Here is a 142944-nt window from a genome sequence, read left to right on the forward strand (position 1 = left end):
CACACACACACACACACTCTGCGGACACTGACTGCAGCAGCCTCCACAGGGGTTCACTTCACTACAGTCTGTCTACAACAACACACATTACAAGCTCTATGCAGTTTACAACCACCTCACACACTCTACACAATCCAACAACTGAGACTGTTTTACAGGTTTTTTTCCCCCATTGCTTTGTGACAAGCTACATATCATGTTAACAATTACAACTGTTGTGTTTGACATTTTCATATCCTATATATCCTGCATTAGCTTGATCCGGCTCCAACTGAAGCTACACACAGACCTGTGATGTTTATTATAATGTTTAATAGACAACCAGATGCTATGATTTTTATAGCTGCTCCATTAAATCAAATTAAAATATTTTTAGATGTCTGACGCATTCGAAGTGTGAAGCGGCCAGAATGAGAGTCAGCACCTCCAAGTCTGAGGCCACGATTCTCAGCCGGAAAATGGTAGACTGCTCCCTCCGGGTGGGGGTGAGTTACTGCCCCAAGTGAAGTGGTTCAAGTGTCTCCTCAGCAGTAATGGGGACGTTGTACCGGACCGCTGTGGAGAAGACAAAGCTGAGCCGGAAAGCAAGCACCCTTTCCTTTCCACAAGACCAAGCGAGGTAAGGAAATGGATTTCCCAATTTACTGTGGAAAACCTTGACTGGCCTGCACTGAGCCCTGAGCTCAACCCGATCCAGCACTCTGACATGAACTGGATTGCTGACTATGAGCCGGACCTTATCACCCAGCGTCAGCGTTGGACCTCACTAGAACTCTTGTCGCTGAATGAGAACAAATCCCTGCAGCCAGGCCAAAAAAACTCGTGAAACGCCTGAAGCCAGAAAAGCGGAGGCCGCTACAGGAGCAGATTAACGCCCATGGCTCCCTAATGAGATGTTTAATTATCTCACATGAATAAATAAAGGTTATGTCAGGCTGGTTTTGAAGAAGCTATGGTGATTCATATTCCTGTCGTTGTAACCGGAACTCGTCATGATGCTGATACTTGTCTTTACCACAGCACTAGTCTTTACCCTGCAGCTTCATAGCACCTGCAGCTGCTCTGTGTGAAGGGCATTAATGAAAAAGCTATAATAATAAAACCAAAAAAATACCTATTAGATAAGAAAAGACCAGGAACAAGCATATAATTAAATTAAGGAAGAAAATCTAAAATATTCAAAGCATCATCTCAAACTAACGACTCAGAGTCCACTGTCCTACATTTACACCATGAATGCTTCCTTTCTGTAACTTTCCTTTTTGTCCCTCTTTCCCTGCTTCCCTTTCTCTTCTTCTTTTTTCTCCTCTTGTCCACTCTTTTCTCCTCTTTCCTCCTCCATCTTGTTCTCCCTCTCCTCTCTCTCTCCTTTTCCTCTACTTATTCACTGCCTTCCTCATCCTTGTGTGACGTTCCCTCCTTTCTCCCTTCCTCCTCTCCTTCCCCCTCGTTATCTCTCCTCCTCTTCCTCCCATCTTCCTCTCCTTTCTTCTCTACACTTTTGTTCATCTTACAAACTCGGCTCTATTCTCCACGCATCTCTTCATCCTCATTTCTCGACTTGTCTCTCCTCCTTCCTCCTCCTCTTCCTCCTCTGTCCGACCTAGTTACCAGGTGTTGACATATTGACGCGGCCCCTGTCAAAGCGACGGCCCTCAACCGGCCTTCACCTCAGAACGAAATCCTCCCTGGCAGCGGGTTGCTGTGGCAACCATGGTCCAACACACACACACACACACACACACACACACACACACACACACACAATCAGGTAGAGAAAGGAGGACACCCGCGGTTCCTTATCTCCACAGTGTGTGTGTTGTTTCTGTGTGTGTGTGTGTGTGTGTGTGTGTGTGTGTGTGTGTGTGTGTGTGTGTGTGTGGGATATGATAAGATAGCGATCCTCCACTTACAATATTTGCATCTGTTCCAACTGTCAGCGTTTACGCAGTCAAAGTGGAAACTTCCTGTGGTGGGAGGGCAAGAAAAATGTAAATATAACTGGGGGAGAACCCACAAAGAGCGATTCTGTCTTTTATGCTTTTGTATTATGGGTGGAAACAAAATCTAATTATCATGCATCTCTGAACACGGCAGTCGTTTGCCTGACAGCGTGTGAATGCATCTGAAGGTCGTGCTTCACCTGAACTTTTAAATGACAATTTCTTTAAATATCAACTGATGATATTTTTGCAAATGATACGATATATGAATGTAACAACAAAAAGACTACGGACGCCCATTATAACAAAATAAACGCATTCAAATTGCATTTTAATGTCATACATGAAATTATAAAATTAATAATACTAAATAATAATTATTTTATTTTGAAATTTATACATCCCAAATATATAACAGCACATGTTTATTCAAGTACAATGTGATGGTGAAGGAGGCTTTCAGTCTATTCATGAACTATTTCAATATTATAAAGAGTATAGTCTGGACCTGCTCTATTTGAGAGAACTTCTGTTGTGTTTTGGCGCTATATAAATATTGACTTGACTCACTATTTTGATTCCAAAAGCAGATGAACAACCACATTAAATATTATAGCTTCAGCTACAAATAATTTTATGTTCATTTGCCAAGAAATTGTGGTAATTGAGGAGCAGCTTTCTACAACGTCTCATTCAACACTTCCTTAAGATTTTTCAAATTAATAGTCTCCCAGCCTTCCCCTTTTTTTTAGAGGGGACACCAATCCAGAAAAACCCAAAAGAGGAGAAGCTGGTGAAACTGTTCTGTTAAAAAGCCTGTGTTGTTGTTCTGATGGAATCTAGATATGATGGAAGGAATGATAGACAGAACGACAGATAGAATGATAGAACGATAGAACGATAGATAGATAGAACGATAAAACGATAGATAGATAGAACGATTGATAGATAGATAGATGATAGATAGATAGATAGATAGATAGATAGATAGATAGATAGATAGATAGATAGATAGATAGATAGATAGATAGATGCTCAGTCTGAATCCTGCAGTGATTTCCATCTTGTTGCTATGAGCACCAGCAGCAGCAGCAGCCGGCCGGACATGACAGCCAACAGCCTCCCAACCCCCCTCCATCCATCTTTTTCATCATCCCTCTCTCTCCCCCATCACCATCTGCCCTCTATCTCTCTCTTCCACCTCCTCTTCCTCCTCTCTCATTTGCCATCCATTCCTCTGCCACTGCACATCATCATCGTTTCTTTTTTTTTTTTAAATTCTTCTAAGCGAATCATTTCATCTGTTTTGGTCTAAAATTTCCAACAGTGCCTCCCTCTGTTCTCACTGTTCACCCCTCCTCCACCCTCCTGTGCAGGGATAGAATTGAACAGACTGGGTATACTGGTAAATTTAATAATTCAACACATCTATCAGAGCTGACTCACTGTTCACAGGTCAAAAAACAATAAAGCTTAAAGTTCTGCACAGACAACTCGAGCAGCTATTTGCCTCTAATGTCCCTCATCAGAAACATTTCATTATATAATGCACTTTTTATAATATGTGGTTTTAAGGAATGAAATTGATATTTGCCTTATAAATCCAGAGCGTGTCTGGTTCTGTTCTTCCCTTTCAGGCCTGTGGGACTTTAAAGTGAAGAAGTTTATATGTTGTATACATCTGTGAGTTACAGCACTTCAGCCACAGGGTGACTGTTTCCTTCTGAGGTTGGTTAATTTGAGTCATTTCAGCAGCCAGAAGTGGTGAAACATTTCATAGTTAAAAGGCACAGTAGATATAAGAATAAAAAAGCTTTGGTGCAGGTGGCGCAAGTGCGTTTAGGGCGTGTCCGTATCACTTTTGCTATTTAAAAGCCTGGTGCGCTTGCACCTTGGCATATTGCTATTATAAAGGTGCCGTGTTTCACACAGTTAGTGCCGCTTGCAGCTCTGCAGTGAAGTAACAGCACAAAACACAACGTTAGAAATATTTTGTTATATGATGAGAAGTGCGAATGGATCTTCGGTTCGTTATGAAACTGTGATGGATGACGGAGAACCACTGTGGCGGATTGACCAGGTATTAAGAAAGAAGCTTCTCTGCAGAGCCTCCTGCAAGACACATGACAACGTTATACTGCACACAATACGTCACAAAGAAGCTCCGACCTTCTGAGGATGTATTGTGATGTTCCACATGACTTGTGCGTAACGGGCAGAGTGTATGCGCTCTGTGCTCCCCTGTATGTTGGCACATACTACTCTCTTGACAATGCAAGATATAACCATGAATTCTGAGAAAGATTTTACGCAACATTTGATATTTATCTGATGTTACTGAATCATCAAGAATCAAATCAAATCAAAGTGATCGATTCGATTCTGGACTTTGAATCAAAATCAAATTCAATCAGGTGATCAATGCCGACATCCGGCCCTCATCAGTAAATAAAGATATTGTTTTTAAAAAAAAAAGACGCGGTGAGTAACAGCGTCTGTTTTGCTTCAGTGGGTCAGAGGTGTGAGGAGGAGGAGGAGGAGCAGTGCGGGAGGAAGTCAGGCATGTTGGGGTGTGGCTCCACAGACCTCTAATCGTCCCAACGGTCGCTGAGAGAAACCAATAATTCTACCCACTGCTCCAGGTGAAACAGGCAATGTACCGCACACACGCACACGCACACACACACACACACACGCACACACGCACACACACACACAAGTCAATTACAGAGTGGCTGTGACCCACAGCCCTAGAATCATCGCGGCGGTGACTGATTGTTTCCTCGGTTAATGTTGTCATTGTGACAGCGAGTTGCCTCGACAGGAAGCTGGCCTACATCCAGCACTGTGGACTGACACACACACACACACACACACACCTTAAAGATGTAGGTTCACTGGAATAGAACACACAGGATTCATGAAACCCAGCAGCTCTCAAACAACAAGTTACCAGTGAGATAAATACTGAACAGAAAACAAACTGAGCCGCCCGTCAAGGCTCCCTGCTTCATTTAATCAATCCGGGAAGTGACCTCTATCGATGTGTCAGTCCAGTGATCAGGAAGTCAGCCACCTCTGATCATCGGTCAATAATGGGAAAGTACAAATCAATAGAAAACGTGCAAACTGCTTCACAACAATGACAACACAGAACACTGAGACGTCCTGAAGCTTCTGTGACTGAGCAACAAATCACATAAAACATCTGATCATTCATCTGATCATTCATCTGATCATTCATCTGATCATTCATCTGATCATTCATCTGATCATTCATCTGATCATTCATCTGATCACTCATCTGATCATTCATCTGATCATTCATCTGATCATTCATCTGATCATTCATCTGCGTGTTCAGATCTAAATCCAACTACATCCTGAAGAGGCTTCTCAGAGATGATACTTTGATTCAAGATCTGCATCATTTCCTGTTTCTGATTGACCTAAAATGACCAGTCAGTTCTGTGACATTGGTGTTAGTGAGTAAATTACTTCACTTATGTCAATATAACAGTGTAAATATATAAAATACAACTTTAAGGGATAAAATGGACCCAAACAGTTTTTTTTTGAGCCAATCCCCACAGACTCCCATGTTAAATATCCAACTTTACAGCAGAAATAAACATGTTTACAGCCTGGTAAAAAAACAGTTTTGGTCTCTATAACTACTGACGACTGTACGGGGCGTGAATTTTTATACAACTCACCTGTATAAATGTTTTTAAGGCTTAAAGTTATGCAGAATTGAGGGTATGGCAGCTTTGAGTGACAGGTGGGTGAGTGTATGCTTGCCACAAAGTCTCAGATCCACAAACGCCCCACCTCTTTGCCCATTTTTGGATTAGCTGGGAGTTTAGGTGGAGTCAGGCGCTGCCAAGATGGCGACAGTGGAGCAGCAGGTGACATCACAGTCTACGATCATGAAATGATTCTTATAACCCAAGAAATCACAGCCAATCAAGCCAACAATGAAAACGTGATGAAAAACAAATCCAGTCTTTGCCCAACAGCCGATCACCGTAGATCCACAATCTGTAAACAGCTGTCCATCATACACACACACACACACACACACACACACACACACACACACACACACACACACACACACACACACACACACACACACACACACACACACACACACACACACGTTACCATCCTACCTCTGCTGTTGGTTGCCAGGTCCGCCACTTTCTGAAAGGCGTCCAAGAAGGCTGCTACCGCCACAACCGTCGTCCTGGGAAACACAACAGAGAAACGTTTGGCTTCCAGGGAGACGTGTGTAGTTTTTGGTCCATTGCTTGGTTGCTGCAGGATGCTGTTATATTCTGTATCTTGTAGTGTCCTGACGTCACGTCCGATTTCAATGTCTGGGTTAACTCCATCAATTTCATTTGAACAAACTATATTGAACTTTTGGAGTATTCCCTGTTTCTACCACAGTTTCTCTTCTGGCCGTGTCAGTGTTGATTTGGTATGACTGGGCCATCACTATTTGATTCTTGATTATCTTGTGTAGTGCAGTACGCTTCGAAAACTCAACCTCTTTGGTGCACTGAAGGATGCTCCAGCATGAGATATTGAAGAGTTGCAGCTTACAGTTCAAACTAGAGGGCAATAAACTAATTAAGTCATTTTGTTTGTTGCAGTTCTTTGCAGCTAAGCAGTTGATTCAAATTTTGAAGGTTTCCCAAAAGGACTTTAATGAACGCTAGGTAATAAACTGAATTACATTTTCAAGTGAATTTCAAGTTCATTTTCACAGTAAAATAACCTGAACTGGCAGCAATGGTTTCCTGAGGGTATGAAATGCTTTGGCAGTAATGTAAAATATATAAAAGGTTTGTACCAAATGAGCTGAAAACCAAAGGTGGGTCCTTTAATCCCATGTACGTCAGTGGTGCCTGAAATTGCCCCCTGAGGACGAAAAAAGTGTTCTGCATTGAGATTAACTGCATCGAACTGAAATGCCAAAACACCCGGGCAAACACTGTGAGTAGACGGAGGGTGAGGAAGAGGAGCGGAGATGCAGTCAGAATGTTTGCAATCAGCTTTGACCTCTAGTGACCCCTGGCCCAGCGCAGAATCTCTGGAGGCTGCAACTGATCCATCTCACTGATAATGACTTTATGGTGGCATCATTAATCTCTGCCAGCCACAGAAGGTTAATTGAGTTGTGCTCCTGTGTGTGTGTGTGTGTGTGTAGTGTGTGTGTGTGTAGTGTGTATGTGGCAGTGGGCGTTGGTGGGAGGGTAATGGCTGGAAGAGGTGTGATGTGTGGATGTATTTCCCTCGATGCAGTGAGGTTCAAGTGTATGTTTGCAGTTTGTACGTGCACACTTTTCTTTATGTGTATGTGCATGTAAATCACCTTGAGAGGATATGTGTGTGTGTGTGTGGTGTGTGTGTGTGTGTGTGTGTGTGTGTGTGTGTGTGTGTGTGTGTGTGTGTGCATGCAGACCCAGTGAACCACAGAGTCGGGGACGAGGTGACAGAACAGGAGAGGTGAGCCTGACATTTAAACACTTAATGAAGCAGACTGATTGGATTTTCATGAGCTCAGTTTGTACACAGTCTCAACATGTGCGTGTCTTCGCGTACCACCAGCACACACACATTTACCTTTTAACGTGTTGCTTACTGGAACGGCGAACAAGTAAAAAACACCAGAGGTGGAGTTTAACCTCAATGAGAGAAATGAAATAATGAACCGGAATCATCATCAGCAGGTTTATAGAGAGTTGTTTTGTAGTTAGTTTTTTGAGTTAACCGTTTCATTGATATAAATACAATGAATCTAACATTAGACTTTTAGTAATACAGTACTAGCATTCCCCACTGAAGCTTCGCTGGTGTTGTAACTTAGAAAAACACTGAGCGATACAAGGTGTGTTTTGTTGGTAAATGTGTTTGTGTTTGTGTGTGTGTGTGTGTGTGTGTGTGTGTGTGTGTGTGTGTGTGTGTGTGTGTGTGTGTGTGTGTTACCTGAGCTGAGACTGTAGTTTGCTGGCCTTGCTGATGAAGTCGTCCCAGACAGGGTAACTGCCCTGAACAGAGAAAGAAGAAAAACAAAACATATTTGAATTACAACATCACAACATTTTCCTTTATAGCAGCAAAGTTGTGCATTATGTACAATGTATGGTAAACTGTTTGTGAGCTCCGCAGCTAGAAAACACAGGCTACTGTCAAATCCCAGAACCAATTTTTAAAAGGAACATCTATAGACCTCACTGTCTGGAACTGATGGTGCCATTATTTTATGTTTAAGGTCACATGTTGGACAAATTAAGGACGATCTTATCTTATCTTATCGGGCGGTAACTACATCAGAGCTCAATTGATTAGTCAATTAATCAATTAGTCAGACAAAACAAGCAACCTGAAGATGTAACCTGGAGTCTGGAGAAAAACCAGAAAACACACCAATAAACTCCTCTTCCGTGTAAAGTTTGCCCATCTCGGCCAAAACACATAAATCCCGAGCATCAGACAGAAAACACAGAGACGGATCAATATCGCAGATCCATACACCCCCAGCCACCCCGGCCTGTCTAGAGGAGGCCAAACGGAGGCGCCCCCCCAAGGCATGCAAAATACAGTTGGGTCCACTGACTGGGTTCAATACGAGACAGATGAGAAAACTGAGACGCCACACGCTGCAGTGCGGTACTGCTGGATCATGTGTGTTGACGGAGGGAAACACTGAGCCTCTGCAGCCAAACACACAAAGACACAAGAAACTGGGGTTTGCTTCTAATGTCAGCGGGAGTCCCTTAGTGTTCAGGAAGGGTGGGGCTTTTTTTTTTTTTTTTTTTTCTACTGCAGTGAAAGATCTGAAGCAGCAGTGGATTCTGTAGTCTAGACTCAGAACTGTGTCACCAGTTTACACCCATTTCTGAAAATACCACAAAAATCCTACAATTAAAATATACCTTTCCCCTCACACAGCCACTTCTGTACAGATTTAATACTGAAAATAAACAAGTGCAAAACAACATCACCAGGAAACTACAGCCATGAAGTTAAATCAACATCTTTAACATCTCCCTCTCTTTATTATATATTGTTTTGTTATAGTTTATCTTCCTGTGTAGTTACAAAATTGAAAGGTGATATAAACATAAATAAAGGCTAATTACTTATAATCATCACAAAAGTGTAACCATGTATGGCTGAAAGTATGGGAACAGCCTTGTACTGTTTTTCCGGGGCTGATTTTCGAGGTTTAGACGAGGTCCCTTACACCTTGTCAACACCACACGAGTGTTTTGTCTGGAATCAGTGATGCTGCACATGCAAACTGGAAGACACCAGAGAGGAAACATGAAAACAAAGCTCAGGCTGCACAATCTGAAAATGACTTTGAACCATGCTGATTACAGTCATGATTCTGCATCATCTGAATAAAAAAGAAGTCTGATTTAAAATAAGTGCAGTCTATACTGATCAATGAAATCATCTCTTACATGCACATTAACACAATTAATTATGATTTTATGATAAATTGATCCCAAGAACTTTGTCACATAGCACTTGTTTATTGCCATCATCAATAATTTTTAACATGACTCACTTTTCTTCTTATGAATTACATCAACGATTGCTGCCAACACTAATAACACAAATAGTAGCCTCTAACTTTCCGTACTGATTTCAGTGAATTTGTTGCTCTGACTGTTGAGACGTCACGGCTTTAGCTGAATTTAAGAATGGATTATTGGACAGGATGAGGGCTGTGGATCTCAAGCTCTCATCATTACACATTGCATATGATATTATATTACAATACACTTTAACATCCTTCTGCTCCTGCAGGAAGCTGACACACCTTCACTCCTCCACTGCACTTTGTGGGCGTTGCCTCTTTTTTTTTTTTTTTGTCTTGGCGTCACCATCGTTCCTCTCTCCCAGTGCAGCTGGGTGTGTTCAGCCTCGTTCTGTTTGTGAGAGTGATGCCCAGCGTCATCACCTAGCTACCATTGCTATGGCAACGCTGCTGCTGCTGCAGAGAGGCTTCAGACAGAGAAGGATTTGCGAGGAGGGGAGGGTCACACGTGCATGCATCCTCACCCAAACACACACACACACTTTTCTGTGTCATACATTTGCTTTCTTTGTTTCTCTCAGCGTCTCTTTCATATTCAATGCACATATCTTTTTTTCTTCTTCTTGGTACACACACACACACACACACACACACACACACACACACACACACACACACACACACACACACACACACACACACAATCTTTCCATTTTTCTCATACACTCATGTGTTATCTTCCTGCTCTTTATTACTCATCAGTCATGTGCCCTCTGTTATACTGTATACATATACCCACATCTCATTACATCCTCTCTCTCTCTCTCTCTCTATTTCTCTCGGACACACACATACCGAGGCGAGGGCAGGGCCACTGCATCTATCAGTCATTGAGGACATAAATTGTCACCGTGGCAACAACCGGAGGCAGCAGCAGCAGCAGCCTGCCGGTCCTTCAGGAATGCACCGCTCTGTTTATTTGGCTCTGTGAACGACTGCAAAGGCTTTACACGGAGAAACCCTTGTTTGTTTCTTCCTTATCACTGATCTGATGAGACAACGACACAATCTGATTCCTCACACTGCAGCAGAGCTGTGTTTTAATGTGGTGTTAAAGATAATTTAAAAAAAAAAAGCCTGAGGAAATCAGCATCCATTTTTTTTATGTCTTCTGTGGTCAGGAATAGCTTCTCACTTCTGTCTAAGGGTCCCCAGGTGGACTTGAAGTAGGGCCAGCTAGGCCACCAGGACACACTAACGATGTCCATCTTTGTGGCTTAACATTGTAGGAATATCCTGCAGCTACTGTAGATGAAGGGAAACTGCAGGGTGGGTTCAGCAGCAGTGGAACCAGATAATTTCAATCTTAAAGGAACAGCTTGACAATATGGGAAATATCACAAAAATATATACTAATATCACTATTGTGTCAGTGCAGTAAATATGTAGCTTAGCAAAAAGACTGGACAGACAGAGAAACAGCTCACATTTTATCTAATCCACACAAGACGACAGGTTCTGATTTGACAGGGGTTTATTTGCCGTGCAAACAGAGGAGAGTCCAGAATCCTAAGAAACAGCCCCCCATATAACACCCCAGGATTTTGGCACCTTTGAATAGAGCCATGGTAGCAACTGGCTGCTATCTGTAGCTTCAGATTCACTTATCAATCCTCTCATCTAACTCTTAGAAAGCAAACCAGCGTATTTCCCTCTAAAAATATACAGGCTTTAAGTAAATATTAATTAGCCTGCTAATGTATTAATGTATAACAGACAAGACTGATGAAGCAGAATCTACATCTATACAACTAAATTATCGCATATTCACAACATCTATCTATGAATTTTTTACATGTTCAAAGTTGGAGCCTTTCATTGATTGGTCAGTTCATGTCGATTTAACAAAATGTAATTTTAAAAAGAGATCAGTTTGCTATATCATTTTTAAAAAATGTTATATATTAAAAACTCAATTTAGCAGTAGCAAACAAAGATTTAATGTCTTGTCTGCGGATCAGAGTCCTGGCTCACCTAACAAACCGACCCATCAAACCTTAAGAACCAGAATGAGGGAGGAAGAATTTGTTGGATTTGACAAATCAGAACTTTTGTGTGATAATAAATTTCTCTCAAACATTTAAATGAGTGACGGGTTGTTCCATTGTTAAAGTAGCGCCTTTGCACATATGGGCCAACCCCAGTAATGTGTTGAATAATTGAGCTCGACAAAATCGACAACATCACCTATTAAAAGCCAGAGCTTCAGCTGACGTCAGAAAATAAACACATGAAAGCAGGAAAAGATCCGCCTCCATTTAAATCCACAGGAAACAAAACCTAAGTGACCCATTTGGCCGGACCACCACTGCCACCGCAGCAGCAGCTCTGTCCGTGATGTTTCCATGACGATCTCAATACTGATACACCATTTACAACAGCAGACCCCCCCCAAAATGGTGATTAGCATTCCGCTAATACAGTCAGTGGTATTACTTTAAGCCACACACACACACTCATTGACATAATGCATTGCGTACAAGCTTAACTTCATACCTGAAACCAAGTCTTAGCCCTCACAAAGCTCTTTGAGGTTACGAGGACCGGCCATAATGTCCTCACAAGCATAGAAAAACATATACACACAGAAACACACAAAGGTCTGGCTGTGTGGTAGCAATCACAGGGTCAAAAGTTCAATTCTTCACAGATATTAAACACGTATTAAAGTGTTTTTAAACACAAATATTAACTTTTTTAAAAAAAGATTTATGGAATGGATTTAATGTTTACATATTATATATATCATCTACGTATGATGCAACTTTTAGTTAGTTGCAGCCTTAAATCTAACCTACATGAAATCAGAGCACCCAGAGGAAACCTATAGGCTATGGATTACATTTATCCATATTAATAAGTCTTTGATTCTGACAATGAATTAAAATATAATGTACCAAGAATTATCACTTATGTCTGCAGCTCTAAGTTGCTTTTAGCCTCTTTTAGCTCACAGTTTTGGTTCTTAAAACACAGGCGGCCATTTTCACTGCTACACAAGCTCTAGCAAAACCAAACGGCAGGTAAATACACTCAGATATTTCCCAGGAGTTGGTAGAGACCAAACCAGAGCTAAAAGGAGGGGGGATATTGGAGTTAAATTCACAAACACAACTCCAGCGGGATAATTATGTTGCTCTGTGTCTGCTTGATGTGTAAGGGATAGGGTTATTCTGCTAACACACTAGCTTTCTTTCTCCCCATTGAAGAGCAAAAATTATTTGATGCCGCTTTAAACATTGTGACGACGCTACAGCAGGCATGTCAGCACAGTGATCTAAAGCTTCGGTGCAGTGACTCGTCAGACGAGGGGAAAGGCAGATGTGGCGCTCGGCGTAAAGCAGCTCACAGCGTAAGAGGATGAGCCAGTTTCTCCTCCAGGGAAAAACATGCAGATCGGTTCCACTTAAACGGATCAACAGTAATGTGTCTGCTTCAATTTAACCAGCACAATGACGTGCGGATGATGAACAGCACGAGGCCAGACACACTCGACAATTAGGCCTATACATACAGTATGGATATACAGCACACTGGCCCCAGGTGTAGCAGACCTGCAGAGAGGAAATGTATATTCTGAGGAGAAGAAATGGCAACGATTGAAGTGAAGGAACCTGTGAGACGCATCCTGTGCTCTCGATTTCATCAAAACCAGTCTCATCATGTGCAGTTACATCGACAGAGAAAACAAGGACCAGTTTCCAACGAGGATTCGATATCAAAGTACTTTTCAAAGCAACACTAGGTGGCACTGTGATGTATTGTTGCTGTCAAATGCGCACCCTCTTGTTTTAGTGTCTTCACATGGTTATTTTCTATAAAAAAAAAAAAAAAAACTGAGCCAAAATTTTGGCGATTTGTGTCGGTTTAATTAAGCGTGTTTTGTGTGATTTTCAAAATGACACACTTATATGCTGAAGATTATCAATTAACGCTGATGTCTGTAATTTTTTTGATTAACCAGTAGTTGACATTTTCAAATTGTTTGGTTTATGCATCCCAACGTCCAAAACCTTTACTTTGCTATCATTAACTTGGATCTTATGTTTGTATAAACATGAAGGAAAATCAATATCTATATCAGTGCCACTTCATTAGTTGAATGTCCCTCAATCGCTTCCTTCACTTCTCCACCAAAGAGCAGATAAAAAAAGCCACAGTCAGTCCTGTCTTTGCCTTTTTATCCATAATGTCAAAATGTTCTCGTCTGTAAAATACAGTGAACAAGGGAAGTACCGAGCACCAAAGCCTTACAGGTTCTTACATGTTCTGAGGAACCACATGTTTTGGGTTCTTAAGTTCCTGCCGTAGAAAAAGAAGCTTTCACATCTCATCTGTGAGAACAGCCTTATGATTACTGACAGAAAAGCAGACATTTTAACCTGCCTTCAGTCACCAAGTGGCTTGAACATTTCCTCATTGTGATGATTTAATGAAACATGAGGGCTGGAGGGTGAATAAGGGCTGAACATACAAACACAGACCAAACCTGTGGTTGTAAAAGACAATAAGAAGCAGCAGACTGGAGTCTGCTCAACAGTGACACAGTGAAATCTCTCTCCACCCACACATCGATGCTAATGGAGGAAAACCTGTCTGACTGTCTGCGAGTCACATGTATGAATCAGCTGCATATTATTTTATCTAGACTATCCAGTCAGCGATTAAAGATAAAGAATATGGCAGAGGTGAAAGAAGTAGGCCTACTCCAGTCATTTGCTAAAGTAAACGTACCAGTAAAACCATGTAAAATTCTGCACTGAAAATTCTACTTAACACCTTTTTTAAGGGGCTTACAACCCATAAAGGTTGGAGGGCACTGGTTTAATCTGAAACAATGCATTATATTTCATAAACATGTTTTTTTGTGTTAAATCTGAATCTGTAAAGAAGCAAAATAAGCTGTGAGATAACTGTAGTGTAGTAAAAGCTACAATATTTCCCTCTGACGTGTTGAGAAGTAGAAATATGTAGTAATATAAAATGAAAACACTAAAGCAAAGTTCAAATAATCAAAATTGTACTTAAGTACTGTATTCGAGTGAATGTACTTAGCTACAGTCCACCTCTGGGATATAGACAGGCTAGAGAAGAAGCTATTTTCACTATCAATGACTGTTCGTATATAAAGATGGACGACATCACAGCTCCCCAAAAGTGTAGCCAGAACATCTCCATCGCCCCCTGGTGGCTGGCTGCAGCAAAATAAACCCCACCCCTTCCATGTTAGCGGATCGGACATGAGTCAAAATAACAAACCAAAGTTGGCTACATGTCAAATAGATTTTTCTCAAAGATGGTTTCTGTCATGTGATCATTTTAGGTAGTTCTTATCTCAATGATGTTTTTTCAAGTGTTTATTTTTCAGATAAGTCTGGGTTTTAATTGGTTATTTGATGTTATAACTCAGGAGTGTGACATCAAGATTGACAGCTGAATTGACTTGTGATTGGGTTGAGCATGTGTATGGGCGGAGCCTCGATACTGTGGCTCCACTCCTCAATCTCTACTGTGCAGACTCCAAATGATGTCTCCAGCTCAAGATGGCGGCGCTCGTATCCAAGATAATTTGGCTTCAGTTTAGTACAGTAGGAGGAAGTGGAGACGCATCGTCCATCTTTATGTACAGTCATTTCTCACTATTAAAGGCAGAAGGTGGTAGTAGCGGATAGCATTAGCACCTGTAGCCAACAAGTCTGAACAGGCCGAGAAAAGAGCGCCACCTACAGAAATAGTCAAAGAGCTCTGACAGTAAATCAAAGGAAGACGACTTCTCACTCCCGCCTGCAACGTTTGATTGACGGATGAATTCTTGACAATGCAGATCGGAAACAGCACAATGTTGGAAATTTCAACTTGGATGACGCTGATGAATGAAACACCAAATAATGGGCTTCACTGAGGCATGACATCACTCGCAGCTCAAACACAACAGGTAAAGACAACAGGTGTGAATTCGTATTTAAGAACGAGGTTGTTGTACAGTTGAGTAGAAAACTAGGTACACCTGTTTTATTGTTTCTCACCTGCAAGAGAACAGCTGAGAGGATGAGAGGTTAGGAAGAAAAGAGGAAAAGAGTCTGAACTGCAGGAGGAGGGATGGGAAATAGAGGAAAAGGAAACAAATGAGGACGAAAGAGAGGAAAAAGAAGAGGCGAGGAAGAGGGAGGAGAGAAGCAGGAAATGAAAGAAGAAATGAGAGAGGAGTGGAGGAGGAATTGTAGGAAGAGAAGGAAAACAGGAGGGGTAGAGGGAGAGAGGGAGAATGGGTTAGGGTGGTTAGGGTTAGGAGGAGGAAAAAGAGGACAACAACAAAAAGGGCAGGGTGTAAAGAGGAAGAGGGAAAAAAAATTGACAAAGAGAAAGAAGAAGAAGAAACTGGGGTGGACAGGAGGAAAGAAGAAGGAGAAGCAGAAGAGGGGAGAAGAGGAAGAAAAGGGAAAGGAGGGGAGGATAACAAGGGGAGGTCAAGAAACAAGAAGGAAGAGGAGAAGAAGACTGGGAGGAGGAAAAGAGCAGGAAGAGCAGAGATGGAGAGGAGGAGGAAGAGAAGGAACAGAGGGTGGACGAGGTAAAAGAAAAAAAACAGGTGGAGGACAGAAAGAGCAAATGGAGAAAGAAAGAAAAGGGGAGGAGAACGATGGGAAGGAAAGGGGAGGGAAGTAAGACGGAAAAAGAAGAGAGAATGAGGAGGAGAGGGGTGTGGCAGGGTAGTGCAAACCAACCTGTTAGAAACCACCTGTCTGTTATTATGTCACCGTAGAAACAGGTGTCCATGTGTGTGGCTACACGGTGCCCCTCCCCCAACACACACACACACACACACACACACACACACACACACACACACACACACTAACGCACGCACACACACACACACACCAAATACTACTACCTGCCAGTCTCTGGCACAACAAAACAAACACTGGAGAGCAACAGAAGTTACTATTGTCCAAAACAATAAACTGACCCATCCCTCCAGACTAATTACCAATATCTGATATTCAAAACCATGCATTTTAATCAATTAAACATGACTTTAATTATCATATAATCGGTCAACTATCTTCTTTATTAATCACCCTCTCTGTGAAATGTCAGAGGATGGTGAAAATGTTAATCACCTAAATTTCCCAGTGACACCATCCAAAAAAATCAGTTTAGGATCATGTCAGATGAAGAAAAGCAGAAAATTTTGGTAAATTTTTTCTTGTAAAATGAGGAATGACTCATCGATTATCAAAGTAGTTGCTGCTTTATTATCTGTCGATCAACCAATCGATTAATCGGTTCAGCTCGTGTCATTTATGTTTCCAGAAACTAAATCTATCTGCAAAATGTTATACTGTATTTGACTAAGTGATTATTTATTACAGTAGATACAAGTTGTTGGTTTTATTTTAGAGATTAACAACTATTTCAAAGCAAGTTTCTTTTGGTTAACAGGTGGATCAGATTAATTAAATCCACATCAGTCCTGGTTTTTCAGATCTGCTCACTTCACTGTCACTCACTCTGATGTGTCAGGTGCCTGTAGCTGTGTTTGGTTACCAGGATGAAGCTGGAGTCATTCTCTGAACACACCCACTCCTCTCCCTCTCCCTCCCCCCTTCTCCTTCCACACAACCCCCTGAATAATTAGGAAATTAATGATTACGTCTGGAAATCTCCAATAAAGCGACAGGCTACTCCTGATTGTGTGCAACAGGATCAGCAGAGACCTGCAGGGCGTGTTGCAGTTGCCCTGCCTTGAATAGTTACTTCATGCGCGCGTGACATTGATTTTAATCACAAATCAGATGAAATGATCATGTTCCTTCGTGTTACCTTCATGTCTCCGATGACAGTCTGGAAAAGCCCCCCCAGCGCGCTGCACTCTCTCTCCATCACTGTCTCCATCTTCAGCTGTGAACGGAAATTATCAAGTCTCACTCGGAGCTTCTGTTGTCCATAAATGAAGCGACAGGAAAATGAATTAAAGAAAAAAAAAAAAAAAAAAAAAAAGCAGCTCGGTGTTGGTACAAACGCTCAGACTCGCGCTGCACGCTTTCCCCAGCTGATGGAGACCAAAACACGGACACAAGCAGCAGCAGAGCCGGCGGTTAGTTTCCACTCAGAGCGGGTAAATCCCATGTCGTCAGCAGGAGGAGACGCATGTTGGGGCAGAGGAAAGTGACAGCAGAGATCCGCAGCACGCCGCCGGAGAGCCTCAACTTCATACAACGAACTGCTGCTGCTGCTGTTGCTGCTACTGAGGCAGACACGTCGCGGGAGCGCGCCTGGAGGGACGTGAACGCGGCTCCGCCTAGCCCCGCCTTCAGCTGATGAAGCACGTTTTTGTTAATGGAGAGCGAGGGGTGTAGTTGTGATAGCGCTGGGTAAATTTAGAGGAAAATTAGATTAAATGAAATAAAAATAATAACATTAAATTACATTTTTAAAAAATACACCTGCAGTGAAATCAAATTAAACTATTGATCTGCAAAATGGTATTTCATGTCATGCCTCATAGGATGAAGATGAAGAAATTCAATTCAATTAATTGAATTTAAATTTTTTTCTAATATCAGCTTATATCTGGATATCCCCTGACTCCACTTTTGCGACCACTGCTGGACAAATTTGGCACCATTACCTCACTGTAAGTTAGTCTGGTGTCTGTCTATAAAGACTGAATAATATGTAAATGCTCAGATATTTAAAACTACATCGCCACCTAGTGACTATTTCACCGTTTGGAGGGTTGGCTGACTAAAGAAGAAAGTTATAAAGTGAACAGGCTGCTGTCACTTTCCTTATCAACATGTAAACAACAAAGATGTTAGAGGGGGAATCTGTGATCACAGGACCCTGCAGTAGCTTTCTGAAGCTTCGTTGATCAGAGCTTTGGGCTTGCTTCCATTTTAAACTGTGGATAGATTGTAAAGTAACTTCCCTCTGAACTCAATTTTAAGAGCCGCATTAAACATATATTTTCAGTTTACATCTGTGGACAATCATTAGAACTGATGCTGAAATCACAGTTTTTGTGAACAAAAAGAGAGACACCGTCTTTGCTTTAAGGTTTATTGGGGCCTTAAAGGTGTCTGCTTGCAAACCCTCTTTGCATGCTGTTTTAAATTCAACCTGATTTCCTTTGCTTATAATAGGCTAAATGTATTTTCCTTTTGCTTCCCAGATAGGACCCATGTTGCGTCCAGAACCACAGGTAGGCAACCACTGATTAACTTTGCTCTTACAGTATTTACCTGTCAGTGCTCTGAAGGGGCATCAAGTCAAGTTTTGATCTTTTATTTAGACTGCAGATAATAAGCTCAGGAGAGGATGTAAATGATGTAATACATGTCTGCTGATTCATCTTCGTCTGCTTCACTCAGACCATTTGTCTCTTTCTGAATTCATCAGAGCTTCACCTGAAATCTTTGTTGGATGACACCTAGTGGTAAAAGTCAGCAAACCTGCAGTTGTATCTTCAGGAGAACATCCCCTAAACTAAATAGACAGTATTTATATATGTCATTATCAGTATGTAAATAAATGAGTGTTAAATATAAGTGAAAGTAACAATGGGATACATTCATCACCCAGAACCAAAAATGTTGATGTTTTAATTGACTTTGAATTATTTGTGCTGGACGTTTTGTCTCCATCAAACTAAAGAAAACTATTTGCTCTGGAAATGGTTCATTATTTTCTCTGCCATGATGATTATGTTTCTTATTCTGTTACCAAATGTTTGTTAAGAGGTTTTAGTGGCACTACTGAAAATTTGAATATAAACCAAAGAAATGATCTTCTACTCCTATCTTGAAAATGAAATTTATTTTGTACCATAGATAATTAGTAGATAATTGTATGTTTTGATGCAGGTTTCTATGCATGGTACAAATTAAATTTTAATAAACAACAAAATTTGTGGAATAAGAAAAATAAGAAATTATAAGAAATCAATTAAAAATAAATAATAATAAAAATAAAACATAAAAAAAAAATTAGCAGAGCTAAAACTGGACTGATGTGCTCTCTCCTCTTGGTTCTGGATCACAGCCGAGCTGCAGAGTTTCGAATGAGCTGAAGTCTCTCAGTGGTTTTTTTCAGGAGTCCAGTAAAAAGTGCATTGCAGTAATCAAGTCAGCTTGAAATAAAAGCATGAATAAACCTTCAGCATCATTGACCATTCTTTAGCTATGTTACTAAGGTGGGACTTGAAGCTTAGATCTGAATCCAAGATAAAGTCGAAGACTTGTAACCTCAGATTTAATCCAGGGAGTCGTTTCCCCGGGTTATTGAACAGCATTTCTCTTTTTGTTTTGGGGCTGACTAGTTTCAGTTTTGTCCTCATTTAACTTTAAGAAGTTATTACTCATCCATTTATTCATTGCTAGAAGACGGGTAGTGATGGAGATTATAGCTGCAGAATCATTTGGTTCAGCAGAGATGTACAGTTGTGAGTCATCTACATAACTATAGAAACACACATTGTGCTCTATGATGATGTCACCAAGTGGCAGCATGTACAGTGAAAATAATAATGAGCCAAGTGTAGCGTTAATGCCATAATTTAGAATTTACTCTCGTTGAAATGGGGCACCAGTCCTCTAGGAGGACAACAATGAATTACTTCATTGCCAAATTTATCAATCTCACATCGGAAGCCATGAATTCTCGATTCAATGGATCTCCAGTCTCTACGTCAAAAGAATACAACAGGACAACAACTGGGTGTAAATAAAGGAGTTTATTAACTAAACTACTATCTACAGAGTAAATGCAAGGTGTAATAATCATGAAGATGAAAATAATAATGAAATGAGCAGTGTGATGAGTTGGCAAGGGCAACTCTAATGCTCTTCATTTTGGCTGGATAACTTAAGAGGAGACTTCTTCTTCTTTTACATTCTTCCTTAGATCTGTGTCTAAGTTCTGCTGATCACGACCCAGGACTGGATTGGGGGTTGTAGTTTATGACTCTTATCTAGAGAGGGACAGAGGAAGGGAGGTTGGTCTGTGTGTGTGTGTGTGTGTGTGTGTGTGTGTGTGTGTGTGTGTGGTGTGTGTGTGTGTGTGTGTGTGTGTGTGTGTTTTCATGCATGGCACAGAGAGGCCAGTATTCACACCTTAGTGATACTCAGTCCTTTTGGTGTCATTTGTCCTATATAAGAAACAATCAACTATCATTAGACAGAGTCTTGTTACAAACTGGAGATTTTGCCTATATTCTCCGGTTGCCTGGTGTCCATTTCATTAATCCTCTGGAGCTGACCCTTTCTGTTCTGTGTTTCTCTGGCATGCTAACAGCATGGTCTGTTTGTGGGAGAAGGGTCCTTTGTCTCTGTTTCCGATCAATTTGATAGTTTGATGGTGGGAAGAGTCACAAAGTGTCAATTGTGGGTCCGTAACTAGCATGTCCTTACGATTAACTTCCATAATGGCTTGTGACTGATGCCAGGCCAGGTATGTACGCCACACAAGGAGGGGCACCTCAGTGGCTCACCTGGTAGAGCACTTACCACCTAGACTTAGTCCTAACCGCAGTGGCCATGGGTTTGAATCTGATCGATGGCTCTTTGCTGCATGTCCCCTCAGTCTCTCTCCCTGACTTTTCTATCTATCTCACCATACTATCAAAAATAAAGGCAAAAAATAACTTTTTAAAAAAATGGGCCATGGCACCTGTCTTGAGCAACCCCACAGCAGATTATGTATTTCTGAAATACATGATATCCAAGACTGGCAAAACTTTTTCCCTGTGTTTTCAACCAGTTTAACACAAAGTCAGAAAGACCGACCAACTTTTCAAGATTGATTAAGATATAGATATTCTAGGTCTAAGAGGACAAGCATTGAGACCTTATAAAAATATACACCTTAAAAATAATATAAAAAAATAAAAATAAACAATAAAAAAATATACATACACTAAAATATGAAGTTGAGTGTTTTAGTGACTGTTAGTTTCAACAGGAAACATCACAAAAAACATGATGCTCTTAGCAGTGGTGGTGAACATCCATGTGCAAAAGTGTAAACCACCTGAGAGGGAAAACCTGCAGGGTCCTGGCCCTGAAGTGATGTGTTCAGGTGTTGGACTGAGGCCAACAGGGCCGACCAGCACTTACTGGAGGAAGATCTGGGATCAGATGGTAAGGCTGGCAGAGCTTCAAACAGTCAGAGCTTTGTCATTTTAACCACAGACTCAATGCTTAATGACAGGGAGCAACAACACACACACACACACACACACACACACACACACACACACACACACACACACACACTGATAGTCAGTTCACAAAAGGCAGCAGTCTGTGTTATTACCCCACCACCACCACCACCACCAAACAGAAGACTAAACTAATAACAGCAATCAGTGAGAGAAAGAGGGGCAATGGAGGAACAACAAGAAGTGGGAGGAAAGCAAGAAACTGGAGACTGACGATTCACAGCATCTGAACTCAACGTATTTCATGAGTATCATCACAAACTCCACTTCTTGAGTCATATTTTTTAAATCTGTTATATACACATTAATGCCTACAAATTACATGAGTAATTGTAAAATGGTAAGATGGAGGAGCAACTATTCCAGTGCTCAAGGCGCATGGAAGACCCAAGAGATCTGCTGGGATGGTTCACAGACAGCATGTCTCTTGCTGAGGAGTGAGACCATGAGTGCTTTGTAAACCAAGGAGACTTAAACTTTATTCTGAGAACAGGATGCCAGTGAAGGTTCCACAGAACAGTATTTAAGCAGAATTGTCTTTTTAGTACTTGGCCAAGTTGCCCTTAAAACCGAGTTCACCATCCATGGTTTTTAAAATCCTCGCCCCTGGCAATGTTGGTACAGGGTCCACCACCTCTCAGTCTTATACTAACCAGCACAGCGGAAGTATAGAAAGCCCTTAAACATCTGTAAACAAAGCATCCTCACTGACAAGAAGGTGCTTGCTGAACTATGAGCTGCCCTCAGCTGTGAATTTCAGCCCATGGCAGAGATTCAGCAGAAACAGTCTTGACCCTTGATGCACATCCTCTGCAATTTTCCTGAGTGTGACCCCACACACACACACTCACACACACACACACACACACACACACACACACACACACACACACACACACACACACACACACAAACCTTTGGAACACACTTCAAGTTTTGTTAGTTAACACAACCTGAAGATGTCACCAACAATTCATATGAAATCTTACAATGCATCACGTGTAGTCAAGTGTGCCATCTAATGTACAACAGGACAGGTTTAGTGAATAAGAATGAGTTGAAGAAGGACTAGTTTACGCTAATCTCCGTCTGCCGAGTACTGCGGGTCACCAACATTTCATGATATCATTGTACAAAGAGTAAATGAGAGAGAGCCCCAGCATTCAAAACCATCCGCGATAAAGTGTAGAGCCCATTTAAAACAAAGAAAGCAATAAATTTCTATCCCATGAGTTTAGTTTGAAAAGACAGCTGTAAGCAGGGAGCGGAGTTCTCAGCATTTTATTGAATTTCAAAGTTGCCAGGACAGACAGCTTCCAGGAAAAGGTCCAGAACTTGAAAAGAAAGTGTTAGTAAGTGTGCAATTCATTACACTGACATGCAAGAATATTTGCTTGAAAGAACAGAAGCCTTTGCAAACATGCACATAATTAAAAAAAGGGGCCTTGGCTGGGGCTTGTGCAGGTAGCTGGGCTGCTGGGGCCTCGGCTGAGCAGGGTCGCTCGGCAGCTGGGGCCTCAGTTTGGGTAGGGGCTATGCAGGGGAGCTGGGCTGCTGGGGCCTTAGCTGTGCAGGGTAGCTGGGCTGCTGGAGTTGGGGTTGGCCAGGGTAGCTGAGCTGCTGGGGCCTGCCTGGGTATCTGGGGCCTGGTCTTAGATTGGTGATCTGAAGCTATTTCAATTCCATAACTTGAAGCAATAACCAAGTCAAATCTGTTTCCATTCTGTGGTGAAGCAACATCCCACATGCCAGCTTTGGTCTGGGGTACATCTTTTGCATTAAGTTTTGTTTTGTGGCTGCTGTGGGTTCTCTCTGGGTTTTGAAGGCCTTAAACTGGACACACTTCCATCTGGACTGTATCTACTTGCCTACCATAAGAACCACTATAACCAATTTCAGTATTTACTAATTCAAACTAATCTATGATAAAACTCAATTAAAGAAATTTGGTATGGGATGAGCAAGTGTTTTACAAGCTGCATGTCTTTTGGTTAATTTTTATTAAAATTCAAGCAGATCTTTTCCATCTTTCGCAGCTTACCGACCTAGTCTTATATTCTAATAAGCTGCTATTTGCAAGACATCTAGGCTCCTTTCCATGATTTATACAGTGAATCAAGGAAAAATACAACCATTAGATCTGGCCATGTTGATACTTTACTCCACCACCTCAGCCTTACATGTGCAGTGTATTAAGGCCTCAAATCTAAAGACAAAGCATCTTCACTGACAAGCAGCTGCTCACTGAACTGCGAGCAGCCTTCAGCTGTGAATTTTATCCCATGTTAGAGATTCACCATCTTGACTCTTGATGTACATCCTCTGCAAATTTCCTGAGTATGACCCCACAAATGCCATCTCTCCAGTTGGTTTTAGTCCCCATTCATGCAGCCTAGAAAGCATGAAACTGCAGTCACTGGAGATGTATACAGACACATGCCACCTTTGTTTTTTGGAACAAAGAACTCAAGTGAACCAACTTAAGGCTGTGTTAAACTAAAGTCACAGATGGCTCAAATTTGGAATCCTTCATATTTCCAGTGTCAGACCAATTGTGTGTTGTCTAATGAACAATGGGAGACAAAAGGTCAAACAGGACAGGATAAGTGCAGAAGAATCCCAGTTTAAGTTTTTGATGACTAGTCTTCATGTGCAAAGCACTGTGAGCCACTAACATGTCATAATGCCAAGGTACAAAGAGTAAAATTAGGGAGAACCTCAGCATTCAAGATGACATCTGAGAGTGTAAAACCAATTCAAAGACATTGCAATAATGTTTTGTCCCATCATTATCCAGTACCACTCAACATTTTGAAATGACAGCCATAGGCAGGGAGTGAAGTTCCAAGAACTTTATTCAATTTCACAAAGTTGACACCAGGATAGATAGCTTCCAGGAAGAGGTCAGGAACCTGAGAAAAGAAACACTGTTAAGTGTGGAATTCATTACACTGACATGCAAGAAAATTGATTTTAAAAAACACTCCAGCTTGATGAAAGCAGTCAAGAAATCTTAAGGGGTAAAATTATACTTACAGAAAGCATATCCAAAGTCAAACATGGGAGTGACAAAGATACCAGGACCAGGGGTTTTAAATATAGTCCCAATACCTCAGAGAGCCATAAGATCTTGGCTGAATTTCAGAGTCAGTGGACTTCTCCATCGAGTCATAAACATCACGGTCCTGGGAAGAATGAGAGTCCAACATTCCAGCTTTGTGTTGGGTCATGCCAAAACTTGGCTGCTCTGGCCTGGCCTGGAGATGAAGCTGAGGCTTGGAAGGGTAGCTGGGCTGCTGGGGCCTGGGCTGGGGCTTGGAAGGGTAGCTGGGCTGCCCAGGCTGAGCAGGGTAGCTGGGCTGAGGCTTGCCCAGGTGGCTGGGCTGCTGGGGCCTTGGCTGGGGTTGGGGCTGAGAAGGGTAGTTGGGCTGCTGGGGCTTGGAAGGGTAGCTGGGCTGAGGCTTTCCCAGGTAGCTGGGCTGCTGGGGCCTCAGCTGGGGCTTGCCCGGGTAGCTGGGCTGCTGGGGCTTGCCCGGGTAGCTGGGCTTCGGCTGGGGCTTGGAAGGGTAGCTGGGCTGCTGAGGGTTAGAAGGGTAGCTGGGCTGCTGGGGCCTTGGTTGGGGCTTCCCTGGGTAGCTGGGCTGAGGCTTGCCTGGGTAGCTGGGCTGCTGGGGCCTCGGTTGGGGCTTTCCTGGGTAGCTGGGCTGCTGGGGCTTTCCCAGGTAGCTGGGCTGCTGGGGCTTTCCCGGGTAGCTGGGCTGCTGGGGCCTTGGTTGGGGCTTTCCCAGGTAGCTGGGCTGCTGGGGCTGAGAAGGGTAGCTGGGCTGAGGCTTGCCTGGGTAGCTGGGCTGCTGGGGCCTCAGTTGGGGCTTTCCCAGGTAGCTGGGCTGCTGGGGCTTGGGAGGGTAGCTGGGCTGCTGGGGCCTCGGTTGGGGCTGGGAAGGGTAGCTGGGCTGCTGGGGCTTTCCCGGGTAACTGGGCTGCTGGGGCCTCGGTTGGGGCTTTCGCAGGTAGCTGGGCTGCTGGGGCCTCGGTTGGGGCTTTCCCAGGTAGCTGGGCTGCTGGGGCTTTCCCGGGTAGCTGGGCTGCTGGGGCCTCGGTTGGGGCTGGGGCTGAGCAGGGTAGCTGGGCTGGTGGGGCCTCGGCTGGGGTAGGGGCTGAGCAGAATAGTTGGGTTTCTGCGGCCTAGTCTCAGATTGGTGACCTGAAGCCATCTCAATTCCATAACTTGAAGCGATACCCAAGTCAAATCTGTTTCCATTCTGTGGAGAAGCAACATCCCACATGCCAGCTTTGGTCTGGAGTACACCTTTTGCATTAAGTTGTGTTTTGAGATGTGGCTGCTGTGGGTTGTCTCTGGGTTTTGAACGCCTGTAACTAGACACACTTCCGTCTGGACTGTATCCATCTACTTGCCTACCATAAGAACCACTATAACCTCCAGCACCAGCAGGCTTCAGGTTCTCAAATGAACCAGTGTTGGGATAACTGGGTCCAGAGCTACCTATAAAACCTCCAGGCTGTGCAGGGCTCTCATATTTTGGAGAGGCTGAACCAGGGTTGTGGCTGGCTGAAAAGCCTTCAGCCTGGGCAAAGTAAGGTTTAATGATACTGGACCCTCCACCTCTGTAGCTCAGTGCTAAAAAGAGAAAACATTTTAATGGTCAGTCATGTGAAGAAGTTACTACAACTAGAACTGCAGTTTGTGTAGAATGAACTCTTACCCTTTGCATGTGGCCCAAACGCTAATAGTGAGAGCAAGAACATCCTGGAAAATGGAGAGGATCATTACTGAACAAAAGAAACCCAAGCGATTAACAAAAGTGCCAAAAAACAAACAAAACACTTACCTCACACAAAATCCAGAGGCCATTTTCCAAACCTGAAGCCAAACAACATGCAACACTTGTGCTGCTTGCAGGATGCCAAAAAACCCAGAAGCTTTAGTTTCAGCCTCATAACTGCTGCAACCACAGCAGTCTTCTTTATATGTTGGTACCTGAGTCCACCAGTCACATCTCACACTGATTAAATAATTGGAATCAGGTTTGAAGCATCAGTAGCGACCTCTCTGACAACCTGGGCAGGTGTTTGCACTTAAGCTTATTGGCTATGTTTCATTTAAGTACCACTCAGTAGTAACTGGACTAATCACAACAATGTAATGGATGTGTAAAACCAGAAGGAGGCAGTAATGCAACATAATGGATGCCAACTGCTGTAAAAACCCAAACAGAAGGAAGAAGAAGAATAACCTGTCAGTTTGTACACTTATTTCAAGGGTTGCTTCACCCACATGAAGAACTGACTGTCCCACTGTTCTTTAGACATGTGGAGAGTTTTGGTGTTATCTTTTGAGGTCTGATATATCCACCTCTGAGATTTCTGCTGCTACCCACATATAACAGAGGTTACCTTTGATTTTATCTGTGGCACACAATAAATTAACAATTAGTTCTAAAACAAATGCTAACATATGTGTTGTTCATCATTAAATGAAGAAACATCTTCTTGTGAACATGAGCTTGCGCTCGAACTTTATTATATTACCTGCGTGCCTCTTTAACATCCTAACTCCTCTAGTTACTTCTTTATTGTGTGTTCCTGTTTACTAAACGCACCACACTCTCTAATACATAGCTCCCTCTGCTGGTCACCTATGTTATTACACCTGACTCACTGACTATCAGCACATCCCCCTTTCTTTGAGGCTATGAACAAGATAACACATTATAACTAAACACGTAATTCCTTATATCCATGAGTCATATCAACATCAAAACGTCAACGTCACAACATCTTACTTAGCTTGCCTCTGTTGAACATTTCAGAACACTTTCCTGTGTCACTAAGCTCTTTTATACAAATACACAAATTTCAAAGAACATAAATCATGTTTACACATAACATAACAATTCACTGATTTACAAATCAAGTCTAACTGGTCTTTTGATTTGACGCTTAGATCTCCTCAATGCAGGCAACTCTGCAGAGGCAGTACTTGTCTCTGTCTGCACATGGTCATCTGATTTCAGCTCAGGCACTGTGTCTGCATGTGACACAGCATCGATTCCATCTGCACCATCACACCGTGTCTCCTGAAAACTCTCTTTGGTTTTCAGAAGGTTGCAATGGTTCCTTCTGAGTATGTGTCCTTCCTCAGTTCTCACTTCATACTACCTCGGTCCTACTTCCTGAAAAACAGTAGCTTTTCTGTTCCAAGCATTCTGGTCTTGGATTCTCACCACATCATCCTTTGCAAGTGGTATGAGAACTTTAGTTGACTTGTCGTAACACTGCTTTTGCTTCGATTTCAGATTCTCCATTTTTGTCTGAATCTCTTTACTCTGCTTGACTTCTGTGTAGCAGGGCAGGGTTGTGCGTAGCTTGCAACCCATCAACAATTCTGCTGGGGATAAACTGCAGTCAAGAGGAGCAGTCCTGTAGCTCAGCAGAGCTAAATAAGGATCTGACTTACTGTCTGTAGCCTTCTTCAGAAGCTGCTTGATGATGTGCACCCCTTTCTCAGCTTTACCATTTGCCTGTGCATGCTGAGGACTGGATGTGACATGGTGGAAACCATATTGTTTTGCAAACTGCAGCCATTCCCTGCAGTCGTAACAAGGACCATTGTCACTGACTACAGTCTCTGGTATTCCATGCCTAGCGAAGATTGACTTGATATGTGTGATGACATTGTTGGCAGTTGCATTTGTGAGCAGAGCAATTTCAGGGAAATTTGAATAGTCTATTACCAACACATACTCTTTCCCATTGTAATGAAACAAATCTGTTCCTACTTTTTTCCAGGATGCAGTGGGAAGATCAGGAATCATCATGGGCTCCCTTGCCTGTTTGCTCTGATGTCTCTTGCATGTTTCACACTTTCCAATCATGTTTTCAATGTCCTTGTTGATACCCGGCCAGTACACAGTGGCCCTCATTTATCAAACGAACGTACGGCAGAAAACCGTGCGTACGACCGCTTCCACGCAAGCTTCGGCATTTATCAATTTGGACGTGAGCGGACGCTACGATCAGATCTCACGTCAGGTCTGAGCTTGTGTACGCAAATCTGGATTTGCGGTGCAGCACAGCAAAATCTGGCTGAGTCTGAAAATAATTATTAAACAAACCTCAGCTGTCATCAGCATAAACAGTCACATATTTAGAACAGATCAAAACGGATTCTTAAAACAAGATAAAAAAAAATTTGAATTTTAAAAAAGCCCACGTTTTTTACTGATACCACTTTTTTGTACATTAAAACAATATGACAGGCTAAATAGCCTAACATGACATCTAATTATTGCACATTAAAATTTGAAATAATAATAAATACAAGCAGAAATGTGTGTTTGCAAATTAACTCATGGCAAAATTGTGTAATTGTTTTTTTTTTTTTTTTTTCCGATGGGTATGACACAACTGGAACAACAATTAAAAGCATCTGGTGAGATACTCATTGTTGCACTGTGGTTGGTCAGATGTTTACTCACTCCCCTATTTAAACAGATGCTTTGACATTTATCAAATCATAATGATGGCAGATTTACTCGTTTTGGAGGAACAATACACGCGTGTCAGACGTGAGCGCGTTTTCAGAGACCGCAGGGATCTCCAGATCGCTGGGTTTCCAAATTTGGTTGGAGCAATTGATTGCACTCTTGTGCGTCTGAAGGCACCATCCATGAATGATTACGCATTCATCAATCGCAAAAACTACCACTCTATAAATGTACAGGTGATTTGTGATGCCAAGCTATCACTTTTAAACGTGGTGGGCAGGTGACCGGGGGGGACACACGATTCTTTTATTTTTCAAAACAGCTGTGTTGGCGCGCGGCTGCAGGAGGGGGCACTGCAGAGCCAAAGTCATCTCCGTTACCCTCTTCCACACAGCGGTTTTATTTAGCTCCTTGGATCCCACTCTTCAGACTGCTAAAAAGCACATCCTTATTTTGCGCCACCTCGGATGTCAGGATGTCGATCTCCATCTCTGAAAAGTTTCGCTTTTTGCCAGTAACTCTTCTCTCCATGTTTGACCTTAGTGGGCGAGGCCTCCGAACCAGGAATATTTAAGGGCGTAACATGTTAATGACGATCGAATTCAGCCGCCGCATTTATCAAGACCCGATCATTCGTACGCTGGGATTGGTCCGATACGATACGTGTATCCTATCGTACGACCAATTCTGCGCTCAGATCTGCGCCTGTTTTCACGCAAGATTGATAAATGAGGGCCAGTGTCTCTTGCTCTCCTTTTGCACTTTTCTATTCCAAGGTGTCCCTCATGTATCCTGTGTAGTATATCCAGTCTCAGGCTGTGTGGAATTATAATCCTGTTGTCTCTCAACAAAGCAACTGGTTTCCAACTTTCTCCTTCAGCTTGAAGCAATACAGCACCAAGCCCGTCCTTCGATGCATCTGTAGAAACCTTCAGTTTCTTGGTTGGGTCAAAATATGCAAGCACAGGGGCAGTTGTCAGAGTGGTCTTTAGAGCATTCCATTCCTGCTCATTTCTCTGTGTCCACTTGAATTCTGTGGAATCATGGAGTAGCTCTCTTAGTGCTGACGTTCTCACTGACAGGTTGGGAATGAACTTTCCGATGAAGTTTATCATCCCCATCACTCTGAGCACACCTTTCTTGTCTGTGGGGCGTTGCATGCTAAGGATGGCTTTTGTCTTTCTTTCATCTGGCTCTACACCTCGAGCAGACAGTTTGTCCCCCAAGAATGTTACATCACGTACACCAAAATGACATTTGGAACAGTTTAGCTTTAGGCCATTTTCACGTAATCTTTGCAGCACCTTTGTTAGTCTTTTGTTATGTTCCTGTAAAGTGGAGCCCCAGATTACTACATCATCAACATAACAGCGGACCCCTTCTAAACCCTCTAACATGTTGTCCATGGCACGATGAAAAATTTCAGAGGCTGAGATTATGCCAAATGGCATTCGGAGAAATCTGTATCTTCCATAGGGTGTGTTGAAAGTGCAGTACCTTGAACTTTCATCATCCAGCTTAATTTGCCAGAATCCCTGCGCTGCATGTAGCTTTGAGAAGTATTTGGCTCCAGCCATCTCATTTACAATCTCCTCCCGCTTTGGAATCTGGTAGTGCTTGTGTTTGATGTTTTGGTTTAAATCACCAGTGTCCATTCATATCCTCAGTTCTTTGTTTTTGTTCTTCTTGTCCACACAGACCATTGAGTTCACCCACTCGGTTGGTTCTTCCACTTTTGTGATGACCTTTAACTGAGACATTCTGTCCAGTTCCTTTTTGAGGCGCTCCCGAAGTGGAGCTGGAACTCTCCGTGGTGCATGGATTACTGGTTTTGCATCCTCTTTTAGTTGGATTTTGTATATGTATGGTAGGCAACCCAATCCATTGAAAACATCTTGATAACGCTGCATTATGTTGTCAACTGTGCCTGTCTGTGTACTTACTGCTTTAGTTTCTTTGAGGTTATCCCACCTAGCAGCGACTCACGGCCCTCAGGAACAAAAGAAAACAGTACATTATAGTCTTTGTTCTTGTTCTTCTTTGAGTCTGCATTGACCTCTGCTTTTGATGTCCTTTCCGTTGTAGTCTTTCAGTGGCACTCTTTCCCTAATTATTTTGGGCTTTTCTTTCATGGCATTTTTTCTGTCATGCTGATCAGGTTTGCTTGTGCGCCTGTGTCAATCCTTAGTGCCACTAGAGCTCCATTTATTGGCAGTGATACAATCCATGTGTCTTCGTCTTCTGTGTGTCTGTCATTTCCTTTGTGTTACTGTGCTCATTTTCCATATGGTCACATGACACCATCCCCACAAAGAAAGTCTCACTCAGGTTAGTTTCCTCAACTAGCCGCACTGATTTGGGCTTGCCTTTGGACAGACATTGTTTAGCAAAATGATTTTTTCCATTACATTTTGAGCATCTTTTGCCATAAGCAGGGCACTGCCGGGGCTCATGTCTGCCACCACATCGTTTGCAGGAGTATGTCGTGTCATCTGTGTTTCTCTTTTGTGGCAAATTCTTATTCATCTTGTTTTTAACCACAGCTACTTTTGCATCATTTACTGTAATGACACTTTTTTGATCGAATGTCTTTACATGCTGCTGGGCTAGCTCATTTGCATGGCACAGTCTCTCTGCCTCATCAAGAGTTAGCTTAGCCTCTCTTAGCAGCCTTTCCCTTGTCATATGAAAAGGCAACATCTCTGACTGGATAAATCAAAGAACTTCCTGTCCTACAGTAAAGAGTTGGGGGACTTGAGTCCCATGACTTTACTCAAGTGAGACTTAAATCACAGGACTTGAGACTTGCTTGACTAACACTGATTTGACTTTGAGACTCAAGTACAAACTGATTAGACTGTGGTGGCTGAAGATCAAAGTTCAAAGATAAAGGACAAAGTGACCTCACAAAACAGTTTTGGTCTTGTGAATACATCATTTCAGTAACACCTTAAAGGAACATTTTCAAATTTGGCACAAAAGTCCACTTGGACTAAAGGATGGACTAATAAGATTTTGGGGGTCAAAGGTCAAGGGTGTGGTGACCTGACAAAACAGTTTTGACATGTGTTGAGGGCTAAGCTCTTAGAACATGAAAAATCATCCATTAAACACATGACAGAAACTACGGACTTAGCCGTTATTTTATATTTTTCATCTAAGGAATGTTACACTGCACTAATTAATTTCAAACAATGGCAGTCGATTTCAGAATCAACTAAACTACCATAAAATTTAACTGAAGAAATTTGGTGTGGGGCGAGTGAATGTTTTACAAGCTGCCCATCTTTTGGTTCATTTGTTAAAATTCAAGCAGATCTTTACCTTCTATTGCAACTTCTTACTGACCTAATGTTATATTGTAGTTAGCTGCTATTTGCAAGACATCTAGGCTCCTTTTCATGATTTATACAGTGAATCAAGGGAGAAAACAAAAACAAAAACAAACCCTTGGCTCTGGCAATGTTGGTACTTAACTCCACTACCTCAGCCTTACATGTGCAGTGTATTAAGGCCTCAAATCTAAAGATAAATCATCCTCACTGACAAGCAGCTTCTCGCTGAACTGCAAGCAACCTTCAGCTGTGAATTTTAGCCCATGTTAGAGATTCACCATCTTGACTCTTGATGTATAGCCTCTGCAAATTTCCTGAGCATGACCCCACAAATGCCATCTCTCCAGTTGGTTTTAGTCCCCATTCATGCAGCCTAGAAAGCATGAAACTGCAATCACTGGAGATTTATACATACACATGCAACCTTTCTTTGGAACAAAGAACCGAAGTTAAACTGAAGTCACAGCTGGCTCAAATTTGGAATCCTTCATATTTCCAATTTCAGACCAATTGTGTGTTGTCTAATGAACAATGGGAGACAAAAGGTCAAACAGGACAGGATAAGAGCAGAAGAATCCCAGTTTAAGTTTTTAATGACTAGTCTTCATGTGCAAAGCACTGAGCCACCAAGATGTCATAATGCCAAGGTACAAAGAGTAAAATGAGGTAGAACCTCAGCATTCATGAAGATGTCTGTGATAAAGTGTAAAGCCCTGTCAAAGACATTGCAATAATGTTTTGTCCCATCATTATCCAGTACCACTCAACATATTTTGAAATGACAGCTGTAGGCAGGGAGTGCAGTTCTAAGTACTTTATTCAGTTTCACAAAGTTGACACCAGGATAGTTAGCTTCCAGGAAGAGGTCAGGAACCTGAGAAAAGAAAGTTAAGTGTGGAATTCATAACACTGACATGCAAGAAAATTGATTTTAAAGAGAAACTTTTGCAAAGATGCTCTTGCACATTTCTTATTTTCAAATAAAAAAAAAAAAAAAAAAAAAAAAAAAAAAAAAAAAAAAAAAAAATCCAGCTTGAAAGCAGTCAAGAAATCTTAGAAACAGCGGTAAAAACATACTTACAGAAAGCATATCCAGAGTCAAACATGGGAGTGACAAAGATACCAGGACCAGGGGTTTTAAATATAGCCCCAATACCTCAGAGAGCCATAAGATCTTGGCTGAATTTCAGAGTCAGTGGACTTCTCCATCGAGTCATAAACATCACGGTCCTGGGAAGAATGAGAGTCCAACATTCCAGCTTTGCGTTGGGTCATGCCAAAACTTGGCTGCTCTGGCCTGGCCTGGCGATGAAGCTGGGGCTTAGAAGGGTAGCTGGGCTGCTGGGGCCTCAGCTGGGGCTTGGAAGGGTAGCTGGGCTGAGGCTTTCCCGGGTAGCTGGGCTGCTGGGGCCTCGGCTGGGGCTGAGAAGGGTAGCTGGGCTGCTGGGGCCGAGCAGGGTAGCTGGGCTGAGGCTTTCCCAGGTAGCTGGGCTGCTGGGACTGAGAGGGGTAGTTGGGCTGCTGGGGCTTGGAAGGGTAGCTGGGCTGCTGGGACTGAGAGGGGTAGTTGGGCTGCTGGGGCCGAGCAGGGTAGCTGGGCTGCTGGGGCTGAGAAGGGTAGTTGGGCTGCTGGGGCCGAGCAGGGTAGCTGGGCTGGGGCCTCGGCTGGGACTGAGAAGGGTAGTTGGGCTGCTGGGGCTTGGAAGGGTAACTGGGCTGCTGGGGCCGAGCAGGGTAGCTGGGCTGAGGCTTTCCCGGGTAGCTGGGCTGCTGGGACTGAGAAGGGTAGTTGGGCTGAGCAGGGTAGCTGGGCTGCTGGGGCCTCAGCTGGGACTGGGGCTGAGCAGGGTAGCTGGGCTGCTGGGGCTTGGAAGGGTAGCTGGGCTGCTGGGGCTTTCCCAGGTAGCTGGGCTGCTGGGACCTCGGCTGGGGCTGAGAAGGGTAGCTGGGCTGCTGGGGCCTGGAAGGGTAGCTGGGCTGAGGCTTGCCCGGGTAGCTGGGCTGCTGGGGCCTCAGCTGGGGCTTGGAAGGGTAGCTGGGCTGCTGGGGCCGAGCAGGGTAGCTGGGCTGAGGCTTTCCCGGGTAGCTGGGCTGCTGGGACTGAGAAGGGTAGTTAGGCTGCTGGGGCTTAGAAGGGTAGCTGGGCTGCTGGGGCCGAGCAGGGTAGCTGGGCTGGGGCCTCGGCTGGGACTGAGAAGGGTAGTTGGGCTGCTGGGGCTTGGAAGGGTAGCTGGGCTGCTGGGGCCGAGCAGGGTAGCTGGGCTGAGGCTTTCCTGGGTAGCTGGGCTGCTGGGGCCTTGGCTGGGGCTGGGAAGGGTAGCTGGGCTGCTGGGGCTTGGAAGGGTAGCTGGGCTGAGGCTTGCCCGGGTAGCTGGGCTGCTGGGGCCTCGGCTGGGGCTGGGAAGGGTAGCTGGGCTGAGGCTTGCCCGGGTAGCTGGGCTGCTGGGGACTCGGCTGGGGCTGGGAAGGGTAGCTGGGCTGAGGCTTGCCCGGGTAGCTGGGCTGCTGGGGCTTGGAAGGGTAGCTGGGTTTCTGCGGCCTGGTCTCAGATTGGTGACCTGAAGCCATCTCAATTCCATAACTTGAAGCGATACCCAAGTCAAATCTGTTTCCATTCTGTGGAGAAGCAACATCCCACATGCCAGCTTTGGTCTGGAGTACACCTTTTGCATTAAGTTGTGTTTTGAAATGTGGCTGCTGTGGGTTGTCTCTGGGTTTTGAACGCCTGTAACTAGACACACTTCCATCTGGACTGTATCCATCTACTTGCCGACCATAAGAACCACTATAACCTCCAGCACCAGCAGGCTTCAGGTTCTCAAATGAACCTGTGTTGGGATAACTGGGTACAGAGCTACCTATAAAACCTCCAGGCTGTGCAGGGCTCTCATATTTTGGAGAGGCTGAACCAGGTTTGTGGCTGCCTGAAAAGCCTTCAGCCTGGGCAAAGTAAGGTTTAATGATACTGGACCCTCCACCTCTGTAGCTCAGTGCTAAAAAGAGAAAACATTTTAATGGTCAGTCATGTGAAGAAGTTACTACAACTGGAACTGCAGTTTGTGTAGAATGAACTCTTACCCTTTGCATGTGGCCCAAATGCTAATAGTGAGAGCAAGAACACCCTGGAAAATGGAGAGATCATGATTGAACAAAAGAAACCCAAGCGATTAACAAAAGTGCCAAAACACAAACAAAACACTTACCTCACACAAAATCCAGAGGCCATTTTCCAAACCTGAAGCCAAACAACCTGCAAGACTTGTGCTGCTTGTAGGATGCCAAAAAACCCAGACGCTTTTGTTTCAGCCTTGTAACTGCTGTAACCACAGCAGTCTTCTTTATATGTTGGTACCTGAGTCCACCAGTCACATCTCACACTAATTAAATAATTGGAATCAGGTTTGAAGCATCAGTAGCGACCTCTCTGACAACCTGGGCAGGTGTTTGTACTTAAGCTTATTGGCTACATTTCACTTACGTACCACTCAGTAGTTGGACTAATCACAACATTGTAATGGATTCGTAAAACCAGAAGGAGGCAGTAATGCAACATAATGGATGCCAACTGACGTAAAAACCCAAACAGAAGGAAAAAGAAGAACCTTTAATTTTTTAGGCCTGTTTCAAGAGTTGCTTCGCCCACATTACGAAGAACTGACTGTTCTTCTAGCCATGTGAAGAGTTTTGGTGTTATCTTTTGAGGTCTCAGATTTCTGCTGCTACCCACATATAACAGAGGTTACATTTGATTTTGTCTGTGGCACACAATAAATTAACAATTAGTTCTAAAACAAATGCTAGCATATTAAAAGGCAACGTCTCTGACTGGATAAATTGGTGGATAAGTTGGGGGACTTGAGTCCCATGACTTTACTCAAGTCAGACTTAAATCACAGGACTTGAGACTTGCTTGATTAACAATGATAAAATTTTGACTTGGTTTTCATAATTTGAGAGTTGACTTAGACTTCACTCAAAAGACAAGAATATTTGCATCTTTATGCCTCCGTGCCAGCGGCAGCCAAAGCTGGTGGCATATTATTTTCTAGTGATGGGTCATGCGCACAAGCATCGGCTCTGAGAGCCGGCTCTTTGTAGTGAATCAGAAGAGCCGGCTTGCATCGAGTGAGAGCCGACTCCCAGTTTTTTGCCCATTCGCTGCTTAGGTTTCACTTTCAGTGCTCAGTCCCAGCTCTGGTTACGACAGAGCTTTGTTATGATTGGCCAGCATGGCGACCAGCATGCTGCATTCACGTGAGAATTAAGGATGTGTAAACAGAGAGGGGGGCGGGGCAGACACACCACTTGACTCCACTGCAAGTGAAGAGAGAGACAGAGCGGTGAGGACTGAGGAGCGTGTGTGCGTCTTGCATTGTCGTGTAGTTTAACTATGAGTGACACTAGAAAGCGATGCAGCATCTGGCTGCAGTTTAAATATATTGGGAACAACATGGCAGAGTGCCTTCACTGCAAAACGAAGGTCACTATAAGAGCAGGTTCCACCACAAACCTGCATAGACATATCAGAACTGTCCATCCTACAGTGCAGTTAGAGGAGAGAGGGCAAGCCAGCTCACCATCTCCTGATCCTGGTGTGTCTCATACCAAAACAACAGCTGCTGCAACGTCTACTGCCATCCCCATGCGTGCAAGTATAACCCCTCCTACTGCAACTCAAAGCAAAATAAGTCAGTTTTTACCTAAACTGATGACCCCAGCCAAACAAAAAGGTTTAATTGAAATAAACAAATGTAAGAGTGGTTTTGTCACAGAATAAATGCACAAAATTAGGCAATTATAAGGTCTCTCATAAAAACACTGAAAACAAAAGGGTTTTCAACACATAACCATGATTTTTTTGCAAAGTTAAGGTAAAATATAGGCTACAAAAGATCCTAACTAAAGAGCCGTTCGGGAGTCGAAAGAGCCGGCTCTTCTTTGGGAGCTGAGTCAAAAGAGCCGGCTCTCGGAAAAGAGCCGAACTTCCCATCACTATTATTTTCAGGTTGTCCGTCCATCTCGTTATCATGGACATGATATCTCAGAAACGTCTTGACAGAACTTCCTAAAATTTGGCACAAACATTCACTAGTAAGACATTTAGTCGTAAAAATGTTCATCAAGACTCAAGTACAAACTGATTAGACTGTGTCGGCTGAAGATCAAAGTTCAAAGGTCAAGGACAAAGTGACCTCACAAAATGCGGTTAAGGTCTTGTGAATATATTATTTCAATAATGCCTTAACGGAACATTTTCAAATTTGGCACAAAAGTCCACTCAGACTCAAGGATGGACTAATAAGATTTTGGGGGTCAAAGGTCAAGGGTGTGGTGACCTCACAAAACAGTTTTGACATGTGTTGAGGACTAGGCTCTTAGAACATGAAAAATCATCCATTAAACACATGACAGAAACTACTGAATCTTAGCCGTAATTTTATATTTTTCATCTAAAAAAGGAATGTTACACTGCACAAATACAACAACAATGGCAAACAAAATTTGAACTAATCTACCATAAAACTCAACTGAAGAAATTTGGTGTGGGGTGAGCAAGTGTTTTACAAGCTGCATGTCTTTTGGTTCATTTTTGTTAAAATTCAAGCAGATCTTTACCCTCTTTCGCAGCTTCTTACTGACCTAGTGTCGTATTCTAATAAGCTACTATTTGCAAGATGTCTAGGCTCCTTTTCATGTTTTTTACAGTGAACCAAGGAAAAATACAACCCTTGGATCTGGCAAACCACAAATGCCATCTCTCCAGTTGGTTTTAGTCCGCAGTCACTGGAGATGTATACAGGCACATGCCATCTTTGTTCTTTGGAACAAAGAACTGAAGTGAACCAACTTAAGGTTGTTTTACAAACTAAAGTCACAGATGGCTCAAATTTGGAATCCTTCATATTTCCAGTGTCAGACCAATTGTGTGTTGTCTAATGAACAATGGGAGACAAAAGGTCAAACAGGACAGGATAAGTGCAGAAGAATCCCAGTTTAAGTTTTTGATGACTAGTCTTCATGTGCAAAGCACTGTGAGCCACTAACATGTCATAATGCCAAGGTACAAAGAGTAAAATTAGGGAGAACCTCAGCATTCATTCAATGGGAGACAAAAGGTCAAGTTAAGTGCAGAGGAATCCCAGTTTAACCTTCCTCTAGTGTTAGGGTTGGAATCGACCTGTTTTTAGTTTTTTTCTTATATATTTTTTGGGGCTTTTGTGCCTTTATTGGACAGGATAGTAGAGAGAGACAGGAAGTGGGGAGGCAGAGAGAGGGGGAATGACATGCAAAGGCCGTCCGATGTGGGACTCGAACCGGGGCCAACTGCAGCGAGGACTGTACCTTCTACGCATGGGGCGCCTTCTTAGATCATTACGCCACATGACGCCCTCTGTTTTTAGGTTTTAAATGCAAAAAAGTACTTTATAAATTTGTTTATTGCATCAAGACTTTTTGACTTTGTCAGGAACTTCTATTTAAACAAAATACAATCAAAAAAATCAATTTTACTAAATTATAAAATGCTCTGGTGAAAGTTATGACTTTTGTGCTGTTAGGGTCCGTTTCGACCTAGTTATAATATAAGATTATAAAACAATAAGTGCCAAAACTGAAATCATAAACACACTATCAGCCAACAGCCCACAGCCAGCTCTTCCTCCAACCACTTGAGCTTCAGTTAGGGGCTTCTCTCTTCGCCTGTTTGACAAAATAAACAAAGACGGACATGTCCAGGCATGTAAGGCCATTTCAGTTTACAGTTGGTGACTTGCAGAGAACACATCTCCAGTTTACAGCATGCAACAATGAGAAGAAGATTTAATGTAAGCCAAGCTCTGGATCATATCTTTGCTGACAATGAGGCAGAGGACACACAGCAGCATAGCGATACAGATGAGCAGGTTTCTGAGGAGGAAGATGATGTGGAGTATCAACCGGAAGACACAGACACATCTGATCAGTCTGATGAGCAGGTCACCGGTGCTGAAGCTGCTCCCGCTCCTGCTGAAACATTCAAATCCAAAAGTGGCAACATCTGTTGGAGGTCAGTACCTCCTGACATACATGGCAGGGCAGCTGCTGCAAATATCATCAAAATGACCCCTGGGATCACAAGGTTTGCTGTGACGAGAGTAAGTGACATCAAGACATGTTTTGATCTGTTTATGCCATTGTCACCAAAAAGTCATCATTGCTATTACAAACGTTGAAGGAAAAAAAGTCCACGGCAACATGTGGAATGACATTGATGAGGAATACCTGGATGCCTACATTGGTGTTCTTCTCCTTGCTGGAGTGTACAGATCCAGCAATGAGGCCACTGATAGTCTCTTGGACACGTCGACAGGAAGGAATATTTTTCGGGCAACAATGTCACTTCAGACCTTTCGAATGATATCAAGAGTCCTCAGATTTGACAAGAGACACCAGAGCAAAATCTGACAAGCTTGCTCCCATCAAGGATGTCTGGGAGAGATGGGTGCAGCTCCTTCCACTGATGTTCAACCCAGGGCCAGAGGTGACAGTAGATGAACATTTTCTCCCTTTCCGTGGAAAATGCCCCTTCCGGCAATACATGCCCAGTAAGCCAGGCAAATATGGCATAAAAATCTGGGCAGCCTGTGATGGAGAAACCAGTTATGCATGCCAAAAAAAAAAAAAAAAAAAAAAAAAAAAAAAAAAAAAAATCTCTGCAAGAACACACTAAAAGTGTCACTTTTTGCCACACATGCATCTAAAACACATGTACGTTCTTGCACAGAGACTTTTTATGGACCTAGTACAAATGTATTGTGCCTCTGCAAAAAAAAAAAAAAAAAAAAAAAACTCTGCAAAGAACACACTAGTGTCACTTTTTGCCAACCATGCATCTAAAAATACACATGCATGTTCTTGAAGTTTTTAAAATGGAACTAGTACTTGATTTCTGTTAGTTTGATTGGTCATTGTTTGACCTTGCAAATCTACATTTACTAGTTCTGCTTTTCATTTTGTATTCAAGTTCTATTTGGAGAAAAAAAGTTGCCTCTTGAAGTAAATATATATGGGTCAAAATTGACCCATAACACCATAGATGTTACTATAGTTTAAAAAAAAAAGTGAAAATTTGATATGCATTCTAATACCCCTCAGTAATAGTCAGGTAATGTATTTATATATAAAAAACAAGGGGTATGCTGTCAAAATGCAGGCCCAGGGGGCAACAACAAAATTATTAAAACCAATCTTTTCATGGATAAGGAAGCCTTACAAGTAAACAAATTGGATGATAAATTGTTTAGGGTATTTGATCACTGATTTAAGACACGTCAAAACTGACCTGTTAACATAAGATAGTAACAGAAAGCTAACACAAGAGGAAGGTTAAGTTTGATGACTAGTCTTCATGTGCAAAGCACTGAGCCACCAACATGTCATAATGCCATTGTACAAAGAGTAAAATGAGGTAGAACCTCAGCATTCAAGAAGACATGAGATAAAGTGTAAAGCCCATTCAAAGACATTGCAATAATGTTTTGTCCCATCATTATCCAGCACCACTCAACATATTTTGAAATGACAACCGTAGGCAGGGAGTGCAGTTCTAAGTACTTTATTCAATTTCACAAAGTTGATGCCAGGATAGCTTCCAGGAAGAAGTCAGGAACCTGAGAAAAGAAACACTGTTAAGTGTGGAATTCATTACACTGACATGCAAGAAAATTGATTTTAAAGAGAAACTTGCAAAGATGCTCTTGCACATTTCTTATTTTCAAATAAGGAAAGAAAAGAACAATCAAACAAACACTCCAGCTTGATGAAAGCAGTCAAGAAATCTTAGAAACAGAGGTAAAAACATACTTACAGAAAGCATATCCAAAGTCAAACATGGGATTGACGAAGATACCAGGACCAGGGGTTTTAAATATAGCCCCAATACCTCAGAGAGCCATAAGATCTTGGCTGAATTTCAGAGTTGGTGGACTTCTCTATCGAGTCATAAGCATCACCGCCCTGGGAAGGACGAGAGTCCCACATTCCAGCTTTGCTTTGGGTCATGTCAAAGCTTGGCTGATCTGGCCTGGACTGGAGATGAAGCTGAGGATGAGGCCTCAGCTTGCTCAGGTAGCTGGGCTGCTGGGGTTTGCCCAGGTAGCTTGGCTGCTGGGGCCTCAGAGGGGGTTTGCCCAGGTAGCTGGGCTGCTCAGGCTGGGGTTGAGCAGGGTAGCTTGGCTGGGGCTGGCCCGGGTAGCTGGGCCGCTGGGGCCTCGGTTGGGGTTGGGGCTGAGCAGGGTAGCTGGGCCGCTGGGGCCTCGGTTGGGGTTGGGGCTGAGCAGGGTAGCTGGGCCGCTGGGGCCTCGGTTGGGGTTGGGGCTGAGCAGGGTAGCTTGGGGCTGGGGCTGAGCAGGGTAGCTTGGCCGCTGGGGCCTCGGTTGGGGTTGAGCAGGGTAGCTGGGCCGCTGGGGCCTCGGTTGGGGTTTGCCCGGGTAGCTGGGCTGCTGGGACCTCGGCTGGAGCTGAGGCTTGCCCGGATAGCTGGGCTGGGGCTGGGCCTGATCCAGGTAGCTGGGTTTCTGCAGCCTGGTCTCAGACTGGTGATCTGAAGCCATCTCAATTCCATAACTTGAAGCGATACCTGAGCCAAATCCTATTCCATTCTGTGAAGCAGCAATATCCCACATGCCAGCTTTGGTCTGGAGTACACTTGGCTGCTGTGGGTTGTCTCTGGGTTTTGCACGCCTGTAACTAGACACACTTCCGTCTGGACTGTATCCATCTACTTCCCTACCATAAGAACCACTATAACCTTTAGTACCAGCAGGCTTCAGGTTCTCAAATGAACCTGTGTTGGGATAACTGGGTCCAGAGCTACCTATAAAACCTCCAGGCTGTGCAGGGCTCTCATATTTTGGAGAGGCTGAATCAGGTTTGTGGCTGCCTGAAAAGCCTTCAGCCTGGTCAAAGTAAGGTTTAATGATACCAGCCCCTCTGCTTCTGTAGCTCAGTGCTAAAAAGAGAAAACATTTTAATGATCAGTCATGTGAAGAAGTTACAACTGGAACTGCAGTTTGTGTAGAATGAACTCTTACCCTTTGCATGTGGCCCAAATGCTAATAGTGAGAGCAAGAACACCCTGGAAGATGAAGAAGATCATGTGTGAACAAAAGAAACCCAAGCGATTAACAAAAGAGTTAAAAAACAAACAAAACACTTACCTGACACAATATCCAGAGGCCATTTTCCAAACCTGAAGTCAAACAACATGCAACACTTGTGCTGTTTGCAGATGCCGAAAAACCCAGAAACTTTTGTTTCAGCCTTGTAACTGCTACAACCACAGCAGTCTTCTTTATATGTTGGTACCTGAGTCCACCAGTCACATCTCACACTGATTAAATAATTGGAATCAGGTTTGAAGCATCAGTACAGACCTCTCTGACAACATGTGCAGGTGTTTGCACTTAAGCTAATTGGCTACATTTCATTTAAGTACCACTAGTAACTGGACTAATCACAACAATGTAATGGATGTGTAAAACCAGAAGGAGGCAGTAATGCAACATAATAAATGCCAACTGCCATAAAACCCAAACAGAAGGAAGAAGAACAACCTGTCAGTTTGTAGACCTGTTTCAAGGGTTGCTTCACCCACATTACGAAGAACTGACACTCCCACTGTTTTCTAGCCATGTGAAGAGTTTTGGTGTTATCTTTTGAGGTCTGATATATCCACCTCTCAGATTTCTGCTGCTACCCACATATAACAGAGGTTACATTTGATTTTGTCTGTGACACACAATAAATTAACAATTAGTTCTAAAACAAATGCTAGCATATTAAAAGGCAACATCTCTGACTGGATAAATTGGGGGATAAGTTGGGGGACTTGAGTCCCATGACTTTACTCAAGTCAGACTTAAATCACAGGACTTGAGACTTGTTTGACTAACACCGATAAAACTTTGACTTGGTTTTCATAATATGAGAGTTGACTTAGACCTCACTCAAAAGACAAGAATATTTGCATCTTTATGCCTCCGTGCCGGTGGCAGCCAGAGCGGGAGGCATATTGTTTTCAGGTTGTCCATCCGTCCCGTTATCATGGACACGATATCTCAGAAACGTCTTGACAGAACTTCCTTAAATTTGACACAAACATTCACTAGTAAGAAATTTAGTCGTAAAAATTTTCATCAAGACTCAAGTACAAACTGATTAGACTGTGTCGGCTGAAGATCAAAGTTCAAAGGTCAAGGACAAAGTGACCTCACAAAATGCGGTTAAGGTCTTGTGAATATATTATTTCAATAATGCCTTAACGGAACATTTTCAAATTTGGCACAAAAGTCTACTTGGACTCAAGGATGGACTAATAAGATTTTGGGGGTCAAAGGTCAAGGGTGTGGTGACCTCACAAAACAGTTTTGACATGTGTTGAGGGCTAGGGTCTTAGAACATGAAAAATCATCCATTAAACACGACAGAAACTACTGAATGTTAGCCATTAATTTATATTTTTTATCTAAAAAAGGAATCTTACACTGCACAAATTAATTTCAAACAATGGCAGCCGATTTCAGTATTAACTAATTAAAACTAATCAACCATAAAACTCAACTGAAGAAATTTGTTGTGGGGTGACCGAGTGTTTTACAAGCTGCATGTCTTTTGGTTCATTTTTGTTCAAATTCAAGCAGATCTTTACCCTCTTTCGCAGCTTCTTACTGATCTACTGTTATATTATTATAAGCTGCTATTTGCAAGACGTCTAGGCTCCTTTTCATGTTTTTTACAGTGAACCAAGGAAAAATAAAACCCTTGGATCTGGCAATGTTAGTACTTAACTCCACCACCTCAGCCTTACATGTGCAGTGTCTTAAGGCCTTAAATCTAAAGATAAAGCATCTTCACTGACAAGCAGCTGCTCGCTGAACTGCCAGCAGCCTTCAGCTGTGAATTTCAGTCCATGTTAGATATTCAACATTTTGATTCTTGATGTACATTCTCTGCAATTTTCCTAAGCATGACCCCACACACCATAAAGGCCACTTCTCCAGTTGGTTTTGTCCCCATTCATGCAGCCTACAAAGCATGAAACTGCAATCTCTAGAGATGTATACAGGTGCATCTCAATAAATTAGAATATGATTGAAAAGTTGATTTATTTCAGTAATTCAATTGAAAAAGTGAAACTCATATTATATAGATTCATGACACAGAGTGAAAAATTTCAAGCCTTTATTTCTTTTATTTTCGATGATTATGGCTTACAGCTAATGAAAAACCCAAAATTCAGTATCTCAGAAAATTAGAATATTACATAAGACCAATAAAAAAATGGATATCTAATACAGAAATGTTGGCCTACTGAAAAGTATGTTCATGTATATGCACTCAATACTTGGTCCGGGCTCCTTTCGCATGAATTACTGCATCAGTGGGGCGTGGCATGGAGGTGATCAGGCTGTGGCACTGCTGAGGTGTTATGGAAGCCCAGGTTTCTTTGATAGCGGCCTTCAGCTCATCTGCATTGTTGGGTCTGGTGTCTCTCATCTTCCTCTTGACAATACCCCACAGATTCTGTATGGGGTTCAGGTCAGGCAAGTTTGCTGGCCAATCAAGCACAGTGATACCATGGTCATTAAACCAGGTATTGGTACTTTTGGCAGTGTGGGCAGGTACCAAGTCCTGCTGGAAAATGAAATCAGCATCTCCATAAAGCTAGTCAGCAGAAGGTAAAATGAAGTGCTCTAAAAATTTCCTGGTAGACGGCTGCGCTGACTTTGGACTTGATAAAACACAGTGGACCAACACAAGCAGATGACATGGCTCCCCAAATCATCACTGACTGTGGAAACTTCACACTGTACTTCAAGCAACTTGGATTCTGTTCCTCTCCACTGTTCCTCCAGGCTCTGGGACCTTGATTTCCAAATGAAATGCAAAATTTACCTTCATTTGAAAAGAGGACTTTGGACCATTGAGCAACAGTCCAGTCCTTTTTCTCCTTAGCCCAGGTAAGATGCTTCTGACGTTGTCTCTGGTTCAGGAGTGGCTTGACACGAGGAATGCGACAGTTGTAGCCCATGTCCTGGATACGTCTGTGCATGGTGGCTCTTGATGCACTGACTCCAGCCTCAGTCCACTCCATGTGAATCTCCCCCAAATTCTTGAATTGCCTTTGCGTCACAATCCTCAAGGCTGCGGTTATCCCCGTTACTTGTGCACCTTTTTTTAACCACACTTTCATTCCACTCAACCTTCTAGGAATATGCTTGGATACAGCACTCTGAACAGCCAGCTTCTTTAGCAGTGACCTTTTGTGGCTTACCCTCCTTGTGGAGGGTGTCAATGACTATCTCCTGGACAAATGTCAAGTCAGCAGTCTTCTCCATAATTGTGTAGCCTACTGAACCAGGCAGAGACCATTTAAAGGCTCAGGAAACCTTTGCAGGTGTTTTGAGTTAATTAGCTGATTAACTTGACACCATGAGTCTACACTATTGAACTTTCACAATATTCTAATTTTCTGAGATACTAAATTTTGGGTTCTCATTAGTGGTAAGCCATAATCAAATTTAAAAAAAAAAAAATTCACTGTAATGAATCTAGATAAGATACAAGTTTCACTTTTTGAATTAAATTACTGAAATAAAAGTTTTCCATGATGTTCTAATTTATTGAGATGCACCTGTTTATACAGGTCACCTTTGTTACAAAAGAACCAACTTAAGGTTGCATTACAAACGCAAGTCACATATGGCTCAAATTTGGAATCCTTCATATTTCCAGTGTCAGACTACTTGTGTGTTGTCTAATTAACAATGGGAGACAAAAGGTCAGACAGGACAGGTTAAGTGCAGAAGAATCCCAGTTTACATTTTTGATGACTAGTCTTCATGTGCAAAGCACTGAGCCACTAACATGTCATGCCAAGGTACAAAGAGTAAAATGAGGTAGAACCTCAGCATTCAAGAAGATGTCTGTGATAAAGCCCATTCAAAGACATTGCAATAATGTTTTGTCCCATCATTATCCAGCACCACTCAACATATTTTGAAATGACAACCGTAGGCAGGGAGTGCAGTTCTAAGTACTTTATTCAATTTCACAAAGTTGATGCCAGGATAGCTTCCAGGAAGAGGTCAGGAACCTGAGAAAAGAAACACTGTTAAGTGTGGAATTCATTACACTGACATGCAAGAAAATTGATTTTAAAGAGAAACTTGCAAAGATGCTCTTATTTTAAAAAAAAAAAAAAAAAAAAAAAAAAAAACACTCCAGCTTGATGAAAGCAGTCAAGAAATCTTAGAAACAGAGGTAAAAACATACTTACAGAAAGCATATCCAAAGTCATACATGGGAGTGACGAAGATACCAGGACCAGGGGTTTTAAATATAGCCCCAATACCTCGGAGAGCCATAAGATCTTGGCTGAATTCCAGAGTTGGTGGACTTCTCTATCGAGTCATAAGCATCACCGTCCTGGGAAGGACGAGAGTCCCACATTCCAGCTTTGCTTTGGGTCATGCCAAAACTTGGCTGATCTGGCCTGGACTGGAGATGAAGCTGAGGTTGAGGCTTGCTCGGGTAGCTGGGCTGCTGGGGCCGGGGTTGAGCGAGGTAGCTGGGCTGCTGGGGCCGGGGTTGAGCAGGGTAGCTCGGCTGAGGCTTGCCCGGGTAGCTGGGCTGCTGGGGCCGGGGTTGAGCGGGGTAGCTCGGCTGAGGCTTGCCCAGGTAGCTGGGCTGCTGGGGCTTGCGTGGGTAGCTGGACTGCTGGGGCCTCGGCTGAGGCTTGCCCGGGTAGCTGGGTTGAGCAGGGTAGCTCGGCTGAGGCTTGCCCGGGTAGCTGGGCTGCTGGGGCCTCAGCTGGGGCTTGCCTGGGTAGCTGGGCTGCTGGGGCCTCGGCTGAGGCTTGCCCGGGTAGCTGGGCTGTTGGGGCTGGGGTTGAGCAGGGTAGCTTGGCTGAGGCTTGCCCGGGTAGCTGGGCTGCTGGGGCCTCGGCTGGGGCTTGCCCAGGTAGCTGGGCTGCTGGGGCTGGCCCGGGTAGCTGGGCTGCTGGGGCTGGCCCGGGTAGCTGGGCTGTTGGGACCTCGGCTGGGGTTGAGCGGGGTAGCTGGGTTTCTGAGGCCGTGCAGGGTAGCTGGGCTGCTGAGGCCTCGGTTGGGGTAGAGCAGGGTAGCTGGGCTGCTGAGTCCTCGGTTGGGGTACGCCAGGGTAGCTGGGATGCTGAGGCCCCTGCCGGGGCTTGCCCGGGTAGCTGGGCCGCTGGGGCCTCGGCTGGGGCTGGGGCTTGCCCGGGTAGCTGGGCTGCTGGGGCCTCGGCTGGGGCTTGCCCGGGTAGCTGGGCTGCTGGGGCCTCGGCTGGGGCTGGGGCTTGCCCAGGTAGCTGGGCTGCTGGGGCCTCGGCTGGGGCTTGCCCGGGTAGCTGGGCTGCTGGGGCCTCGGCTGGGGCTTGCCCGGGTAGCTGGGCTGCTGGGGCTGGGGCTGAGCAGGGTAGCTGGGCTTCTGCGGCCTGGTCTCAGATTGGTGACCTGAAGCCATCTCAATTCCATAACTTGAAGCGATACCTGAGTCAAATCTGTTTCCATCCTGTGGAGAAGCAACATCCCACATGCCAGCTTTGGTCTGGAGTACACCTTTTGCATTAAGTTGTGTTTTTAAATGCGGCTGCTGTGGGTCGTCTCTGGGTTTTGCACGCCTGTAACTAGACACACTTCCATCTGGACTGTATCCATCTATTTGCGTACCATAAGAACCACTATAACCTCCAGCACCAGCAGGCTTCAGGTTCTCAAATGAACCCGTGTTGGGATAACTGGGTACAGAGCTACCTATAAAACCTCCAGGCTGTGCAGGGCTCTCATATTTTGGAGAGGCTGAACCAGGTTTGTGGCTGCCTGAAAAGCCTTCAGCCTGGGCAAAGTAAGGTTTAATGATACTGGACCCTCCACCTCTGTAGCTCAGTGCTAAAAAGAGAAAACATTTTAATGGTCAGTCATGTGAAGAAGTTACTACAACTGGAACTGCAGTTTGTGTAGAATGAACTCTTACCCTTTGCATGTGGCCCAAATGCTAATAGTGAGAGCAAGAACACCCTGGAAAATGGAGAGGATCATTACTGAACAAAAGAAACCCAAGCGATTAACAAAAGAGCCAAAAAACAAACAACACTTAAAATACTTACCTGACACAATATCCAGAGGCCATTTTCCAAACCTGAAGACAAACAACATGCAACACTTGTGCTGCTTGCGGGATGCCAAAGGACCCAGACGCTTTTGTTTCAGCCTTGTAACTACTACAACCACAGCAGTCTTCTTTATATGTTGGTACCTGAGTCCACCAGTCACATCTCACACTAATTAAATAATTGGAATCAGGTTTGAAGCATCAGTAGCGACCTCTCTGATAAACCTGGGCAGGTGTTTGCACTTAAGCTTATTGGCTATGTTTCATTTAAGTACCACTCAGTATTAACTGGACTAATCACAACGATGTAATGGATGCGTAAAACCAGAAGGAGGCAGTAATGCAACATAATGGATGCCAACTGCTGTAAAAACCCAAACAGAAGGAAGAAGAAGAATACCCTGTCATTTTGTAGACCTATTTCAAGGGTTGCTTCACCCACATTACGAAGAGCTGACTGTCCCACTGTTTTCTAGCCATGTGAAGAGTTCTGGTGTTATCTTTTGAGGTCTGATATATCCACCTCTCAGATTTGTCCTGCTACCCACATATAACAGAGGTTACATTTGATTTTGTCTGTGGCACACAATAAATTAACAATTAGTTCTAAAACAAATGCTAACATATTAAAAGGCAACGTCTCTGACTGGACAAATCACAGAACTTGCTGTCCTACAGTATATGGAACATTTGTTCCAGAGTTGGGGGACTTGAGTCCCATGACTTTACTCAAGTCAGACTTAAATCACAGGACTTGAGACTTGATTGATTAACAATGATAAAACTTTGACTTGGTATTCATAATTTGAGAGTTGACTTAGACTTCACTCAGAAGACTAAGATATTTCAATTCTTACGCCTCTGCTCCAGCGGCAGCCAAAGCTGGTGGCATATTGTTTTCAGGCTGTCCGTCCATCTCGTTATTGTGGACATGATACCCCAAAACGCCTTGACAGAACTTCCTAAAATTTGGCACAATTGAGCACTATGCTCGTAGAACATTAAAAATTTGGTGTGGGATGAGCGAGTGTTTTACAAGCTGCATGTCTTCTGGTTCATTTTTGTAAAAATTCAAGCAGATCTTGACCCTCTTTCACAGCTTCTTACTGATCTAGTGTTATATTCTAATAAGCTGCTGTTTGCAAGACATCTAGGCTCGCTGAACTGCAAGCAGCCTTCAGCTGTGAATTTCAGCCCATGTTAAGAGATTCCTCATCTTGACTCTTGATGCACATCCTCTACAATTTTCCTGAGCATGACCCCACACACCACAAATTCCATCTCTCCAGTTGGTTTTAGTCCCCATTTATGCAGCCTAGAAAGCATGAAACATGAACAAACCTAAGGTTGTGTTGTATTGAAGTGAGCCAAGTCGAAGTACTTATGTCTCTACAGTCTCATAAATGAATGTAAATACAAAAATAACATTGAAGGTGGTCTGCTTGTACTATCAACTGACTCCTATGATTTAACTATCTCTGGATGGCAAGTTCAAATAAATATATTAAATTCACTCTTTGAATTGTGTCAGAGAAAAAAGACAGAGCTGACAAATATTCAACACATTTTACTAACCATCATTCATTTCACTTATTTTACATTAATGTCAAGCAAATAGTTTCACCACATAACAAAGAAGCAGCATACCATGCAGTCATGAAAAAGACCATCATCGTAAGACACCAGCTAGATATCATTTTATAGCTCAAGTCTTTGTTTAAACCATGGTGGCATGGATGCTATTTTAATACATTTTATATTCACTTCTGCTGGAATTTTAATACAGAAAAATATAGAAAACTGTGGGAATGTACTGTGCTCATGGTAACATCAAACTTAGAGGGAAGAGAAGTCACATGGGAAGAAAGAGAAAAAAGGAGGGAGTGAAAAGTAAGGAAGTAAAGAAGGAGGGAAGAGAGGAAGTAACAGCGAATAGAGATGGAGGAAAAAAAACTGGAGGAGGAAGGAGGCATGTGTAGATGTTGTGAAGGTCTGTTAGCTGAGATTGAGGCCAAGGCAGAGAGCCAGCTCGTTCTTTTGGATCTTTCCATCTCCGTTGACATCGCAGTGACCCATTAGGGCTTTCCTGAACTTGTCCAGGTCTGTCCCACTGATGCTGGGCTGGAGGAGAGGGTTAGGAGGGTTTAAGGTAGGAGGTCAATGCCTGAATTACTCTTGTTGGGTAAATATTTTTCACAGTGAAAGGAAAGATAGTATTTTAGTGTTAGAAAGTTATTTTGAAAAGCTACAGAAAGTTAGCGTGTTTCCATAACGTCTCAAATGTAAGTCACATGTGTGGTTTTATTCGCTGATAAGATATATGCTGTTCCTAAATAAAAGTCAGTTTCAAATACGCTTGGGCAGATATTGGAAAATATCAAATATTGCGATGTTTCCTGCCAAATGCGATATTTACATTACAGTTATAACATTGAAAAAAAGAAAAAGAATTCACAGTTTTTCATCAAAACTTTGAATTGCAGTTTAGTGGCAGCATCCCTTATACCTCAAGCAAGAAATACAAACCCCTGGTTTCGCAATAATGCGATATTTGACCTGGAGTGTATCCAGTTATCAAATTTCAGAACACCAGTGCTTGTACTACAAGGGTGTCTGTTAATGTGATGCATGAAGGCTTTTAATGTGAGAATTGATAAAGGAAGTGTTGAGATTGCACCAGTAACAGTAAATGGCATCAAAACTTTAGGATTTAGGATTTTTCATTTATTGTAGAGATATACAGTATGACGCTACTCTATATATTTTTTTTCTTTAAAGATTCTTCAAAAAAGTTTTACCTTCACCAGCTCCATCATATCCTTGACAAATCCATCCACCTCCGGACCCTCCAACGCACATGTCTGACTCTATATACACACACACACACACACACACACACACACACACACACATAGACAAAGGGCACATGATACACATGGAAACATGACATAAGGATCAGCCTTGTAAAACACAGATAAATGTGATGAAAAGTTACACTAAATACTAAAACATATCCATAAATCAAATATTCAAGCACTGGGTAAAAAACTCTCTCTGGTCAGACAGAAAACAAGAACAAAAAGTCTTTAATCCAATAAATTCTTTCTGGAAAAGACACAACAGGGATTAAAACAGATAAATTCACACTTACGACATCATAGTGAGCAAAGATCTTCTCAAAGTCTCTCTTCCTGTCCTCCTGACTGCAGGCCTGACAGCAAACATCAAATAATGAAAACACAACACATTCACTGAGAGCACGAAATATTAATATTTAAGTGAGAACATGAATCCATTTAAAGGAAAAAAAATTTCAAGCTTAAATCCCCAAACTTACGTCCATCTTAAACTTCAGTAAGAAGTTTTCCTTCAGGGCCAAAATTCTGTTGATGACAAAAAAACTAATGGAGAATTGAACTCATTTGAAAATGAGACAATTTTATTTTGTAATATTGTAGAAATTCATTTTTGTTCTTGGAAACAGGAAAACATGACTGGATAAAGCTGAAATAGCTTTTTCCACAGCATTCAACCACAGTGAATGGCCTCAAGTTACCAGTTAGGTGATGTATTTGGTCTTGTGATGAAAACTGGGAAAAAGCTCATGAATTAGCCTGAGTTTATAATATTTTCTTGCAGTAATTTCAAGTGTTTAGAAACAGGATTATAATAATTAGCACATTATCTTGTTTTAATGACTTCTAGTAGATCAGGTGTGATTCAGTACCTGGCCAGGTCATTTAAATCCAGTCTGCCATCTTTGTTTTTGTCAAACATCTTCATCTACAGGGAGGGAAAAAAAAGTCAGAATTAATTTCTTATTATTCAGTGACAGACAGATATCTGAACTCTGCCTGTTACCATGGTGTCAGTGTACTCCTCCAGCTTTTCAGGCGTGACGGACCTCCTGTGTTGGAGGAACAGGTCCTGAAGGAAGCCCTGAAGGACCAAAAAAGACACAGAAATAAGAACATTTACCACAAATTAACCCAAGACTGCTGAAGGAATCTCTCCTGGGACTGACAGCACAGAGGAAGAGGAAGCCCAACATCCTGACCTGAGAGCACTCACTGAGGGATGAGTCACATTTGATCCAGTACTTGAGTGTGGAGACACAACCGCCAGTTATTTTCAGCATTTTATATCCACACAATATGAAAAATAATGTCAAATACCATCAAAAGTTTATTGATCACCTTATAGATTTCATTTATGAGGATCTGAAACTGAAATATGAAGTAAATGATGATGATCTTATGAAGCTATAAACATCAATATTTTGTATTTTTACTTCATGAACATAAAAATATCAAAGGAGAAGAAACCCTTTAACTTAAAGAGTAAGATGCAGCGCATCACTGTGAAGCCCTGGAGAAGGATTATTGTTTATATTGAAGACAACAAAAGGAAATAAAGAGTGTGGAAACCGCAGATCCAGATCACCACCATGATGTGGTCTATCGCTCTCTGGTCTAATGACTGCTGTGTGTGTTCACAGGTGTCAGAAAAAACAGACCCTTGATAACAACTGATGTGGTTTGATGTGAGCTTCTCCCTCTGTTACCTTGAGCTCGACGGCTGAAATGTAGCCGCTGCTGTCTGTGTCGTAGTTCCTCCAGATCTGCACACAGCACAGAAAAGTCATTGAGAAATTCAATAAACACCCCAAAACTAAAGACTGAGTCGACCTGTCCATTCCACCCTTCATTATTTAGATTTTGGAAATTTCTACTTTTCTCTTAAAGGAGTAATGTTTGTCCTGAAGGAGGTGCTAAAAGAAAACTCATGCAGTGTTTTCTTTTGCAATGTTGGACGCATCCACCAGACACTCACTGGATGTCCACTGTCCTCTACTCAGCCTCTTGCCCTCACCCTCATGAACTCCACGCTGTTGTCCAGCGGCGTCTCCCTGCGAAACAGAAGCAGGAAGTTTTCTTCCTCTGGCAGCATCATGGTGGCCAGCTGGAGAGAGAGGATTTACATCTGCTGTAACTGAGGATGCTGTTGCCATTTTTTTACATGACACCTCAGTTTTAAATAACATCTGATTCCTCATCTCCTTATGTAAAGCTGTTGTTAAATGTCAAATTTTGTTTTAAATGCAAAATAACTCAGTAGATCACAATCTACAGGAGTGAAAATGATTATAGATCTACACCAACAACTGAGCCAACCCCTGATTTCAACACTCACTGCCTGTTCGGGACCAGAATCAAAACCTGCAGAGGTCAGAACTTTATGCTGACTTCACTGTATTTTGTGCTGTATCTTAATCCTGCGGACGGCTGAGCTGACATGACCCGACATTTCTGAGGATTGTATGCTGAAAACGTGTTGATGTGTCATCTCCTGTAAAAACAGGAGGTGATCGTACCTCTTGGATCTGCAGACGTCCGTCAGCTGCGGCGTCACGAGCAGGTAAGAATCTGGCTCCGAGTCGTTGGATTCTGTCCTCAGTTATCTCCTCTCTCTGACAACAACATGGACATAATGTACTGTATTTTACTGCACTTTAAAACCGGCTGCTGCAGTTGTACATGATGAATTAGTTTCATATATAAAAGGAATTATGAAAAATATAACGCAAACACATACGTTCAAAAACAGGGAATCATTTTCCAAATGAAATGCAAAATTTACCTTCATTTGAAAAGAGGACTTTGGACCATTGAGCAACAGTCCAGTCCTTTTTCTCCTTAGCCCAGGTAAGATGCTTCTGACGTTGTCTCTGGTTCAGGAGTGGCTTGACACGAGGAATGCGACAGTTGTAGCCCATGTCCTGGATACGTCTGTGCATGGTGGCTCTTGATGCACTGACTCCAGCCTCAGTCCACTCCATCTGAATCTCCCCCAAATTCTTGAATTGCCTTTGCGTCACAATCCTCAAGGCTGCGGTTATCCTTGTTACTTGTGCACCTTTTTGTACCACACTTTTTCATTCCACTCAACCTTCTATGAATATGCTTGGATACAGCACTCTGAACAGCCAGCTTCTTTAGCAGTGACCTTTTGTGGCTTACCCTCCTTGTGGAGGGTGTCAATGACTGTCTCCTGGACAAATGTCAAGTCAGCAGTCTTCTCCATGATTGTGTAGCCTACTGAACCAGGCAGAGACCATTTAAAGGCTCAGGAAACCTTTGCAGGTGTTTTGAGTTAGATTGACACCATGAGTCTACACTATTGAACTTTCACAATATTCAAATTTTCTGAAATACTAAATTTTGGGTTCTCATTAGCGGTAAGCCATAATCAAATTAAAAATATATTTCACTAATGAATCTAGATAAGATAAAGTTTCACTTTTTGAATTAAATGAAGTTTTCCATGATATTCTGATTTATTGAGATGCACCTGTACATACACATGCCACCTGTTACAAAAGAACCAACTTAAGGTTGCGTTAAACGCAAGTCACATATGGCTCAAATTTGGAATCCTTCATATTTCCAGTGTCAGACTAATTGTGTGTTGTCTAACAATGGGAGACAAAAGGTCAGACAGGACAGGTTAAGTGCAGAAGAATCCCAGTTTAAATGTTTGATGACTAGTCTTCATGTGCAAAGGACTGAGCCACCAAGATGTCATAATGCCATTGTACAAAGAGTAAAATGAGGTAGAACCTCAGCATTCAAGAAGATGTCTGTGATAAAGTGTAAAGCCCTGTCAAAGACATTGCAATAATGTTTTGTTCCATCATTATCCAGCACCACAACATATTTTGAAATGACAACCGTAGGCAGGGAGTGCAGTTCTAAGTACTTTATTCAATTTCACAAAGTTGATGCCAGGATAGCTTCCAGGAAGAAGTCAGGAACCTGAGAAAAGAAACACTGTTAAGTGTGGAATTCATTACACTGACATGCAAGAAAATTGATTTTAAAGAGAAACTTGCAAAGATGCTCTTGCACATTTCTTATTTTCAAATAAGGAAAGAAAAAAAACAAAAAAAAAACAAACAAACACTCCAGCTTGATGAAAGCAGTCAAGAAATCTTAGAAACAGAGGTAAAAACATACTTACAGAAAGCATATCCAAAGTCAAACATGGGATTGACGAAGATACCAGGACCAGGGGTTTTAAATATAGCCCCAATACCTCAGAGAGCCATAAGATCTTGGCTGAATTTCAGAGTTGGTGGACTTCTCTATCGAGTCATAAGCATCACTGTCCTGGGAAGGACGAGAGTCCCACATTCCAACTTTGCGTTGGGTCATGCCAAAACTTGGCTGCTCTGGCCTGGCCTGGAGATGAAGCTGGGGCTTGCCTGGGTAGCTGGGCTGCTGGGGCTGGAGTTGAGCGGGGTAGCTGGGCTGAGGCTTGCCCAGGTAGCTGGGCTGCTGGGGCCGGGATTGAGCGGGGTAGCTGGGCTGAGGCTTGCCCGGGTAGCTGGGCTGCTGGGGCCGGGGTTGAGCGGGGTAGCTGGGCTGAGGCTTGCCCGGGTAGCTGGGCTGAGGCTTGCCCGGGTAGCTGGGCTGCTGGGGCCGGGGTTGAGCGGGGTAGCTGGGCTGAGGCTTGCCCGGGTAGCTGGGCTGCTGGGGCCGGGGTTGAGCGGGGTAGCTCGGCTGAGGCTTGCCCGGGTAGCTGGGCTGCTGGGGCCGGGGTTGAGCGGGGTAGCTGGGCTGAGGCTTGCCCGGGTAGCTGGGCTGAGGCTTGCCCGGGTAGCTGGACTGCTGGGGCCGGGGTTCAGCGGGGTAGCTGGGCTGAGGCTTGCCCGGGTAGCTGGGCTGCTGGGGCCGGGGTTGAGCGGGGTAGCTCGGCTGAGGCTTGCCCGGGTAGCTGGGCTGCTGGGGCCTGGGTTGAGCGGGGTAGCTCGGCTGAGGCTTGCCCGGGTAGCTGGGCTGCTGGGGCCGGGGTTGAGCGGGGTAGCTCGGCTGAGGCTTGCCCGGGTAGCTGGGTTGCTGGGGCCGGGGTTGAGCGGGGTAGCTCGGCTGAGGCTTGCCCGGGTAGCTGGGTTGCTGGGGCCGGGGTTGAGCAGGGTAGCTCGGCTGAGGCTTGCCCGGGTAGCTGGGCAGCTGGGACCTCGGCTGGACTTGGGGCTGAGCAGTGTAGCTGGGCTGCTGGGGCCTCGGCTGGGGCTTGCCCGGGTAGCTGGGCTGCTGGGGCCTCGGCTGGGGCTGGGGCTTGCCCGGGTAGCTGGGCTGGGGCTGAGCAGGGTAGCTGGGCTTCTGCGGCCTGGTCTCAGATTGGTGACCTGAAGCCATCTCAATTCCATGACTTGAAGCGATACCCGAGTCAAATCTGTTTCCATTCTGTGGAGAAGCAACATCCCACATGCCAGCTTTGGTCTGGAGTACACCTTTTGCATTAAGTTGTGTTTTGAAATGCGGCTGCTGTGGGTTGTCTCTGGGTTTTGAACGCCTGTAACTAGACACACTTCCATCTGGACTGTATCCATCTACTTGCCTACCATAAGAACCACTATAACCTCCAGCACCAGCAGGCTTCAGGTTCTCAAATGAACCCGTGTTGGGATAACTGGGTACAGAGCTACCTATAAAACCTCCAGGCTGTGCAGGGCTCTCATATTTTGGAGAGGCTGAACCAGGTTTGTGGCTGCCTGAAAAGCCTTCAGCCTGGGCAAAGTAAGGTTTAATGATACTGGACCCTCCACCTCTGTAGCTCAGTGCTAAAAAGAGAAAACATTTTAATGGTCAGTCATGTGAAGAAGTTACTACAACTGGAACTGCAGTTTGTGTAGAATGAACTCTTACCCTTTGCATGTGGCCCAAATGCTAATAGTGAGAGCAAGAACACCCTGGAAAATGGAGAGGATCATTACTGAACAAAAGAAACCCAAGCAATTAACAAAAGAGCCAAAAAACAAACAACACTTAAAATACTTACCTCACACAATATCCAGAGGCCATTTTCCAAACCTGAAGCCAAACAACATGCAACACTTGTGCTGCTTGCAGGATGCCAAAGGACCCAGAAGCTTTTGTTTCAGCCTTGTAACTGCTGCAACCACAGCAGTCTTTTTTATATGTTGGTACCTGAGTCCACCAGTCACATCTCACACTAATTAAATAATTGGAATCAGGTTTGAAGCATCAGTAGAGACCTCTCTGACAACATGGGCAGGTGTTTACACTTAAGCTAATTGGCTACATTTCACTTAAATACCACTCAGTATTAACTGGACTAATCACAACGATGTAATGGATGTGTAAAACCAGAAGGAGGCAGTAATGCAACATAATGGATGCCAACTGCTGTAAAAACCCAAACAGAAGGAAGAAGAAGAATACCCTGTCAGTTTGTAGACCTATTTCAAGGGTTGCTTCACCCACATTACGAAGAACTGACTGTCCCACTGTTTTCTAGCCATGTGAAGAGTTCTGGTGTTATCTTTTGAGGTCTGATATATCCACCTCTCAGATTTGTCCTGCTACCCACATATAACAGAGGTTACATTTGATTTTGTCTGTGGCACACAATAAATTAACAATTAGTTCTAAAACAAATGCTAACATATTAAAAGGCAACATCTCTGACTGGACAAATCACAGAACTTGCTGTCCTACAGTATATGGAACATTTGTTCCAGAGTTGGGGGACTTGAGTCCCATGACTTTACTCAAGTCAGACTTAAATCACAGGACTTGAGACTTGATTGATTAACAATGATAAAACTTTGACTTGGTATTCATAATTTGAGAGTTGACTTAGACTTCACTCAGAAGACTAGGATATTTCAATTCTTACGCCTCTGCTCCAGCGGCAGCCAAAGCTGGTGGCATATTGTTTTCAGGCTGTCCGTCCATCTCGTTATTGTGGACATGATACCCCAAAACGCCTTGACAGAACTTCCTAAAATTTGGCACAATTGAGCACTATGCTCGTAGAACATTAAAAATTTGGTGTGGGATGAGCGAGTGTTTTACAAGCTGCATGTCTTCTGGTTCATTTTTGTAAAAATTCAAGCAGATCTTGACCCTCTTTCACAGCTTCTTACTGATCTAGTGTTATATTCTAATAAGCTGCTGTTTGCAAGACATCTAGGCTCGCTGAACTGCAAGCAGCCTTCAGCTGTGAATTTCAGCCCATGTTAAGAGATTCCTCATCTTGACTCTTGATGCACATCCTCTACAATTTTCCTGAGCATGACCCCACACACCACAACTTCCATCTCTCCAGTTGGTTTTAGTCCCCATTTATGCAGCCTAGAAAGCATGAAACATGAACAAACCTAAGGTTGTGTTGTATTGAAGTGAGCCAAGTCGAAGTACTTATGTCTCTACAGTCTCATCAATGAATGTAAATACAAAAATAACATTGAAGGTGGTCTGCTTGTACTATCAACTGACTCCTATGATTTAACTATCTCTGGATGGCAAGTTCAAATAAATATATTAAATTCACTCTTTGAATTGTGTCAGAGAAGAAAGACAGAGCTGACAAATATTCAACACATTTTACTAACCATCATTCATTTCACTTATTTTACATTAATGTCAAGCAAATAGTTTCACAACAAAGAAGCAGCATACCATGCAGTCATGAAAAAGACCATCATCGTAAGACACCAGCTAGATATCATTTTATAGCTCAAGTCTTTGTTTAAACCATGGTGGCATGGATGCTATTTTAATACATTTTATATTCACTTCTGCTGGAATTTTAATACAGAAAAATATAGAAAACTGTGGGAATGTACTGTGCTCATGGTAACATCAAACTTAGAGGGAAGAGAAGTCACATGGGAAGAAAGACAAAAAAGGAGGGAGTGAAAAGTAAGGAAGTAAAGAAGGAGGGAAGAGAGGAAGTAACAGCGAATAGAGATGGAGGAAAAAAAACTGGAGGAGGAAGGAGGCATGTGTAGATATTGTGAAGGTCTGTTAGCTGAGTTTGAGGCCAAGGCAGAGAGCCAGCTCGTTCTTTTGGATCTTTCCATCTCCGTTGATGTCGCAGTGACCCATTAGGGCTTTCCTGAACTTGTCCAGGTCTGTCCCACTGATGCTGGGCTGGAGGAGAGGGTTAGGAGGGTTTAAGGTAGGAGGTCAATGCCTGAATTACTCTTGTTGGGTAAATATTTTTCACAGTGAAAGGAAAGATAGTATTTTAGTGTTAGAAAGTTATTTTGAAAAGCTACAGAAAGTTAGCATGTTACCATAACGTCTCAAATGTAAGTCACATGTGTGGTTTTATTCGCTGATAAGATATATGCTGTTCCTAAATAAAAGTCAGTTTCAAATACGCTTGGGCAGATATTGGATAATATCAAATATTGCGATGTTTCCTGCCAAATGCGATATTTACATTACAGTTATAACATTGAAAAAAAGAAAAAGAATTCACAGTTTTTCATCAAAACTTTGAATTGCAGTTTAGTGGCAGCATCCCTTATACCTCAAGCAAGAAATACAAACCCCTGGTTTCGCAATAATGCGATATTTGACCTGGAGTGTATCCAGTTATCAAATTTCAGAACACCAGTGCTTGTACTACAAGGGTGTCTGTTAATGTGATGCATGAAGGCTTTTAATGTGAGAATTGATAAAGGAAGTGTTGAGATTGCACCAGTAACAGTAAATGGCATCAAAACTTTAGGATTTAGGATTTTTCATTTATTGTAGAGATATACAGTATGACGCTACTCTATATATTTTTTTCTTCAAAGATTCTTCAAAAAAGTTTTACCTTCACCAGCTCCATCATATCCTTGACAAATCCATCCACCTCCGGACCCTCCAACGCACCTGTCTGACTCTATATACACACACACACACACACACACACACACACACACACACACACACACACACACACACACACACACACACACACACACACACAGACAAAGGGCACATGATACACATGGAAACATGACATAAGGATCAGCCTTGTAAAACACAGATAAATGTGATGAAAAGTTATACTAAATACTAAAACATATCCATAAATCAAATATTCAAGCACTGGGTAAAAAACTCTCTCTGGTCAGACAGAAAACAAGAACAAAAAGTCTTTAATCCAATAAATTCTTTCTGGGAAAAGACACAACAGGGATTAAAACAGATAAATTCACACTTACGACATCATAGTGAGCAAAGATCTTCTCAAAGTCTCTCTTCCTGTCCTCCTGACTGCAGGCCTGACAGCAAACATCAAATAATGAAAACACAACACATTCACTGAGAGCACGAAATATTAATATTTAAGTGAGAACAATGAATCCATTTAAAGGAAAAAAAACAGTTCAAGCTTAAATCCCCAAACTTACGTCCATCTTAAACTTCAGTAAGAAGTTTTCCTTCAGGGCCAAAATTCTGTTGATGACAAAAAAACTAATGGAGAATTGAACTCATTTAAAAATGAGACAATTTTATTTTGTAATATTGTAGAAATTCATTTTTGTTCTTGGAAACAGGAAAACGTGACTGGATAAAGCTGAAATAGCTTTTTCCACAGCATTCAACCACAGTGAATGGCCTCAAGTTACCAGTGAGGTGATGTATTTGGTCTTGTGATGAAAACTGGGAAAAAGCTCATGAATTAGCCTGAGTTTATAATATTTTCTTGCAGTAATTTCAAGTGTTTAGAAACAGGATTATAATAATCAGCACATTATCTTGTTTTAAGGACTTCTAGTAGATCAGGTGTGATTCAGTACCTGGCCAGGTCATTTAAATCCAGTCTGCCATCTTTGTTTTTGTCAAACATCTTCATCTACAGGGAGGGAAAAAAAAGTCAGAATTAATTTCTTATTATTCAGTGACAGACAGATATCTGAACTCTGCCTGTTACCATGGTGTCAGTGTACTCCTCCAGCTTTTCAGGCGTGACGGACCTCCTGTGTTGGAGGAACAGGTCCTGAAGGAAGCCCTGAAGGACCAAAAAAGACACAGGAATAAGAACATTTACCACAAATTAACCCAAGACTGCTGAAGGAATCTCTCCTGGGACTGACAGCACAGAGGAAGAGGAAGCCCAACATCCTGACCTGAGAGCACTCACTGAGGGATGAGTCACATTTGATCCAGTACTTGAGTGTGGAGACACAACCGCCAGTTATTTTCAGCATTTTATATCCACACAATATCAAAAATAATGTCAAATACCATCAAAAGTTTATTGATCACCTTATAGATTTCATTTATGAGGATCTGAAACTGAAATATGAAGTAAATGATGATGATCTTATGAAGCTATAAACATCAATATTTTGTATTTTTACTTCATGAACATAAAAATATCAAAGGAGAAGAAACCCTTTAACTTAAAGAGTAAGATGCAGCGCATCACTGTGAAGCCCTGGAGAAGGATTATTGTTTATATTGAAGACAACAAAAGGAAATAAAGAGTGTGGAAACCGCAGATCCAGATCACCACCATGATGTGGTCTATCGCTCTCTGGTCTAATGACTGCTGTGTGTGTTCACAGGTGTCAGAAAAAACAGACCCTTGATAACAACTGATGTGGTTTGATGTGAGCTTCTCCCTCTGTTACCTTGAGCTCGACGGCTGAAATGTAGCCGCTGCTGTCTGTGTCGTAGTTCCTCCAGATCTGCACACAGCACAGAAAAGTCATTGAGAAATTCAATAAACACCCCAAAACTAAAGACTGAGTCGACCTGTCCATTCCACCCTTCATTATTTAGATTTTGGAAATTTCTACTTTTCTCTTAAAGGAGTAATGTTTGTCCTGAAGGAGGTGCTAAAAGAAAACTCATGCAGTGTTTTCTTTTGCAATGTTGGACGCATCCACCAGACACTCACTGGATGTCCACTGTCCTCTACTCAGCCTCTTGCCCTCACCCTCATGAACTCCACGCTGTTGTCCAGCGGCGTCTCCCTGCGAAACAGAAGCAGGAAGTTTTCTTCCTCTGGCAGCATCATGGTGGCCAGCTGGAGAGAGAGGATTTACATCTGCTGTAACTGAGGATGCTGTTGCCATTTTTTTACATGACACCTCAGTTTTAAATAACATCTGATTCCTCATCTCCTTATGTAAAGCTGTTGTTAAATGTCAAATTTTGTTTTAAATGCAAAATAACTCAGTAGATCACAATCTACAGGAGTGAAAATGATTATAGATCTACACCAACAACTGAGCTATACAACGTCTAGAAAAGACATCTTTAAAACGTCTAGAAAAGACATCTATACAACGTCTAGAAAAGACATCTTTAAAACGTCTAGAAAAGACATCTATACAACGTCTAGAAAAGACATCTTTAAAACGTCCGGGAAAGACGTATTAAAAACTTTCATTCTGGCTCCTCTGAGAACGTCTTCTGGATGTTCGGATATCACGTCTTTTTGACGTGTTTTGGACCACTTTTTGCTCAGTGGGATAACAAAGAAGCAGCATACCATGCAGTCATGAAAAAGACCATCATCGTAAGACACCAGCTAGATATCATTTTATAGCTCAAGTCTTTGTTTAAACCATGGTGGCATGGATGCTATTTTAATACATTTTATATTCACTTCTGCTGGAATTTTAATACAGAAAAATATAGAAAACTGTGGGAATGTACTGTGCTCATGGTAACATCAAACTTAGAGGGAAGAGAAGTCACATGGGAAGAAAGACAAAAAAGGAGGGAGTGAAAAGTAAGGAAGTAAAGAAGGAGGGAAGAGAGGAAGTAACAGCGAATAGAGATGGAGGAAAAAAAACTGGAGGAGGAAGGAGGCATGTGTAGATATTGTGAAGGTCTGTTAGCTGAGTTTGAGGCCAAGGCAGAGAGCCAGCTCGTTCTTTTGGATCTTTCCATCTCCGTTGATGTCGCAGTGACCCATTAGGGCTTTCCTGAACTTGTCCAGGTCTGTCCCACTGATGCTGGGCTGGAGGAGAGGGTTAGGAGGGTTTAAGGTAGGAGGTCAATGCCTGAATTACTCTTGTTGGGTAAATATTTTTCACAGTGAAAGGAAAGATAGTATTTTAGTGTTAGAAAGTTATTTTGAAAAGCTACAGAAAGTTAGCATGTTACCATAACGTCTCAAATGTAAGTCACATGTGTGGTTTTATTCGCTGATAAGATATATGCTGTTCCTAAATAAAAGTCAGTTTCAAATACGCTTGGGCAGATATTGGATAATATCAAATATTGCGATGTTTCCTGCCAAATGCGATATTTACATTACAGTTATAACATTGAAAAAAAGAAAAAGAATTCACAGTTTTTCATCAAAACTTTGAATTGCAGTTTAGTGGCAGCATCCCTTATACCTCAAGCAAGAAATACAAACCCCTGGTTTCGCAATAATGCGATATTTGACCTGGAGTGTATCCAGTTATCAAATTTCAGAACACCAGTGCTTGTACTACAAGGGTGTCTGTTAATGTGATGCATGAAGGCTTTTAATGTGAGAATTGATAAAGGAAGTGTTGAGATTGCACCAGTAACAGTAAATGGCATCAAAACTTTAGGATTTAGGATTTTTCATTTATTGTAGAGATATACAGTATGACGCTACTCTATATATTTTTTTCTTCAAAGATTCTTCAAAAAAGTTTTACCTTCACCAGCTCCATCATATCCTTGACAAATCCATCCACCTCCGGACCCTCCAACGCACCTGTCTGACTCTATATACACACACACACACACACACACACACACACACACACACACACACACACACACACACACACACACACACACACACAGACAAAGGGCACATGATACACATGGAAACATGACATAAGGATCAGCCTTGTAAAACACAGATAAATGTGATGAAAAGTTATACTAAATACTAAAACATATCCATAAATCAAATATTCAAGCACTGGGTAAAAAACTCTCTCTGGTCAGACAGAAAACAAGAACAAAAAGTCTTTAATCCAATAAATTCTTTCTGGGAAAAGACACAACAGGGATTAAAACAGATAAATTCACACTTACGACATCATAGTGAGCAAAGATCTTCTCAAAGTCTCTCTTCCTGTCCTCCTGACTGCAGGCCTGACAGCAAACATCAAATAATGAAAACACAACACATTCACTGAGAGCACGAAATATTAATATTTAAGTGAGAACAATGAATCCATTTAAAGGAAAAAAAACAGTTCAAGCTTAAATCCCCAAACTTACGTCCATCTTAAACTTCAGTAAGAAGTTTTCCTTCAGGGCCAAAATTCTGTTGATGACAAAAAAACTAATGGAGAATTGAACTCATTTAAAAATGAGACAATTTTATTTTGTAATATTGTAGAAATTCATTTTTGTTCTTGGAAACAGGAAAACGTGACTGGATAAAGCTGAAATAGCTTTTTCCACAGCATTCAACCACAGTGAATGGCCTCAAGTTACCAGTGAGGTGATGTATTTGGTCTTGTGATGAAAACTGGGAAAAAGCTCATGAATTAGCCTGAGTTTATAATATTTTCTTGCAGTAATTTCAAGTGTTTAGAAACAGGATTATAATAATCAGCACATTATCTTGTTTTAAGGACTTCTAGTAGATCAGGTGTGATTCAGTACCTGGCCAGGTCATTTAAATCCAGTCTGCCATCTTTGTTTTTGTCAAACATCTTCATCTACAGGGAGGGAAAAAAAAGTCAGAATTAATTTCTTATTATTCAGTGACAGACAGATATCTGAACTCTGCCTGTTACCATGGTGTCAGTGTACTCCTCCAGCTTTTCAGGCGTGACGGACCTCCTGTGTTGGAGGAACAGGTCCTGAAGGAAGCCCTGAAGGACCAAAAAAGACACAGGAATAAGAACATTTACCACAAATTAACCCAAGACTGCTGAAGGAATCTCTCCTGGGACTGACAGCACAGAGGAAGAGGAAGCCCAACATCCTGACCTGAGAGCACTCACTGAGGGATGAGTCACATTTGATCCAGTACTTGAGTGTGGAGACACAACCGCCAGTTATTTTCAGCATTTTATATCCACACAATATCAAAAATAATGTCAAATACCATCAAAAGTTTATTGATCACCTTATAGATTTCATTTATGAGGATCTGAAACTGAAATATGAAGTAAATGATGATGATCTTATGAAGCTATAAACATCAATATTTTGTATTTTTACTTCATGAACATAAAAATATCAAAGGAGAAGAAACCCTTTAACTTAAAGAGTAAGATGCAGCGCATCACTGTGAAGCCCTGGAGAAGGATTATTGTTTATATTGAAGACAACAAAAGGAAATAAAGAGTGTGGAAACCGCAGATCCAGATCACCACCATGATGTGGTCTATCGCTCTCTGGTCTAATGACTGCTGTGTGTGTTCACAGGTGTCAGAAAAAACAGACCCTTGATAACAACTGATGTGGTTTGATGTGAGCTTCTCCCTCTGTTACCTTGAGCTCGACGGCTGAAATGTAGCCGCTGCTGTCTGTGTCGTAGTTCCTCCAGATCTGCACACAGCACAGAAAAGTCATTGAGAAATTCAATAAACACCCCAAAACTAAAGACTGAGTCGACCTGTCCATTCCACCCTTCATTATTTAGATTTTGGAAATTTCTACTTTTCTCTTAAAGGAGTAATGTTTGTCCTGAAGGAGGTGCTAAAAGAAAACTCATGCAGTGTTTTCTTTTGCAATGTTGGACGCATCCACCAGACACTCACTGGATGTCCACTGTCCTCTACTCAGCCTCTTGCCCTCACCCTCATGAACTCCACGCTGTTGTCCAGCGGCGTCTCCCTGCGAAACAGAAGCAGGAAGTTTTCTTCCTCTGGCAGCATCATGGTGGCCAGCTGGAGAGAGAGGATTTACATCTGCTGTAACTGAGGATGCTGTTGCCATTTTTTTACATGACACCTCAGTTTTAAATAACATCTGATTCCTCATCTCCTTATGTAAAGCTGTTGTTAAATGTCAAATTTTGTTTTAAATGCAAAATAACTCAGTAGATCACAATCTACAGGAGTGAAAATGATTATAGATCTACACCAACAACTGAGCCAACCCCTGATTTCAACACTCACTGCCTGTTCGGGACCAGAATCAAAACCTGCAGAGGTCAGAACTTTATGCTGACTTCACTGTATTTTGTGCTGTATCTTAATCCTGCGGACGGCTGAGCTGACATGACCCGACATTTCTGAGGATTGTATGCTGAAAACGTGTTGATGTGTCATCTCCTGTAAAAACAGGAGGTGATCGTACCTCTTGGATCTGCAGACGTCCGTCAGCTGCGGCGTCACGAGCAGGTAAGAATCTGGCTCCGAGTCGTTGGATTCTGTCCTCAGTTATCTCCTCTCTCTGACAACAACATGGACATAATGTACTGTATTTTACTGCACTTTAAAACCGGCTGCTGCAGTTGTACATGATGAATTAGTTTCATATATAAAAGGAATTATAAAAAATATAACGCAAACACATACATTCAAAATGATGTGTGTAAGCTCAAGTCTTAGTCAGTGCTTTGGTGGGAAATGAAACTGGTGGTGAACAGTGGTTTTAGATGAAGTGTTGATCACAACCTTAAACGCACAATATGTAATTTTCTGCTACTAGGGGTCTCTTAGTCTAAAAAAAAAAAAAAATTATAGAGCTTGGTGTATGGAGTGTGGGATCATGGGAGTTGTTGTCTTCACCACCACTGCTGTAAGTTTCTCCTGGTTTGGATTCCTTCAGTGTCAGTGGTTCATGAAGTTTTTCTCTGGAGCTGAATTATCCACAGAGGTCTCCTCCTCTCCACAACAAACAGACTAGGTGATTAAAACCAGTAAAAACACTGAATAAAGCAGTTTCACATGAAAAATCTGTGTTTTTCCATCCCTCTTCAGTGGACACAGGACGTCTTGGAGGGGCTGTGAGCCGAGCAACCTAATGTTTGCTCAGCTTGTTTCTCTGATAAATCGAGATCCAGATGTCCGATGACAAAAATCCGTCATCTGGTTAAAATATATAGATAAAAAACGACCAAGAACCGAAAAGTGAATCTTAAATATGTGATTTAAAAATGGATAAAAAAAATCAATTTTGAGCTTCTGGCAGGCAGCCACAACACTGATGCATGCACATAGAGGATATGAAGTCATTGACAGGCGGCCAAATGAAACTGTTGCCACTGATTTCTCTGGTTTGAGAATTGATAGAAACATTTGTGATCATAAAAGCTCAACAACATATATAACAGAGATGTAGTTGTGTTTAGACATTTAATGTGAAAAAAAATGACATATTGTACCTTTAAGAAAACAAGTATCAATAAACTCTGAAGAGCACAATTTAAAAAACCTGCAAGTCATTCATTATTTATATTTATATCATATTTCTCTCATGTATGAATTTTCTGTGTAGCAGTTGAACATTTCTGGCAGCAGCGCCCCCCTGTGGCTCTATCAAAAACACCTGTCTGTCTGATGACACAGGTCGAGATCCTGCTGATTTCCATGAGGTGGAAAGGGACCAAAACTCAACATGCAGCCTCATATTTTCTCTCTGTACCTTCATCCCCCGTTTTTCCAGCATGTGTTGAAAGAAGGCGTCCAGCTGCTTTCCTTCGATGTAACCATCGTCTAAACAAGACACACAAGCAGGCGTTCAGAATATAAAACTCACCAGTTCATGTGTGGATTCACATACAACTTTTAGCCTCATGAAACAAGAGTGTGAAATAAAACAAATAAAATTAAATAAACTACAATGTAAAAATCTCAACAGGATCAACACAGTGCAGCTGGATGATCCAGTATAAATATTATAGCATTTATCATTCATTCATTGATTTGGCCTATTTTACACTTGATCATGTTTTACAATTAGCAGCTTATTCTAGAGAGAAACACATTGTTGTTTGGTTCCAAAAGACACAATAACACAATTTGCCAATTTCTATAAAAATGACTGATGCAAAATAACATTATTATCTCATATCATGTCAGGGTCTCATGGATCACATTATGTCACTGAGACTTAAAGTGGAACTATAACCTCAGAGGAAGATCATGCGATATGACCGAAAGCTCCAGAGCAGCCACTATCTGACCTTGTGGTGAGATTTCTTTGTCGGCTACTTTATTCAAATCATATGAATAAACTCAGGGGATTATGTGTGATGTTCAGGACATTAGTTTGGCAAACAGATTAAATACATTTAAAGTTATTTCTGCTACAGTCTCCTTAAATTAAATATTAATTTCGGGGGCTGGGGTGGTGTGTGAAGCAGCTTCCATCCCACCCCAATGTTGCGGTGCTGTGTTTTGCTGGAGGTCTGGAGGAGGTGGTGCTATGGCTTTTCGTGCACTTCACATTATATTCACAGCTTTTTATTTACAGCGATGAACCTTGGGTTGCACATGACCTCATGAGTTTTCTCCTAAAGTCTTATGTTGTTGTATTTGTCAGAAAACTTACACAGATCATATATGATTTCTGAAACTAAAAACCAATTTGGATGGATACAACCCACAGTACAAGAAAAACATAATGTAAGATACTACGCTATGAAAATGAATTGAAGTCTGTGCAACAGGGGTTTAAAAATATGAATAAATGCTTTCAATGCTTTTAAATGCCACATATTAACATTAATGGGCTGAACCTGCATTTAACTGGTTTAACATACATTTTAATTCTCTCCTATTATTAATGCAGTTTGTCACATTATCAATTAAATGTAAACACACTGAGTCGAGCTCCTAGAGTCACTGAATGATGTTACAGTCACATGGACTTTAGAGAATGAACCACTCTCACCATCCACATCGAAGTGTTGCCAGATCTGTAAAAATCCTGCAGCGTCCAGTCCGTCCACAGCGCGGTCCATGGTGCCGGAGACCAGTCCAGAGGTCGAGCTGCTGACAATAAGACAACGGGAAAAACAACGAGACGTAGAGCGGAGTCACAGAGAGAGAGAGGAGAGAAAGTTTATTCTGATTTCATCTTCAGGGGTCAGAGAAATGAGAGAATACAGCTCTTTTATGAAGGGAGGGGGGAGAGAGGGAGAGAGAGAGAGAGGAAGGAGAGAGATAGAGAGCGGGGGAGGGAGAGAGAGGGGCAGGGGGGTGAGGGGGAGAGAGAAGAGGAAGGGTAAGAGAGAGAATGAGGGGGAGGGAGAGAGAGGAAGAGGGTGCAGAGAAGAGGGGAGAGAGAGAAGGGGTGAAGAGGGGAGAGAGAGAGAGAGTGTGAGAGGGGGTGAAGAGGGGGGCCACTGAGGAATAGAGAGAGAAAGAGTGAGGGGGGAGAGAGGGGGGGTGAGAGAGGTAGAGAGTGAGAGGGGGGACAAGAGAGGGAGAGAGTGAGAGAGGGGGGGAGGGAGAGAGAGGGGGGGTGAGAGAGGTAGAGAGTGAAAGGGGGGGCAAGAGAGGGAGGGAGTGAGAGAGGGGGGCTGAGAGAGGTAGAGAGGGAGAGAGAGGGAGGGGGGTGAGAGAGGTAGAGAGGGAGAGAGAGGGAGGGGGGTGAGAGAGGTAGAGAGTGAGAGAGAGGGGCGGTAGAGTGATGGACAGAGGGAGAGAGAGTGGGTGAGCAGTGAATCAGTATTTATTGGCGTAAACAAACAGATACAGAAACATGTGACAGCTGACGTCACATTTCAGACTCGTAGCTTCACAAACATATAAACAATAAAACACAGCGTTTCACTGAATCTTTAAAAATAACAACAATATTTTCCCAGTAAGATAAAAGCCATCACCACGAATCTTAAATGAAACTCCATGCAGAGTCAACAGCATGTTTCATCCATAATAAATCATCATACAATATAAACCCCAGTGTCTGTGTTTCACTCTGATTAAACCCATTTATTCTATAAACACAACCTTTAACAAGTGTTAGTACATATTTACACTGATACATAAAACATCTGTAAGTGCAGCAGTACATGATTAACAGAGATCAGTATGTGATAAGGCAAGATGTGAGGATACAGCAGCGGTGTTGATAGCAGAGTAAAATCAATGAACATTTTATGTTTTATACACATACATTAAACAGAAAAAGCAAGTAAAATATTTTTTTTGTTGTTGAAAGAAAACGTTTATTTTCATCTGTATAAACCCCCCCACCCGAGAGGCAGTTTTTGTTTTCTGGAAAAAACAAAACTTAGAAAAACGATCATCCCAAAATATTTTTCACTTGCCCTCAGGGGTTGTTCTCGCAGTTTAGACTGTGGTAGTGGCACACCTCACCCTCTTGTGGCCAAAAGCAGTATTACAAAAGCAAATCCTCACAAAGCAATCCTCACTAAAAAAAAAAATATATATTTTTTTTGTCTGTGAAAACGACCCCAGAAAGGCAAGTAAAAAAAAATATTTTGGGGGCCAATAATTTTTCTATGCCCCCCCCCCCGGGAAAAAAATAATCACTTGCTCTTGAAGGTGTTTATACAGATGAAAAGGAGAAAAAAATTATCCTGGTAAAAAACAAAAAAAACTTCACTTGCCTTTTAGGGCTGAAGGACATTTGACTTCTAATTTTTGGTTCAGCGGACCCTCAGTGGGTAAACTATCAGTCGCTCTTCGTCTCCACCCACTGAGGATTCTGCCACGTTCACATCATGGAGGAGGAACAGCAACAACGTATGTTCATCACTTACAGGCTTTCAAGTGAACTGAAGACAGGTGAGTGACGGCTGAGTTTGACTTTTTAAAAACAGTTTGATAGTTTAGTCCGTATACTTTAAAAATAAATGGCGTTAGGTGCCTTTCAAAATAATATAAGGCATTAATTTATATTTATTGGACCTTTCAGAAGTCATAACTAGAGTTAGATGCTGATGTGAACAATTTTTCAAGTCATGACACCAATGCAGCATTTACACAAATCTCCCCCTTACAGAGCCATATTTATATCACTGTTCTTGCTCCTCTCTGCTGATGGGAGTCAGATTATTTTAATGGGATTTTTCTAGACTCTACTTCAACAATCTGAATCTGATTCTGTCTCATTTCAAGATACAGACACTTAAGGTTAAATTAAATGGGAACAAGAGGAATAATCTCGACCCACAAGCAGAATATTTTGTGATTTTTTTTTTGTCAGTCAGATAATTATGCGATCCACAGTAACTCAGGTGACCTGATATATTTTCTAGTCAAGAGCAGTCATTATATTTTATAACATTAAAATGAAAACTTATTTACAACTCCAATGAAAGCTCAAGGACACATCACACAGCATCTGTTGTCTTGAAATCATTAAAACCCAGTCAGGTTAGCATCGTTAGCCGTCACAGGACACAAAAGTAGAGTCATCTGTTTCAGTCTGAATCAGTCTCGTTGTGAGGTTGACTCTATTTGAGATATAATATATAAAAATAAAGATTTGAAGAGCTTGAACTCGCTTTGGTTTTTTGTTGTTGTTCCTCTTCTAAAGTGCTGCAGGATGTTTCTGCTGCCCCTGATTTCTAATCTGTGAACAGCCTGTTCCTGGATGAGGAGTGAATGTTTGCAGGATAAAAAAGTTTCTATATTAAGTCATTACCTCCAGACAAGCTGACGGTAGAGCTCACTGAGTTACAGTTTACCTGCTGCATGTAAACACCGTGGACAGCCAGACTCATTCTCAGTGTTTTGGACTAACTGAGCTTATTATAGCTGGACCCGGTTGTGTAAGTAACCACAGATTGTCTCTGCACCAGATAAAACCCATCTGGACAGCTCTTTATGGTCCTATTAGAGCTGTTGACAGAGACGGTAGTGGGACTGTTCTGGTGTCCATTCGGCCGAACAGTTCGACTGATCCAAGGTCAGGAAACTCGTCTGATGAAAGTTTTACAGCGTCCCCCCTGTTTACATGTGCCTTATCAAAAAAAAAAAAAACAAAAAAAAAACAAAAAACAATTTACTCTCCACTGGCTTTTACTGTCTGTACGTGATTGTTCCCCTGGTGGAGTAAAGACTTTTGAGCGAGATTTAAACAACCATCAGACTGAAGGCGTGTCTTCACCGGACTCCTCCTCTGATTTGTTGTCAGATGGAGATTGAACCTCCTCCTCAGCTGGACTGAGATCTGTGTCCGCCAGAGATGGAGGCGTCACTGAACAGAGAGGGAGAATACACATGTGAGACAGAGAACGAGGGAAACAGCTGGACTGAAACAGTGAAAGACGTGTTCTTATTTGATTAAGAAATTAAAGTGAGATCATCAAATGGAAAGTAAAGAAAACAATAAATTCAGGTCCAGAAACCACAAAAACCTAAAAATGACAATAAATTTGGACCAAATAACACTGGACAAATAAACTATGAACCGAGTTAAAATTATGAGGCAAAGTCTTTTAACCACTTTAATATCATGGATCTCAGACGCCTCAATAAATGACTGAAGTGTAACTACTGCTACATTTTGACAACCATGCAGAGACTAGTTTTAGAGATCAGTCGAACCGTAAGTGGGGAGCGACTTGGTGCGTTCCCGGTCTTCCGCCCCGGCAGGAGGAGGACTCGCTGAGCTCTTCAGGGACGACCACTGCCTACCACCGCCGGCTCCAGGCTCGCTTCCTGCACCGGGCGGGTCAAACGCATCGCCGCCGTCTCCAGAAAAATCAACTGTAGGAAAGAGAGACACAAGGAAACTGATGCGTCTGTGTTCTTCAGCAATATTTCACCGCACACATTGCAAAATGACAACCATCAACAGTTTGTCTTTTCTGTGGCCCTGGAAACATCTGAGACTGAGAGAGCCAATGAGAAGAGAGGAGGGCATGGATGAGGGTGGTGACTGTTTTGTTAATACTTTAACAGTATTAATATAGAACCTTTACCTGCTTTATAATCAAAGAGGACATGGACATCTACCTTTATACAATACGGGACTTTTAATTTTACAAATTTACATAATAAAAGAAAGATTCTTCCTCTTCCAGACTGATGGACAGCAGAAAATAAAATTAAATCCTGTTTCCTGTTTTTTTTTATAGAATTGTGTAGGTGGTTTATGTCTTACGTCCAAAACAGTGAGAGGTGTGTGATGACGCCTGCTGAGACGTGTAAATGACCCTTCTGTCTCTTTGATTTTAAAAACACGTCTTCTTGCACAATCACAACAGACGACTTTTTGATTACATAGAAGCCTTTTTTAAAGAAAAACACTGAGTTCCTGTGAGTGTTAATTACACAAGTCGCGTGTTAAACCACAAAATCCCCCACACACACTCTGACACTTGGACATGTCAAGTACAGGCTGGAACTGGATGCATGTGCTTTGCTTCAGATGTCCTGTTTGTGGAGGCGTCAAATATGGCCCTGAAAGTGTTCATTAAACAAGTTGTCACCTGTTATATTGTCAGTAATACTGCAGCTAACAGGCAACGCTGACTCATGCAACCTTTATCATTAAGAAAAAACAGCCACTGCTCTCTGTCATCTTAGTCGTTTTCATTTTTCAGTGCCTTTAGATTCTCCTTTCTCTTCTCATTCTATAGTGTTTACAGAATTGTCACATTCTTCTCTAAGCTAAATGTGGCCAATTTTTCCTTTTTGGATCAGAATCTCCTCAACAAAAAATGCCTGTTTAATATAGGAACCTTGAAAGAAGAAATAATTAAAACAAATGTGGAGTATTTTGACATACATAGCCAGGACACGTATCAGTTATGCTGAAAATGTTTATCACTGTGCTATATCCTAAATACACAGGATCAAATACATATTTAATACATTTAATGTAAATTTAGCTGATTATTAATTGTAATTTGATTCCTGTCTATCGTTTATTCGCATGAAATAATGTTTTTAACAAAAAAATAAATATTTTTAATTATTTAAATCCTGAACACAACATTTGTGTGATTTGTGTTGTGCATTAAAATTTTTTTTTTTTTTTTACTAATGCCATGTTTGTAAAGGTCAAACAGAGATACTAACCCTCCAGTGGAGACAGGGGTCCTGCAATGTTGCTGCTGGTGCTCTCTCGCTCCTGCTCCGATGGCGCCCTCTTCAGGCGAGGAGCAGGAAGTGGTCCTTTAGCAGAGGAGCTGCTTACTGGAACCTCAGAGTCATCTGAGAACCAGATATCAATAAAACAACCAAACAATGAACAAGCTGTCAGGACAAATCCACAGATGTGGGATTTAAACTACAATCCTACTTGTGGTAATAAAAATATTTAGAAACAATGGAAGCTTCTGGTGGCTGTAGGATGCCCTAAAGTTGACAAAACTCTGAGAGCAATCCCAATCCTTGCCTACCTTGAATGCAGGTGCTGTTTGCCCTGGGACTGGTTGGACTGGTTGGACTGGTGGGACTGGTTGGGCAAGAGGTGTGCGCCCCCTGTTGGAGTTTGGTGGCCTGGGATGGAGGCGGTTTGGGGGTGATGCTCGGTGGTTTGGACCTGGGAGCTGGCTCTGGTTTGGACTCATCAGGGTCTGCTGGGATAATGGGGTGGAGGTCTGACCACAAGTCTTATTCTACTATGGACTTAATGAGTGTCATTACTGTTGGTTGTGAACTGTGAACTAATTACTATGGAAATTCTACATACAACTCTTACACTGAGCAATCAAGACACTGGTGCACCGGTAACATGATATTAAAGAAACTCACCTTTGTCCCCATCCACCTTCTCCAACAAGGTTGACGACTCAGACTGAAAACAGAGAGACAGAGAGGTAATGTCACTGAATGTGCGACTTCATGTATTCTACATTACTAGTTATTTAAAACCCCAGTCTTCTAACTGTTTGTTTTCAAGTTCTTTTTAATATGTCGACTATTGAGGGAAGAGAAGGAATGTAACTGAGAAAGAGAGAGATGAGGAATGACAATACATGTACTGTATATACCACAGATACAAGCTTTGTTTTTACACCAGCTTTAAAAGTGTGGAGGTTGTTCTCTCGCTTTTAATTGTGTTTATGTCTCTTCTTGCTCTGTGAATTTTTTCTGAACTTTACACCATGATGAAAAAGGAACTGCAGCACTCATCTCATTTGGGTAACAATGTTTTTTAATTTATCTTTCTAATTGCATCCATATGGGAATTTTAACTTAATTTATTCATTTATTATTCTAATATCCTGCTATGTATAAAGGTATTCCTGTTTTACTACGGTCATTTTATATTTTTACCACCTGTTTTATGTCTCTTTGTAGTTAAGTGATCTCCTTAGGTTTTAGTTTTGCTTTTGTTTTATCTGAGCTCACCAAAGAAAATTCCTGTAAACTCCACTGAAATGACAATAAAGTCTTGAATCTTGAGCTCCTGAATCTAAACCAGCAACTGACACAGTTTTATACTTTATGCTCTTATGGGCAGTGGTCAACAAAAAACAAAACAAGCAGCCTACAGTAATACATATCAAATTGGTGCTTGAAGATGAGGCACAAGAAAGTTCAAGGAATTTGCTTTCTTCCTGCTGTATGTTCTTACACTGGTTTAAAGACATACTAGCATCAATATATTGACTACTGATGGATTTACATCATTAGTATTACATCTCTTGACCCATGGACTCCACCCACCTTCTTTACAGCCATTCTTTCCTGTCTAGCCTTCATCTCAGCTAGAAGGTCCATTCCCATCACAGGAACCCCAATATGGCGGGGTATGTGGGGGTGGTCCTTCTTCTCCACGCTCTCCTTCCTCTCCACATTCTCCCCCTCCTTCTCCTCCTCAGCAGCAGCGGTCGGAAAGGCCTCCACCTCACAATCTGTGTTGTTTGAGGACTGAGCCCTGTGGAGCTCCTGATGGGGCTCCACCTGGGCTGCAGGGGTTTTCACGGGCGGTGTCGGGGATGTGGGTGTCATCTCCTCAGTCACTGGGCTAACAGAGGAAGAGGGTGGAGCAGTGTTGGAGGAGGCAGGTTGCAGTGTAGTGGTGGAGGCGGCTCCGTGGCTCTTCTCTGAGCGGGACGTCCGGGATTTGATGAGGTTAAAGAAACCACTCTTTCTGGACTCACGTTTCTTATCTGCTGATTCCTGCGTGCTGGAGGATGGACCTCTGACAGAGGGAAGTCTGAAGAAGATTAAAAATAAAGCATTTTGTTTCTTTTTATGCTGATGACACACAACTGTATTTCACTTTTTAAAAAAGTGATTTGGGGAGAATATCTATTTCACGGAGTTGTCTATAAGGAAAAGTTTATGCTTTTATGTTGTGTGCAACATCTGAATATTTAAAGGTGCTATTTGTAAGTTTTGCTATTGCTTCATAGCAAATGTTAGCATTAACAGTTGTTTACTTACTAGTCTAGAAGGAATGTTGCGAGTTCAGCATCAAACTTCAATCCTTCACTCACCAAGAACTGTCTCCAGAGGTGGAAAGCAACCTTTTTGTTTTGCATCTTCTTCTATCATTTTTAATTCAGACATGCTAACCAAAGTCACTGTAGCAGCCAGGCTGCCCTGAAGAAGTAGCTGCTCAGAGGGTGTATTATAACCTCTTGTATTGTAAACAAGACTGGTGAGTAAACAGCTGTTAATGCTAACGTTAGCTATGTAACAACAGCAAAATTTACAAATAGCTCCTTGAAATAGCTGCAGAAAACATCAGTTTCAGTTTAAAACAGGACTCTTACTTGAAGCTGAGTTTAATGACTTTCTTAGAGAAAAAGTCATCCAGGCCCTCGTCCAGCTTTCCCATGATGCTGTTCTGCTCCGCCTCGTGTTGCAACGAGCTGCCGGTGGCCTCCCGCTGAAGGACCGGTGGTGGCAATTAAACAGAAGGATTAGAGATGAGACTCATTTACATCTTAGGTGTTTAACTTATTATACTTAATTATAATTAGCATCTTTGTACCACCTTTATCATTAATGTTTTTTAACATTTTTAAGTCTTTTTGTCAATGGTCACATAATAGATTCTTTGGTCCATTACACAGACATTTTTTGACATGCTGGAAAGGTACTGTGCAACATAATACCATAATATGATAGAGTTGTCGTATTTTCTATTTTCAATTTACGAGTTTTGGAAAAAAAAAAAAACATTCTTGACAATAAATTCAACAATAATTCAGTTTTTATTAGCTCTGCCATGACTTCTTTATATTTAGATTATATGGTAAATGTGAAACAAATAAATGTGTGCTGGTGCTGAAAAATTTGGGGATCACTTGCTGACAGAAACCTACAGGTGGTCTGCTGGGTTTTGTCCTCTTCTTGGGTTTCGGTCGTAGTTTGGTTCGATGCTCCAGCGTCTTGTGCTCCACAGGTAGCAGCTCGCCCAGACAGAGAGTCTCTGTGTGCGCGGAGGTCGGGGGAACGGGGAGGTCTCCATGGTAGGTTGACATTCTGTCCGATGGCTGTGAGGGAGGAGGAGGAGGAGGGGGGTCCTCAACATGGATAGGAACCTCCTCCAGAGCTTTGTCCAGGTCAAACTCCATCTCTGTAACAGAAGGCATCAAAACCATGTGAGAAAATCATAAATCAAGATGAGTGTTTAGTGCAGCCTCCTGGTGGAAGCAAGACACACTGATACTAAATACTAAGACTGACCAAAAATCTGACATTTCTAAATTTCTTCTTCTTTAACTATTTATCATCTCCAAACAAGTTTAAGGTAATTTTTTAACATGTTCTTTAAGTAACCACTCACCAGTCTAGTAAATAAAGATAATATATATGTTTGAAATGTTTTGTTTACAAGAACACATGGTAGCAAAATCATGGATATATCACTGATTCTGCAGAAAGTTTCTCTTTTTGAGTTTTAAACAAATAGCAGATACTGTCGCATATAAAAAAGGAGGATTTTTGAAGGATTAAGACATTACTGAACAGATACACAAATACACATTCCTTTAGATATGATGGTGTCAAATAACATGGATGAAATATCATAAAAACTGCCATATCAAAAGTGGCCAGGAAGTAGAATTAGAGCTCTTATCCAGAGCCGACTAACTATAATAAAAATATAATCAGGAAATATCAAGGGCACTGCATATACTTAAAGACATATAGAGAAAAAGGGACTGTGTTTAGTTTAGTACACTGACTTTAGAGACACTAAGATTTTCTGTGTTACTCACCAAATGCCACAGAGACGGGGCGCAGCATCCTGACCAGAATACTCTTCCTCTTGGTCATCTAAAGAAAAAACATCAGATTTTTCTTTTGTTTTATTTTCACATGAACACGTACAAATTCTTGTCACAGTATTTTTACCACCACACGGTACTGCAGTCTTCTCTCAATATCTACAACTCATCACACATATCCATGTTTTCCTACCATGCAGGTGTCCATGTCCTCCAGCCCATGCTGCCGGTCATGGCTTTGTTTCTGCTCCCGATCGTGGTTGTCTGGTTGGAGAACCGTCTCATCCAGGACCTCTGTCTCCATCTGAGGCTCATGACGCAGCAGAGGCTGACCCTTCCTGATTAGGTGGTCAGACTGGAGATGGAGGGGGAAAGGAAGGATGAAAGGACGGAAAGACAAAACAAGAAGAAAAGACAGACAGATGAAGAGGAGACTCACCAGAGTGTGCTGTGATCTGGACAGAGACTCCAGGATCTCATCCACGATACGGTCTGACAGAAATGACGCCATGCTGAGCTTCACTTCACTAGATTACAAGGAAAAACACAAAAGACACAACAAATGCCATTTACTTTTCACAGAGGTCTTCAAGCAGATCCACTGCCTGGAACCAGGACTCAGAGCCAGTCTTGACTTTGTAGTCTCACACTGTTCTGAGTCTAGTCAAATCTGTCACTGCAAGTTTTGAAAAACCATGTGTATGTGTTTAAGAGCTTGGCCTTACAGCTCCAAGCTAACCAGGTGTTAACTGTTATACATCTGTTATAATCTAAGAACCAGAGGATCAGCTTTATCATAGTTAATTGAATAGATTGATTTTAACGTTCCATCTGCTTTTCCCAATCATCATTGATCTTTAAAATGTGACAGAAAGAAATCAACAAAAATTTTGTTTTGACAACTTTTTCTCCACCAAGTTCTGTTACAAAATGTCTTTTGTGGGTTTGTCCATCTATTAGATAATCATCAGCTACTTAACTAACCATGCCTATTTTTATTTATTTATTACTTTTATTTCACCAGGAAGTCCCACTGAGATAAAAAAATCTTTTTTTACAAGAAAAGACCTGGCCAAGACAGTAGCTGTACAAACTCACAACATATTGAAATATAACATCAAGTACGACACATACGACATGATACAAAAATTTACAACAATAAACAGCAAGAATCATCACATTTCTGTATTTAGTTTCTATAATGAGAATCAGCACAGGGACGTCACAGAAGATCAGTTTGTCATGGAAACACATGACAGATATATTTATCACCTTGAAATCTCACCAGCTGCAGTAACACGGCTAAATACTGGACTGTAAATATCACTCATGGACTTCTTTTCTTATCAAAAAGGCAAAAGGCAAAAGCTTACAAATAAATCAAAGACTTGATCAGACACGCGCTTAAGAAACTTGAACAGTCAGACCTGATCTTGTTGATGATGTCGACCCCGGACTGCTCCAGCAGTGTGGTGGTGACGAAGCTGCGGGGAATGGTCATCCGCCCTGCCCCAGCCCTCAGCAGCTCCTGACGAAGGCTGCTCCTCTTCATCACAAGAGGACACAAACCCTCAGCAGCGTCCACCATGGAGACCAGCATTGTCTGTGGGAGGAGGACCCGGCTCAGTTTAAGCCTCACACTGTTTAAACTCTGCAGCAGTTACTATGTATTAAAAGCAGCTTGAAGCTTCTGTGTGTTTAGTTCAGCACCTGTAGCTGTTCCTCCATCACCCTGGCAACCTCTCCAGCCATCGACTCCAGCTTGTCCTGAATGGCTCCGACGCAAGCACCCCTGGCCCCGCCGCTCCTCAGGTGGTACAGGTTGGGGAGCAGCTGGAGTGATTGAGACAGAGCTTGACTTAAATCTGTTTTTTTTGTTGTTTTTTTTTCATCAAAGGAAACTGTTGACTTCTGAATCCAGAAAATCTAATACAAAAATAATTTTATTATTGTCATATTTAACATGCAGACTGCTCAAGTTCTGCTTTAATTTTTAAACTTTCAGCCTGGCCCTTACAGCCTGTAACCCAAACTGTGCAGAGGAGAAACTGCAGTGACTTAGTTGCTGTCCCTGCTGCTTGCCAGGTTCAATCTCCAACTAGTTAAAATCCTTTTGATGTTGGGTCGTGACATGAATTAAATTGAGATCACACAGAACAGTGTCACAGAACAGGCTGTCTCATAACTTCACAGGAAGAACATGTTGGGGAAAACAGCTCCAAGCACCTTGGAAGCAACAACCAGGCAATTTACTGTTTAATGATAGATAATTCAAGCTAGCTGCCCTGCTAACCTATTCATTAACTCTGTTCCCCTCGTGCACACCATATGTCGGCCAAATGTGTCTCTTGACATTTTCAGTTGAAGGGAGCAGAGACCACAGTTTAAGAGATCTTCTTACCGTCTTGGAGTTCCTGGCGTCCTTCATGAGGTTTTCTGCCACCTTCATGTCCTCCAAAACCAAGCTGTTCTCTGTGAACCTCAGAGAGTTCAGGTGATCCTGCACCTTCACGCACATCATGTCCATCATCTACAAAAAGGGGACAGAGAGCTCAGTGGTCAGTGTCCGATACTAACTAAAGAATGTGAGAATCCTTGTTGCTGTTCCTGCCTGTTGTGTGGTGGTGGTGACTATTCCCTGCTGAAGCCTGTACGCCTGCTCCTGCAGGTATTTACGTGTCTCATGGTTCCTGAGCAGGTACTGCTCCATCTGCAACACAAAACAATAATCTTACACAATGAAGACTTTTTAGAAAGCATCAACAATCTACATAAAGCTGAATGTAACCTTTAGTAAGGCGTCCTCTGTCTTCTCGGGGTTCGCCTTCAGTGCCTGAGCAGCGTCCATGATGGGAACAGGCATGAAACGAATGGTGTAGTTCCTGATGTGGAGACAAATTAAACATTTTCAAACGTTTTTTCACACTACTCCAAAATCTTGGAGTAATCTTTGATTAGGATTCGTGTTTCGAACCCCAAGTGAAGAAAGTTGTGCAGTCATGTTTTTATCATTTGAGAATTATAGCCAAGGTGAAGTCTTTTATTTCAGCCACAAACCTGGGGATGCTTTTATTTCCTCCCACCTCAACTACTGCAACTCCCAGTATACCTGTCTCAGTCATAAATCAATCCACCACCTACATTTAGTTCAGGTCTTAGCATCTCATCAATCATCAATGGCGGCCGTTTATTTTATTCAGGATTGATTTTGTAAATTCTTTTAATTACATTCAAGTACAGGCTTGGGTTGGCCCCTCCGTTTATTTCTGAGCTTTTCTGAGAAGAAATTTGCTGTACAAACAAATAAATAAAGTATTATTATTAATAATATTATTACTATTAAAACGCTATCTCAGGGCTTAAAACATGACAACTTCATACTCACTTCTCCAGAGCAGCAGCGACGTCCTGTAGACCCTGCGGGCTGATGCTGTTTCTGTCCCACACCACTGTCCTGCACAGACACACATATGGAGGAGAAAGAAACAACTTTTTAATAAAACAATCCTTTCACTGATTTCTGTGGTAGAAGGCTCAAACATTCATTTGCATTTTTGGTTATTGACATTTTAACAGTTTTCAGATTTGATCTCCTCTATAATTAATTTCAAACAGGAACTTGTTTCCTTGCTCACCTGAGTTTGGTGTTGATCTGCAGGGCTTTGGCAAGCATCTTGGCTCCCATGTCTCCCATGGAGTTCCCACTGATGTCCAGTTTGGTCAGAGAGGTGTTGCTGCCCAGAGCGTTGAGGACGATGGAGAGGTCGGCTTTCAGCTTGGAATCAGCCAATGAGAGTGAGGTCAGCGGCTGCAGAGGAGGAAAAGAGTGAAATGATTTTACAGGCAGGTCGTTTATTGGACTAATTAATGCTTCAGTTTGAAATAAAGGCCATAATAAATGTAATACAGAGAAGAAGAGATTGGATTTAATTCGGAGAAACACATAAAAAAAGTTTTAATTGATGCTGAAAAGTTTCACTCACGGATTCCTCCTCTTGAATCATGTGAACCATGGTGTCCAGGACCGGAGCCACATTTCTGCAGGAAAATGAGTACACAATTAAAATGCAAAATGCATGTAGTCATTCAGGAAGAATGTGCTGACAATAATTTCTGAAAATTCTTCACCCACTTGGATTTGATGTTGTTGAAGTTCTTGCCCAGCGACAGGTGTCTGATGGATCGGTTCTTTGCCAGCCAGACCAGCAGAGTGGTTAGATCCATGTCCAAACCTGAGCAATGCATCACAGAGACATACACAGGTCATGATTAGAGTCAGTGCAGCGTCATCACAAAAGTTTCAAGTCCAAAAACGTCCTCACTGTTATCTGAAATGTCCAAACTGGAAATGTTGGGGATTTCAGCGATACAGCCCTCCAGGATCTGGGAGCCTCCTGAACGCAGCTGAGAGCAAAACCAGGTCAGTTTCTTTAAATCTTTCTCACTTTAGACTGACGTAATACCCTTTCAAACAGAGTGCGAGTGTGTTTAAACATTGTGTTTCTATAAGGTTCTTGTCAGTTTTACCTCACAGCAGCTGAGATCCAGAGACACGTCACTGAGGTTTGGGTTGCAGCCGAGCCCCAACAACAAGGCCCTGCACGCAGGGAAAAAAAAAAAAAATCACAAACAACAACTTACAGACATCAGATATTAAGTCAACGACCCTCAGCCTCTGATGATTTACTCCTGTGTGACTGAAAGTTGACACAGTATGGAGAAACCAGATAGAAACTCTTCCTCTTAATTCCAAGGGACCGACAACAGATGTTTACTATGGCTTTCCTTCCAAAAATCTTTTGCTGTCAAATTCTTAGAAATATCTACTTGTGACATTCAGCCAACCGTACACGAAGGGGAAACAGATGCTGTGTTAGATGCAGAGACAATAGATAAGAGCCAGTAATCCATCACACTGACTCTTTGTCTGATTGTGTTTTGGAACTGAGGGGTTCACTGCCATTCATTGCCACCAGTTGGGAAACCTTTATGTTGTTTTAGTGCTGTGCGCCTTGTTATGAATAAGATCTTGGTGATGTTTCCTTACTTCAGAGCCTCCAGCGGCAGCCTGGTTCCTGACAGACTGACTGAGCTCAGAGCCTGAGCACAACTGAAGAACTGCTTGAAGGACGAAGGGATTTCTTTACACTTCCTGTGTGAGTGTGAGCAGAGACGTGTTAATATCAACACAGTAAGAGCACAGACTACGTTTAACTGACTGGACGCTACACTCACAAAAAACAACGCAGAATTTGTAGGAAAAGTAATCTGTCCTGACTTGATCACTGATGGATCAATAATATTTTCTCCAAAGCTAATTACTCTTCTAATCAGTAGTCTAGTCAGTTTATAGATAGCATCTGTCATAATGTTGGATACTGTTTATCTGTTGTCAGAGAGTCAAGTGTAAGTTTAACATCTTGCCTGTGAGAGAAGACGGTCTTTGACATGTTGAGGACAGAGAGATGCTTCAAAGATCCTCTGAGCAGAGACGCACAAACCTAAAAAACAAAAAACTGAGCTTTAGCAAAAGAGGCTGAAACTGCACAAAAAACTCGGATTCAGTTACTTTTACTTTCCAGTTTAGCTTTTTCTTACAGTAAAAATGGATAATTTTGAAAGCTTTTGTTTGGTCTTTGTTAAATTTTACTCTTTGATTCAACCACTCAAAGTCGTATAAGTGTGTCTGTTTGTGTGTGTGTGTGTGTGTGTGTGTGTGTGTGTGTTGTGTGTGTGTGTGTGTGTGTGTGTGTTTGTGTGTGTGTGTGTGTGTGTGAGCTGCTTTTACCTGCTCCAGAGAGCAGTCACTGTTGGACAGATCCAGAGCCTCCAGACAGTTTGAGTGACTCAGGAAGCTGTGCAAATTCTGTGAGGAAAAAAAAAAACTGATGCTTGAGCCATGTCCATCTTTAGTTTAAGCTTTACGAATCTGTGGAACTGTGGAGTTGAGGCTGGACATGAGAGAAGGAGTGGCTGCGTACCGGTAGGTCATCGCCTCTGAGCGAGTTCCCCGACAGGTCGAGGTGTGTGAGGGTAGAGGCGACAGCCGGGTTGGCGCAGAGAGCGTGACAGAGGCTGTTCACACCTGCAAAAAAAAATTACAAACATATTCTCCTGGAAAAACTGATTCAGGATGATGATAATGATGATGATGATGATGATATGCTGCTACAGCTGTTTCTTTACTGTGTGTTCACCTTTAGGAGACATGGAGGTCCTGCAGAGGTTCAGGTGCTTCAGGCCCATGGGCAGCTTGGTGAGTTGAGCGCTCAGAGCGGCAGCACCTGCAGAAAGCAACATTTAGTCACTAAAGGTATTAGACTCTATAGAGCTCAAGGTTTCCAACACGGCCACCAGAGGGCGCATGACTTCATATGAGAACATCTGTAAGACTGAACACCGTTTCAGAAAGACATGTTTTCAACCACTGGAGATGATTTTTATGAAGATTCTTCAACACAAAAAGGGGCAGTAGAGGAAAAATTACAACATTAAGTCAATGGTAATGTAGTAAAGTGGATGTGGATTTTGCATAACGTAGCAGAAACAATAATAAATAAAATCAATCAATCTAAAGTCCAATGTCTGATCAAGAAACTTTCAGGAAACCAAGATAACCCACGTTTGCATGCCAAACCTTGTCTACACAATAAAGCAGTGTGTTTGTGTGCGTGTGTGTTTGTGTGTGTGTGTGTTTGTGTGTGTGTGTATGTATTTTAACCTTTGTCCTCCAGTGAGTTGTTGCTCAGGTTGAGTGTGTGTAGCGTGGAGGCGGGGTTTTGTGACAGAGCGCTGGCCAGTTTCTGAGCAAAATCACTGAAGAAGACAAATAGCAGATATCGCAATATCACACCGAGCGTTCAGTTTTACTGAGTGTGTTACGTTCTCACACTTTCAACATCACACATACTCAACAGGCGACAAACCTAAACTCAATCTGCAATAATGGACTTTGAGTCCTGGTAGAAAAAAAGTTTATTCACTCTTATTTAAGAGTCAGATAAAAAAAAAAACAAAACAAAAAAAAAAACATTTTTTAATGCACCAATCAGCTAACAAGGAAAATTCAACTGGGAGGATTTGAACATGTACAAAAGACGACATGGACATCAGGTCTCTCATTAGACCTCTGACCTTTTGAGTCCAGCGTTTTCCAGCACCAGCTCCTCCAGCCGGCTGGACCGAGCCACCACTCTGAGGATCTGGTCGCAAACATCTGTCGACTAGACGGCAGAAACACACAACACATGCCTTTAATTTAATTTCACTTCAGTGAGATCAACAGGACGCATAAATAGAATTAACTTAATAAATATCGTGTTGCAAGTGATTTCTGTTTGTTTTTTTGACTGGAATATAGTCTTATGTTAATTAAAGAAGCAGAGAAAGATCATTTTCCACACATGGGCACAAAAGTCTTTTCATAAGAAATTGTCTCTACTGCACCTTTTATCTATTTCTAAATAAAAACCAGACAGTCAGGTGTACAGGTGTTTGACTCAGTGGTGCAGTGGGATTTCTGGGTAAAACTGAACTGTGCGTTTTTACCAGTTTGTAGTCTTTGGTGGAGAGTTTGGTGAACCACTGGTTGTACTCCAGAGCTGCTATGATTGCCAACAAATCCCTGCAAGGAAAAATAAAAATAAAAACACAGGTGTCAGCCTCTTTGGAGTGATAATAAGAATAAACTTTATTCAGGTTGCTATGTGATGTCCAAAACAAATAAAAATAAAACAATGAACAGTCATAAAAAAACATGAATAAAATGTACTGCATTGTTAAATCTATAAAAACAAACAAACAAAAAAAAAAACATATCACATATTTCATATTTGATCAAAATCTTGAAATCCATGAACAAAGTCACACATACTCAATACAAGATGAAACCAAAGGTGTTGAGTAGTGAACTTACCTGTTTTCCAGGTGAACAAAGTCCTGCAGGTTGAGCTCTCTGGTGTCCTGAGTCAGATAGATGGTGTCCACGTCCTGAAGGAGATGAAGACAACAGGTGAGACAGACAGAAAAGCAAAGAGGGGAAAAAGCTTCATAAGGGTGCGTTCAGGTACAACACAAAATGGTAGATTGGAAAAGACAAAAGACAGATGAGAGTCCAACTTCAACTTGTGGATCAGAGGAAGAGAAGATCTGATTTAAAAGTCATTAAAAACAGAAGAAGAAAAGGTGAATGAAAGAGTTGATGAAGAATACAATGAAGAAACACATGAGGAAGAAACAAAGATAAAACAAAAACTAAGGGAAAGAAAAACAAACATATATTTAGCAGAGAAAGAAGAAGCAGCAGAAAAAAAGCAGAAGAATAAACACCTGAGGTCAGAAACAGCAAAAACTGTATAACAAGACAACAAAGCAGCAGATCGAAAAACAGGAAGAAGATGAAGATGAGAATAAACTGGAAACAAGAGAAAAAAAGCAGAAGAATAATAACAGCACCGACCCATTGGACCTCCTCTCTGTATGGCAGACCCAGGTAATCACACACACACCAGTACTGATGAGAGAAACCCCCTGAAATTAAGAGTCACATGACAACAACTTTTAAGCCTTTAAACACAGACGCTTTCAACATGTGACTGGATCTATCTTCAACATTTTGAGGCTAATTTACCACAAGGCCCCAGGTCAGCGGAGCCCTGGTCGTCCCAGAGGGCCTGAAGGGCTGCTGTCCTCTCCGGAGGCTTCAAGCTCATCTTCCTCATCACCTTTCTTCCTTACAGAGAGAGGGACAGAAGGAGGAAGAGGAAGGAGGATGAAGGATGAGAGAGAAAAGGAAATATTAACCTCTATATTTACCTCTAAACTTCATGAATCCAGCAGTAAAGTATCTTCCAAAGACAAAGACAGCAACCCACTTGATCCCAGACAGAGGGAGGAGAAGCCATTGACATGACAACTCTGAGTGTAATTTACATTTAAGGAGCTCTTCGTAAGCAACTCACTGACAGTGTGAGGAGTTTCTATTTTCCTTTCTTTCCAGCTCTCTGAGGTGCACCTCTTTGTTCCCATCCTCTCAGTCTCAACATCCCTATTTACACATCTCACAACCCCGATCATCTTGTAGCTTTAAGTGCTGGTTGTGTGGTACCTACACAGGTGAACCCACGGGGCAGATCCGATGCAGACAGCTGCCGATGTGAGCGATCACCTCGTCCGCTTCCTCCACCGAGGCCAGCCGGAGGCTCCATGGACCGCGCTCGTGCTCCAGCACCAACTGCAGGGGGCGACGCACAAAGGAGCAAAAATACAGATATTCCATGGTGTTAGAATATTTCCATCAGACTGAGCAGGTAAGTGCAGGTGAAACTAATGATCCTTCCTGATCACCATAAAGGAAACAAGGAAAAGACTGTGTCAAGAGACTGAACCTTGACACAACTGAAACAGACTTCATGAGATGAGGTTCAAATTATCAGTAAGATAAGTTAGATGATTCCTGGTACAATACACAGTTTGTTTGTGTGTGTATCGAAAAGAAATGTGACAACTCCAAAACATTTAACTCTTAACTTCACTTAACTCAGCCTTTAATTCCTTCCTTACTCTTGCTGAACTGTAGGCAGTGTTGACAGACATCAGTGATTGTGTTATCTGTAAGTGTGTATGTGCGTATATAACCTTTAAGCTGCGGTCCATCCAGGTGTGGCCAGGTGTGTGTGTAATATCCTAATAATGCATAAATAAATATTTGTGTGTGTACCTGAGTGGGCTTGTTGCTGCTGATCCCCTGGATATCCAGGTAGCTGAAGGACTGTTCAACCTGAAACAAGCAGGAACAGACAGATAATGAAATTCATTAACATTTCAAGTTAATCTTGTATTTCAACATCTTAGTCACAGAGGCATTACAAGGTCAACATGTTCTTTCTTTTCTTTTCTTTTTTTAATTTTGGTTCGACAAATCACAAATAAAAGTTATTTGTCCCAAAGGAGAACTTGCTTTCCACAATGTGAACACTTCTCAGGGACAAACTGGTTGATTCTCCTCCTAAGAACGATTTTCCAAGGAAATGTTTACCAGACACAGACAGTATCTGAGCAAATTCTTTCTTTAAAGGTCTGATATTGTATATAAATAGATTTCCATGTCTTCTTTGATTATAAATCAAGTCTAGGTTCTTTATTTATACTGTGAAAGTATCAAAGTGCTCCGTCCACAGAGAAATGGACACAGCCTGTATTCAGAAACTGAGCTTTATCTTCTTATGGATCAACACTTCAGGAAAAGTGTAAAATATGGGACCTTTAACTGGATGCAGAGAGATTTCAGGTATGTATGTATACATGACTAAACTGTCTTTTAATGTATGTTGTTGTGGTTGTTTTATTCCATAATAAACATTATGATACACTTTCAAAAACTAACACTGACATGTTAATTCAGACGCTGAGTTTGAGCAAAGTGGAGAGAAAAAAGAAAACTTGAGTGAGATAGAAAAACATGCGACAGACGTCCCGCTGTAGTCTGGATCCGAGCCCACAAAGCACCAACTGTGTTTCAGAACAACAACTGAATTTAACCCATTAGTGCTTGTTAGCAGATCTCATTAGCACACTTGCTAAAGTATGTAAGTGCCCCCCATCCACATACTTTTGGTTTAGCTGCTTTTCCAGGTTTGGCCTCCTTTGTACTTCAAGCTCCAGCATACAATAATGTTTTAGATTATAGTGTGCTTCCAACTTTGCGGCAACATTTTTGGGAAGGCCTTTTCCTGTTTGAACATAACAATGACCCTGAGGACAAAGCCAGGTCCACTTAGAGCCAGAGCCTTGACCTCAGCCACAACCAACGGCTCTCGGATGATCTGGAACGCCAACTATGAGCCAGACCTCATAACCCAGCATCAGTGTTGGACCTGAATAGTGCTCCTATGGCAGAATGGGAGAAAATCTCTGCAGCCTGGTTCAGAAATCAGGTGTAAAGCCTGAAACCAGATGAGTGGAGGCTGCTATAGCAACAGATTCATGCACATGTCTTTGGAATGAGCTGCTCAACTATCACATATGGGAGGAATGCTCAGCTGTCCACATACTTCTGGCCATGTAGTGTGTCAAGCTGAGCATTAGCGCCTTTGCTAGATGAGCCAAACATTTTTTTAGGTCAACTAAGCCGAGTCTCATCGTGCTCCGACTTGTTTTGGGGTTAAAGACAAGATTGTGTCACAATAACCTCTTTCTCAACAGACAGAAAGCTTCGGTGAGTGGATCTGCATCATACATGGTGTGTACAAGGTGTGCACATGCAACTGCAAAGCCTGTGCAGTCTGAATGATTTTTATTGAGAGATATATACTGATATTAAGCAGGGTTATTCCAAGAACCTGAATAAATACAAGGGAGAGGAAAAACATCACAGAGACAATAGGAATGTAAAAAAACACAATCTCGAAATCGTCTGTAGAACAAATGTCTGGAGCAGAGTCAGACCCAACCTCACACACATTTCCCTGTGAATCCAGAGAGAGAGAGAGAGAGAGAGAGAGAGAGAGAGAGAGAGAGAGAGAGAGAAAGTAAAAATAATAGTGGATTCTGAACTCGCTGCCAAAAGAGACTGAATGAGAGAGAGAAAGAGAGAGAGAGAGAGAGAGAGAGAGAGACAGAGAGAGACTACAAAAGTGGAAGGAAGAGAAGAGAGAGGGAGGGGGTAAATATAACTCACTGCCTGAAAGAGAGACAGGAAGATTTGAAAAAGAGAAAATGAATAAGAAATGTAGAGAGTGGATTACTGACAGAGAGTGAAACAGAAAGAGAGGAAGAGAGGGGAAGAGGGAGTGAAGGGGCGAGGGGCATAAAGGAACAGTGCCCCCCTCCCTTTCCTTGCCAGCTGTTAAATTCCTCCATTGTCTTTTTTTTCACCCTCTGCTGCCTCTCTGTGCTGGGACAGTACACACTGAGGAACAAACCAGCCTCTGTTTCACTCTCTCAGACACACACACACACACACACACACACACACACACACACACACACACACACACACACACACACACACACACACACACACTTAGAAAAACCACTGGCCCGCTCTGGAACAACAGATCAGGGGTCAGCCGGCAGAAGCAGTTCAGCAGATTTTATTCAGAGGTTATCTACGTTTCATTTGTGAGTGTTGCTGTTTTTGAGCTGTAATACATCATCTGACAATTTTTAAATATTCTGTAAGAGGCCTCCACAGTGTTGACAGGAAAGTTTTTTTAACACCTGACTGTGCAGACAGAACTCAGAGACCTGAATAAGAAGCAGAGAAAGTTTTTTCAAAATAAACTCTAATATTTCAATTAATCTTAGACTTACATATATAACATTTATTTGTTCAGGTAATCTCATTGTGATCAAGGAATATTTTGCAAGGTAGTACTGCAGAAACAAGGAAAAACAAACATGGCCAGACATAACAAAAGCACATATAACATAATTTTACCCTGCAGGGCTGAAAACTGCACAGCATGTGACAGCGTGGAAATGATTTATCATCAACTGTATCTGAATTGTATCAGATGATGGTTCATAGTGCAATAGATTCTCTTTTACTCTGTTTTTACTGATGATGTGAAAAACGTCCTGGACTTTTTTGTAATAGAGTGCCGCAGGAATGAGTCCTAAAACCCGGAAATCAGTTTGCATTTTAGCACTTCCGGTTCCCTTGTCCCTAACTCTGGGTCTTTTTCTCTGTCTGTGGTTAACACAAGCTCAAGACGTAATCACACTGAACATGAAAACCAATGTTCTCACCAGTCCTTTACAGCCTCATTGTGTTTATACTCACGCTTTTGCAAACTATTACTAACTTTGAAAGAGGAAAAGCTTTTATAGAAGAGGTCAGAACGCAATCAAACTAAAAGTTGAAGTTTAGTGGTGATGACGTTGAAGTCAAGTGACCGTGGTGTCGTTCGTTTATAACCTAACAATAGCTTTTTACTTCACAAAAGTGATGTACATTTGTGAAGATTATCCAGCTGTAAATATCATAAACTTTTGTTCGCCACAGTGCTTTTGTTGTTGTTGCAGTAATTCAAAACACATGTAAAAATCCCACTGGCTTTTTGTTGAGAGAATACTCTATTTCTCAGGGACTGAAGCAATTCAAGGTTTGTATATGATCAGTGTATCAAGTGTATGATCAGTAAATGTCTTTGGTAATCTATTTATTTTACTAACTTCACATTATGATTTCTGTGTATGTATTTCTGTATATTCTCTGTATGAGCAGACTCCCAGTTTCACTCTGAATCAGACTTTCCCACTTATTTATATGCTGCCTGACCTGATTCACACACTCTTCAGTAAGAAGAAAAAAAAAACAAAACAAAACAAAAAAAATGGATGGTTACCAGAGAGCCATTAAAATAGAGGCTGAGAAAAAGGAAAAAGTCGAAGTGTCGGTTCACTTCTCTTCTAAATAATAAAAGTCTCTGATGAACCATTAAGCAGTTTATGAAGCTTAAAACTGAGAAGTTCACGGGTTCACGCTCTAAATATGAAATGGTTTCTGTGATTTATAATCTGAGGTATTTGTATTTTTAACTTAAGTTTGCTCTTCTATGACTTGAAAATCTAGACAGACCAGGGTTATTGTCTTGAGAAAAAGCGTGTACTAACTGTACTAGTGTACTAGTGGTTACTGACTATCCCTGGAAAGTGTTTTTAATTTTCACTGTTACGTAATTTTTATGACATTTGTCACTTTCTTACATAAGGACACTCTTTATAGAATTAAAAAAAACATTTTGTGTTTACATTTTTACTGTTTCCAGTATGTGTTTATCTCTGTCTCTCTCTCGCCCTCCAGGTTGAACTTTTCTTCCTCTCGCTGTTTTCCTTTCCCACAGGCTGTGTTCTCACAGCTGCATTGTGGGTAAAACTATCAAATGTCTCCATATGGTGGGACCTGTTCTCATCTGGGTAGAGAGAGTATGAGTGAGAGAGAGGGAAGGGGAAGAGAGACTTCAATATAAAGCCAGATAAACAGAGAACTAAGAAGAAGTAGAGGAAGAAAGAAATGAAGACACAGCACTAACGTGGGTTTACAGAGTGCATTGAACAGATAGTAGGTTAAAAAGCTAAATATGTTCAAATTACAGTGAACACACAGACAAGTTTATTTTACCTAAAACCCACATAAACTGTTGTGCTGCTGGGAATGGAGCGACAAACGTGGATTAATCCGTTGCTGAAAATATTCCCCACCAAATGTCTTTGGCAAATGTTACTCAAACAGGGGGAAATGGTGACGAGTTGTTTTAAGAAACTATATATTTTCGAGTCGCTTTAAAGGTTTAGATTTTCAATAGGAACCAGGCTTGAAGCTGAGTGCCTCAGGTAGGCAGGTCAGAAAGTACTGAGAGATAGATTAACACCTTGGTTTTCATGGGAAATTTTTCATAGTAAGAAAAATACAGAATACTGCCATCCCTATACTTTAACAACCCAGTGACTCCAGACTCCAGTTGAGCAGAGTCATGTTGAGTGTACATGAAAACCAGTCAGTAAAGTTTTTGGAGTGACTGAATATTATTATATTTTATATATTATATTGTTGTTGCACTTATGATGAATTACAGATTAATTATTTTTTTAAATGGGCTATATTAAAGATTTCTCTTCCGCCAAACGTGGTGAAAGATGCTTGAGAAGAACGTTGGCCATTGCTGCGTTTACAAGACAAGAGGTTATAAAAGGTCATGGTACATCTTCAGGGCAGGCTGGAGGCTACAGTGACTATGTCATTATGGGAAAGTGACAAGAGAGGCCGGGGCTAGCTGGTTAGCATGCTAACTTCAATTGAAGAAAAGACGTGATAGAGACAATAGTTAATATTGGTTTTACTTTCCACCACTGGAACCAGCTCTTGGTGAGTAAAGTAATGAAGTTTGATGCTGATATTGCAATGTTTCCACTAGACTGGTAAATAAACAGCTGCTCATGCTAACTTTGGCTATATAGCAATCGCAAAACTTACAAATAGCTCCTTTAACAAGACAAAGAGTCTGCAACCATGCTAGCAGCTCTGTGAGGCTGTAGCAGTGCTTTGAGCTAACATTTGAGCTATAATTTCCATGTTCACCATTGTTGTTTAGCATATTAGCATGCTAACATTAGCACAAAGCACAAAGCTGAGGCTTGTGGGAGTCATATCTGTCTTGCATTGCATTGTGAAACTCATGGTGGCGCTAGAGAAAAGGTTTTTACCAAAGTCATCCTCTGCGGGTCATGAATGTCTTCAATATTACAATATTTCACAGCAATCCATCAAGTAGTCATAGAGATATTTCAGTCTGGACTGAAGTGGTGGACTGACATTGCCATCCCAAGAACCCTGCGGTTAGCCTGGCTAAAAATCAAAACCTAACTCCCTTACTTCTACCTGTGTTTGGATTATAGAGAGTTTAAGTGTCTGAAACGTGTCCACACTTGTTGTGGCCTCTGTTAATGTGGAATTAAAACAAGGCAAAAAGAGAGAAAAAAAACAAACAAAAAAAAACCAAAACAGCTTGACTCTGGAGGAACAAGCAGCAGCGTGTCCATGACCAAATAAGAAACATTCCCAAAGAGAAGGAAGAGGAGGAGCAGGAGGATGGCAGGGAAGAGGAGAGGAATAAAGGAAGGGGATGATATAAGTGATGATAAATTAGATACGAATGAGAAAGAAACAGGAAAACTGGAGGATTGGTCTCTGCACCAATGTCACCACAAACACACACACACACACACACACACACACACACACACACACACACACACACACACACACACACACACACACACACACACAGATTTACAAACCTTGGAAGGGACCCGAGCTGTCAGCAGATATGCTCGATGTGATGCCAAGGCCTGAGAACAGAGACAGATTGGTCAGACAGACAGAGGGAGATTCTCACTAAATAATGTCAATAAACATCTATAAGATCCAACTGAGATCAAGTTCACCAAGATCAAGAAATAAATAATAATAAAAAAAATCAAATTACACTTAAAGGCAGTTTGATCAGAAGAAAACAAAAGTGAAAATTAAACATGAAAATAAAGTTAAATGAATAGAAATCTGCTTATTTTCAGTCCAATTATGTCAGAGCAGATGTTTTCCTCCTGACCTTTCGTGTAGTTTCTGTCTATTTCCACTTGTCTAGAAGCTGGCAGAGGCCTTGGCCTCTGGAGAGCGTTTTTCAGTGAGTGGGATAATAATATATATTATCTTTCACCACGTGTTGAACTTCTGTCCTGGCAGAGAGTGAGTGCACATTATGGCCGCTCGCTCAGCCAATGCCAGTATGTTTCTGACAAAATTAGTAACTTATTTTCGTCATGAGCTTGTGAGATGTTTGTGGTCTCAGTTATGGAAACAGTGTAAGATAAATGGTCTTTGTTGTCACATTTACACTGAAATGAAATTATCAAAGGTAGAGACAAAACAAAAGGGATGGAGGGAGAGTGAAAAGCAATCGACAGGAGGCTGAGCCAGCTCTGGTATATGTATGTCATCAGTTTCGCAGAGGTCACTCCAGGTCACATCTGCTCAAGGTCAGAGAACAGCCAATAAGATATGTGCTCCTCTCTGACTGACAAGACTCTCAGGCAATGGTGGGTGTGACATTAACCTGCCTGAGGTGGGGCTGTGTCAGGAGACAGTCTGAGCAACCTGTCTCAGTTTTCTAAAGTCTGGAAACAACCCGGTTCAGGTGTTGTGCAGACGTAGGTCCACGAGTCCACATAGGCAGACCGGATAATAGAAAACAGATAACAGTGAGAGCTATGGACCGTGTTGCACTGCTAGCAGCATTTGGTATGTAATAATGATACAGAAGGCCATGAATTGAAGAATTAAAGGAAGAGGTCAATATAAAGCAGGGCGGCATGTTAAACCACTGTCTGCATGAAACCTGTGCAACTGTCACTGCTGTCAAACATAATCTTTTGGCAGAAACACTACAAGATCAGCCATTACAAGCCATGTGGCTGTGTTTACCAGGATGTTGATTATAGCCCAGATACTGGATGTTTGTGACCGATTGATATTGGATGATAGTAATTTTTTAACATAACCAAACAATCTTCATATGGATCCCTTAGATTCGTTTGTTTTAAATAACTGATATGCTCTGAGCAGGACATTTTACAGTTGAAAAATAAACATGTCAGAGGTCTCTGGTGGACAAACTATGAAATGGTGACACTGTTTCTGGTTCAGGAAGCCATCAGTATTTAACTTTCATTTATACAAACACAAACAAATCAGCCTGACACATTATCGTGAAACATTTAGCACGTTTCACCTCATTTCATGAAATTATAGCATAGGCTTCTAATCTGCTGATCTAAAACTGTGGAATTTGTTGTGTGTGTACGCCCCAGTGTGTGTGTGTGTGTGTGTGTGTGTGTGTGTGTGTGTGTGTGTGTGTGTGTGTGTGTGTGTGTGTGTGTGTGTGTGTGTGTGTCTCGACACCCTGTGGCTGTGGGTTGCTTTGGGTTGCTTCAGTCAAGTCCTGACAGGAGCTGCAGTCACATTCTGGTATGTGGTCAAAGGCAAAGAAATATGTTCTAAAAAATGTGTGTGTGATGTTTTTCTGAGCTGAGGGGGGCAAGAAGGTTGAGTGAGCTATAACCAGAAGGTCACAGGTTTGAGTCATGATCTCCACAAGTCTTCAATATTCACTCAGTGAGAGTTGAGGTGATTTCACATACCTGCAGATACTGTACATGAAACCAGATATCATACCACAGTAACACCCACTTTCTTTATCTTAGTATCTCTGCACTGAGTCCTGTATCTTTTAACAATTAATATAAGAGTTACATTTATGTTGCACTATATGTGCAACACTGTCATATGATTATAAACATTATTATATTATTCATTTATAATTTGAAACATGAGTAGTCAGGTGATCAGAGTTTCTGATTTAGCTCTTACTGAATATGCCTGTAATGTCTTAAATGAACAAACCAAAGATTCATGGTTGGGGCTGGGCTCTTTTATTCTGACTGAGGGAAATCCTAATGATGTGCTTTCAACTTTGTGCCAACTGTTTGGGGAAGGTCTTTCCTGTTCCAACATGGCAGCGCCACAGTGCACAAAACCAGCTCCATAAAGAAATGTTTTTCCAAGTTTGATGTGGAAGACCTTGACAGGACTGCAAAGAGACCATCAAACACCTTTGAGATGAATTGTCAATCAATCAATCAATCAATCAATCAATCAATCAATCAATCAATCAATCAATCAATCACTTAATCAAGGCCTCGTTGCGCAACATCATTGTCGGACGTCACTAATGCTCTTGTGGCTGAACTGGAGCTAATCCCTGCAGCCAGGAAAACCTTATTTGTAGTATTCATCACTTATTTCTTAAATGCATTGTAGGTGTGAACAAGAATTGGTTAGGAAAGCTGTGAACTATTTTTGCACAAATAGCCTAGACTATTAAAGAGAAAATACTACACCAATAAATGCAGTGAAGACAAAGTATAAAATATTCATATTACAATATATATATATAATATATTTTATGTTTCTAGGTTTGTAGGATGGATTGATACGAAATATGCAAGTACTGTTACAAAAAAAAAAAAATCACAAATGAGACCTCGACCATGTTCTGTTATCTTGATGAGCGAACAAAGAAGCAAGACAGTGAGAAAGCGAATTCCATTTTCAGTTTGCTCAGTACATGTTTAAAGCGTTGTATCTGTGGAGCTGCAGAGGAAAACAGGGAAGCACTGGTCTGACAGACACTGACCATCAGATCATGACTCAGAGCAGCAGCTCCTCTCAGACTCAGCTACCGTAGCCGCAGTCATTCAAAATATTTAACAACCACATGCAGTCGACCGAGAACTCAGTGCTCAGCTCCACAAAAGTCACAGGAAATGCATCAGAACCACGAGAGACCAGTCGACTATGGTGTCACTGAACAGGAAGTCCTTCGAACAGACGTGTTTATCATGCACAGCGGATCTTTTCTGAGCTTTAGATGTGACACATCACCCCCCTAAATATATTTAGATTCACCATTTTAGTGCTTCCTCTACTGACAATGGAAATTCATTGTCCAACCATGCCGTTTTGTGAATGCAGTGGATGGTCATATATGTAAGTGCATGTACCAGGTAAAATATCTTGATGTGTGAACAGAGTAGCCTTGTGCTCATTCTGTTATTTACCTTGCTAATGTTGAGACTGAGGACAAATCACTGCTGCAGTTTAAAACTTGTCTCATTGGAGTATATTCTTAACGTCTAATAAACTTTAACTTCCCATTACACATCCTCTCACCTCTACCTGTGGCAACAAGCACCACACTAATGCAGCCTCTTGGATTTTTTTAACCTTTTGCAAGCAATAAAATGATTCATTTGTGTAATGAATCAACCGGCCCGGGGAAGCCGGGCACATGAATGGGCACAACATGAATGCACAATTTGCATTTGTATTTGTGTTGTGCATTTTGCATTGTGTTGACATGTCTGGGCCACTCTACAGAACAATAGCCCAGACATGACAAATTTAAAGACTGAAAACCAAACAAAAAGGACAAAATATTGAGTCCATGTGTAATGAAATTTGCACTGTAGCTATAGCATATAGAATACAAACTGGACAGTTGTCACTTACCAGAACTCTGTTCTCCACTTTGTCACCTTTGACCTCCAGCTGGACTTTGCGCCTCAGGGTCAGCTTCACCCTCCGACCCACTGCCTCCCGCACACTCTCTGCAGCAGACAACGACAACAACACCTGACAATTAACACCACAACAGCTGGAAGATTCAAATTACAACTAATTACAAAACGCACAGAGAGGGTTCAGATAGGAGATTTCATTTGTTTTCAGTCCCATTTCAGTCCTGTTCAACATTCCTGCAGCACTCAGCTAGTTGAGCTCTTGAAATAGAGCTGGTCACCACACCTCTTATTCTGGCAAAGGGGGTAATTAAAGTGGAAATATTGTGGTGTTTCATGGTGCCTTCAAATTGGGTCATGTTTACTGTGTTCATCAATATGAGTCCACATAAATAACCCTCTGTGTTCACACAGTGTCATAAGAGGATTTTTCTCTGAGTTTGCAACTTGTAACATACTCTGTTGTTTTTCAGTATGTTTAAGCTCAGGGAGGTTAGGTTTTTCTACTTCCTTCTCTTCCTTGGCCTGGTGTTAAACACAAAAATCATTTAGTCGTTGAATTTTGTTTTAATTTTAAAACTGGTTCTTGCGTAACGTCAACGGTGAACTCGATTCGGACAAATTCAGGGAGTGTGGTTTAAAAAAAGCTGATTTTACTTGTGTGTGTAAAATCACATGTCAAAGGAACCCACTGCTGTTCTTTACATTAACTATCTTTATATCACCATCTGAGCCAGCTGTGGCTCCTCAGTCGTTTGACATAAAACTGTAAAGTCTCTATATTACATTAGTCTAAATGTAGTGTGACAAGTATAGTCTACTGTCTATAGCGTATCTTACATTTTACAACCTCTGGTGTTATAGGGGATATTCTTCCATTTCAAGCAAAAATGAAAAAAAAAACATTAAAGATTATGTATTTCTGCTGCATTCATTTGGTTCTGTCTACTCTGGGCAATAGTTCTGGCCGAGTATGGTGAAACATCGCTGTTGCAGTGGTGGGAAAATCCAGGGACAGATGGAGAAAGAGGGGGAGGGTGAAGAAGTAAGATTAAGTAACAGACAGAGTGAGAGAGGGAGAAGAGTGAGAGGAAGAGAGAAAGAAAGTGAGACATCAAGATAAAGGAAGAGGTAAAATGAGGGTAAGGTAGAGACAAGTGTGTGTGCATGGCAAACAGAGAGTGTTAATGAGTATGAGAGCAAGTGCCTGCCTCCATGACATCATGCTGTCCCCCTCCTCTCTGCCCAGACACATAATAAGGTCATGGGGAGGATGAAAACATTACAGCATGAAGCAGCGTGGAGGCTAATCAAAAACACGTGGACTTCTCCTTCGTTCCAAATCACTCATATAAAACCAAGGAGCTACCAGCTGAACTGGGTGACAAACTCACTTTGCTTTGGCATTAAACTGGCATTAGTGTGAGCTGTGTCTATAGCCCTTTTTTTTTTTTATATTTCACCATCCAAATTCAAATGCAATCATCCTCACTTTTTATTACCAGCACAGCCTCTGTCCACAATAAGGACAAACTCTCATACCCTCTTCTTCTTTTAGTTTTAATTTGCTGATTATGAGCAGCATCAGGTCAGTCTGTCCTATGAAAGCCAGCAGCAGGAACTGACAACAAAAAGCCCTATTCATCAGTCAGTCCAGTGACATACAGTATGAGATTGGACTGCCGGCACCATAACAGAAAGCATGGGGCCTGTGAGTCAGCCTCACCACCCAGTGCTGGGTTTGCTTTTGATTCCTAATGACAGTCCAACTAAAAGTACTTTTCTTTCAGCTTTAGGGAGTTTTTACACACGTATATTACCTTGCTGCAATTACCTACTGTTGTTATTTATACATTCTGGTCTATCAAAATACTCACATAACAAGACATTGGACATTGGCGGAAATATCAGCCTCCAAATGTCAAGCTCCAACAAGCCTTATCTAACCAAGACAGCTCAGATATTCAAAACCCTGACTGCATCAGTGCCATGTTTAAAGTCAACATTTTAGGCTACTTTCTACAGCAAAACTTCAGAGATTTACAGTTTTTTCCCCCCCCTCTTTCTTTTTGACACTCAGTCATCCAGGCAGTCTGTGTTGATAATATCTCACAATCCAAAGGAATTTCACAGGACACACCCCTCTCCCAAAGCCTTCTCTCTCCCCCACTTCAGATAAGGAAGTGGCAGAGGAGAAACTCTCAGGTAGCCAGCCTGGCCCTAGGGGCATGAAAATTAACAAGTGACTGAAATGCAAGTAGAAAAATATTGAACACTGTGATTGTTCCACTGTTAAATAAAGCCTTAAACTCACTCTTATATCCCTGTAATAGTGAGGAGCGTGTACCTGTGGTAGTTTATGCACATAGTTTATTGGAATTAGTGGTAGTTTTTACCTTCTGTGGAGTCACTTCTACAATAATCCAATGAGAAGTTCTGTTGTTTCAGCAGTGATGTGTGATGACTTTATGGTCTTTTAACCTCAATATTATCGTCATTTATTGTTTATGTTTATTGTCATATGGTGAATAGTATGTTTGTAAAATAAATATGAGCACTATTGTGATATTCCTAAAGTGGCTTGCAGTGATTTAATAGAGTTTGGAGTAACTTAATCATGCCGTAAAGCATTTTTATGTCTGTGATATTCCTTTAGTGTTTGAATAAGCTTACTATCAAGTTTTCAGTCACTTAATGGTCTATGGCTAATTGCAACTACAGGATGTTACCTGAGATACAAAAGTTTAACTAACTTGTTAACTTTATTATTACACGCTTAGTTGGTTTAAATGTTTAGAGCACCTACTGCAACTCAACTGTATGAGTCGGCTAGCTAACCACCTCACCGACAGTTAACTGTTAGCTAACTAACGTTAACTTACCGAACAGTTCGTTAGGAATGTCCTTTTTTTCCTCCGACATTTCTTCTGCCGAGGTAAACACCGAAGTGGAGTCCGGAGGTGAGGACAGGAGAGGCGGGTAAACCCCACAAGAAAAAGCGACTGGAGAGGGAGCTCCAGCCGGAGGAAGCGACTTCAACTACGGTAAAAGTGTAGTCCCGCTGTCTTCAGTTAATGTTGGTTACCTGTCGACACCCAGCGTACCTAACTGTTACTGTCTGCATCCATTCCTCCCTGTATACTCACACACACACACACACGCACACACACGTTACTTCTGCATTACACCGGTTGGAGGTGACAGGAGGGATGAAGACCTTGATTAACGTTGGTTTCAGGATGAGACATTGATCTAAAGGTGGAGATAGTCGGCGTATATGACAACAAATCACACAAGCACATTTCCTCTCTCTCTCTCTCACACACACACACACACACACACACACACACACACACACACACACACACACACACACATTTCAGTGATCCCTCCTTCACTTCAGTTGTCCTAAAGAAAAGTTTTCTTTGTTTGTGCCATTAAAAATGGGAGAACTGTGACACCTAGTGGCCATTCGTCCGCATAGCAACTTACTGTATTTTCTCCCATCTTTGTACATTTACTCTGTAAAGTACTCTGCTAGTACAGTCTTTTACTTTACTTGATGTGCTACTTCACACTTTTACTTCACTACATTTTCGAGAGAAATACTGTATATTAACAGCTATACTTAATTACTTTTCAGGTGATGCTTTAACATATAAAATATGTGATTATCTCTACTGTAGCCTAAACACAGTTTAAGTTAACACTTTAACTGACACTTTAACTGACGTTTTTTTAATAAAAATATATTCTTCCCATAATAATACTTCCCATACATAAATGTAATATATGACATATTTGTCCCAATATCATCAGTGATGTTGCCATTCATGTCACTTCGATCGTTCTGTAGACGACGCTGAAGGAGGCGTGCCAATATGACAAGTTTGGAAATAAAACCTTTTCCCGCCTGGCTTGTTTTCAGAGCTGTGGAATGACAAAGGAAGTGCCTGCACTGATAAAGGTGAGTGGCCAGAACCAGGAAAGGAAGACGCACACAGCGATTGAACAGGGATTATACTACAAGGAGAAGTACGACATGAACCATGAACAGCAGTCCTGAGCAAAGGTAGGCTCCAACAGAACAGCTGGATGGAAACCACAGTGTTATTTACCATTCACGTGATTTCCCGTTTACAGTTTTGCAGGAAAACAACTTTTAGATTAATAACTTTTTTTTAAATGTTTGGGTTTCTTATTTTGATATTTGGAACATGAACCAACGCTGCAAACCTTCTAAGCTTTATGAAGGCTGAACATACTGGATGGTATAGGCTGCTGTGTCCGACTAGTTGGATTTTAAAGAACTTTGAAAGGACTGGTTTCAGCGTTTCGGTTGTAATTCTAAAGAGGCAAATGAGATTTCATGTAAATGCAGAGATTCAAAGAGAGCAGCATGTGTCCAACGTTCATGATATCAAAGACTCCAGTAAGGGTTGCCTTTAACTTTTATTTTCATCATTAATATCAATTATTTGAGTAATTGCTTGGTTCATAAAATGTCAAAAAATAGTCAATAATACCCATCCCATTTTCCCAAAGCCCAAATCAACATATTCGAATTAGGTTAATTTTGTCCGGCCAACAGTTTAAAACCAACAGATATTCAGTTTAATATTATAGAAAATCTATTGCCATTGGAGAAATTGGAACCAGAGAAGTTTTGGTGTATTTGCTTGAAAAATTAATCAATTATTAATTTTTTTTAGGTCTAGACTCCCAATATCAGTGTAGTGCAGGACAGTGAGGAAACTCAGCGCAGACTCTCTTTTGTGGCAACTTTCACTGCTCATTTTTCACTTAATAACTTTATTGTTAAATAATATTCCATCTTAAAGTCTATTAACCACTTTATTTGAACAACCACTTAACGAACACAGTTACTATAGAAACTTGATGATGTTGGTGATTAACATGCGACAGGTCTGAGACTACAACATTTCAGGTTTCCTCATCAGCAGTGTGAAGTGAGGTGTTTTGTTTCTGTGCTGACTGGTTTCTGAAGGACCACAGTGAACATGTCTCCGAAAAGACTGAACTGAACTGAACTTTCTTTGTGTAGCACTTGACGTACAACGCGGCTGATCCAAAGTGGTTACTGAAGTTTACTGTCTCACCGAGGCAAACAATGGAAGGCTAACTACATTTGACTCCTAAATGAGTCCACTTACAAACCAAAAGACTACAAATTCAAAACGTTCACAGGATTAGGATGCAGTTGGTGTGCACAAGGCAGTTTAGTCTGTAACTGCTGGTGTTAGATCCTAACTTAGTGTCTAAACTGAGGTGAATCATAAGGTTGGCCTGGTTACCGGGTTCAACAGCTCAACTTTCTTGCTCCTTCTTTTGCATCTCTTGTATACATTCCCACCATGAATGTACCATACATAATTATTATACAACACATGGCGTGGTGTCTGGTGCTTTTTTAGTTTAATCTTCAACTATGAGTGATGAAGTCAACTTTTATTTATATTTATTTGTAGCGCAATACCACAAACTACTCCTCAACAGGTGTAGAGTAAATTTGCTTTTGCTCATATGTACTTAAAGTACATAAAGTACTTAAAGTTTCATTTGTTGGATTAAAGAAAGATTCTGCATTTTTTTTGCTGCTGAAGTGACTCATGACAGTCGGAGCATGAATAATTGGTCACCGGTGACTGAAAGTAACATTGTCAGCTTAAATGTGATATAGAGAGTTTCCAGTTTACCAACAGGAGCGTAGAGAACTAAATGACTGACTGATTGTCAGAAAATGTAGCAAACAACACAGGTGAGGAGCAGGCAAAAGGTAATTTATGAGGAATACAGACAATTAACAGGAAAGGCTGGAAAGCTTAACTAACAAATAGTATAAAGACAATCTGGCAGATGAAAGGGGAAGAGGCTAGACTATATATTATAGAGGACTGATTGGCTAACAAGACACAGGTCAACACAACAAACTGGCAGGGGAAAAATAAAGGCAATAAAACATGTAAAAAAAAAAGTAAAACAACCATAGACATACAGTATGAGGTAAGTGATTACAAAATAAAACAGGATGGACTACAAAGTCAAGTCAAGTCAGTTCTCATTTAACAACCATAACACACAGTAACAGCTTGAGGTGTCTTACTTTCATTAAAGAAAAGTTTCTCCTTTTATCAGTTTGTGTATAAAACATAAACCTCCTTATTAAAATGCGCTGCTTTGACCAGATGGCTAGCTGCTAAAATCTAACTCTATACTCTGAGCTAACAGCAAAGTTTCCTCCTTGGGATACTGAACATTTCCAGATGTTATTTTTGCACAATTTGATTTGGAGCACATTTGATTTGAGAATCAGCTGCTGTAACTCATGACATTTGGGTTGAAACAGGTTGGGTGTGTGGATCTGATTCAGTCACTAGATGGAGACAAATAGTCATCAGTGTGACTGTGAACTTATTTACACTCCAGTCAGTTAGAATAGCATCTGGATTCAGTCCTGAAGCAAAAGACTGGCTTACAAATATTTTGACCCAACAACACTGTATTTGAAATAGTTCACATTTTTGTAACATCACTGTGACATAGTTATCGTAAAAGAAAAAAAAAAAATCTCTTTATATGCACATAACGGGTATGTGCCTTCCTGGGGGAAAATGTCATCCTTCAGTGACAGCACTCAGGTATTAGACTGTTGTGTTGTGTGTTGTTAACTCACCTGATAAAAACTGACATTTTGCGGCACTCTTTGTAGATCTGTTCAAGGCTTTGGATACTGTTGATTACATTATTTTGTCAAAAGCTGCTTTTGATGATTGTGCTTACAGCTGGCTCAAATCAGGTCTTTGTGGTAGAGTTCCGACTGTTGCTGATGGTTTCAAATGATAAAAGTGTTGCACAAGGATTAATATCAGGCTCTGTTCTATATATTCTAGAAATTATATAACATTTAATGTAAAAATATATTTTCGACCTGCTTTTGAAGACATCCAGACGTCTCTTATTAATTTAGAACTTGTTTCAAACTCCAGAATGTGTGACATGTGAAGTCATCACAGGCAAAACTTTTCAGAAAACAGATCTGAAATTTGTAATAAAAGTGATAGTAGAAAGGCACAGACCAAGATTCTTTCTGGAAAGGGAAAACTAAATAAAATATATTAGGAAATTTGATGCTGATTTAAATTTTACCTCCTAAATTAAAAGCTATATTCTTTTCTTTCTTTCTTTTATTTATTTATATTTTTAAAAATAATTTGTTTTTTAACTAGGGCTCAACTATTGGACCAACTGTTGGAAGATGACAGATTCTTTTGTTTAAAAAATCCAAACGAGGCGGTTCTGTTTTGTTTTACCACTTCTGGCCCTTTTTCCATGTTAGTGCTCAGTGCACTGTTCAAACCAGTACAAACTGTCTTACACTCTGTTCACCATCTTCACGTGTTGCAATGCGCGACTTGACCAAAAGATGGAGATATAGGAGTTAATAGAAATTGTGCAAATCGAAGGACTTTATCCTCCATCTGAGCAATCTGAAGTTAGAGACGAATTCATCCATGTCTTCCAAAAGATTGTTTTGATGATGGTGGTGGTTTAACACTTCAGTCCACAATCTCCCATAGGTATTCAGCTGGGTCATGGTCTGTGAAGGCCTCAGCATCTGATTAACATTATTATCATACTCATCAAACTATTCAGTGATCCCTCATGATTGGGGCTCACTGTCATCCTGGAAGATACCCCTCCCATCAGGTAGCAACTTCGTGGTTATTTGCAGTGACCCTTCCCTGCCCCTACAGCATAACAGAGCCAGCAGATCCTCTCACTGTGGGGGTCAAGCATTCAGGCCTGTACTGTTCGCTTGGTGTACACCACTCATGCACTTACACAGAATACGGAGAAGGATGACTCATCTGACCATATCACTTTTTTCCACTTTTTGCCTCTGGTTACTGCACCGCACTCTCAGATGTGCATTTGTCTCTGTTACGAGGGTTAATGCACTGCCCTACTATAATATCCCTCTCTATGTAACTGTGGACAGACTGTTGTTGGTGACACAATTTCCCACTGCAACGTAAGAAAACACATGCACAATGACAACACATGCTACAAATACACACAACACAACCTAATACAGAGATGGGCTGCAAGTAACACATATGACAACGGGAGTGTTTCCAAAAAAAAGTTCCCATAGCTTTTCTTCGTAACTTCAAAAGTCACAAAGCATTGAACAACATGTGTATCCCAGCTGGGTTCATCCCTTTTTTGTGTCCCCTGCAAACGCTTCCGTTGTTGTCTGTGTTACTTGCAGCACATTTCTGTATTTGGTTGTGTTGCGTATATTAAAGCGATGAAGATGCTTTGCTTGTGTTTTGTCTGTTTGCGTGTCTTTTCATAAGCTGCAATGCTTTGAGCTCTCAGGGCCACCGTACCTTTGTGGCCTGAAAGATGCACAACATCCAATACTGTGAAAACTCAAAATACTCGATACGTTTAGAGGTTTGCATCTGGTAAATACCGGGGGATAAAAACACTTGAAGATACCAGGTCTAAATTAAACTCTGGTTCCTCCTGATCCCATCTCCATCGAATACAAGTATGTGAATGTGAAAGTGCAACAGTAGAGGACAAGAAAACAATGAAATTCATGTTTAAATTTAATTAAAAATCACTTGGTGAGAAGAGACTTCTTTTCTTCTTCAGTTCTTAAGTAATTGTCAAAGACTTCTGCACCAAGCAAGACAGACACCCTCAAAGCCTGTAGCCCCACCTGGGTAAATAAACGGCATCACTGACAGTCACTGTCATCATTGTGGACTTTTTCATTATGCATTAATTGGTAACTAGTTTCTCAACATCCTCTGAGATAACCAGGGTCATTCCAAAGGCGTCAAGGGAAGTAATGATAACCTGCAGTCATCCAACTTCCCTAGAATAACACAGGAAGTCAATGAATGAGACATATATGCAGATATTTTAGATTAATATTACAATCGTGTATGTCAAGTCAAGTCAACTTTATTTCTGTATCACATTTAAACACAGCTTGAGCTGATCAAAGCACTGCACAAAGGACAATTAAAATACATTTTAAAAAGCAGGAAAAACAAACGTATACGCTACAACAAATGTATACAGTACTTAAGAGACATCTAAGTATAATAACACAAACAAGAAGACAACAAGAAGGATTATACTCAATATGAACATGACAATGGACTGGAAGGTTACTGAGCTAAAAGGCCAGTGAATAAAAATATGTCTTTAACCTAGATTTTTTTTTAAATGGAGACAGAAGGAGCACATCTGATATCAAACATCTGATATGTACAGGCTGCAATTATTTAAGAAATCATGCAGGGATCATAACATTTATTCTGTAAGATTAGTGGTTTTATCGTAAATTTCACATGGACAATCCTAAAAAAGACTGAAATTAAGTTCTTTTACACAGCTTTCTGGAACATTTAGTTTAAATTCTGGTGATAACCAAAAAACATTTATTATATTAAAGAAAGCAAACTAAGCAGAATTAAAAATAAAAAATGAAAATCTACACGAGCTGAAAACTGAGGAGTGTAAACTCTCATCATCTTAGCTAATTTGCACTAAGCTAAGATTTTCATTACTGTCATCAGAGCGATACAGCAAGTCACACTTTGTTGGGTCCATGTGATAACGACATTTTAAGATTCATTGTGAGCAGGCTTGGCTCATTTTCAGTAACACACCTCAGGAATAACTGGTGGAAATACACTTAGTACATTAGCTTCAAATCTGTGACTTGGAACAATACAGAGAATACTGAAAAAAGACAGACTCACCGAGTCATGGAAATATTAATGTCTTTGTCTAAAAAAAGAAATCCTGGTCTGGACATAAGGCCAACAGCTGAAGAAGTGCCCAGTGAGAAAGGCCCAGATGTTTGTCGGGTACTGCAGAGGTAAAGACAGAGGATGGGAAAACATGCAGCTGTGCAGTCCCTGATTAATCTGAGTCTTTGTTGTTGTGGCTGTTGACTCAGGTTCAGCTTGGGTAAATGCCGCCTCCTGAAATAATAAATTGGTGGAACATTCTTCCAAATTAGCTCCAGGTGGATGCAAAACTCTGTCAAAAACCTACACATTTTTATTCTTCAGGCTCTTTTTATTTGAAATAAAGTAATGGATACTACATTAAATTGCCATTCCCAGCTTTGATTTTAGCAGGTTTACTTTAATGTAGAAGGGACTGTGAGGAAACTCGGTTGGCCACAATATCATGAATTTGATAGGCAGCATGATGCTGCAGAGGGCTCCAGATACCCGGCTGAGCATGAGAAGGGCGCAGAGATGGTTTTAGGTTCTCTCCAAGCCTGCGGCGGGAAATTACAATTTCTGCACATTATAGGATATTACTGCCAGCAGCTTTGCACACAGAGGAATTATGTTATCAGAAGGCTCAAGCATCAAGCTTTTTGTCATTTCCAATGTCTTATTCTCCTTTGGTTGCACCACTTTAAAGCTATTGTTGATTTTATGCCTCTCAGATTTCAGTCAAAATCTTGTTGAATGTGTGGTTAGAATTAGGTTTCCATTCTACAGCTATGATTTCAGAATAGGCTTTCAGAATAGGGTTGCAAAGGGGCGGAAAATTACCGGTAATATTCCATATTGGAAATTTTCCATGGGAATAATTGGAATTAATGGGAATTTAGGGGAACTAACTGGGAATATATAATATATATATATATATATACACATATATTATATATGTTTATTCCACAGGCTCAAATGTGTGCCTTCAATAGTCTTTGTGCTTCAGGCTCAAAAGTGTGGTCCAGTCTTCTAGAAATCTTCTGTACATGTGATGGAGGCATGCACAGTGCCAGTAGGGGGTGTGGTCTCGTTAGGCATGCAGTAAGCAGTGTGCTCTGTGCATGTGATTGAGGAATGGCATGGATATTCAAGTGTATTTGAATGGCATCTGTTTGTTTTAGTCAAGATTATGCTAAAATATACTTTCCTCAACTATATTTAAGTTCCCTATGAAGAGCCAACCTTCAATTTTGAAAATTCCCAGTTTATTCCCGTTTATTCCCATAAATTCCCATGGAAAGTTTCCATTTTTGAAAATTCCCGGAATTTTGCAACCCTATTTCAGAATGAGTAAGTCACATGTGGAGACATCAGAGACAAACATTGCATTTAGCAAGTCTGTGGTCAGTCTGTAAATTCCCTTAAACCTGCTCTGATCCTTAATATCCTTCATGGCACAATAATGCCTCCTAATATGGCTCATTGTTGTGTACTCCATACCTGAGTCATTACCCCGGGAAATAACACTGGCAGAATACCTAAATGAAAGTGCTGATATGAAGCAGCCAGGTTTTTAAAAAAAAAACTGTTTCACATGCCAGAGGTTCCTAGATGTGAGCTGAGTCACAAAGCCTCCCTTTCACCTGCAAGTTGAACATCTTATCAGGCAGACCTGGCTGCTGTCACTCCCACTCGTTACATGATGTCCTCTTTTTACGTATGTCTGCTTTATTTGACTGATTGTCTTAAAGTGTTCTGCTGAATGATGAAAACGTCATCCAGTAAGTTTTGATGCATTTGGCTCAATCTGAGCACAGAATGCTCCTGTACACTTCTGTTCTCATCCTGTTGGTTCTAGCAGCAGTGAAATCAATAATCATCAGCCATATACAGTGCATCCGGAAAGTATTCACACCCCTCCATGTTACAGCCTTATTCCAAAATTGATTATTTTTTTTCTCATCAATCTACACACAATACCCCATAATGACAAAGTGAAAAAGGTTTTTTAGAAATTTTTGCAAATTTATTAAAAATAAAAAAACTGAAATATCGCATGTACATAAGTATTCACACCCTTTACTCAGTACTTTGTTGAGGCACCTTTGGCAGCAATTACAGCCTCAAGTCTTCTTGGATATGAAGCTACAAGCTTGGCACACCTGTATTTGGGGTATTTCTCCCATTCTTCTCTGCAGATCCTCTCAAGCTCTGTCAGGTTAGATGGGGAGCGTCGCTTCACAGCTATTTTCAGGTCTTTCCAGAGATGTTCAATCAAGTTCAAGTCTGGGTTCTGGCCGGGCCACTCAATGACATTCACAGACTTGTCCCGAAGCCACTCCTTCGTTGTCTTGGCTGAGTGCTTAGGGTTGTTGTCCTGTTGGAAGGTAAACCTTCGCCCCAGTCTGAGGTCCTGAGCGCTCTGGAGCAGGTTTTCATCAAGGATCTCTCTGTACTTTGCTCCGTTCACCTTTCCCTCGATCCTGACTAGTCTCCCAGTTCCTGCCGGTTAAAAACATCCCCAAAGCATGATGCTGCCACCACCATGCTTCACCGTAGAGATGGTATTAGCCAGGTGATGAGCGGTGCCTGGTTTCCTCCAGATGTGACGCTTGGCATTCAGGCCAAAGAGTTCAATCTCGGTTTCATCAGACCAGATAATCTTGTTTCTCATGGTCCTTTGGGTGCCTTCTGGCAAACTCCAAGCAGACTGTCATGTACCTTTTACTGAGTAGAGGCTTCAATCTGGCCATTCCCTACCATAAAGGCTTGATTGGTGGAGTGCTGCAGAGACGGTTGTCCTTCTGGAAGTTTCTCCCAACTCCACAGAATGCTGGAACTCTGTCAGAGTGACCATCGGGTTCTTGGTCACCTCCCTGACCAAGGCCCTTCTCCCCCGATTGCTCAGTTTGGCTGGGTGGCCAGCTCTAGGAAGAGTCCAGGTGGTTCCAAACTTCTTCCATTTACGAATGATGCAGACCACTGTGCTATTCGGGACCTTCAATGCTGCAGAAATGTTTTTGTACCCTTCCCCAGATCTGTGCCTCGATACAATCCTGTCCCGGAGATCTATAGACAATTCCTTTGACGTCATGGCTTGGTTTCTGCTCTGACATGCACTGTCTACAGTGGGACCTCATATAAACATGTGTGTGCCTTTCCAAATCATATCCAATCAATTGAATTTACTACAGATAGACTCCAATCAAGTTGTAGAAACATCTCAAGGATGATCAGTGGAAACAACTTATGTACATGCGATATTTCAGTTTTTTATTTTTAATAAATTTGCAAAAATTTCTAAAAAACCTTTTTCGCTTTGTCATTATGGGGTATTGTGTGTAGATTGATGAGGAAAAAAAGGAATTTAATCCATTTTGGAATAAGGCTGTAACATAACAAAATGTGGGGAAAGTGAAGGGGTGTGAATACTTTCCGGATGCACTGTATGTCTGAGCCATAACAGAATCAGCACATATTTGACAGATGAGCTGGAGACTTTCGGTAATTCTCCATGACTTTCCTCTGTTGTCATTTTGATAGATTTAGATTTTTGTTTCATCAGACCATAGACCTTTGTTCCACAACCCTACCAGTTTTGTTTTTGTATGTTTTGTCTAACTTCAGCTTGGTTTTTCAGGTTGTTCATCCGTCCATCCCATTCTCATGGACATGATATCTCAATAACGCCTTGAAGGAACCTTTTCAAATTTGGCACAAACTTTCACTACAACTCAAGGACGAACTGAATAGACTTTGATGGTCAGAAAACAGTTTTTAGCCATTACTCAAGACTTCATGCAGCGGTTATGACAAAATTTCACACAAATGGTTAATATTTTTTATGATTCTGGATAAACAGAGATGTAATCCAAAACTAGTCTTAGTGGAGGAGGTAGACAATCTCAAGGAGGTAATCCTAGTTCTGTTTTTGTTTTTTTTACATCTCATGGTGAATCCTCCAAGGTTATGGTCATGAAGAATTTGTCAGGAAAACATCACAGAGAGCGTTCTTAACGTGCTGTGCAGTCATAAAAGGGTCTTTCTTCACCAGATAATTTGTCATCCACAAGCCAAGACGACCATACGTGCTCCTCAGTCTACCGGGACATTTGCCATTTTCTAGTTTTTCTGTAGGGATTCTTTAGAAAGTACCCAGCTGTAAACTTTGGCAAACCAATGACCTTTGTTCACCTCTTCACTCCTCATACTGACAGACGACTCCACCTCAATCCGAATGTCAACTCTCAATTGTCAGTTAACTCTGAGCCACATCTGAGCTGCCCACACTTAGTGACCAGGTGTCCAGTCACTTTTGAACCCCTGCAGTTTGGGCACCGTGTGTTTCAAGGAGGATATCTCCCACACGGTTCTTTCAATATTGATGGAAACCTACTCAAACTAAAGATGAGACTTGATATTTGAACTATTTTATTCCAAATTTGGAGATGCAAAGAGCAAAGAACAAAAAAAAAAAAAAAAAAAAAAAAAAAACTGTCCAGATACTTACGGCCTGGACTGTATGTTCTCTATTGTCAATCTGTGTATTGCAAGTGAGGGCCTGCTGTTCCTGATCTACATGTGAATATCCCTAATGTTAAACAGAAATCCTTTCTGACATAATGTTGAAGTGATATAAAGCAGGGGAGGGAGTGTGTGCTACTATTCATCAAAAGCTTCATCAGATGTGCATTTGAGAAACCACCCATGAAGTCCTCATCATTGAAGCGTATTTCTTGTAGAACTGCAATAAGATGTTAGAAAAAACACACAACAAATCATAAATCTCACCTTTGTGCATCTTGTCCACTTTTGCTTTGTGTATGGTGTTATTATTGCTGGAAAAAATACCCACTACAACTGTGCTCCTTATCATCCACAGTTGCAGTATTTGTTTCTGCTTTCCAGACATGGGGACATGTGTCTGGTTAACATTCTGACCTCTGAAAAGGAGAGGTACACAGCTGCTTCTCCCAGCTTTTCATTGACTCCCATGCTGCAGACGTGATATCATAACACTATGTTACCATGGCAACAAGAGTGAACGCTGGCGCAACTTGCTGCCGCTGCTCGCCGGTAACCTAACTTTTTAACTTTTAATATTTTTTTTTCAACTTTTCAGAAGTTCTGACTTATTTTATAGTTTCTATAAACCTAATCGGACCTTGTAATTGCCTTCATTTGGAATATTTCTACGACCTACTGGCACTACGTCCGTGTGAGTCTTAACTAGCCTACCGTTAGCTCATCTGTTCTGTTCCGGCTTGAGCCTCACTTGACGTTTATCTGGTGAACACTGCCTGAGTTCTCGTCCACAATGTGGACGGTAGGACATACATCTTGTCCGTATGTGTCTGGCTCTTTCTACTGCCCGTCCACCTGCCAGTGCTGGTGATGCTTCAGTGCTCTGCCGCTGACCTGCTCCGGCTGCGCTGTCACCTGCCTAGACCTGCGCCTGAGGCACTCCACCTTCACCCGGACGTCGCCTTCCGGCCCCGCCGGAGATGCATTCGCCGAGGGTCCCGCCGGAATTTCCACTGTGACATCTCGGCAGCGGTGGGGTCCATCTGGTCCAGCTCTCGGCGCCCTCCACGCTCCACCGGCCGGGTTGTCGACCGCGGTGTGTTGACCCGCCTGGCCTCGTCGGCTGGCACCACCGCCGGCTGCGACGGCACCTCACTCGGCTTCGCTCTGCTGGACATCCGCTCGCTGACGGGCGGGGGACATCTCGTCCAGGACATCATCGCAGACCGTGGGCTAGACTTTCTTTGTTTGGCCGAGACATGGCAACAGCCCAGCGACTTCTCCCGGCTGGTTGAATCCACTCCTAGTGGATTTGTTTACGTCTGTCAACCCCGTGGTTGTTTTTATTTTTATATTTCATTTTTATTGTTGTTAATTAATTCTTAATATGTTTTTAATCTCAATTTGTGTAACTGTGTACGGTGTCCTTGAGTGCCAAGAAAGGCGCCTTTAAATAAAATGTATTATTATTATTATTATTATTACTATTTTCTCACAAACTGGGTGCTCCAATTTAGCAATTCCAGTGGATATAAATGACAACCAATTCCAAGTAAGTTATGCAATTCCTGTAAGTCATGCATGACAGCAAACTCTAGGGGTTAGACAGACCTGTTGAGCGTTGATTTTATTTTAATAATAATCAAACTAATAGCCCCCCTTATGAAATTAGACAAAACTATTGATTTCTCCATGGAAATGGCCATTAACAACATGTGTTTGTTATTTTAGAAACAAATACACTACAAAGACAAAAGTTGATAAGTTTGATTAGGATATTTTATTGATACAATGAGTTGAAACAAAAAAGGGCAAAAATGAGAAATCCAAAATTATTAGCCCCCTGGCCATTAATAGTCAATAGTGTACCCTTTCTGAGCCACTACTGACAACAACCTCTTAGAGTAGTTCTTTACCAGATTGGCACAGGTCTCCTGAGGGATTTTGGCCGATTCTTCCATTGCAAATTGTTCCAGCTGGTCCAAATTGCGTGGTTTCCGAGCATGGACAGTCACTTTGAGCACCTTCCACTTCCTATTCTCAATAGGATTGAGATCTGGGCTCTGTGCGGGCCACTCCATGACCTTGGTTTTGGTATCCTTGAGGAATTGTTGGACCAATTTCGATGTGTGCTTTGGGTCATTGTCTTGTTGGAAGACCCAGCGACGACCTAAGGATAGACTACGAGCTGATTTCTGCATATTATCCCTCAAAATGTCAACATAATTTTCTTTTTTCATGATGCCAGGCTCCCGAACAAGGTTCCCTGTGCCTGAGTCTGCAAAACAGCCCCACAGCATGATGCTCCCACCACCATGTTTAACTATGGGAACTGTGTTCTTAGGGTTCAAGGCCTCTCCCTTTCTTCGCCAAACATAAGCAACATCCATGTGCCCAAAAAATTCCAGTTTAGTCTCATCAGACTTCCAAAACTCATCTTTACCTTTCAAATGTTCACGGGTAAACCTCAGTCTGGCTTTGATGTGCCGCTCTTTGAGTAAAGGGGTTCTTCTCGGACGATGGCCATGAAGCCCACCACGATGGATAGCCGTCACTACTGTGCTCCTTGAAACATCAACTCCAGAAGAGGCCAGGTCAGCAACAATCATCTTGGCAGATGTCCAGGGATTCTTGCTGATATCTCTGACAATTTTCCTCTCCAGAGTTTTTGGAATCTTGCACTTACGACCACGCCCAGGTTTGTTTCTTACAGAATTTGTCTCCTTGTACTTGGCAATGATGCAACGTACAGCGGTTCTAGACACTGTGAAACGCTTGGAAATGGCAGTGCAGCCTTCCCCCTTATCATGAGCCTCCACTATCTTCTTTCTGAGCTCAAGACTGATTTCCTTTGGCATTGGCATGGTGAGTAAAAGTAGTCCCTGTCAATAATGTGTTCAAGTGCCCTGTTCCTTGGAGTCCTTTTATGCTGATTGAATGTTCAGGTGTTGTTAGGAAGCCAATTGACAGCACAGGTGTGGTTTGGAAGCTGATTAAAGTTCCCCAGCTAAAGTAAAAAAAACACACATTAGCATTGTCTCCTTCATTTAATCTGTACAAAAACAGAAATGTAAAGATTACAGGTTGTGGAGGATTGTAACTCACAGCAACAGCACCTGTGGTCCTTATGCTAAGCTAAACTAATCACTATCTAGCTTTAATGCCATAAATAATAGACAGTCGTGATCGTATCAGTCTTCTGGCCTCACACTTAGCAAGAAAGTGAATAAATTTATCCCAAATGTCAAACTATTCCTTTAAATTGATGGATGCAGCCACATTTCTAAAGCAAGAAAACATACAATCACCATATTTCACTTGTCTGTAAATTCATAAAAGTTCGTCTGAGTCACCATTTGTTGCATGTAGTATCAAGTTTTTTTTTTCTCTGTTTTTGGGCAGCCTTTTTCACCTGTAGCTTTATTTGACTCAAGTAATCAAACATTTAAGTCTCATCCTCTCTGCTAATGAGCCTCATAAATCAACATGACATCAACGTGAGTGTGTGTGATTGCTGGTAGAAAGGACTATTTACCATTTGCCACAGCATGAAATAATTTTATCAGCATCATTAAAAGTCTGAAGTGTGCTGAACAGAGTTTGCTGATTTGAACCTGTTTGAGGATATCGTCTTGACGAAATCAAACCAGTCTGTTCTCTTAGTTTTGCATTCAGCCACCTGTTCCATATTCCCGTGTTCTAAAAACCAAACAAACTCATCCGTCTAGGGACAGGTCATTCCATGCTGTGTCATTAGTGCCACGGGTGCTCAGCTCCGAGGCACTCCTCTATAGCTAGAATAGCTGAGAGTCTGGCAGCAATACCTGTCTCACTCTCATTGACACCTAATGTAATCGTCTTTTTTTTTTTCAAAAGAATCTCACTCTTTCTTCGCACTGAGCTTACTCACTCATTTTAAGGAATATCTGAATAAAATAGAGACTGTAAGAAACTTCTGGCTTCAGTGTCTGTCACGGTGTTTTCGGTTTTCTCATAATTTGCAATTGTTTGAAGCCATGTAGAAGCCAAATTCTGGGCAGATTTTCACATTGCCGTGGCAACGGCAGCTCCTGACCTCTGACAGCCAAGGGCTGCATGATGTCATCGCTACAGTGACACAGAAGATTTTTTTACCCTAACCCTAGCCTGGCAGTAGCCCCCGTGGCACTCAAAATTTCCCTGGAATTTTCTAGTTGTGAATACATTTCCTTGTTGATGCTGCCAGCCAGACTGCATGTACAAACCTCAAGCCTTGTGAAAACACTGAGTTTTATTTTGTTTCCATTCATTTTCTTAGTTTCACTATTGCACAACCGAGTCCACATTTTCACGACAATCATTGCGTAACATGCAAAGGTAGCATCTATGTTTCGCATGCTATTGTGTTTCTTTTTTTACTGGTTCTTAACTAACACAAACCAGCATCACTGTAAAATTCATGCGTAAACTCTCATCACAATCAGAGCTTCTGTCACACCATCCCACTCCTTTACTGAACCTCTTGATATTTTGACATGGAAGTAGTAATAGACACCATTGCCTCAGATCTGATTCAACCTCAGAATTACAGATTAATTTCAAAATTACGTTTTATTCCTAAAATCTTCGAAAACTTGAAGCAGCTTTTGATAATGAATGACCCAGCACAGATACAATTCTAAAGCCCATTCTTATATCCTTTTTTATATATTCAACATCTGTTTTGCTTATCCTTATATTTAATTTGTGTAAAAACCTTTGCTGCAGTCAAACTGTCTCTTTATGTTAAACGGAACTGACTTTAGGTTCAGTGGAAAGTCAACTTTCCATTTGACTGTACACTATGAAAATATTTGTGTTTCCAATAACAGAGATAAAGCAAACCCTGTGTTTGTCATGCAGCTCATGACTGGACTCTGTCACCCTTTGACCACCATTACTAAGTAAACACTGACAACACAGGCCTCAACAGATATTCTTCTAAATAGCATGTGTGGCAGAGAGGAGCTAAATAACACAGTAAAAGCAGAGAGTTTTTCTGAAGAGAGACACCAAAATAAGCATGTTACAAAGATGGGAAATTTTCTTGCAGCTGATGATTACAGGTCATTTTGGTTCCAATGAACACTAAAGAAAAATGCCCGTGTAATATATTGAGGTGCTGACTCACAAGATGACACCAAAGAAAGGCAAGGTCATAACTCTGATGCTAGCTTCTTTCAAGTTCCAGAAATCTTTCTAAAAACATTTCTCAAGCTGCTTTGCACATCTTATTTGTTTGATGTGGCTCTGCTGCGAACCAAACACCAATATCCCTAGAAAATAAGGATCTCAACATGCTTACAAGCAAACCTGGTGCAGATACTGTGTGTGGACCAACAGGAGGAATATGTGACAACAGGCTCAGCGAGTCGTCCACTAATTGGATGGTCTGTGGTTCGGTTCCCGGCTCCTCCAGTCCACATGTCGTAGCAAGATACTGAACCCCGAATTGCACCGAATTGAAAAGCGTTGAACGTATAGAAAATGTGCGGTATGAATGTGTGAGTGAATAGGTTGAAATGCGCTATGTAAGTACAGTCCATTTACCGTCTTAGCATGGATTTAAAATCTAAAATATATCTACAGTACATCTCCTGAGTTACCTGAATAGAGACCTGAAGTCCTGACCCATCTGGGGAGCATAGGAGTAATATGGTGCTCCATGTCTTGTCTCCTGCTAACAGTCAGCGCTGGCATGGACGGATTATGAGTCCCTCAGCCAAGACATTTAAAAGCATTCTTTACTCTTTGGCATCAGTTTTACATCATTTTGTGTCCATCTATAATCATTTTGTATCTCTTTGTTGTGGTTTTTGTCTGCTTGTGGTTGTTTTCCTTTTTCTATAAAGTAATTTTGAATCTCTTTTATAAAAATTTGTATTACTTTTAATTTATTTCATGCCCATCTGTTGTCATTTTGAAGCTCATTGTGGTGATTTTGCATCTTTTTGTGGTTGTTTTGTTTGTTTCAATAGTATTCTGCATGTGATGCTCAAGGGCTCCCCAGGAACCCCTTAGGCCTGTGCCTGATAGGCCTGCTCAGAAATCCATCCACGAGTCCTGGTTTCTTTTAATCTTCATCCTTATCCAAAAGGCAACTCTTTCTGTAACTTAGTTAGTTTCACTTATAACCATACCTTAAGAAGAGTACAAATGCTTGCATGGGCTGTAATTTATCATTTAGACGTGACAACTTGTTAAAATACTTGCAAACAAAATCTGAGCACATTGGTGAGTATTATATACAAAAGCATTTGCTTGCTTTGTGCTGCTTGGAGGTGTCATGTTTCCATAATATATATCTTGGTATTATTGTGAATCTGTTGCGGTGAATCCAGCTGCTTGTTGGGCAAGCAAACTTGACATAGTGATCATGTCTGCAAGTGAGAAGAAGTAAAGAGCTGCTGTGTTCCAGTAAGTCCATCTGTATTCCATGTCACTTAAGCTTTTAGCACTTTACATTTTCTGCTTTAGAAATATCTATTTGCATGCTGTTAATAAACTAGCTTTTTAGCCACAAATGACATCTATACTTGTTTTTAAATCCTAAAACTAATGTGCCGTGCTTCTGTACAAAATCTGGGATTCCCAGGTCAGCTGGTAAACAATTGACATTCTATTCTGGAAATTTGAGAATCTTATCTGTATGACTGTAAGCGTAAACGTGGTTATTTCTCTGTAGGTGGAGTGACGACATAGCAAGGGGAAACTCAGCCACTCAGTCTCAGCAATGGGAGACTTTGTATATTCTGTCTAGTGGCTGACCTCTAATTTTCATTTATCAGGGGCAGTAAAGTCACAGACAAACAGAACACCTTCCTGACTATTGAGAACGGTCTACTGAAGGAATGTGGAGCGCTCTATCAGTGATGCACAGGGTGCAAATATACAGACAGAAGCCAAAGTAAACACTGCATGTTTTGTTCTCTGTGCCAGAGAAGCACCTCTTAAGAGTTCACCCATCATTTCTACAATCAAGATAATATCTAATAATAATAATAATAATAATATTACTACTTATTTTATAAGAAACAATGGCTTTTTCTCTGTTTTCCCACATGGATTTCCTACAGGTGCTGTGGTTTCTTTCCACAGTCCAAAGAAATGCAGGTTAGGTTAATGGAAGAATTTAAATTACCTGAAGTGTGAATATGAGTCTGTCAAACACCAGACAACCAGATTTCCATAAGACTTAATGTGGCCATTCACCAGAGGATGATTATGGTGATGCTGTGGCTTTTCCGTTTTAAATCAAATAATCTAAAACGTTTTAAAAAGATTTAGTAAACATTTTTCCCAACTGGTACATGAGATTTCATTTTTAATCCCAGCTGCTTTTCACCCACAGATTGCCTTAAAATTGTAAAGTCATGCTACATAACATCATAAGAGCATGAGCATAAGCTATTGTCTGAGAAGGAAGTCAGATACGTTATTGTCTAAGCATCTCTTTTCTTCCGCTATGCTGATGCTGCTGGTGATGTGTGTGTTAGAAATATGCTTGACTTTTGCTTAGTATCAGCACAGTGCAGACAGGAAGGTCACATGCAGCACATAATTCAGCAGAATAATTTTTTCTCTTAATTTAAAGGATGTGGGGAAAAGATGAAAGAAAGAGGAACTGAAATCTGTCAAGCCAAGGAAGTCCCAAAAGATATATATAATTTTTATTTTTTATCTTTATTTTTATTTTCTGTGCACAATATATGCCACTGTATATCACTGTCAACAAATAATTGAACAAAGTGAGTCATCTTTAGTTGCAACAACAGATTAAATTCTAACCAAAATAACTAAATAAACAATTTAAGTGTCATAAGATAAACTATAATATAGTAATGTGATATGATATCTAGTAATAAGAAGTAAATATTTTCATAAGCCCCAGCAGCCTCCAACAACAAGGTAGGGAAACCTGTAACTAGCCTGACAGGCAAAACTTAGGGTAAAAACTAAATATAAAAAGCTCTTGGTGCTTACAGGAATAACTTGAAGAGATTCACATGTGAACACTGATTTTGCTGTTAAATATAGTTCTAGTCTAGAATATTAACTAGCCATGAGCGCATCCATTGCTGATAATCATACATATGCATACATACATATGGGAAAATGTGTACATGTACTGAAACAATAAAAAAACATTTGAAGGATTAAAGCCATGATCATCCAGGACATTGTTTTCTCCCGCTCAAATAAAAGCCACTGCGCATAACATGCAGTGAGTAATTTTACTGACTTTCACTTCTGTAAAATTCCTGTAAAAGTAGGTCTCTTCCTGTCAGTAATGTATAGAATTCAACAGAACGAAAGTGTGCTAATGGAGGCTATTGTAATTTGGTGGAGCACCACAAGCATTATGCGTGCTCACATTTTTAGCATGGGTCGTTGACTTTATGAGTGGTAACCGATCTCTACAGGTACAGCAAGTTGAGCAGCTCACTTGATTGAACGTCAAGTGGTTCCAGTAACTGTCAGCTTCTCAACGTTCCCTTACAGTATCACTTTGTGACTTCTGTCTGTGTCTGCACGCAACCCTTCAGTCTCATGCCCTTTTAGGAGCGTTTTCGGGCGTTTACCTATGCTAATTAGGGCCAACTAGCACATACTTTCAATTTACGAGGGGATTGCATTCATCAATCTAAGATCATAGTTGCGCACAATTCTGTGGTTTAAGAACACATTCATGAATCTGCATTTGGAGGTGTTCAGAAGGAGGCAGTTCTTGTCGCTCCCATTAACTGAAGGCCATCGTCAGAGTCCTGTACTGCAAAACTCAGAGTTGTATTTATAGTCTGGCGTATACAGGGTGAACAGGAACGTAGCCAGAAAAGTCCCCTGTGGAGCCCCAGTGCTGCTCATTATTGTCCCCAAGACACAGTTACCCAGCTTGACGTACTGTGGTCGTCTTGTCAGGTAATCCAACTTCCAGGACGTGACGTAGGGATCCACCCCCATCCCTTCCATCCTATCTTTAAGAATGGGGGTTGGATGCTGTTAAATGCACTTGAGGTGTCACACCTGTTGTAGAACAGGTTGAACTCATGCTGTTCTTGTCCTTATATGGTCCTCATCCCCTTCCTCACCTCTCTGGTGTTGTTGTGCTGCAGCTTCCTCTCTACTTTCTTTTTTTTTCTACTTTCTCCATCCCTGAAGGCCTCCTTTTCCTGGTTGAGGAGGGTCCTAATGTTACTGGTGATCCAGGGTTTGTTGTTTGGAAAGCAGTGTACAGTCCTTGCTGGTATTAAAGTGTACAGAAAGAAGTTAATGTAGTCCGTGGTACATTCAGCCATTCTATCAAGGTCAGGGTCCTTGCTGTTATCATTTCCCTTTGACTCCAACAGTACATTCCAATCAGTGCACAAACGGTCTTTTAGAGACTTCCTTGACTCTGGGGTCCAGTTCCTGCATGAGTGGGTGGTTGCAGCCTTCCTCATTACACAGGGTTTGTTGGAAGGCTGAAGAAAAACCAGATTATGATCTGATCTGCCTAGTGGTGTTAGAGCTGAAACAGTGTAGGCCTTCTTGACGTTTGCATACAACAGATCAAGTGTCTTATTTTCCCTTGTGGGACGTTCAACACAATGAGTGAAGCCAGTCAGGTGAGAGTGACATGGTTAAAATCCCCCGATATTGTAATGAATGCATCAGGGTGCAGGGTCTGTACTCTCGCAACAGTCTGGTGAATGACGTCACACGTGACTGCAGGCTCTGCTCGTGGTTGACTGTAAACAACAATGGCGACGATGTGTGAGAACTCCCACAGTACATAGTACGGTCTAAGACCAACTGCCAACAGTTCAATATCCCGACAGCAGATCTTCTCCTTCACTGTGATGTGAGCGGGGTTGCACCATCTATTGTTCACAACCAGAACCAGTCCTCCACCTTTACTCTTCCCACTTGCTCTGGTGTCTCTGTCCGCTCGTACTGCAGTGAGGCCGGGTAAATCCACACAACGGTCGGGAGTGTTGTCGTTTAACCAAGTCTCCGTGAAACACGAGATGCAAAACACGATGTGCTCGCTGGTTCTTCACAAGTGCCTCCAGTTCATCACACTTGTTAGCCAGGGAGTTGACATTTCCCATGAGGATCGATAGTAGAAAAGGCTTATGTCTCCATCTCCTAGCCTTTAGTTTAGCCCCATCCACGGTACGGCTTCTTCAGCTCAGCTGGTATGGCATGTTTAACTCCATATCTAGTTAACTTTAAAGCCAGGAGTTCTTCCTCTGTGTACATTATTTTCTTCTTCTTCTTCCGACCAAACAACGACGTAGAATAAAAAATATCAATCGACAAAAAATATAGTAATATATAAAAATATATAGCAAAAAAACTACGAGCTACGCTGACTTGCTGCCACTTGTTGTCAGCACATCATTTGAATAGTTTCGTTTAATAGTAGTTTCCGCAACTCTAATAAAGTGATATGTTGTCAGGATCAGATTGGACTCGGGTGGAATACTGGCAGATGTTTAAGGGTCAAAATCAGGGCCAGAATGGGAATCATACTGTGTTACACAATGTGAAATGTGAATTAGTCATAATTCAATGTGAAATGTGAATTAGTCATAATTCATATTTTTTTATAATAACGATATATCAAATAACAATATAAAAACAATATGCCAGACTCCCTTACTGGCAGAATATGAAAACAGTGCAAATTTATGGGGACAGTCAGGGCGTAGCAGGTTATGAAATTTTTAACTATCGCTATCCATGGTCTGGAAAAATTTTGCAGGGTTAATGATCTCGAAGCCCTACCCATGTTGCTTACGTGGAGTTTCCAGTGTTAATGTAGTGGGTGGATCTGTGTGAACGTAAAACAGGATGTGAGAAACTTTGTCTGCCTTGACAACCTTCCCACAACACACTGGTGAATACAATTGTAGAATAATTATCTTTGGACTGATGTGTTCAAATTCAAATCTGATGTTAAATCCCCAAAGTATCAACTGTGAAGCGGTTCTCCAGAAAGCTTAAAATAAACTAAATAGAATAAACCTCATTGTCCAGCTGAGTCAGGAAAATTGTCTTTGGTCTGACCCAGAATAATAAACACATAAACATATCCACAAGCTACATCACATCATATATACAACAGAGATCTCACAAATCCAGAACCCTCTGTTATGTCGCAAGTCAAATTCGCAGACCTGCCCCCACAGTGGAGGGGACCCTGAGCTTTCTGGAGTTTGTTGATTAGATTAATTGCTTTTGGAATAAACAAGTCCTTGTAGATCTTTTGTTTGCCATGGGCATCCTATGGCATCGCCCTGAGGGGAGCAAACTCAGGGTGGAGAGGGTGTGTTTTGTCATGTTCTGATGTATGTGAGAGATTTCCTGTGTATAGCTGTGATGTAGAACTCCTCAACTGGCTGTGTAATTCAGTTTTATGCTTATTCTATGTATTTATTTGTAGCTTGTATAAACCAGTTTCTTGTTCCATTTTGTTTAATCCAGCATGCTTTGGGAGGGAGAGAGGATACAGCTTAGACAGGTTGCTGATTAAGTAGGCTCTATTTTTATCCTCGCTTGGTATGATCTGTCTTCATGTCTGTTTTGTGTAAAGCATTCTGGGGAGATGATTTAAAAATGTTACAGTAACTGGGAAACTCTCCCATTAAGGTGAAACTGAAACCATCTAAATAAAGCAGAGGAAAATCTCCCAAATAAACCCTCACTACTGGTGTGTGGGATGTGTATCGTTTCCCACACTTACCAATGCTAGGGTATTAACGCTCTTCCTTTTATTGCAAAATATACAGACATTCACCTAAAGCCGATTTTGAGAATCAAAAAAAATCCTCATCTTATCGACCTTATTTGTTGTTCACATAGAAGATGTTGCTGGGAGAAGTTATAACATTTGCAAAGTTTGATTGAGGAAGAAATATGTTGATTTAGATTTATTTTTGTATTTTGTCACTATTTTTGTGACTGTTTTTCTAGAGCTGTCCTTATGTATTTGACCTTTAGTTTTGGTGACAGAAACGCCAATTTAGAAATAAAAACAAACCTTGGCTGTATTGTTAATGCAGTTACCATACTTAAAATCAAATTTAGTTCCTTTGATAGATACTGTATCATAGAGGATGATGTATTTGTACCTTAGGAAGAAACTATCAGTGCCTTATTTCATTCTATTTCTTTTAAAGGTCCCAGATTGTATAAAGGTAGATGTCCATGTGTTCTTTGATTATAAAATCAGGTGTAGGTTCTATATTAATACTGTTAAAGTATCAAAGCGCTCAGTCCACACAGAAATGCACACAGCATGTGTTCAGAAACTGAGCTTAAATTGAGTCATCAGGACTTCTGTAACTTTGTGATGTCACAACAAAGCAGACACCGCTCTCAGTCATGCCCCAAGCCCCGCACACCTGGACCCACCATCCAACCTTGCAGGATTTGGTTTCTCTGAGATAAGTCAGCCAATCAGAAGAGAGGAGGCTCTGAGCCTCTGACCTGTTGTTACTAGAGCTCCAGAGAGAAGCCTGAGAGAGGAGATGTAAAACTACACTGAGATGGTTTTTAGTTCTTAAAGCCACAAATATATCTTCTTATGCATCAACACTTCAAATAAAACACCAGAAAATTTAAAATATGGACCTTTAAATAAAGATGAAGATAATTATTCTGTATTTGACAATTGCAGAGAAAGTGAAAGCACTTCCTTTCAACCTATACCAAGGTCACAGGAACAGAGCATGGCATAGTGGCCGCATTGGGCAACTACAACTTCCACATTCATCATGCGACGCACATTGGCCCTGAAAAAACATTTTCCCCATACACAATCATGGAAAGGACAACTCCCTCGAAATGCCTCAATCTATTATCAAAATTTGGTCCAATAACATTTGGTGGGTCAAGAGGCGCTTTACGATTGGATTATTGCACACCATCTGTGTGCATGGGGAGCCAACAGGAAGTCGACTGACGACAGGCTTGTCTGAGTGTGCTCTGTGGCGCCAAAAACACAGAAGCGTGAGGAAGGATAAAAAAACATGTTGAATGTTTTTTTTGGCCCTTAGTGTGAAACTTTTAATCATAATAATAAATGAGGCACCAGTCTCCAAAAGCTGTCACCCACTCATTGCTGCGGTTTCACTGAAAATCGTAATCACTTTTCTTCAAGCATTGTATTCATTTAACTGATTACTGTATTACCTCAGCTTTGGTACACTGCCACCCAAATCATTAATATTAGATTTGGTTAACATTACATATGTTTTGTCAAAGACAGGCTTATGACACCATTCAAGTGAATCCCTTTTCCAGTCATGAAATCGCATCATGGATCACCGACATTTCCTGAAGTCTGTGCCTTAGTTAATGATTAGCTAGAAGGATCAGACATGCATGATTCGCTTGAGTAACACAAACCTTACTGTCACAGTGAAACCAGTGGTTGTCTATCTGTTATTTAGTCTCATGACTGAGTAGCACATTTATCATCACAGCCATGGTTATAACAGGAAATGAGCACGATAGAATTACGAATGGGTCACTATGTGCAGCTGTTTGTGTAAAGCTACTGTTCAAAAGACATGGTTGGGAAGCTGCAGGTGGAATCCCCCCGCAGACAGTGACAGTTCCTAGCAGAAACAAACAGACCTCATCTCCCGGTGCTGTGTGTGAGACACAGGAAGCTGCTGTGAGCGTTGAACTCTCGCAGAGCTCGTGATGACAAATACTACTCCTCCATCAGGGGAGTTGATCAACAACATTTTTTCTTCTTTCACATTTTCATTGCCTGCGCAGTGAGGATATACATTTGGTACGTCTGGTGACGTTAAATGCGATGACGTTAGAGCCCCACATTCATCATAGAGTTTATTTATTAATTCCTAGTCACACCCTGACATTTAGCTTTTGCTGCCTCTGGGACTGGACAGATCGCCATGGGGAAAATAGGCCTCAAGGCCTCTTACAGGATGATGTCAGGGTGGCTCCGTGAGCTGAAGCAGCTCTATAAGGAAGAATGGTCCAAACTTCCTCCTGAACTTTGAGCAGGTCGCGTCAGCAGCTACTGGAAGAGCTGGTTTGGTGCAAAAGGAGGTTCAACCAGTTATTACAGGGTTCACTTCCTTTTCCCACCAGCAGTGTGAATATTTAAAAGGTAGGTTTCTATGGATAGAAAACAACACCGCTGTTTGTGCGTTTTCAGCTTAAGGGCACTGTGTTTGTCTGTACATGTGAATTTGATGATGAATGGCTGATTTGGATCAGATCATATTTTGCGAACAGTATTAGTCAGCTGCATACATGACTGCACCCCATCTATTCAACCACAGTAGCAGTAAAATCATCCTCAGCTCCTGGACTGACGGCATTTTGAGGAAGTTAGTGAGTGATTTGTCACCATGTTCCAGCACATGCTACAGAGAGCACACAGTTCAAAAACTCCCACATCTCACCAGGTCAGTGCTGATAGAGCTACAATCTTCAACTTCTGCAGAACTTGGTGTTAAATGTTTTTTTAAAAATAGCATTTAGAGCATCATGAGACACTAAATGTCTTCAGTTGGGCCTTGACCTTTCCAAAAACATTTAAAGAAGTGGAAGAGCTTACAGTATACAGCACTGAAAATCTCAAAAATGTGGGTGGCCCACATTTGACCCTGTATGTTTTCATTTCAATAACAATCAAATAATCAAACATTCAGGATAGAACTGAAAGCAGGGGAAACTCAATTTTTCAGGGGAAAGATCCCTCGTTGATTCACCATCTGTCCCTTTATTCTTTCCTTTTACTCTTTCTGTTGCTAACCACTTGTTGCCAGAAATGTAATCGTTTAGTGTACAATCAGACTGAGATAGCAAACAAGTATACAATGTGGTCCAGCCAAAAAACAACTCATTCCTGTATTTTCTCTCATCACAGTGATAGGTCTAAATATGAGGGGAAAAAAACAATAAAAGGAGTTTTTCAACATTTTTAATGTGTTTTAAAGATTTTTATGGTTGAGATTTTTATAGCTGAATAAGATCTTTTCACAAAAATTGTACTGTTTTGCAAATGATTTCTCAACCCACTCGAACCACTGGTTTCTAGTAATTACAATGTTTATTTCCAGTGTCAGATTTATAGAGAATAAAATATTTATAGCCTGTATAACAATGTGTTTAGTTTCTCAATGTTATATGAGCTTGGGTGTGTTTATGTCTGTGGGACAGCAATGAACCTTCTTCACTAGTGAAATATTATAGTCTCACTGTCTGAGTGTATGCACATGATTTGGTTAGAGGCTGAATAAGATACTGAAACAAATCCCCTTCAAGCTAATTATTTTAAACTCTTGAGAAATTCTCTAGTATCATGGAAATAATCTGCCACAGGGGCAATCGATACACAGTGGGGTCCAAAAGTCTGGGACCACTTTACCTTTGGAAAACGTCACATCTATCTAGTGTTGCCGTGGTAATATCAATGAGGGAAATCCAACACTCAACACATGAAGTATAATTACGTCTGAAAATGTTCCATTACATACAAACCCCACCCTTTAGTAATAAAGCTTCCTCAAGTGTGACAACCATGCAATGAACTTGACTTGGCTCTTGTTAGCTCTGGCAGAAAAATATAACATATTGAAAGACTTACTTATTTTATCTTGTTTCAAGATTCTAATTTCTAAAAAAAATTCTATTTACTTTCATATTTATATCTGTTCATGCAAACAGTTTGAGATGACTTTTGCTTTGTGGCATGGAGCATTACCCTGTTGGAAGTAGCCCAACCTGAAGCTCCTGCCCTATATCTGCAGGATTTTATGCCACATGATTGGCTGATGGCACATGGTTGGTAATTGCATGGATAGGCAAGTCAACACTAGTTATTTTTACTAAATATGGTGCAGCGAAAGCTCTGTCACTCTCTGAAACATTGTTTTGACTACAGGCGTCTGGCCACAGACAGAGAGACAAAGTTTTTGTTGTGGTAACAGTGTTATGAACGGCTTTTTTCACCCGTTGGTAAACCATTGTATAATCATAGTGTAGAGATCATGACACATCAGTGATTCAGAGGCATTCCCTTAAAAACATTTTACACAATCTCTCTGTTTTGTTTTTTTGTTTTTGTCACGAGCTTTCAGTTTCGGAGCTTAATGTGAACGTCAGACTTTGTAAAAGAAAAAGTTAAATCAGTTATATAATGTAGCGTTAACGCCATATTTTAGAATTTAATCTTGTTGAAATGGGGCACCAGTCCTCTAGGAGGACAACAATTACTTCATTGCCAAATTTATCAATCTCATATCGGAAGCCATGACTTCTCGATTCAATGGATCTCCGGTCTCTACGTCAAAAGAACACAACAGGACAACAACTGGGTGTAAATAAAGGAGTTTATTAACTAAACTACTATGTACAGAGTAAATGCAAGGTGTAATAATCATAAAGATGAAAATAATAATGAATGAGCAGTGTGATGAGTTGGCAATGGTGGGAAGGAATATGTTATGGCTATACAGCTAATGATACTACATCTATGAATTAGGTTTGATGATTAAATATTGCTATATTTCGACATCAACCCAGTCATGAGCAGAGTGTTAAGACCGGCCAACTGTGAGTTGTGCTGTAGCTGGAGACCCTCGGCTGGAACCCAGGTGGCTGTGGTTGCCATGGTTACCCTGGAGACGCAGGATCTAGGGGGATTCTCCTGGAGGCCGTGTCCCGTTATCACGATGACGGATTCTGCCGGTGTCTCAGCGGTTCAGCTCTGGTGGAGTTTGCCAGGAGACTTTCTGTCTCGGGCAATTTTGATTTCTGCTCGGCTTCTCTGCAGGAGGTCGTGCAGATGTTATCTGCTGGCGTCTCTTGTGGGTTGATGCAAAATAAACTCTAATGCTCTTCACTTTGTCTGGATAACTTTAGAGGAGACTGGCGTTGACCAGATGACTCTAAAGTTGTCAAAATCTTCAAAAAGGAAAACTTGATGATGATTAAAAGTTACAAAATTACTCTGAGGCTCTTCTGTTGCTTTGGTTCAGTTGGTCTTGACTTGGCTTATAAAAATAAAAGATCGCGCATGTAGATAAAAATCATGTTACTTGGAGCTTGTGGCAAAGAAAAATAAAAGACGCGAAAAGTGCAAAAATGACTAAGAGCCATGAGTTTGTGGCGAGCAGCTTAGAGCTAAGAGTTTCCATGGCTACAGAGCCGGGCTTTGAGCCGGGACTCTGAGCTTTGAGCAAAGTTCTCAGCTTCCAGTTTCTGCATCGTCTTCCTCCTTAGCATCTCGCCGAGTTTCTAACTTTTTCTCGTTTCTAACATGTCTGACCTCTTCTCACCTTTCAGGCTTTTCTGCACTTCTCTGACTTTGTGACTCTGTGTGAATTGATCACGACTGTTTTATCCCCTGGGGGCTGGCGCATGTTTCAGGGGCGTCACCCATCCTCTCCTGTGTTTCCACTTGGAGAAGAGAGTAATTTTCCACTGAACTTTAGAATAATTTAATTCTATAGTTTACTTATAAACTCGCACATCCTTCTTCCACCATGACCACAAAACATTAAATGGAATAACATAAAACTACTTGCACTAATAATAGCAGAGAGGAGTAATAGGAGTGTTGATTTCATATTACATCCTTCAAACCTGGAATTACTCATGATACAAGTGGTTAATTGATCAAACAAAAATATAAACATTTCCCAAAGCTAATAGTCTATAAATGTGGATTACACAGCAGTTCTTTGACTGTAATAATAATAATATGCACATTCTGGATGTCATGTAGTGTGTGTTACCTCGTGTGAAGGATGCTGACAGTATGGTCACATGAAGGACATTGTCTTAAAATCTACATGTTACATTTCAAACATTCTATGGGATAGAAGTTTGGGATTAAACTATTACATAGGAACATCTCATGAGTTACAGAACAGTTAGATATTTAATTTTACATTCATCCTTTGATCTGTGTCTGTGAAGAAAGTTCTGCTGGTCACTACCCAGGACTGGAATGTGGGTTGTAGTTTATGACTCTTATCTAGAGAGGGACAGAGGAAGGGAGGTTGGTGTGTGTGTTCATGCATGGCACAGAGAGGCCATGATTCACACCTTAATATTAATCAGTCCTTTTGGTGTTACTTTTCTATATAAGAAACAATCAAATATCATTAAACAGAGTCTTTTTTCATTACAAACTGGAGATTTTGCCTATATTCTCCAGTTGCCTGGTGTTCACTGGTTGATCCTCTGGAGCTGACCCTTTGACCTTTGGTCCGGTCCTGTGTCTCTCTGGCATGCTAAAAGCATGGACTGTTTGTGGGAGAAGGGTCCTTTGTGACTCTTCCCACCATCAAACTATCAAATTGATAGGAAACAGAGACAAAGTGTCAATTGTGGATCCGTAACTCTGCATGTCCTTATAATGAACTTCCTTAATGGCTTGTGACTGATGCCAGGCCAGGTGTGTACACTACAATAAACATAACTGCAAGGGGGAGCACTTGTGGCTCACCTGATTGTACACTGAGAGTGTGTGCCATAAAGGCTTAGTTCTAACCACAGCAGGGATTGATGCGTGGAAAGCGAGTCTGTTTCTTCATTATGTTCCTTCACGGTCACTACCATTCAGAAGGAATCCTCTCTGGATTCTGGATTTAGACACACTTTTAAGACCTTTTATTGACTATAATTATTAATGTCCACCGATCCTGACTTGATTTATATCTGTATTTTTGTTGTGTTTTTGTTCTTTAAGCTTAATGTTTTTTATGATAAAATATATGAATAAATTAAAGGAAAAAAAAACAGTTGTCATTGGTTTTGTGTTCATTTTTATTTGATTGCATTCAAAGCAGCCACACATGACCCAACTTCACTTTTATATTTATAAAAATAATGGCTAAAAAAAGCTCCACTACCATGCCCTCTTACCTCGTTCATATAAATAGCAAAATAAATTAAGATCTCACATGTTCACATGTTATGCCATTACACAAAAGGAAACCTTTGGAATTAACAAGACCGGTGCCACATAGACATAGGAAGAGGTAGATATAGGCCAACACTTTTTATATTTTAAAGGGTAATACCGGTGGTTTTCAAAATTTAATTTTGAGTGTCAGTTGTGCAGGTTCTCTGTCTGTTTTCACTCACAGAAATGAAATACAAGAATTTTGTGCTTTGGAGTACATCACTTGTTGCGGTTAGTACTAATACAATTAGGCACTGAAACGTCAGGTACGATACTTCCTGGTAATCACCTCACCTGAAATGAAGTGTCCTCCAAAACATTTGTTTCATTGCATAGTTTCCAATAAGATGTATTTATAATTTTGTTTTGTTACACAGGACAGCAGGTAATTTCAAGTTCAGCAAATCCATGAAGTTTAGATTGTTTGGTCCATTTTTTGAGGAAAAAAATAAAAACTGGAGGCTCTGAGACAGGAGGAGTGTTAGTATTAAGTAGATGCAGATAGAAATAAATGAACTTTTCCTCTCAATGACTGGTATTCTCCTTTAACTAATGCAAAAAGTACTAAAGCCTGTATTAACAGTGCATCTCAAACATCAATTTTTGAACTACACAAAAATGAACACTGGACCAGTCAAACTCTTTGGTTGCTATAACAAGACACTTTCTACCTTGTCCTACTCTGACACTATAATTACAACCTCATTCCCAAAAGTGCACAGCTCCTTCAGATTAGAGTCGATTCTGTGCAGCTTATTCTGTAGTCTCTCCCCAATGTTGTTTGCTCCTACTTTCATCAGTATTGCTGGAAGCTGCCGAATCTGCTTTGCCGTGGCAGAAGCAACCCACATGTTGATCCGCACATTAGCATCTGAGAAGCTGAGTGTTGAGGTTCCTTCCTGTTTTTTGCCATCCTCGGAGGGCAGGTTGTGCACGAGACGACGCAGCCGCTTGATGGACATTTTGTGGTGGAGGAAGAATGCCGGGATGATATCTTTGAGGTAGTTGGCACCGTCTGCAAGAAATAAAGATGATAATAAATCAGCAAATGATGAGGAGACACAAAAAGACTTTGGCCTGATGCCAAGACAGAAACAAGTATTTCAGCTCTAGAAAAAGCAGAGCCATTCCTGTTTTGACTAAATGGAAAACTGAAAGAAAAACATCTAATACTCTTAAAGCCATGTCAGGTGAAGGTCGTGGGTGGTTTCCAGTCAAATGACCTTGGTTGAGAAGTGAAATTGTAAGTGCGATAGCAACATTTTAATGATCATATTTGGTGGCAGGTGTAATGCAGGATCACTGTAAGTGGGTGGACTTTGAAATCTGGCACATCAGAGGGTCTTTGAACACAGTTTTGGAAAATATCTGTGTATAACTGACATTAATTTAGACAAAAAAAAAGTGAATAAGTCACAACAATGATATATCTTCAGTAAGTTTAAATTCTTTGTTGGTTGACGCAAAATATCCATCAACACGACATGCTGCATGTGTTCTTCCTGCTTTTTGAGCTGTGTGAAGTATATTTGGCCCACAAATGGACTGAACAGTGACAAGTCAAACCACAGATGTAGCCAACAACATCACATAGGGTGGACAGTGATCTTACCTGTGGCTCTGAGGTCTCCGCAGCTCACGCACACGCTGTCGTGCCAGCTGGAGCCCTTCAGCGCCACCACCAGCCCCGCAGCATCGCAGCTCATGTGCTCTGCGCAGCTCAGCACAGCAGAGACGTCCTCGGAGTAGGTGCCATCGGGACAAATGTGGCAGACTGTGTCCGCGTTAGCCGTACCTGGAGGAGACGTGCATTTGTTTCAGCTGATGGATATGAACCAGTGTTTTCCTGATCAGTAACAAAAACCTCTTCTTACTTTAAAACAACAAAACCTCACAGGGTCTATCTTTCCATCCAACTAATGAAATGTAATTTGCAAATACAATACATGCTGACCAAAACCAGCAAAAGAACCAAAACAGTGTCTTAGTGTCCTGCAGAGCACCAAACTCATATCTAAGAGAAATGACCCAGAGTCAGGTGTCTGTTAAGGGGCATAATTCCAGCCAGTTTTGCTGCTGTGTAAAAAAAACAAAAAAAACACTGTAAATATAAATATTGCCTCTGCGGGGCGGTAGACTACAGTCTAAAAACACCCCCCCTCATTCAATCTTTAATATCCATGACATCCTGCTATAGTGCAGTGTGGTTACATCCATTTAAGCTCATCTCTGTGGTTCTCCACGTACAACCTTGAAAGTCATGGAAGCACAAGCCAAAGAAAGGCGGCCTCGCCACTGGAGCTGAAGGTCCCTATGAGTGAATTCGACTGATTATATCTGCCCTTTCCTGTACTAATCTTTAATATATTCAGATTTTAGGTCTTTTAGTGGGTTATAGCTGCCAATAATAGACGAATAACAAGGCTGTCTCCATGGTAACACCATGAGTTCAGCTGCTGTAGAGCTCAGCTGATATGAGTTTATGTTAATGTTCCAGTTTGAAGGTGAATAAAACTAAATGAGGGAAACATGCTACCGGATACTGACACTGTGCTAATCCCGAATCCTACATGAAGAGGTCCGAAGCTTTTGGACCTGTTCTGATGGTTCTGACTTCCAGTAGCTTACCTATGCTCAGCACTCCCTGTCCGGACGGACACTCGCTGTGGCGGATGCACATTTCGTACTTGGTCTTGTAGTAGTATCCCTGTTTACATTCGCACTGGCAGTTGCTGTCAGCGGAACAAGCCGCTTTCACTACCTGGTTGTGGCCACACACGTCGCAACGCAGGCACTTTTCGATGTGGTTCCACAGCTCCGTGAACGAGCCCTTCGGACACGGCGCGCACTCGCTCTTGTGCGTCGACGTGCAGCGTGTGCGCAGGAAAGTACCGGGCGGGCAGCGATCGCACTCCAGCTGCATCCCGGTGACCGGGTCGGTCTGTTTGAAGGTGAGGACCGGCGCTGCGACGCTGCCGACACCAGCGGTGCACACTGACAGCAGCATCAGCGAGAGGAGCGGGAAGAGCATCTGGAAGGAAGGAGGACACCAGGAAAGGAAAGGAGGAAAAACAGTTATACGAGGAACAACCGTGAAATATAACACAACGATGAAACAAGGAGAAATATCATAAAAACAAGAAAAAACAAGAAAACACAAGGACATGCCCAACTGGTGTCACAGCTGTAAGAGGTTTGTCAAAAATTTGTAAATACTGAGTAAAACGCTAAAAACAAAATATAAATTACATCCCAGTTCGGACTTTTCATTCTGCCAATTTCCGGTTAAATATCATATTGATGTGATAAAAAAACAAAAACAAAAAAACGCCCTGAATCTTCAAAAAATGTCTGAAATAAAAAAAATAATGAAGAAATAGCCTCCGTGTCTCAGTAGTCAGTAGCTGTGCTGAGACATGCAGTCAGGTAATTTCAAGAATAAAACAGCCTGCCAGCCTCACACTCCCGCTTCCCGACCTACCATCATAAATATGTGTCTGCTGTTGCAGGCTGCAGTGGTCTGAAGATGAATCTCTCTCAACCTCCCCATCTCTATTTATTACTGCAGCTCTGACGTGCTTCCATTATAGACTAACAATCAGAAAAAAACCCTTTCTAGATTTCTCGAGAACACAGTTGCCTCATCATGGCATTGGCATGTAGAATTTTAGTCATCCCCATGTAATTGGACTAAAAGATTTTTCTAAAGTGCAGGATTAGAGGAGAAGTACAGACCTCTGATAGTAGGCCCTAATGACTACTGTGCTATTATCATATAATTTTGTGTTAATTATTTCCCTGAATTTTAGACTAAACATCCTCATATTAAACTTCACCCATTCCAATAAGGAGCAGATCAGAATTTCATTTAATGTTCATATCCCAGTTGATCTTAAGATTTTTTAACTAAAGAAAGGAAGAAAGAAAGAAAAGATAACATCAAGGTTCAGCATTTAGTTTTTTTTAATTCACTTTGAGTGAATTGAGTGAATATATATAGCACAAATATTACAGAGTGGTGGTACAAGTCATACATACACACACACACACACACACACACACACACACACACACACACACACATATACATAGCCTGTATATATATATATATATATATATATATACACACACACACATATACATAGCCTGTATATATGTATATATGTATATACACATGACTGGACTTGACCACCATATATGTATATCTCTACAAATCCCATGTAAATCCTGTAGCTGTCACTAGAGGGAGAACGTGAGAGAGAGAGAAAAAAGAGGACCCCTCTTCCCCCCTCCACTCCTTTCCTTTCGTTTCATTCATAAATTTCTTTTCATTCATAAATTTGTCTTTCTCTTCTCCTCAGATGCTCTGAGCTCCTGTTTGTTTAACTGTAGGAGAGACCTGAAACAAAAATGCTTCCCAGCACTGTAGGGTCACAATTCCTGATGATCTATATCATCTAGAAACATGACACAAGATAAAAGACAAAATATTAAAATTTTTAAAACTGTACGTTTTGTTTGATTTATTATTGTTGTTGGGGTTTTTTTTTGTCTTTTTATTTTGTGCTCTATAGTAATCTATAAAAAAAATCAGTAACTAGAGATGATGATGGTTATTACAATGCACCTGGTCTCTCATTTAAAAAGCACAAAGCCAGATGATGAAATGATAACTTACGATAAAATCATTCCTGAGTCATCCTTACAGCTGTGACCCTAGTATCTACTAGAGGGAAACTCTTCAGATATGAATATCAAACTATTTCATAGTTATTCAGAAATTTGATCATGAGCCCAGATGTGGGGTCTAAAAAGCAGCAGATGAAGGTATCTATTTACTCAGTCATAGTTCGGGGCAAAGGTCGGTAAACAGGCCATTGATTAACAATTAGGCAAACAGATTTTTTTGGCAAGTCACCGAAAAACAGTCAGAAGTCACGAACAGTTCCCAACTGGTTCTTTTTTGTGTGTTTTTCTTGGACAAAGCACATAACAACTGTTTGTTTTGGACATACTGAGGAGACATTAGTCTTCTCTCAAAGATATTAAGATAAAAAAAAAATAGAAAATAGAAAGCATCTCTTCATCTTTTTCCACCCTCCATTTCCTTTGAAATGTAAGGGTGGGAGTGAGGTGACAGGAGAAGGTGGGAACACACTAAGAGCAACTGCCAGGTATTTATTGTTCTGTTTTCTGTGCACTCCTACTCCAAAAATAAGGAACTGTTTATGAAATGCATTTCACAGGGATAATGCAATTCAACATAGTTTCAAAACAGGGCATGAAACTAATGTGTTGGGTTTCTACATGTACAACGTAATTAAAACAGTCAATAGCAAAAACAGCACAAAACAGATAACAACTGATAATATCCGACCATTAGCTGCAACAACAACAACACAACAAGCAGCAAATAGTCAAACAAAGACAATTAACAACAGATACAATTACCTAGAAATTAGTACAGCTGTGGTTTGCTTTTAGCATAACTTAACCTTTGTTGTGAAGGAATCTAAATCTGGGGTTTATTTGATTTCAGTTGGTAATTTGATCCAGAGAGGAACTGATTGACAATTGACAATTGATTGTCTAAATCTAGATCCATGATGTGATATTGTGCAGTTGCCTTTGGATACATCTGGAGAGAGACTCTGGAGCTCAACTGCTGATACATTTTTAAACTAATTTGAGGAAGCAAAGATGAATAACACTCTCAGAACTAAGTAGATTGTATCTTTTCAGTATGTGACAGTGATGCTGTTGGACAGGCTTTTTCTCCATTATTTTCAGGGCCTGACTGTATGATCAAGTCTGACTGTAGATGGTGACGCTTGAGCCAATACTGCGATACAATATGAACTAGTTGTATGCCTCTGCCACTCAGACTAGCTTCAGATTACGTGCCTCCAGAATCATATAAATTGAAATTCTGTCATAAAAAGTGTTTTCTGAGGTCACAGTGACCATGACCTTTGACCTTTGACCACCAAAGGCACATCAGTTTGTGGAGTTATCGCGTTCACAAGGCCAAAATCATGTTTTGGGAGGTCACCACGCCCTTGACCTTTAACCTTTGACCCACCCAAAATCGTGGCGGTACTGAGATATTGTGTCCATGAGAATGGGATGGACGGACGGATGAACATACAGACAGCCGGACAACACGAAAATAGCTCTGGCTGTCGACAGCGTGGAGGTGTGAAAATGTGAGAAAAGAAAAAGTGATATCGGGATGTTAAAATGGTTTGAGCGGGTGGAATTGTGAAGCTTTGTGTTTTCAAATTATGTATCAGTTGTCGAGGTTAGTGAGGATTCAACCAGGTGCTGTCTTAACTGTAAAGGGAACAAACCACCCTGAAACTTCCCTTTAGGATGACTTCATGTATCCATCACCCTCACAGCAGGTATTCAAGCTGCAGCTCAAACTCTTGTGCTGTTTTTAAGCTGTCAGTTTTCATTCATTTGGTAGATAATAGGCCATCAAATAATGAGGTTTAGTTTCACATATATTGCTGGAAGTTTAAAAGCCCTGCTGCATGTGTTCAATTTAGACTCTTGGAGATATACACTGTTGCTCATAAAATTGGAATACATTTTTTTTACCTCTTTCCATGAAATGATTGTGACAATGTGATTAATTTAATTTCACCTGAGTAATTGGGACAGATAATGTAATCATTGCACCTGGTCAAAAGTGATTACTGATGCAGTTAAATAGGAATAAACAGAGGATTGTGTCTGAAAACAAAATTATTCCAACTTCATGGGCAACAGTATATTATAATTACAGACAATGATGCTGTCAGAATCATGTGAAAAAGGCTACAATGAGCTCCATGTGCAGCAGGTCTGTCCTAAAGTGTCAGATTTCGCATTCGTTTGTCTAAACGCACATCTGCACTTCACCAAAATGACAACAGTCTTTAACTCGGAGAAGCTGTGAAAGTTCAGCAGCACTCTCCCTCATCCTGTCCCCCTGCCTCAGGATCACTAACACTCATGATAAACTGACTGCTGACACCTTATGGACAAAAATTATTACTGCTTTTATTTTCAGATGTGAGTAAGTCATTTTAATAAATGTAAGACATTTGTATAAAATTATCTAACAGTGCAATAAGTCACAAACATAAGATATTTTATATTTTTTTGATCGATCAGAATGATTCCTGCTGCGTACATACGTGGCCTGGCATCAGTCACAAGCCCTTAAGGAAGTTCATTATAAGGACATGCAGAGTTTCGGATCCACAATTGACACTTTGCGACTATTTCCACCATCAAACTATCAGATTGATAGGAAACAGAGACAAAGGACCCCTCTCCCACAAACAGTCCATGCTTTTAGCATGTCAGAGAGACACAGAACCGGACCAAAGGTCAAAGGGTCAGCTCCAGAGGATCAACCAGTGGACACCAGGCAACTGGAGAATATAGACAAAATCTCCAATTTGTAACAATAAGACTCTGTCTAATGATATTTGATTGTTTCTTATATAGAAAAGTAACACCAAAAGGACTGATTAACACTAAGGTGTGAATCATGGCCTCTCTGTGCCATGCATGAACACACACACACACACACACACACACACACATGCACACACACACACCAACCTCCCTTCCTCTGTCCCTCTCTAGATAAGAGTCATAAACTACAACCCACTTTCTAGTCCTGGGTAGTGAGCAGCAGAACTCTCTTCACAGACACAGATCAAAGGATGAATGTAAAATTAAATATCTAACTGTTCTGTAACTCATGAGATTTTCCTATGCAATAGTTTAATCCCAAACTTCTATCCCATTGAATGTTTGAAATGTAACATGTAGATTTTAAGACAATGTCCTTCATATTGTTGTTTGACCAATTAACCACTGGTATCATAATTTATTCCAGGTTTGAAGGATGTAATATGAAATCAACACTCCTATTACTCCTCTCTGCTATTATTAGTGCAAGTAGTTTTATGTTATTTCATTTAATGTTTTGTGGTCATGGTGGAAGAAGGATGTGCGAGTTTATAAGTAAACTATAGAATTAAATTATTCTAAAGTTCAGTGGAAAATTACTCTCTTCTCCAAGTGGAAACACAGGAGAAGATGGGTGACGCCCCTGAAACATGCGCCAGCCCCCAGGGGATAAAACAGTCGTGATCAATTCACACATGGCTAAGTCAGGTCAGAAGCCCCGAAGGTCAGTTCAGAATCCAGAAACCAGAAGAGAAAGAAAAGTCAGAGAAACGATGCAGAAACTGGAAGCTGAGATCTTTGCTCAAAGCTCAGAGTCCCGGCTCAAAGCCCGGCTCTGTAGCCATGGAAACTCTTAGCTCTAAGCTGCTCGCCACAAACTCATGGCTCTTAGTCATTTTTGCACTTTTCGCGTCTTTTATTTTTCTTTTGCCACAAGCTACAAGTAACATGATTTTTATCTACATGCGCGATCTTTTATTTTTATAAGCCAAGTCAAGACCAACTGAACCAAAACAACAGAAGAGCCTCAGAGTAATTTTGTAACTTTTAATCATCATCAAGTTTTCCTTTTTGAAGATTTTGACAACTTTAGAGTCATCTGGTCAACGCCAGTCTCCTCTAAAGTTATCCAGACAAAGTGAAGAGCATTAGAGTTTATTTTGCATCAACCCACAAGAGACACCAGCAGATAACATCTGCACGACCGCCTGCAGAGAAGCTGAGCAGAAATCAAGAGAGCCCGAGACAGAAAGTCTCCTGGCAAACTCCACCAGAGCTGAACCGCTGAGACACCGGCAGAATCCGTCATCGTGATAACGGGACACGGCCTCCAGGAGAATCCACCTAGACCCCGCGTCTCCAGGGTAACCATGGCAACCACAGCCGCCTGGGTTCCAGCCGAGGGTCTCCAGCTACAGCGCAACTCACAGTTGGCCGGTCTTAACACTCTGCACGTGACTGGGTTGATGTCGAAATATAGCAATATTTAATCATCAAACCTAATTCATAGATGTAGTATCATTAGCTGTATAGCCATAACATATTCCTTCCCACCATTGCCAACTCATCACACTGCTCATTCATTATTATTTTCATCTTTATGATTATTACACCTTGCATTTACTCTGTACATAGTAGTTTAGTTAGGTAACTCCTTTATTTACACCCAGTTGTTGTCCTGTTGTATTCTTTTGACGTAGAGACTGGAGATCCATTGAATCGAGAAGTCATGGCTTCCGATATGAGATTGATAAATTTGGCAATGAAGTAATTCATTGTTGTCCTCCTAGAGGACTGGTGCCCCATTTCAACGAGAGTAAACCCTAAAATATGGCTTAACGCTACAGTAGTTACTGAAGAGTTTCATATCTCTTGGAAGTTTAGTGGCTCAGCGAGCTACATTTTCATGGTTTCATTGTGGTAAAGTATTACATTTAGTAATATACATATACATATACATATATACATATTATTTTTGAAACACCTATAAAAGGAAGGAGAGGAGGATTGTGGAGGAGATGTAGTTATATTGTTCAGTTTCGCTCATATCTTAAATGAGTAACATGATAATGGAGGTTAGGTCAAAATAATTGTCACAATCTGACTTTTTAATTCACCTTGAGACTTGTTTCCAGCTCAGTTATTTGCCTCTCCATCCTCACACCTGTTTCCACTCATCAGCCCTGCAGGCACTCCAGCTCTCCCCACCTGCAACTGCATCAACCTAGGACTACATATACCAGTTTACTCCCTTTGTTTACTTTACTTAAAGGTCCTATATTTGAAATTTTCCTGTGTTTTATTTGAAGCAAAGAAGATAACGCTTTACAGGCAGCGCCAATGGTATAAAATGGGATACACTTCCTGTCTCCTAAATGGGCATGGTGGTGATTGCTTCTTCATGTTAAAATATAACAAGACAATACAACTCTAGATACAGGATGAATTTGCACCCGCTGGTCTCCTAATGGGGGCAGGGAGGTTGCAAAACCCACGTGACACTGGAAACATTCTACATGAAGCATACATTTAAACGGATATTGGATTGTTTTCGGTGGGCGTCTTTTAAAAGTGTCTAAAATATGTTTTTTCTCTCAGCCCCGTGCACAGCAACACATCGCTCTGCCACTCTGGTGGCTTTCCTAACTGGGAGCGCGGTAATCATAATCTACTGCAGGCAATGTACCGACTATATATAGCTCACACAGCCCCACGTCAAAAACCCCTACCCATCCCTTTAATTCTAACTATAAAGCTCAGTCTTAACCCTCAAACAGCCATATAAACTTGTGTGGTTCAGCATTTTGGTCCAGCAAACTGGGAGCCAAACCATAAGTATCTCTGGATCTCTGGATTCTGCAGGGACGTCATCGTGCGTCAGCAATGAAAAACAAAAGATGTGGAGTGTTCTGGAAAAAGCTTTTGCCTGGAAGAAACTCACACCTTCCACCTCACCTCAGATTTAATCAGAACAGTTTGGCGATAACTCAGCATCTCAGTAACACCTTGATGAAACCTCTTCTAATTTGGCACAAATATTAACTCAAACTAATTAGATTTTAATAGTTAAAGGTCAAAGGTCACGGTGACCTCACAAAACACCTTTTAGCCATAATTCAATTATAATTACACAGCGATTATGACAAAATTTCACACAAATGGTTCATATTTTATATGACTCCAGATGTGTGTCCAACAATGGCTCAATGTCAGAGCCCAAACTATACTGAAAAGTGTGGAGTAGAGTCTCTGCTTCTCCAACAACAAACTACAGTCATTAATAGTCCAAACAATACTAACAGGGTCTCATACAACATCTTTTTTAGTCCCCTGCAGCATTTTGTATGAAGCAGAATAGACCTGTGCATGACCCCGGGAAGAGAAGTCGTGTCTATGCTGACAGATGAGGGAGAACCAAATAAACACTGATCAATTCGCTAGCATTTGTAAAGAAGCACTTTTGCAACCCTGAGAGACAAGATTGTTTATTTTTCTGTTGTTTACTTCCTGCAGCTCTCTGTTACACAGCAACTGTTTTTTCTCTTTTTTTTCTTTGAATTTTTAGTTTTCCCCTTCCCACATCCTCCCAAACTTTCACTCCGACCGTCATCCACTTCCATCTTTTTCTTGGCCTGGCTTCTAATCTTTCAGCTGAACCAGTGGGAATAGTGCTACAGGAGTGGTTTTAGAAAGTGGCTGCAGTCTGGAACGACACTCTCAACTGTGGTCAAGCCTGAGTCATGGAAACACGGATTGTGTCAAAATCTCTCTCCCACCCAACAGAGGAAAATCAGTTCTTCGAACATTTGCTGTTGCAATTTCGTTAACAAGCCATAAGTTCAACATGAGGAAGTGAACACATTTCATCCACTGAGAAATTAAAGATCACAAATCAAAATGATGCAGCCATATTTGCTTACAT

The 142944-nt window shown here is 41.4% G+C and overlaps 8 protein-coding genes and 3 long non-coding RNA genes across 13 annotated transcripts in view; 1 reads left to right on the forward strand and 10 right to left on the reverse strand.

Annotated features, from left to right (window-relative positions):
* LOC130183548 (protein MTSS 1-like) overlaps positions 1 to 17814 on the reverse strand; it is a 59794-nt gene extending 41980 nt beyond the window's left edge. Inside the window, exons 1-3 of the mRNA XM_056399099.1 lie at positions 17392 to 17814; positions 7941 to 8002; positions 6119 to 6192 (exon numbers count right to left, since the gene is read on the reverse strand). Of these exons, the coding sequence (XP_056255074.1) occupies positions 6119 to 6192; positions 7941 to 8002; positions 17392 to 17463 (208 nt within the window). The 5' untranslated portion in view covers positions 17464 to 17814. The remainder of the gene's footprint in view (positions 1 to 6118; positions 6193 to 7940; positions 8003 to 17391) is intronic.
* Positions 17815 to 18054: 240 nt separating this feature from the next.
* LOC130183552 (uncharacterized) lies at positions 18055 to 19361 on the forward strand. The gene is made up of 3 exons (XR_008829849.1): positions 18055 to 18205; positions 18743 to 18772; positions 18970 to 19361. It is a non-coding gene; the product is annotated as an uncharacterized LOC130183552 (long non-coding RNA).
* A 5263-nt stretch (positions 19362 to 24624) lies between these two features.
* On the reverse strand, positions 24625 to 26418 carry LOC130184105 (proline-rich protein 2-like). The gene is made up of 2 exons (XM_056399896.1): positions 24824 to 26418; positions 24625 to 24699 (listed from the first exon to the last, which is right to left on the reverse strand). Exon 1 carries the CDS (start codon positions 26071 to 26073, stop codon positions 24880 to 24882), a length of 1194 nt encoding a protein of 397 aa, XP_056255871.1. The 5' UTR covers positions 26074 to 26418; the 3' UTR covers positions 24625 to 24699; positions 24824 to 24879.
* A 15364-nt stretch (positions 26419 to 41782) lies between these two features.
* Positions 41783 to 42917, reverse strand: LOC130183925 (PGC-1 and ERR-induced regulator in muscle protein 1-like). The gene is made up of 3 exons (XM_056399657.1): positions 42827 to 42917; positions 42701 to 42744; positions 41783 to 42618 (listed from the first exon to the last, which is right to left on the reverse strand). Exons 1-3 carry the CDS (start codon positions 42847 to 42849, stop codon positions 41783 to 41785), a joined length of 903 nt encoding a protein of 300 aa, XP_056255632.1. The 5' UTR covers positions 42850 to 42917.
* Positions 42918 to 46693: 3776 nt separating this feature from the next.
* LOC130183849 (uncharacterized) lies at positions 46694 to 47084 on the reverse strand. Its single transcript, XR_008829887.1, has 2 exons — positions 46948 to 47084; positions 46694 to 46764 (listed from the first exon to the last, which is right to left on the reverse strand). It is a non-coding gene; the product is annotated as an uncharacterized LOC130183849 (long non-coding RNA).
* A 3271-nt stretch (positions 47085 to 50355) lies between these two features.
* LOC130183847 (secretagogin-like) lies at positions 50356 to 54338 on the reverse strand. The gene is made up of 9 exons (XM_056399574.1): positions 54178 to 54338; positions 53676 to 53765; positions 53368 to 53424; positions 52665 to 52742; positions 52531 to 52586; positions 52141 to 52186; positions 51955 to 52014; positions 51602 to 51670; positions 50356 to 50924 (listed from the first exon to the last, which is right to left on the reverse strand). The coding sequence occupies exons 2-9, from the start codon at positions 53754 to 53756 to the stop codon at positions 50799 to 50801; spliced, it is 573 nt and encodes a 190-aa protein (XP_056255549.1). The 5' UTR covers positions 53757 to 53765; positions 54178 to 54338; the 3' UTR covers positions 50356 to 50798.
* Positions 54339 to 55547: 1209 nt separating this feature from the next.
* LOC130183848 (uncharacterized) lies at positions 55548 to 56188 on the reverse strand. The gene is made up of 2 exons (XR_008829886.1): positions 55824 to 56188; positions 55548 to 55618 (listed from the first exon to the last, which is right to left on the reverse strand). It is a non-coding gene; the product is annotated as an uncharacterized LOC130183848 (long non-coding RNA).
* Positions 56189 to 59283: 3095 nt separating this feature from the next.
* LOC130183924 (secretagogin-like) lies at positions 59284 to 62671 on the reverse strand. Its single transcript, XM_056399656.1, has 8 exons — positions 62562 to 62671; positions 62254 to 62310; positions 61551 to 61628; positions 61417 to 61472; positions 61027 to 61072; positions 60838 to 60897; positions 60444 to 60512; positions 59284 to 59767 (listed from the first exon to the last, which is right to left on the reverse strand). Exons 1-8 carry the CDS (start codon positions 62640 to 62642, stop codon positions 59642 to 59644), a joined length of 573 nt encoding a protein of 190 aa, XP_056255631.1. The 5' UTR covers positions 62643 to 62671; the 3' UTR covers positions 59284 to 59641.
* Positions 62672 to 63106: 435 nt separating this feature from the next.
* LOC130183826 (secretagogin-like) lies at positions 63107 to 69752 on the reverse strand. The gene is made up of 11 exons (XM_056399547.1): positions 69425 to 69752; positions 68174 to 68244; positions 66884 to 66979; positions 66382 to 66471; positions 66074 to 66130; positions 65371 to 65448; positions 65237 to 65292; positions 64847 to 64892; positions 64658 to 64717; positions 64270 to 64338; positions 63107 to 63593 (listed from the first exon to the last, which is right to left on the reverse strand). The coding sequence occupies exons 1-11, from the start codon at positions 69492 to 69494 to the stop codon at positions 63468 to 63470; spliced, it is 819 nt and encodes a 272-aa protein (XP_056255522.1). The 5' UTR covers positions 69495 to 69752; the 3' UTR covers positions 63107 to 63467.
* A 437-nt stretch (positions 69753 to 70189) lies between these two features.
* On the reverse strand, positions 70190 to 101596 carry LOC130184062 (F-actin-uncapping protein LRRC16A). 2 transcript variants are annotated; one of them, XM_056399839.1, is made up of 38 exons: positions 101171 to 101596; positions 98281 to 98378; positions 94452 to 94502; positions 88369 to 88428; positions 87761 to 87882; positions 87280 to 87377; positions 87109 to 87179; positions 86566 to 86639; positions 86199 to 86274; positions 85785 to 85873; positions 85372 to 85466; positions 84848 to 84934; positions 84632 to 84735; positions 84439 to 84516; positions 84075 to 84151; positions 83698 to 83802; positions 83178 to 83247; positions 82973 to 83054; positions 82783 to 82882; positions 82634 to 82688; positions 82286 to 82458; positions 82036 to 82104; positions 81439 to 81532; positions 81262 to 81360; positions 81052 to 81180; positions 80361 to 80483; positions 80078 to 80253; positions 79090 to 79177; positions 78844 to 79005; positions 78642 to 78699; positions 77742 to 77995; positions 77187 to 77302; positions 76132 to 76624; positions 75214 to 75256; positions 74859 to 75038; positions 74536 to 74670; positions 73057 to 73218; positions 70190 to 72706 (listed from the first exon to the last, which is right to left on the reverse strand). In XM_056399839.1, exons 1-38 carry the CDS (start codon positions 101208 to 101210, stop codon positions 72594 to 72596), a joined length of 4299 nt encoding a protein of 1432 aa, XP_056255814.1. In that variant the 5' UTR covers positions 101211 to 101596; the 3' UTR covers positions 70190 to 72593. The 2 variants fall into 2 exon arrangements, with proteins under 2 accessions (XP_056255814.1, XP_056255815.1); XM_056399840.1 differs by lacking the exons at positions 94452 to 94502; positions 98281 to 98378; positions 101171 to 101596 and having other exon boundaries at positions 87280 to 87381; positions 88369 to 88654.
* Positions 101597 to 131633: 30037 nt separating this feature from the next.
* Positions 131634 to 135606, reverse strand: LOC130184188 (tumor necrosis factor receptor superfamily member 6B-like). 2 transcript variants are annotated; one of them, XM_056400050.1, is made up of 4 exons: positions 135034 to 135606; positions 134181 to 134583; positions 133165 to 133347; positions 131634 to 132567 (listed from the first exon to the last, which is right to left on the reverse strand). In XM_056400050.1, exons 1-4 carry the CDS (start codon positions 135100 to 135102, stop codon positions 132230 to 132232), a joined length of 993 nt encoding a protein of 330 aa, XP_056256025.1. In that variant the 5' UTR covers positions 135103 to 135606; the 3' UTR covers positions 131634 to 132229. The 2 variants fall into 2 exon arrangements, with proteins under 2 accessions (XP_056256025.1, XP_056256024.1); XM_056400049.1 differs by lacking the exon at positions 135034 to 135606 and having other exon boundaries at positions 134181 to 135023.
* Between the last annotated feature and the right edge of the window lie 7338 nt (positions 135607 to 142944).

This window comes from Seriola aureovittata, chromosome 16 (genome assembly GCF_021018895.1).
Source record: "Seriola aureovittata isolate HTS-2021-v1 ecotype China chromosome 16, ASM2101889v1, whole genome shotgun sequence".
NCBI classification, from domain to species: Eukaryota; Metazoa; Chordata; class Actinopteri; order Carangiformes; family Carangidae; genus Seriola; species Seriola aureovittata.

Bases quoted from the DNA above. Each gene is read 5' to 3' on its own strand.
- LOC130184105 (XM_056399896.1), bottom strand. From the start codon at position 26,073: ATGTGGGATGTTGCTTCTCCACAGAATGGAAACAGATTTGACTTGGGT.
- LOC130183925 (XM_056399657.1), bottom strand. From the start codon at position 42,849: ATGGCCTCTGGATATTGTGTCAG. The intron at 42,745-42,826 runs GTAAGTGTTTTG...TTCATCTTCCAG, and splicing joins GCCTCTGGATATTGTGTCAG to GGTGTTCTTGCTCTCACTAT. The intron at 42,619-42,700 runs GTAAGAGTTCAT...TTCTCTTTTTAG, and splicing joins ATTTGGGCCACATGCAAAGG to CACTGAGCTACAGAAGCAGA.
- LOC130183847 (XM_056399574.1), bottom strand. From the start codon at position 53,756: ATGATGCTGCCAGAGGAAGAAAACTTCCTGCTTCTGTTTCGCAGGGAG. The intron at 52,587-52,664 runs GTAACAGGCAGA...CCCTCCCTGTAG, and splicing joins AGGAGTACACTGACACCATG to ATGAAGATGTTTGACAAAAA. The intron at 52,015-52,140 runs GTAAGTTTGGGG...GTTTGCTGTCAG, and splicing joins TACTGAAGTTTAAGATGGAC to GCCTGCAGTCAGGAGGACAG.
- LOC130183924 (XM_056399656.1), bottom strand. From the start codon at position 62,642: ATGATGCTGCCAGAGGAAGAAAACTTCCTGCTTCTGTTTCGCAGGGAG. The intron at 62,311-62,561 runs GTGAGGGCAAGA...TGCTGTGTGCAG, and splicing joins ACAGCGTGGAGTTCATGAGG to ATCTGGAGGAACTACGACAC. The intron at 60,513-60,837 runs GTAAGTGTGAAT...GTGTGTATATAG, and splicing joins TCTTTGCTCACTATGATGTC to AGTCAGACAGGTGCGTTGGA.
- LOC130183826 (XM_056399547.1), bottom strand. From the start codon at position 69,494: ATGGACCGCGCTGTGGACGGACTGGACGCTGCAGGATTTTTACAGATC. The intron at 65,293-65,370 runs GTAACAGGCAGA...CCCTCCCTGTAG, and splicing joins AGGAGTACACTGACACCATG to ATGAAGATGTTTGACAAAAA. The intron at 63,594-64,269 runs GTAAAACTTTTT...CCTCTCCTCCAG, and splicing joins ATATGATGGAGCTGGTGAAG to CCCAGCATCAGTGGGACAGA.
- LOC130184062 (XM_056399839.1), bottom strand. From the start codon at position 101,210: ATGTCGGAGGAAAAAAAGGACATTCCTAACGAACTGTTCG. The intron at 86,275-86,565 runs GTAAGTTCACTA...TTTTCCTTGCAG, and splicing joins TTTGTTCACCTGGAAAACAG to GGATTTGTTGGCAATCATAG. The intron at 79,006-79,089 runs GTGAGTCTCCTC...CTCCATCTCCAG, and splicing joins CCAGATCACAGCACACTCTG to TCTGACCACCTAATCAGGAA.
- LOC130184188 (XM_056400049.1), bottom strand. From the start codon at position 134,718: ATGTCCTTGTGTTTTCTTGTTTTTTCTTGTTTTTATGATATTTCTCCT. The intron at 133,348-134,180 runs GTAAGCTACTGG...CGTCTCCTCCAG, and splicing joins ACAGGGAGTGCTGAGCATAG to GTACGGCTAACGCGGACACA. The intron at 132,568-133,164 runs GTAAGATCACTG...TATTTCTTGCAG, and splicing joins CGGAGACCTCAGAGCCACAG to ACGGTGCCAACTACCTCAAA.